The sequence below is a fragment of the Strix aluco genome, chromosome 36 (assembly GCF_031877795.1).
Source record: "Strix aluco isolate bStrAlu1 chromosome 36, bStrAlu1.hap1, whole genome shotgun sequence".
NCBI classification, from domain to species: Eukaryota; Metazoa; Chordata; class Aves; order Strigiformes; family Strigidae; genus Strix; species Strix aluco.
The window spans coordinates 924,498-1,067,624 of NC_133966.1; the positions used below are offsets into that span (position 1 = coordinate 924,498).

Here is a 143,127-nt window from a genome sequence, read left to right on the forward strand (position 1 = left end):
AAGGGGGGGACCCCTGCCCAAATGCTTCCCGCATGGCCACACTGAAGGGCAGCCATCTTGCAGCCATCGCCTCGGCTCAGGCTCCAATGGCAGCCTTACATCATCGAAGAGGGGTAGGAGCTCCTCCGCCAGCCTCAGGGAGATGAGGTTGGCCTCTTCCCTCTTCATGTGACCCATCACGTTGATGAACACCACCAGAGCCTTGGTCTTAACATAGGTGTTGGCATCCGTCAGGCTCTCCAGTATGTCAGGCAGCAGCACCGTCAGTTTTCTGGCCTGTAACGAAACACACCGTTGCCTTTTTGTGAAGTGGTGAAAGACCCCCCCATCGCCCCAGCCCCCAGCTGCCAATGTGGCTCCCCTTGCCGACCCCCTACTCACCATTTCAGGTGTTTTTGAGAGTGTGATGAGGCCCGTGAGCACCAGCGAGAGCGTCACCAGGCTGGGACGCCTCAGGTACCTGTGGGCTTTGTACAGGGCAGCAAATTCCTCCGCGTCAATGTCAGTGCAGACCAGGAGCTAAAATGGAGACAGTGGTGAGAGACCAGCAGAGCTGCAGGGCTCCCTCCCCGCCACCAGCACGGTCCATGGCAAGTGTCTCCTTTCCCCTTGAAGCCACCTCAGAGTCTCCACGTCTCTGACCCAAGACCAGCAACTGCCTTGACTCTGGTTTCTGCCCCTTCCTGGGGTCTCCAGGCTTCAGAGCTGGGCAGGGGGATGCAGGCAGGGGGGAGGGCAGAGTGCTGCCTGTGCCGGGACAGGCTTGGTGGGGCCACACCAGCATGGGGGGGGCCCGAGCATGTGGCACAGGGGTCTGGCTGGTGCTGAGCAGGGGAAGGAGGAGGAGGAAGGCAGAGCGCTGGGGCTGAGCGTGGGTCACTCACAGTCAAGGGGTAGATGCAGGCGTCCTCCGTGGCAGAGCTGAACACCCTGCGCAGCTGCCAGTCCTGCAGCACGTTGAGCAGCTCCAACAAGACTCTCCACAAAGCCAAGGGCACGGAGATCATCACCTCACACATGGCCATGGCAGCGCTGCGGAGCCAGAGCAAACTCGGTCAGTCGGGCTGCCTCGGCTCCTCCAGACCCCGGTCCTGCCCACCCCCCTCATTTTGGGGTGCCCAGGGAGGCAGAGGGGGCTGAGGTTCTGTTCCCATGGGGCAGGGGCTCTGCTTTGGCCAGTTCTGGCTGAAGGGGGAAGCATGGTGGGATGGAGAGCCCTGCTCCTCAGGGGTAGATACCCCGCAGTTTTCCGTGGGTCTGACAGCCAGAGTCTCTCTGGACCACTCTCCCCCTGGGGAACGAGCCCTCAAGGCTGTCGAGGCTGGTACCTGTCACACTTTGGAGAGATCCTCAGAAGGCTCCTGACCACCTCCCTGGGGTTCCACTTTGTCAGCTGCAGCAGCAGGGAGTCCAGGCTGTTCCGGGCTGGCTCCATGTGGATGTGCTCCACATTTTTGTGGATGTATCTCATAATTTCTGGCACCTGGAGGGGACATGGGTAAGGACGGTGCTGCCATTGCCATCCCTCCCTGCTGCCTTGAATTGGTTTCGGGTGCCTGAGAGAGCCGAGTTAGGGCAGGAGGGAAGAGCAAGACTTGACACGTCTTGACACAGGAGGACAGTCCAGCCACGGGGCACTTACATCCATCAGCCAGGACGCTGGGTCTCTCACGGCCATGTCCACGATGTTGCTGCCCATCTGCATGTCATGGACATCATCTGCTGTCAAGGCCTCGATGGCCATGAGGAGAACGTCCGTCTTCTGAGAAGGCCAGAGGTTTTTGCCAAACACCTACGGGAGGAGGGATGGGGGGGAAGACGTGTCACTCCGAGCATGCCGACAGTGCTGCACGACTGAGCAGCTCAACCATCCCTGGGTCCCTTCGCTTGCACAAGCCGATGCCACGGACAAGGGTCCCTGCAAGGGGGGAGCTCATTACTATTGTCATGTCGCTGCTGTCAAGCGAAGAAAGCAACAAGGTGCTCTCAGAATCCCATCCTGGTTGGAGCTCTGGGTGCTCGGGATTCTCCTCCGGCAGTGTCTCGCCTACACGGAAACATGGAAGAGTCGGTAGGACACACCATCTTCGCCAACAAGCCTCCCAGACAGCAAAAAGAGCTTTAAATGGCACCATGCCAAGGAAACAGGGTCCCAGCATCAAGCCAGCCCCGGGGAGCCCTCTACTCACCGATCTGCAGTGGCTGGGCCATGGACACCTCGTGGGGCTCTGGAGGAGAGCTGCTCTCCTGGGGAGCACCCACCTCCTCCCAAACCATCCTGGGGTGGGGGGGTCTCTCTGCCATCCTCAAATTGGTTGAGGGACAGTGGGGGGTTCAGCTTAAGGGAAACGCCGGGGTCAGTGGGGAAAGACGTGGGCTGGGCTCAGGAGTGTCCTCACTGCGCTCCTGCCCTGACCCTTCCCCGTCTTGTCAGACACTAAGGGGCCGCGCTGCTTATATACAGTGCCATGGGGTGACACGGAGGCGTGTCACAAAGGGGGCGTCACAAAGGGGGGGTCACATTGTGACACGTCACCCAGGCTGGGTGGGGCAGGGGTTCCGCTGCAGGGCGTAGGGACCCAGATTGCCATTGGGCCATGGCTCCTCTTGGGGTGCCCCCAGGCCCCCATCATGTTCCCTCAGGACCTTCCTGTACCCTCAGGCTCATCCCAGAGGGTTCACACACCCCAGCACAGCCCCCGGACCTTCTGCTTTGATCCCGACAGAAACACTGCAGACTGCCCCATCTCTCCTTTGTGGTCACCTGAGGCGTTTGCTCGCCTGTCTCCAGTTCTCTCCCACACTCAGAGTATGCTTAATCTGCTACAACAGCGTCCTGGTTTCAGCTGGGATAGAGTTAATCTTCTTGAGCTGGGAGGGAGCACAGCCGGAGTGCCAGGCCCAGACTGGCCATTGGAGTGTTCCATATCCCGTGACGTTATGCTCAGGATATAAAGCAGGTGTGTTCTCTCTTGCTTCCAGTTTTGCGATGGCAGGATCTCCGTTCTGTCGGGATCGCTGGCCGGGAGCAGGCTGGGTATCAGTCGGTGGGTGATGAGCAATCGCCTTGTGCATTACCCATTTGTATTTTCTATTATTGTTTTGTTTTATTACAATCACTAAACTGGTGGTTTTTTATCTCAACCTACGCATTTTCCTTGTGTCCCTCCACTCTCTTCCCCCGTTCCCCCGACGAGGGGAGGGTGAGCGACTGGCAGCATGGTGTTTGCCTCCAACCAAGTTCAAACCACAACAGTCCTTTTTGGCGCCCAGCGTGGGGCTCGAAGGGTTGAGATAACGGCAGATCTGGTCAGTGTGTCATAACCATTTGTTAGAATCATTCATTGTATTGGCTTATCAATTGCTGGGCATAATGTCGATCACTTGGCTCCTTAAAATTTCATCACCTCATTTGCTGTATATAGGCCCTGTGCTGCTGCTCACCACCTGTGGGAGTTGGATTAAGAGTTTTTGCCGACGCGGAAGTCTCGGACACAACTTAGACGACCAATGTGATCAAGTTGATGCCACTTTATTAAAGGTTACACAGCAATTTATACTCTATCTCAAACTTCACGCGCCGCTATCTTATTGCTAATAGGCTAAAGCTACTTGTTCACGTGCCCTTTTGCCCCCTATGATTGGTCCTGGTGTGGCGTCCACGCGATGCTCTCCCCCCAGGTAGACCCCCTGTTTTCGACATTCCAACATCTTTATCTCTTGGGAAGGAATGTAGTTTCTCAGGCCGTCTCGGCCTTGTTTTTGTCCTTGAACACAGCTGCAGCTTGTTGTTACAGTGAGGCCCCTCGGTTTGGATCGCTCATAATATGTCCGTTATTTTCCAGCCATTCCACAAATCCCCCTTTTTGTTTTTGAGCGATCCGGACTTCTCTTTTCTTAAACATTTGTTCACCCAGACTATTCAACATCCGTCACAAACACTGAAACAGACAGGGAAGAAGCAACATCAAGATTAGTAAACCTACTAGCACTATCAATACTCTTTTGACCAAGGTCTGCAACCAGCCCCTCATCCCGAGTCTAGTCGTCCAAGATAACAAGGACCACTGACAGGTCGTACAGGAATACCAGGCCATGCTCTATCCCCACAAATCAGAAAACACTCCAGGTGGAAGTTTAAAGCCTCCGGTGGTTTCTACGGAGAATCCTCCTGTTTTCAAATTATTCCAAGAAGAATGCCCTGTCACATTTTGACAACCTACAAATAAATCTCGGTGACCATTCTGAGCTAACCAAATATGTCATGGGTCACCAAACCAAACCACTCCTGTGCCATTCACTGGCTGCAGCTGAGGAACCACATTATGGCAGTTTGGCATCTCCGTAACATCAACATACTTAACAGGTGTAACACTGGCCAACAAATCCAATTCTTGCAAGGGTAAAGAAGTTAACTGGTTTAGATTCTCAATGACTGTCTTTTGCCAAGCTGCATTACGCATGGAGGGCCAATTTAAAATGAAACAACTATCATCATCTGGTCTGCCAATCAGGTCCACTCTCTGTTGTTTCCAATATCCTTCAAAATCAGTTTCATTTTCCTGCATCGGAATGCCAATTAAACAGGTCCTAAAAGGATCATCTGCTTGTTGTAGACTCAAACAGAAATCCTTTATCCCAGATGCGTTTGCCCAGGTTACCCAAATGGTTGCTCTGGGTTCGATGTCAAGAATCCCTTCATGGCTTAATGTGAGCCAAACCAGAACAAATGTGGCCCACATTTGACGTGTAGTCATCATTTCACCTTCCTTTCTCAGGTGTCCTGGTACACCTGCCAGCTTCGAGAACTGTTCTTTCCCAACACCACAACTCTTATCTACTATCTTATGGTTCTAATTAACACACTGCAAAGCCAAACGTCTACAAAGCTTCAAACTCAATTTCTGCTAGAATCCTTTATCTAAGGTTTTCAATTAAGCCTATAACTTTAACAAACTACTGCTGTTTTCTAAAAAATTAAGCCTGCCTTTCTGTAACTAAAAGTGGATTGCTGATATGTTGGCTCGTTGGCAAATTCAGACAACCAGCTTGCTTCAGTATAAACTTCCGAACTGTGATAAGCAGCTGTATTCGAACAGCCGTGCAAAACGACTGCAAGCCCAGGAAAAGACAAAAGGCTTCTCTGTTTGCTGGATGTAGTGCTGTTAGCAACGAGGTCAGAACCAGGTGCAGTGGATGTTCATGTCTCTGAAGTGCCTCAAAACACAGGGTCCTCTGTCCAGTTTGCAGAGGCCTACGTAGATGAATTATTACCTGTAAAAACACAAGCAGGAACCCCTGCCTAGGACCTGTGAGTGAGCCTAGTGCTCTGCGTCGTTCTTCCTGACTTCCCCTTTCCAGGGCCGCACCCATCGACTCGGTACCCATCTGACGCCGGTATCTGTAACAACACAAGCATATCCCTGACCGGTCATTCTTAGTTCTGCAGGTCCTCTCCATTCTCCTGTAATGACATCCCTGTATTGAACAAAAACATTACTGTCACATTGGTTTGTACCAGATTTCAAACCCAAACTATGTATTATTACTGGTGGTTCATTTCTATCACCTGTGAACCGCAAAAAATTTAACACATACACCACTTTTGCAAGTCGCTCTGCAGCAGCCAAGACTTCTCCCCCTTTTTGTTTTTGCAAAAGCACTTTCAAGGTTTGATGCGCTCTCTCCACGATGGCTTGTCCCGTGGGGGAATGCGGTATTCCTGTGATGTGACGTATACCCCAGAGTTGGCAAAAATGAGTAAATTTCCGGGAAGTGTAGGCCGGACCATTGTCAGTTTTGATCTCTGCAGGCACGCCCAGTGCCATAATTGCAGCATGCATCTGTTTGATGACATGCCATGCTGTTTCTCCTGTTTGTGCTGTTGCCCAGAGTGCTAGAGAAAAGGTATCAATAGAAACATGCACATATTTAAGCCTGCCAAATTCTGGGATATGGGTCACATCCATTTGCCAGAGTTGTAAAGGTTGGAGTCCTCGGGGGTTTACTCCCAAACCGAGGCCTACTCCCACCTTCTGGCAATCGGAACAGGATTGCACAATTCCTCTAGCATCAGCCACAGGAATGTGAAATTGTCTGGCTAACATTTTTGCTGATTGGTGAAAAAACTGGTGTGACAGCCTGGCCTGTTCAAAGGTGTTAACGGCAGGGCCCGTCCAGGCTGGAGCTACAAGTTGATCGGCTCGAGTGTTTCCCAACGCAAGGCCTCCACATTGCTGATGACTGCGAATGTGCATAATAAAATATTCATCCTGACGTTGGTTCAAAAGTGTGTCAGCAATTGTAACAACAAAGTATGTAATACAGGATTTCGCACAGGTTTTACCATGCTGTTTTCCAGACGTTGTACTGTACCTACCACATACAATGAGTCTGATACTATATTAAGAGGTTCTTGAGACCAGCGTTGAAATGTCCAGATAACAGCTCGAAGTTCTAAAGTCTGTAATGAGTCACCAGGCACTCCAGGGAGTAATTGATGTTCCCAGGTGTCCCCTTCCTTCCAGGTGACCGCAGCCCTTTGAGATTTTCATCCAGCATCAGTGAAGACAGTTATCCCTTCTACTGGAACCTCTGATCGCAAGGGTAAATGTACAAACTGCTGATGGCATAATAATGACAAAAGCTTATCCGATGGATAACTATTGGTGATAGTACCGAAGAAATCAGCAATTGCTATTTGAAAGACAGTTGAAGCAGATAATAACCAATCTAAATAAAACTGAGATACAGGTATGTAGATGACTTCTGGTTCGATGCCTGAAATATCTGAAATTCGCTGCCTCCCTTTTATGACAAGCTGTGAAAATAATTCAGGACGTGTAACTACTGTGTTTCTGGGCTGAAAAGGGAGAAAAATCCATTCCAAAATTCGTAAATTTGGTTTTGTTTCACTCAACTGAATAATAAGCCCCAATGGGTGTTCACGTTTACCCCCAGAGTTAACTATCATAAAAGAAAGAGCTTTATCATCCAGTCGCCTGTGAGTATAAGTTGTCATGATTTTGTTGCTAATTACTTGTAAAGCTTGCTGTTGATCCTCATCCAGTTGACGGCGCTCCTGAGCTTGTACAGACGTGCCCAGGAGTGGCATCAAAGGTTTCAGATCATCGTTCGTAATTCCACAGATATTACGAACCCACTGGATATCCCCAGTTAATCTCTGCGCATCAGACAATGTTTCTATTTTTGTGTTGATTTTAACCTTTTGAGGGCGAATCACTGCGTTTGTAATAATCCAGCCCAGATACAGCCATGGTCCCTGTTTCTGAATTTTCTCTGGTGCTATCTCTAATCCCCTCTCCCTGAGACTGCATGTTGGCTGACCCAATATTGTCTCGCAGTCCAGTTGTTTTCCTGCCACTAAGATATCATCCATGTAATGATAAATGAGTAAATGAGGATACTGTTTTCGGATGGGTTCCAGAGCCCACGCGACGAAAGACTGACAGATCGTGGGTGAATTTTTCATCCCTTGTGGTAGCACCACCCAGTGATACCTCTTTGCTGGTTCGGCCTTATTAATCGATGGCACTGTAAAGGCAAACCTTTCAGCATCCTCTGGATGTAAGGGGATTGTAAAGAAGCAATCTTTTAGATCGATAACTACCAGATCCCAGCCTTCAGGTAACATTACTGGGGAAGGCAAACCAGGTTGTAAGGTGCCCATGTCACAGATAACCGCATTAATCGCTCTCAAATCATGTAACAGACGCCATTTCCCAGACTTTTTCTGAATTGTAAGAATTGGTGTGTTCCATGGGCTAGTTGAAGGCAGGATATGTCCGGCATCTAGCTGTTCCTGTACCAAATCATTAATAATTTGCAGCCGGTCCAGTTTTAGCGGCCACTGGTTGATCCATATGGGATCATCAGTTTTCCAGGTTAATTTTAGGATTGGCTGCTCTACCGTGGCCGCGCCTAAAAAGGCAAAGTAATCAATTGAGCTCCCATTTGACTGAGCAGATCTCTGCCCACCAATGCCACAGGTGAGTGCATCACATAGGGACGTGTGGTTACTAGCTTGCCATCCGGAAACATAAATGCTATTGTGTCTCTGCTGATGGATGTGACTTGAGTTCCTCCAACCCCTAGAATTCCTGTATTAGCAGGCAGTAAAGGCCACTGACTAGGCCATAGATAAAGTGGTACAATTGTGACATCTGCTCCAGTGTCAATGAGCATTCATAATTTACTCGTCTGTCCATTAGGGTGTCTCATCTCCATCTGCTCCTCTGGCTTCCTCCGACTAATGTCCAGGGCTAACAAAACATCTGGTTGTCCGGTGGACCCAAAGCCTTTTTCACCTCTCTTCTTTTGTTCTGCATTAGGCACTTTTGATTCAAATGGAATTAGCTGAGCAATTTTCGATCCCTCCATGATAGTCAAAGGAGGAGTAAGTGTGTATACCATGATTTTAATTGTTCCCTCAAAGTCAGCATCAATAAGTCCTGGGATGACAAAAATACCTTTTTTAGATGCTGAGGAACGTCCAATTAATAAGGCACTTAAACCATGACCCAGAGGTCCCACCAGATTAGAATCAACCAGATGTATTGTAGTGTCTGTAAGTGTAATAGCTACTGCTGTTGCCAAGTCCACTCCTGCGCTTCCTGAGGTGGCAGCGGAGCAGCGGTCCAAGCACCCTGGACTTGTGTCGTCGCGCGAGGGCGGGGCGCGCTCTGCCTCCCGTTTCCCCTCTTACGAGACACTGGAGCACGACATTCTGATTTAAAATGACCCATTTGTCCACAGTTAAAGCACTTCTTATCTCGCTTGCCTTTGATGTGTTTGCCTCTGACAATTGGTGTTACTGCAGCTCCTACCGCAGCAGCCATAAAGGCAGCTTTCTCCTGATCAAGCATTCGCTCTGCTGCCTCCAGCAGCTGACCTGCAGTAGATTGTCGTGGGAGAAGGCTTAAAGCTTTCTTAGTTTTGTCGTTAGCATTGTCATAAGCAAGCATATCAAGGAATTTAACTTTCATTTCATCACTTAAATCAGGATTGCTATTAATGGCGGCATGCAATCTGTCGATGGATTTTGGGTAGGGCTCCGTGGGCCCCTGTCTCACTCCTGTAAACGCTGGCGCCGCTTTTTCATCATGTACGGCTAGAATGATTTTGAGAGCCAATTCCTGGGTTAACCGTAACACTTCTGGTTGAAATCCCACTTGCCAATCTGGGCTAGCAAAAGGACCTGCCCCCATCAGCATCTGAGCTTGCACCCCATATAGAGGGTCTCCTTGCTGACGGGGTGTGGCTGCGGCAGCGTTGCAGGCCACTTGCCAGCGTTGGAAAAACTGCAATTGTTGTGAAGCTGTTAGTAAGGTTTGTACAATCATGCGCACATCATACGGAGTCAATAAATGTGCTGTAAAGATATGCTGAATTACCGAATTTGTATATGGTGATTTCAACCCATATTGTGTTATGGCTAATTTTGCTTCTTTAATCATTTTCCAATCTAAGGCTTCCCACTCATTGCCCTGTGGGGTCACTATTACCGGGAACGTCATTGGGCCAAGTTCGTTAAACTGCCCCTCTATTATAGCATCCCGAATAACTCCCCGCCAACGGTTTGCCGGATTATTATTACCACTCGCGCGTCCCAGTGCCCCCCCTCCCCTTTGAGCCAGTGCCCCCCCTCCCATTTGGGCCAGTGGTGTCGGAGACCCGATAGCCACCGTTTCCCTCTGACCAACGCCCCCCCCCGTGTCGCGGAAGAAGGGGTTAAAAGGAAGAGGCGGCGGTGCTGTGGGGGTGGGCTGAGCTGCTTGCTGCATTCGGATTTCAAGTTGCTCTAACTTTCTCGTTAACTCTTGCAAGTGCTGATCTTGTAAACCGTAACGAGATTGTTCTTGCGGCGACTGAGGTGTCGGGGGTGAGGACGGGGGCAGGGGTGGGTAGGCGCCGTCCTCTAAAGAGGAAGCAGCGGCGGCGGCTGCGGCGGCGGGGGGGTTGGGCAGGGGCCGGCGAGAGCGGGGCCGGCCCGTGTGCTCTGGTGATTGATCTTTTGGGCTTGAGGGAGGGGAGTCGAGCTGGAGCAAATCGGCTGAATTTTGCTCGTGCCGTACAGGTGCCGCGCGTGCAGCGTCCCCGTCCCTCCTTTTTGGAGCCACCTTAGGGAACAGGGATCCCGCAAACGTCATAGCGGTAGCGGAATCCTTGGCACCAGCACTTTCTGCCTCTGCTGACAAGGCAGCGAAAGCGGAGGTGGTGGTCTGCCGTTCCGCTTTCATTTCTTTCAGAGTGTCTAGGACCACTCTCCACACGGTGGAAAGTTTCCTACTGTCTTTGGAACCTGAACTAATGTCATCCCACAGTGCCGCGCCGATCTTTTCCCAAGTAGTTAACTCGAAGGCTGCGGTCTCTGAAGCAATTAGTTCGTGCTGCCGAGCCCACAACAGCAACCTCCTCAGGTTCCCCTCATCATAAGAAACTCCTCTCTTAGAGAGTATGTGTTGGAGGAGCTTAACCACTGCCGCTTCTTCTTTACTCAGCGTGGACCCCATCTACTCCCCAGCCGCTCACCTGATCAGGGCGAGATTCCCGACGATTGCGCGCACGTCTTCCCAGGCGCCGGGGCAGCGCCTGCTACGGCTGGCTTCCGCCCCCTCCGGACCGTCTTCTCTTGCTCGGGCGAGCACCGACGGGAGGGTCCCGATTCCCCAGGGCTTGAGTCCCGCGTATTCGATGAGGCTCCCTCGGGTCCCTGCTCGGGCGCCAGTTGCCGACTCGGAAGTCTCGGACACAACTTAGACGACCAATGTGATCAAGTTGATGCCACTTTATTAAAGGTTACACAGCAATTTATACTCTATCTCAAACTTCACGCGCCGCTGTCTTATTGTTAATAGGCTAAAGCTACTTGTTCACGTGCCCTTTTGCCCCCTATGATTGGTCCCGGTGTGGCGTCCACGCGATGCTCTCCCCCCAGGTAGACCCCCTGTTTTCGACATTCCAACATCTTTATCTCTTGGGAAGGAATGTAGTTTCTCAGGCCGTCTCGGCCTTGTTTTTGTCCTTGAACACAGCTGCAGCTTGTTGTTACAGTGAGGCCCCTCGGTTTGGATCGCTCATAATATGTCCGTTATTTTCCAGCCATTCCACAAGTTTTGTTTTGCTGAACTGTGTGACACTGATATATGGCACGATGAAGTTGTCGGTCCTGAGGCTACTTACAACTGTGTTTGAGAATTCGGGGAATTTTGAATACCCTCGGAATACTGAGACTAACATTGTCATCTTACCGCTGGGAGCCAGCGTGTTCCTACATGGGTTCAGGGTTAAGCAACTATTTAAGAGTATCACCCAGAGATCGACCCCGGGGTTGGAGAATTATGAGTGGCTGGGGGTGTGGGACATCATGGGCAAGTGCCCAGGAGTGTGGGCACCTCCGGTGTATTGGAACTTCACTCCCAAACAGGTGCAGAATCCCCAAAAAATAGTAAAATATTTGGAAAACGTATGGTGTCACCTGGGTAATTCCAGAGAGACACAGCTCACTGCAACGTGCTGGGGCCTGGCCTGTGCCTGCCGAGTCAGTGTGCAGAGGTGAAAGCCGTCCAGCTGGCCTTGGCTATCGCTGAGCGAGAAAGGTGGCCAGTGCTCTGTCTCTACTGACTCATGGGTGGTGGCAAATGCACCGTGGGGGTGGTTACAGCAGTGGAAATGGAGCCACTGGCAGCGCAGAGGCAAACCCGTCTGGGCTGCTGAATGATGGCGAGAGATTGCTGCTGGGGTAGAGAACCTGGCTGTGAAAGTACCTCATGTAGATGCTCACGTAGCCAAGAGTTGGGCCACTGAAGAACATCAGAACAACCAACAGGTGGATTGAGATTAAGGTGGCTCGAGTGGATCTGGACTGGCAGCATAAGGGTGAACAATTTACGGCTCGCTGGGCCCATGACTCCTCAGGCCATCAGGGAAGAGATGGAACATAGAGATGGGCTCGTGACCGAGGGGTGGACTTAACCATGGCTGCTATTGCACAGGTGATCCATGAATGTGAGACATGAGACAAGCAACCAAACGGTTAAAGCCCATTTGGTATGGAGGACGATGGTCAAAATATAAATATGGGGAGGCCTGGCAGATTGATTATATCACGCGCCCACAAACTCGGCATGGCAAACACTGTGTGCTTACAATGGTGGAAGCAGCCACGGGTTGGTTGGAAACTCATGCCGTGCCCCATGCCACTGCCCCGAACACCATTTTAGGCCTTGAGGAGAAAGTCTGATGGCGGCATGGCACGCCAGAAGGGATTGAGTCAGATAATGGGGACACATTTCCGAAACAACCTCATAGAGGCCTGGGCCAAAGAACATGGCACTGAGCGGATATATCACATTCCCTACCATGCACCAGCCTCTGGGAAGATTGAGTGATACAATGGGTTGCTGAAAACTACACTGAGAGCAATGGGGGGTGGAACTTTCAAACACTGGGACGGGCATTTAGCAAAAGCCACCTGGTTAGTCAATCCCAGAGGATCTGCCAAGCAAGCTGGCCCTGCTCAGTCAAACCTCCTACGTACCATGGATGGGGATAAAGCCCCCGCACTGCGCATTAGGAACACGCTGGGGAAGGCCGTCTGGGTTACTCCTGCAGTGGGTAAAGGTAAACCCATGCGTGGGATTACTTTTGCCCAAGGACCTGGGTGCACTTGGTGGGTAACGCAGAGGGATGGAGAGGTCCGATGTGTGCCTCAGGGAGATTTGATTTTAGGTGAGAACAGCCAATGAACCGGACTGTCAAATAACCCTGTTATGGCAATTGGTGCCTCACAACATCCCCGTGCCACATCCAAAGCCGCCTGCTCCACCGACTGAGCCTACTCCGCATAATTCCTCAGCCTTATAGACTGTCATAACAGATGGAACCCGAAGTTATGGACCAAATGAACTCAGCAAACATTGTGGAAGGATGGCCCATAGACTAAGGGAATGATATCTGTGAGACCTGGGGAAAAAAAGGGGTGTTGATTCCTTAAGATGTATTTGGAAACCTGAGCATAACATCAATGGTATGGAATAAGGGGTGGAGACTGCCCTGGTTTCGACCAGGATGGAGTTAATTTTCATTGGAGTGTTTCATACCCTGTGATGTCATGCCCAGGTGGGCGGGCTCTCTCTCTCTCTCTCTCTCTCTCTCTCTCTGCTTTTCGCTGGGGGCTTGCACAGGTGCCATCTGCTTGCTGGGTCGTGTTGTTGCTCGGGTGGGGCAGTTGTCGTGCTCGGTAAGCCACTGCTGCATTTTACCCGTTTTCTTTTTGAACTCACTATTGTTACTGTTGTTCTCTTGTTATATTTAGTAAATTCTTTCTTTTTATTCAACCCACGAATTCTCTTCTTTTGTCCCTCCCCTATCTTACCAGACTGGGGAGGGGGAGGTGAACGGCCGGGCACGTGGAGCCTGGCTGCCAGCTGAGTTCAAACCTCCACAATAGTTTTGTCCCACTTCATCAGGTGAATCCCATCTCTTCCTCAGGGAGGGTATTAATGGCATAGAAACCCATTACTAACACCAATGGCACAACCAATTGTCTACCTGCAGGGTCTGTTCCTTTCTCAAACCTCTTCCACTCCCCAGCAGGACTGAGAAGATCACCTGTGCCCGAATGCCTTTGAACGTCGTGTCCAGAGTCCTGTTGTCATGCCTGACACTCTCCAGGTCTCCTGGGGCAGGATCAGTGGTGCTCGTGTGGAAGAGCAGCTGGGGTGACATTCCAAGGGTTGGACAATTGATACAGAGGAATGATTACTTGTTTTAAGACTTATTTACTTATTTACTTATAGAAAACTGCTTAGCAACTTATTTACTTACTTCTAGCAAGTTATAGTATTACTTATAGTATTTTTTAGTATTGCTAAGAATCCTGCTTGCCCAGACTGTTCTGTGGAATTTTACCAAGGACTACTGTGTCCATCAAACAAAGCAGTTTCCTGTGAAAATCTACCAAGAACTGCAGTGTTCAGCAAAATATCATGTTTTTGTCCTTGGGAAAAAGATGTGCTCTGACTAGTTGGGTCTTGGTAATGAGTAAAGATAGCCATGTACGGATGGTAGAAGTTCCATTGGTTCCCTTTGAAGATAGGATGAGTAAACCAGCTGAAAAACATTTTTGTTGTTCAAGAAATTGGCCAAGAGAACCTGCGCATGCTCCGGGGAAAAGTACAAGGTGAGGAGGACTGTGAGCCTTCCTCCCAAAGACCCCCGGAGACACCCCCCAGGAGGCAATGCGCAGGTGCAAAGAGAACATAAACTGCTGACACCAGCCTCTAGAGCTAACCCAGCCTCACTTATGCATATGGATATTTGTGTTATGTAATCTAATGAATATGTATATCCACACTCGATAAGTTTCTGGTAAAATGTGCTGTTGGGGTGCAAGCTTTGTGGAGAAATCCCCTTGCACCCCGGCTGGAGTAAAACATACCTGCTGTATAACTCTATTTTGAGTTGTAGAGTCTTTTTTCCGTGAATCACAAGCTTCAGCAGCCTCTCAGCAATGCACCCTTGGATGAAGGAGAGCTGACAGGGCTCCTTGGAACCTGCTGGAGCAACAAAGGCAGCAACGATGGGGAGACATCAGTAAAGGAGGGGAGATGTTGGGGTGAGAGAGAGGTGGGGTAGCTGTGTTGGTGTCTACAGCCTGGTGAGGAACAGACAGAGATGCAAGACACTGTAGGACAGCTTGTGGTGGATACAGCTGTGTGCTCTGAAGAGCAACATCTCTGTGCATAACTTTTATGAATTCTTGAATTCTTGCAAATAGAGACATTTCCAGACTGTAGCGGAAAAACAGGTGATTTCCATATTAAATAATTTTTAAAAGTTTTTTTGCTATTTTCTTCAGTTTTCACCTTCCAGATCAAGAAATACCTGCATTCTCCAATTTATACTGACTCTGCATGTGCCCTGATGGAGTCTGAAAAAGCATGCAGGAAAAGCAATCTCAGGGAGGTCACACACTCTATGGCCAACCTTTGTCACTATGTCCCCACCACTGAGGTCTCTCTTCTCAGCCCCCTGGGCTTTTTCAGACCCAGTCTTTCTGTCTGTAGCTGAAGGTTGCAGCTCATTTGCACCAATTCCCACCTGCTCTATTTGGAGAACTGCCTGCACACACACTCACAGGAAGTTGTTTCTTAATGGCCAACACAGAACAATAAAGAAAGCATAGTTCAGCAGAAAAAAAAAAAAAAAAAAAAATTGCACCTCCCCTTTCCACAGCGGGTGACTGTATGGGGTGTATGTGACAAGGAGTTGGTAGCTGGAGGGGCTGCAAGGGCAGCTCTGTGGGACGAGGCCAGGGGTTGCCCTGTGCCAGACAAATCTGTTTCCAGCTCCACAATGGTCTCAACGCAGGGCACAGATCAGCCCGTCAGCAAAACTGGTCGTGCCTCTGTGAAAACATATTCAAGAAAGGGCAGAAAAGAGCAGATTGGTAGAGGTGGAGGGATCAAACATATTAAGAAATGATGGAGGGAACACCACGGCTGGAGAAAGAGGAGGAGGCGTTCCATGGTGGAGCAGATCTTCCCTGCAGCCCATGGAGGATTAGTGCCAGAGCAGAGAAAAAGTGTGGGAAAGAAGGAGAAGCAGAGAAAAACTGTTATGTACTGGTTGTGACCCCCAATCCCAAACGCCCCTGCACTGCTCGGGATGGGGGAGAGGAGCTTGGAGTGAAGCAGTGAAGCTGAGTCCAAGACAGGAGAGAGGAAAGGTGTTGTTTTAATATTTGTCATTTTTCCCCAATAACTGAATTCATAATTAAATCTCTGTTTTAACTGAAAACAATTGAGTTTCTTTCAAATCAAGTCTTGCCTGCAGATCTCACTGTCCTTGTCCCCACCCAGCACCTTTCTCAACCCCATTCTTCCTATTTTCTCCCCCATCACGCTGGGGTGGGAGAGGCAGTGAGCGAGCAGCTGGGTGGCAGTTTGGTGATTAGCCACGGTTAACCCAGCACAGCAATGAGATGCCTCGGCTGGTGGATGAGGGGAGAGCAGGGAAGGTGTTTCACCTCCGTATTAACAATTCTTTTCACACTGCATCCCATCACATCCTGATAGGCGTGAGTGAGGTGGACTGGAAACAGGGTGAATGGCCAGATCCAGAAGGCCATGGCCAGTAGCACAAAGTCCCCTTGGGGGGCGTACACAGCCTTCGAGCATTTGTCTTTGTGTTTTCGTGTCTCAGTGGCTGCCGCCTTCTCTTCCACCTGGCAGGGACCTGCTCTGTTGCTCTGAGGAGTCTGTTGGATTCAGCAGCCGTGGTGGAAGGTGTTGCTGCCCGTGTCTCGTCTCCCTTCTCTGGAAGTTGTCAGCACAGCAACAGCAGCCAGCAGCTGCTGCTCCTCAGCTCCCACAGCGTGAGGCTGGCTGGCACACTCCAGCACATCAACGCTGTGAACCTGGGGGAGCTGAAGAAATGCTGCACAGTTGCTCTTGTTGCCCCTTTCCTCCTGGTGTTTATCTCCAGCAAAAGGGAAGAGCTGGAGGCTCAGTGCTGCTCCTCTGGCAGAGCCCGTGTGCCAGCCCCGAGCTGCAGGACTTGTCCTGGGGTGAGGTTCAGGCTGCGCTGACCCCAGCAGGAATTTCCCTCATCAGTTCAGTGGGGTCAGTGTTTTGAGCCTGATGTCTCCAGTGTTAGATGGGTATCTATGGCCAGGGTCACGGGCTGAGGGCCAGCTTTCACTGCAGACCCTAAAAAATAGGCACTTACTGGGGTTCCAGTGAAGGTGAAGCCACACAGTCTGCTCTGAGAACACTGAGTCTGCCCAGCCAGCTCGGTATCATTTGTGTACCCAACAAGTGAATTCTGTAGCACACGAACCTCATCCGCATCACTTGAGCTGTGTGGGGACTTTTGAAAATGTTTTCTTTCATGTTTGTGAGCACACATCTGGATATTTTGACAGGTGTGCTAGTGGGGGGAGAGTGAATTTGCCGTGTTCTGACTGAAGACTTGCCATTAAGCCTACAGATATATTAATTGTGTATTATTGTCTTGGCTGTAAGAGCCAAGGGAAAACAATTCAGACATCAGCAATTTTATCAATTAGGAAGTAGGAATTCTGCTGGGGTGTCTGAAGAGCTGTTGGGAGGCCTGTGCTGAGAGGGGTCTGGATGGCAGGACTGCTGCATCGGATCTGCCTTCACGAGGAGCTGAGGCTTTACTCACCTGCAGGGGTTTGTCTCTGCAACAAGCGTCTCCAGTGTGTGTGTGAAAGAGAACGTGGGGTGTTCTTGTGTCGGTGATACTGGAGGCAGAGAGAGAGGAGTACAACCTGGATAACATTATAGAAATTATTTTTTTGGAGCTCTACATCTCTAAGCAGGTTTTGTTCCCCTTCAGTAACTTCTTCCAATGTTTCTGCCATTGACTGAGACCATCAGAAGCTCCGTAATGGAAGAACCTAGGAAGAAATCTTCCATAGCCTTGTCCATTTTGCTTTGGTATTATGTTTTTATTGGTCTGTTTGATAACCTTCCTTTGATACATCCATAACTGCTTAAACCAGCAGATTGTGAGTAGACTTTGAGGAGCTATTAAGCAATGAGTGTGAGCTAATCATTTTAGAGTGTGCAGGCAGTCATGGTTCCAGTGAAAGAAGTTCATGGGACTCACCAGAAATCACCGTTATGCTTCAGGTGTGAAATTGCAGGTCCTTCCTGGTGGCACCTCGTGTGCGCTGCACACACTAAAAGGCACTGCTGGCTCTGTCTGCTGTGTCTTGTTCCAGGAATGCAACGGCATCGTGTCTGCTGCAGCAGCTGCCTTCCTCCTCCCCGCTCTGCAGACTCGCAGGCTGCCACTTACAGAGACAGGGGGTAGAACCATCAGTGGAGGAGAGAAACCCTGCCCTGAGGTAACCTGTTCTCAGGGGTTGTTTCAGTGCATTCTGTGGGGCAGGAGTGCTAGAAAAATCTGGGGTTTATGTTTGAGAGCACCAGTGGTAGGTGCTCGCACTTAATTTGGCTTTGGTTGGGGTGACAAACTTGTTCTTTGTTGTACAGATTTCTGTCAATCTTTGGTAGGTGACGTGTGCCAGAATTACCGGGAGGTGGTTCTCATTGCCTTAAATTGCATTCTTTAACACAGGAAGCATGATGATGTGGCAACTGAGATACGGACTCTCCGTGAAGTGCAGAAGGAAAGAAAAAGTTTATTGTTACAGTGGTACATACTTATGCTCTTGGATGCTGTCAGTAAAGCTCTTACTTCATAATTAGCAAATGAGCAATTAGACAGCTATCAACCTTTTCTCCTATCACCATCAGACCCCTCTAACACGCGATGTGCAGACCAATCACCCTCTCGTTCACGCGCTGTTCACGCGGCAGTAACTTCTCACAGCTCAGTACTTTCCCACAGCTCAGTGTTGCAGCTGTCCGTTGTTTTTCCCTGCCACCTTGGCACAACTCAGCAATTTCTTATCTTTCTCCTGAGGCCTGTTTCTCATCAAAGCCTTGCTGCTTCTCAGGGGCTGCACAGGGCTGACAGGCCGATGTCTCCCACATGATGACACTGCTCAAAAGCCTCTGGATACAGAAATGATGAGGAACACACCCGCAGAGGGGGGTGTGCATGTGTGTAGTCGATGTCCTGGTTTCGGCCAGGATAGAGTTCACTTTCCTTGGGCTGGAGGGAGCACAGCTGGAGGGCTGGCCTGGGTCCGTCACTGGACTGTTCCATATCATGGGACGTCACGCTCAGTCTATAAAGGAGACTCGTGTCTCTCATTTCTGTTTTCCGGTGGACGCAGCAGGATTTTTAGTGGGTCAGGATCGCTGCTGGGGGCGGGCTGTGTGCCGGTCGCCGGTCGGCGAGCAACTGCATTGTATATTACCCGTTTGGACTTACTATTGTTACTGTTGTTTTGTCACTATTACTAAATTTTGTTTTACTCACCTTACGAATTTCTTTTTTTTTTGTCGCTCCCCTATTTCACCGGGGAGGGCGGGGGGAAGCAGACGACTGGCCACATGGTGCTTGGCTACCAGCCGAGTTCGAACCACAACAGTTATAAACGTCGTTCATAGTAAAAGCTGTGGAGAAAGTCACGAATCATCTCCCATTCTGCAAGTCAAATTCTTCACTGTTTTCTTGCTACTGCTGATTTAACTGTAAATTGCTTTAAAATAACACTTAAAATTCTTAACTTTTCATACCAGTAAGCTCTTGGTGCCATAAGAGAAACACTGTGCTGAGAAGGCACTATGAACATACAGCAATATTTACATATAGACAGTCTGTCTTCCCTTCGATGAAGTTATTTGAAACCTTAGCGGAAGGATTTTTGCTTTTCTCCTGATCAGACATTTAAGCGTCAGCCCCCTGCTACAGCTGCAGCAGAAGTATTCAAGCTGTTTCAGCACCAAATTAAACTTTCACTTTCCACTTGGCTGTTATTTTTTCCTTCCTCTTAATTTTTCTATTTAAACAAAGAGTTTAAGTATTTGCTTACCTGGGGGAAAAAAGTGCTATCCCTCTCCTGTTATGATAAGCTACTGATCTGAAGGGCAGAAGGCTGAGACCCCCACGAAGATATTTAGAAGAGTGGGAAGAATTTGAGAGTCATAAGTTGGATGTTCTTTGGCTGGCCAAAACTGAGGAGGGGGAAGAAGCCCTACAGGGAGCTCAAGGGAAGCACAAGAGAGCATCTGGGAGCCAGCAGCGTGATGGGGGCGTGAGCCAGCGCTGCCCTGCCGTGTGTCAGGCACAGTGTTTTCAGCAAGGGCAGAGGAGAGTTAATGCCACTGACGAGAGCACAGCTCGTCTGACGTGGTGGCCCTGCTGGTCCTTCACGTACCGGAAAGATGAACTGTCCCTGGAAGAACTGGCGAGGAGAGCTGCGGGGATCGCTGGGACGTGGGAGATGGACACGCGTGCTGACGTCAGGAGTGCGGATTTTGCTAGGGCTAGAAAAGCAAGTGGGAGAAGAGTGGGGTGACTGCTGTAAATGCAGAAGAGGGAAATAACACTTAGGGAGAACAGTTACTAAGACTGAAGGGTGTGGGCACCTGAAAAAATGCGTACTGCCTGATCCTGAGTAACTTTAAGCTGCAAACTGGAAGAAAACTTCTTAATGCTTAGAAGATTTGGGTTCTGCAACAGCCTTCCAAGGGAAATAAAGAAAGGAGGAAGCAACCAGCCAACCCCTGACTGCTTACTAAGGAGTTCAGTCACCTTTTGATGGGCCTGGAGATCTCTTCCAACCTCTTCTTCCTTCAAATTAACTGCCTCTGCAGGCACTGTCTTTCAAGATATCTGTTTCCTCTTCACTTTTTAATTGCTCTGATGTCCTCTTGCTCGAAGGAGTAAACTGTTGCTGATCAAGTATTTTGATGTCAAAAAGTGCCATGCTGACAGGATCGTTTCACTTGGGAATTGTGCTTAGGTACTGGCTGACCCTTCCCGTTTTCTGTCTCCATTTCTTCAGTCACTTCTTGTTACTAGATCCTACACTTCCAATAGTGCCTTGTCTGTAGACGCTTAATAGCTTTTGTTCCCTTTTTCCTTTAAAAGTCAGAAGTTTAAAAACAACAGCCAAACAACCCCCCCACACCTTCTGCCTGTTCATCACAGTAATGGAAAATATTCATTCCAGCTGAGCACTGGGTTTAAGCCAGCTGCTCTTTAGGCTGCATTCTTAAGGTAATGAGCCACTCTTCTGTCCCTGACGTAGTGGGTGAGCTTGGTCTATTCACATTGCTTTCCTCTGCTTCTGTTTGCTGATGTTCTAAGAGAGTGTTGAAGAAACTTACCCTGTGTATGTTGGCACGAGATGCTGCCTAAGAGAGAACTTTTGGCAGTACCTGGTATTGAATTAAACAGCACCAGTGAGTGTTCCGCTGAAGTGGTGCTCGGCCATCTGTAGTGCTAAATTGTTTGATGTTTACAGGTACAGGTTTGGCCCATGTCAGCTGAAAAGCTCAACCAGTTCCTTGGCAGCGCTCATGAGCAGGGATGGCCCAGGGTATTTCCCAGCAGGCATTTTTGGGCGCAGCTATTCTGCATCTAAATTTTGTATAACAAAGTGCAACCAAATGGACAAGGGTAATTGTGCCAGTTGGCCTCCGTTCCAGGGAATGGTCCCAGGCACATGTGATTTATTGTTGTAGAGAGAGTTTTTGTATAGTTCAGTGAAAGGGAATTGGAAAACATGAGTGCCTGCTTAGTGAGACCTGGGGAAAGTTACTTATCTTTGGTGTTGCATCATTACTGAAGTTGGTGCCAGAGCACTTTCCCAGGGAATAAAACTTCACCTCTCCGATTGTTTCAGAGGGTCCCCCATGTGAAATGCATCCTCCAGGACGATCTGGGTGCTTGGTATTGTAGCAGAGCTGGCTTCTCCCACCCAGGACAGGGTGAGGAGAAGGGCAGCCCATGGAGCCAAGGACATTATTCATGTAACTGACCCCAGAAAGAAGGGAGGGGTGGGGCGAGGGGTTTTTAAGGTGTGGTAACGTCACGCTTTTCACTGTCCCACTGTCTCTGTTAAGTGTTGTTGTTGTTGTTAGCGTTTGAATTCAAGTGATATTCTTGTTTTCTTCCCCTAACGAGTTTGTCTTTTGCCCGTGAGTGGGTGAGCCAGCCCTCCTTGTCATTATCTCGATCCCTGAGCTTTTTTCTTCCTTTCTCCTTCCCAGCGCTGGGGCGGGGAAGGAGCGAGTGAGCAGCTGCGTGGTGCACAGTTGTCCTCTGGGCTCAAACCAGGGCAAAATTTAAGGATGGTATCCACCTAAACAGTTCAGAAAGTGAAAATCCACCAGGAGCTATTGCGATTTGATGTAACGTTTTTAAATGTTTGGAAATGGCACGGGACATCGTGTTCGATTTGTCGAGATTTGTAACATTGGGGGCAACAGGGGGTATGAATCAGTGCACAGACACCTCCTTGTTGCAGGGTGAGCGTATCGAGTCCCAGATGATTTTGTCCTGCTATCAAAGCTAAAGAAGAGTTTTCCTGCTTCCATGGGAGTAGATAGATTTTTGAGTCTGGGAATTAATGTTCTGATTAAACATCTCCACCCAGAATCATGGGGGGTTCCTCATACAGTGGGTGAAGAAGTGGAGGGTCAGATCTACACCTGGGTCAGGGGCTGCATTAACCCCCCGCCTCTCACTGCAGGAATGACCCCAGGCAAAGGCACTGTGAAACAAGCATCGAACCTGGGGCTGGGGCTGGAGCGGGCGAGTGCAGGTTGCGCGTCACGGGGATCCAGCTCCACGTCTTCTCTGTCCGCCTGTCAGAAGCGGTCGGGGGGGAGGGCGGCACTCTGTCCCGTGGCATCCCTCAGGCTTCTGGCTCGCTTGGCAGGCACGTTGTTGCCATCGGATGCTCTCCGCTTGCTGCTGCCCACCCGCTGCCTGCTGCTGCCTGCCACCATGCAGTCCCTGTCCGGCTTCGCCTCCCGCGGGGTTTTTGAGTGTTTTCTCCCTTGGCAAACCACCATCTTCCTCCTCTTGGGTGGGATGTTGTCCCGCAGGGAGGTCTCTCGTGCTTCGGCACTCCTGGCCGGCGCGGGGCGCTTGGCCTGCTTGCCGCCCACCCGGCCTGATCCAGGAACCACCCAGCAGGAGACAGCGCCCAAGGGCAGCAGCAGGCAGGTCAGAACCACCTGGGGCTGCCTCCGCAGCACCTCCTCCATCATCCAGGCTGTGCGGGGTGGGTGACGCTGGGAGGGACATGAGAGGCTGGACAGGATCAGGAGGCTGGACAGGATCAGAGGCTGGACAGTAGCAGGATCCCCCGTGGCTCAACAGGGGACTGTCTGGAAGAGCCTTCAGTGGATCCTTCCAGGGTCTCTCCACAGGACTGTCCTCTGAGCTCTCAAGAGGACTCTCAGCAGAGCTCTCCTCGGATGTCTCCAAGGGACTCGGTGGCAGCTAGGTGGACAGTTCTGCCACCATCCCACCCTGCTGCCCCATGGGGTCCTGCAAGGGGGAGGCTGGCACCCCCCAGAAGGGGTTGGCGTCCCCCAGCATCGCCGCTGCCAGGCGGTCCTCGGGCCAGTTGCCCTGCTCCCTGTACCCCAAGAAGTCAGGGGCTTCGTTGGAGGAGGCAGTGCTGGCGAGGCTGCCAGGGACATCGGGGAAGATGATTTCACCTTCCATCAGCATCACTGCCGCCGCTTCCTCATTATTGCAGACGCACTCTGCCCTGTACTCCGAGAGGTGGGGGAGCTCGTTAAGGGAGGTGGTCAGATTGGAGACATCAGGGACACTGGGGATGATATCCTCCCCATCCCCCAGCCCTGCCGCCATGGCTTGCTCCTTGGGGCAGCCACCCGCCGCCACTACCTGCAGAGGTCCGTGAGCTCCTCGAGGACCTTGGCAGGCAAGTTAGGGACATTGGCAGTTGAGATGGTGTCCCCACTGTCCCCTAGATGCGCCACCACCGCTTGGTCCTGGGGGCAGTCACCATCCACCACATACTCGGAGAGGTCGGGGAGCTCACTGAGGAGGTCTGTCAAGTCTGGGACATTGGGGACAGTGTCCTCACTGTCCCCCAGCCTTGCCACCACTGCCTGCTCCTTGGGGCTGCTGCCTTCCGCCATGTAGTCAGAGAGGTTGGGGAGCTGTTGCAGGAAGGCAGTCACGCCGGGGCTGTCGGGGACATTGGGGATGGTGTCCTTGCTGTCCGCGGTGTTGAGCCAGGCGAGGAAATAGCGGGCGGTGGTGTCCTCTGCCTGCTCAGGAGAGGCCTCCACAAAGGCATCTGTCTCCTGCTCGAGCAGGTCCACGGTCTTCAGCTGCACCAGCTGCCCCAGGGCCCCCATGGGACCTGGCCCCAGCTGCCAGACGCTGGCCTGGGGCAGCTCGTAGGTGATGGGGGGCAGCTGGGCAGGCTCAGAGGATGCTGGCAGCCCAAGGATGGAGCGCAGCATGCCGGCAGTGACCGGGGGGTGGCATGGCTGCAGCACTGATGCTTTGACACCCTGTCGGGTGGTTGGTATCTGCCCCGTTATGACATCACCCCTAACGACACCCCGTAACCTGGGACTGGCTGTGAGCCGCTCCGCAGGCAATGGGGTCCTGGACACTCCGGCCCCTCTCTTCATGGCTGCCCTCAGCCTTTGCTTAACCACAGCCCAGACGACACTGCACCCTGTACCTTCACCCTGTTGATAGCTGCTCTGAGCAGAAACAGCCTTGTGACCCCCCTGCAACTTTTCAGTGTTATTTGGCCTGGTGTAAAGCTCCCCAGATGTAGGCACCAACTGCCCTGGTACCAGCTCATCCAGGAGGAAGCTGAGGCACAGGCTCGCTAACGCCAGTGATGAAGCCGCAAATACTCTGTCCCTGCCTTATCTACTGCCAGTTTGGAGGGGTGGAAGGTACTGCCCAGGGCCAAGGAGAGGAGAGCGGGGGGACAGGGAGCCCTGTCCTGACTCCTCACTGGCTTCACTCATGGCCAACTGCTTTTCCTCTGTACCAGGACAGAGAGCACAGCGGGGACTGGAGGGCGTTGGTCCCCCAGGAGCTGCGCGAGATCCCGGGGTGTCACTGAACAGGGGGTCTCTGCTTGCAGATGCCCAAGCTGGGGAAAGCCACGGTCTCCATACAGCAGCTGGACTGTGTGAACATTCCTTATGAATGATTTGGTGAGACAAGGATGATGAAAAATATCATCAATCTCTGTAGCTGGTGCTGGGAGCAATTGATAGTTGAGCTCGGTGGAAGCTGGTTGCCGATGTGCCTACAAGCTGTGGTAGGTGGGGCACTTATAAGGTAAAACCAAACAAAACACGTCTGCCTGTTAAGCTGATATGAAATGCGTATCCTGTCAATCTTGTGAAGTCACACAGATCTGTCTGCTGTTTGGAAAGTGAGTCACTGATTAGAGACAGGGCCCAGGACCTGCAGGGATCCAGATCCAGTACTGGATCAAGTGGAAACCACAAACCATTCAGAATTTTTAAGAGCATGTTGTGATCATCACTGTGCACACACTGACTTATACTAACTTTTTTTTTGGTACTTGGAAGTCAAATAGAATTTTTAAAAGGAAAAACATATCTCTTACTGAAAGCTGTTAACTTTTCCATCTTGAAAATATTCTCCTCCTTTTTTTCTTCTTAGTCATAATTTCTCCTTCGTCAGGCTTGTCTTAGCCACTCTCTCCCTCCCTCCCACTTTCTTTCACTCTTGGTGACTGACAGGTTTCAGGAATGAACTTCAGAGGAGTCTGAAAGAAAAAAATCTCTTGCAGTTTGGCTATATTTCGATTAATTCCTAGAAATATATCTTGCAGGCAGGCCATAAAATACACACTCCTTAATCTCTGTGTTTCAGCTGCAGTTCCAGGCAGTGATAATCAGAAGCTGTCAGTGAACCTCAGCCAGCATCACGTTCTTGAGGATCCATGCTCGGGACTGATTTTTGCAGCACAAGTTCACCCCTGCCAAAAGGAGATGTTCTTAACAAACTGTGGTGGTTTGACCTTGGCTAAATGCCAGGTACCCACCAAGTCACTCTATTGATTCCCCCCCCTTCCCCTTTTTCTCAACAGGGCAAAGAGGGGAAAGAAAATAAAACGGGAAAAAAAAAAAACAATCCTTGTGGGTAAAACAAAAGCAGTTTAATATAAGCAAAGCAAAGCAAAGGTCCGTGCACGGAAGCAAAAAAAGAAAACAGATTTATTCTCTACTTCCCATTAACAGGCGATGTCGGGCCTTCTCAGGAAGCAGGGCTCCAATACCAAGTGGTTGCCTCGGATGACCAAGGGTGACCCCCCACCTCTTCCTCCTTTTTCCCAGCTTTATACTTGAGCACACGTCATATGGTCTGGAATATCCCTTTGTGTCACAGTAGAGACGGACACGACAAACATCAGATTGTGTGAAATGACCAAAATGGCTGCAAAAGCACCTTTATTGTTCTAACAAGCCTTTTGATAACCTTCTTCAAAGTAGGTGTTCATACAGGATCGGTTTACTTTAGTAACTAACAGTTCACGATTGGGTGATAGTTTCTCGCCTGAATCGTCAGGACAGTTCTTCTTATCTTAGTTCTCTAACCTTGTTTCCATGACACTTCTCGGGACTTTCTGGCCTCTCATGGATACACTGGAATCTTGTCAAGGTTAAATTCTTCTTCAGTTAGACTAGAGGCAGACCCGCTGCCTCCCCCAACACCTTTGGTCAGTTCGGGTCAGCTGATCTGGTTGTGTCCCCTCCCAAGATCTTGCCCACCCCGTCCCACTGCAGGGGAAAATGTTGGAAAGAGCCTTGGTGCTGTGTAAGCACTACACAGCAGTAGCCACACCACCAGTGTGCTATCAACACCCTGCCAGCTCCCAACATAAAACACAGCACCATGGGGGCTGCTACAGGGGAAAACCAATTCCATCTCAGCCAGACCCAGTACGCTTTTGAAGGCACATAAACACACAAAGAGAAATATCGTCCGAGACACATTTTGTATCTCGCTCCAACTGATTTCATCCTCCTCCAAAGCCAGGTCCCACCCCCCAGGCTCAAGAGGAGAAAACGGAAGGGTAAGTTGCGTGCAGCAAAGCCAACATCAGAAAAACCAGACTTTTCCACTTATTAACAGCCCCAGCCGAGCATGCAGCAGCCCAGGACAGCAATGTCCTATTAAAACAGCACGTGGAGCAACCACTCAGATCAATACTTGCAGAGCAGCAAACACAGCCCCACGACCGAGCCACCCTCTGCCCTCGCTGACAGCACCCGGTGCTGAGGGGCGGGTGGGGGAGGGAATGGAGAGGCCCCGGTACAAGCCCCCCGGCCGCCCCGTGAGTGTTCCCGGCCCGCGGCCCAGACCTACTTCTCCGACGCCTTCTCGCTGACACCCAACAGGCCGTACAGGTCCAGATCCAGCAGCTCCTTATTGACTGCCATCTCAGTGCTGAATGGCTTCCCCCCTGCCACCACCAGGTCCACCCCCCGCAACACCGCAACGACACAGACCAAGGTGCACTGCGCCCCCACCCCACTGCTCCCAGGGGAAGCCGCAGCGTGCAGGGGGTGCTGGGAGTTGTAGTTTTAGGCCGGCTGCAGTCAGCGGTGCGGGGCAGCCGGGGACTACAGGTCCTGTCAGGTTTTGTCTGCCGCGATGTGTGTCGGCATGAGCAAAGCAACGGTCCAAAACCGAACCGAAACCGTGCACCGTCCTGGGGGGTGAGTCTCCATCAGGAGGCCGTTTCCTGAGGCGGCAGCTCGCTAGGCCGCAACAGGGCCAGGCTGCGGGGTGCTGTGAGCCCACTACAGGCCCTTCCCCAGCCCTGGTGAGCATGGGCCTGCTCAGCCCAAGGCCATGCTCTGGGGAGATTCCTCTCACCCTTCTGATTTATCGATCCCTTAACATGCCTTCTTGTTTTTCCTTAACTGTAAATGAGGAGGCAGCACTGTAGAAGAAAGTCTGTCCATTTAATCCACTATCCAGAGGAAAGAATTCTTCCCCCCAACCTTTATTCCAATATGCTGGCAGTGGTTGTGTCCCGGTGGCTGAAGACTTAAGAGCCTTTGGTACCGTTCAACCCTCCGACCTTTGAGAAATCCACTCCTTTCTGCCCCGATCAGGGTCCTTTTCATAAAAGACCTGTGGGGGCAGAGGGGCTCCCGTCCCTTCCCAGGGGTATCCAGTGAGAGGACAAGAGACAACGGGCACAAAATGAACTAAAGGAACCTCTCTCTCGCTAAGTGCGGTGCAAAACTCGTGTTTATTTGGAGGGAGGGGAAGCCCTGGAACAGGTGGCCCAGAGGGGTTCTGGAGGTTCTGTCCTGTGAGCTGACCCACGCCTGGCTGGCTGCGGCCCTGGGCAGCCTGCTGCAGCTGCCCCTGCTCGAGCAGATCTCCAGAGGTCCCTTTCCACCTCCTCGAGGCCGTCGTCCGGAGGAGTCGCGGCCTCCCCGCTAACGACGGGCTCCTCTCCCAGAAGCAGCTGGGGTTCGCCGGTTGCGTCTTAGAACTTGGCCCTCTTCCCAGTCCATACTCCTTCGCCGCTCCCACTGCTCGGGGCCCCAGGTGCTGCGGGATCGGCTCCTCCTGCAGAAGCCGCTGCCACTTGGAACTCGGTCCTGAGGGTCCCTGCTCCTGCTCCTGCTCCTCTGCCTGGCCGAGGAGTCACGGGCCGCAGTGCCTGGATGCCCCATGGGGACTTCCCGGCCCCGCCTGCGGGACCTGCTCTGGTCGCTATCCCAGGCACGGGGATGCTCCCTGTCCTCCCTCCGCCGCTGTTGTCTGCGGGGGCCCCACGGGTGCGCCCAGTGAACTCGGTGCTCGCTGCTGCGGGACCCACTCCTGCTTCTGGGGGAGTCGTAGCCCTGGGGGTGCTGCGCCTCCTGGCTCAGCTGGGGGAAGACACGGTGGAAAACGTCGCGGCAGTTGGGGTAGGTGATGTGGCTGTGGGCCCACACCTGTATGCAGGACAGCAAACAGAGGCAGGCCCTGCACAAGCTCCCGCCGGCCTCGTGGCCAGAGCTGTCCAGGCCGACGGAGCCATTTGGGTCCTCGGGGGCATCCAGCGGCGTGGCCTGGGGCGCCCGTCTGGTGCGGGCAGCAGGAGACGAGGGGCCCTTTTTTGCCAATTCCTTCTCCTCCTGTGATGCCATCTTGCACTGCAAATGAGAGACAAAGCTCGTGACCTGCAGGAAGCATCAGAACTGCTGAAAGAGGCACTTGCTCTGCCCGGGGGCTGTGCCGGTGGTGCCACCAACGCCAGGGACTGTCCTGGGGCAGACGAGTGACACCGGGGGCATCTCTGCGTGCTCCTGCTCTGCGGGCAGGGCAGTGTCCTCTCTGCCATGAGCAGGCAGAGGAGCTGGGAACTAAAAGTCCAAACAACTTACCTTGCACCGAAGGCTCCTCTACTTTTTCTCGCTTCTCGAACAACTGGTCACACCGCCGCCTTCCTTGGGGCAGGGCTGTGACTGAGCTCTGCGACACGTGCAGGCAGCAACTGGGAAGGCAGGAAAGCGGTTCCTGGCCTTGCCGTGATGGCAGCCCCAGCCGGTGCGCAGCAGTCTGCCTGAAGCTGTGGAGCTCCTGCCCTGGGTGGATGGCTTTTATAATGGGGATCAGTGCCGTGTGGGCGTGATGCGGGGCCATGGGGCTGTGACCTCACAGAGGTGTCCCCGCCCGTGGGGTGGTGACCTCACAGAGGTGTCACTATGACGCACGTGCCACCGCCCCACGTGTCTCTGTGTGGGTGCCGGACTCTGCGCCGTGAGCGACAGCGGCCATCTCCTCGGCCTCGGGCTCTTGGGACAGGCTGGCTCAGCACCCTCCAGCGCTGAGAGGAACGGGGCTGCTCGGAGCCGTGGGGGCCGCTCGGGGATGCAATCCCGTGGATGGATTTGCCTTTGCCTGGCGCAGGACTAACCCAGACCATTTTTCCCAGCACATCCCTCATGCGCACCACAGGGACTTTATCCCCGTCTACAGCATGTGGAAGTTTTGACTGAGCTGGGCCAGCTCGATTGCCAGATCCTCTTGTGTTGACTAATCAAGTGGCCTTTGTCCGATGTGTGTACCAGTGTTTGAAGGTTCCACCCCCCATTGCTCTCAATGTAGTTTTTAACAGTCCATTGTAGCGCTCGATCTTCCCAGAGGCTGGTGCGTGGTAGGGGATGTGGTAGACCCACTCGATGCCGTGTTCTTCTGCCCAGGCATCTATGAGGTTGTTTCGGAAGTGAGTCCCATTGTCTGACTCAATCCTCTCTGGGGTGCCGTGTTGCCACAGGACTCGGTCTTCAAGGCCCAGGATGGTGTTCCGGCCGGTGACATGGGACACTGGATAAGTTTCCAGCCATCCAGTGGTTGCTTCCACCATTGTGAGCACGTGGCGCTTGCCTTGGTGGCTCTGTGGCAGTGTGATGTAGTCGATCTGCCAGGCCTCTCCATATTTATATTTCAGCCATCGATCTCCATTCCGCTGGAGCTTCAACTGTTTGGCTTGTTTGATTGCAGCACACGTCTAACATCCGTGGATGATCTCTGCGATGGTGTCAATGGTGAGGTCCGCCCCTTGATCTCGAGCCCACCTGTATGTTGCATCTCTGCCTTGGTGGCCCGAAGTCTCATGGGCCCACCGGGCTATGAACATGTCACCTTTACGCTGTCAGTCCAACTCCACCTGAGCCACGTCGATCTTAGCAGCCTGGTCTGCCTGCTGGTTGTGTTGATGTTCATCAGTGGCCAGACTCCTGGGTATATGGGCGTCCAAATGGCACACCTTCACAACGAGGTTCTCCACCCGGGCTGCAATATCTTGCCATACTTCAGCGGCCCAGACGGGTCTGCCCTTGCGTTGCCAGTTGCTCTGTTTCCATTGCTGCAACTACTTCCACAGGGCACTTGCCACCACCCACGAGTCAGTGTAGAGATAGAGCCTCAGGCACTTTACTCGCTCAGCAATATCCAAAGCCAGTTGGGTGGCTTTCACCTCTGCGAACTGGCTCGATTCACCTTGTCCCTCAGCAGCTTCAGTGACTCGTCATGTGGGATACCACACCGCAGCCTTCCATCGTCGATGTTTTCCCACAATGCGACAAGACCCGTCAGTGAACAGGGCATATCGTTTCTCCTCCTCTGGCAGCTCGTTATATGGTGGGGCCTCCTCAGCACGTTTCACCTCCTCTTCTGGTGACATCCCAGAATCTTTGCTCTCTGGCCAGTTTGTGATCACCTCCACTATTCCTGGGCGGTTGGGATTCCCTGTTCGAGCCTGTTGTGTTATCAACGCAACCCATTTACTCCATGTGGCATCTGTTGCATGATGTGTGGAGGAAGCCTTTCCTTTGAACATCCATCCCAGCACCGGCAGTCGGGGTGTCAGGAGGAGCTGTGTCTCAGTGCCGACCACTTCTGAGGCAGCTCGAATTCCTTCATACGCTGCCAGAATCTCCTTCTCAGTTGCTGTATAGTTAGCTTCAGAGCCTTTGTATCCCCGGCTCCAAAAGCCTAGAGGTTGGCCTCGGGTTTCCTCAGGTGCTCTCTGCCAGAGGCTCCAGCTAGGGCCATTCTCCCCGGCTGCAGTGTAGAGCACGTTCTTAACCTCCTGCCCTGCCCGGCCTGGCCCGAGGGCTACTGCCTGGGCAATCTCCCACTTAATTTGTTCAAAGGCTTGTTGTTGCTCAGGGCCCCATTCAAAATCGTTCTTCTTGCGGGTTACGTGGTAGAGAGGGCTCACAATCAGGCTGTAGTTTGGGATGTGCATCCTCCAGAACCCCACAGCGCCCAGGAAAGACTGAGTCTCCTTTTTAGTGCTTGGTGGGGCCATGGCTGTTATCTTGTTTATCACCTCCATTGGGATGTGGTGACACCCATCTTGCCATTTTATTCCTAGGAATTGAATGTCCCTTCCAGGCCCCTTAACTTTCTTTCGCTCGACAGCAAAACTGGCCTTCAGGAGGATTTCAATTCTCTTCTTTCCTTTCTCAAAGACTTCCTCAGCTGTGTTCCCCCATACAATGATATCGTCAATGAACTGCAGGTGTTCTGGAGCCCCACCTTTCTCCAGTGCAGTATGGACCAGTCTATGGCAAATGGTGGAGCTGTGGTTCCACCCCTGGGGCAATCGATCCCAGGTGTACTGGATACCCCCCCAAGTGAACGCAAACTGTGGCCTGCACTCTGGTGCTATTGGGATGGAGAAGAATGCGTTAGCAATGTCAGTCGTGGCGTACCACTTGTCTGCCTTCGACTCCAGCTCATACTGGAGCTCTAGCATGTCCGGCACTGCAGCACTCATCGCTGGCGTAACTTCATTCAGGCCACGGTAGTCCACGGTTAGTCTCCATTCGCCATTAGGTTTTCTCACTGGCCATATAGGGCTGTTGAAGGGGGAATGAGTTTTGGTAATCACCTTCTGGCTTTCTAGTCGACGGATCAGCTGATGGATGGGGACCAGGGAATCTCGGTTAGTGCGTTACTGCCGCCGGTGCATCATCTTGGTAGAAGTTGGCACTCGCTGCTCTTCAACCTTAAGCAACCCCACCACTGAGGGGTCCTCTGAGAGGCCGGGTAAGGTGGACAATTGCTCAACCTCCTCCAGGACAGCTATACCAAAGGCCCACGGGTACCCTTTTGGGTCTTTAAAGTACCCTCTCCTGAGATAGTCTATACCTAGGATGCACGGGGCATCTGGGCCAGTCACAACAGGGTGCTTATGCCAGTCCTTCCCAGTTAGGCTCCCTTCAACTTCTAATAGGGTCAGCTGTTGGGATCCCCCTGTCACTCCGGAGATGCAGACGTGTTCAACCCCACTGTAGCTTGATGGCCTCAGGGTGCACTGTGCGCCAGTATCTACCAAGGCCTTATATTCTTGTGGGTCTGATGTGCCAGGCCATCGGATCCACACCGTCCAGTAAATCCGATTATCCCTTTCCTCCACCTGGCTGGAGGCAGGGCTCCTCTAATCCTGCTCACCATCACTCACTTGTTGTAAGAATGACTCCTGCGAGAATGACTCACAGGTCCCCTCAAGAGGGTCAAGCATAACGTTGGCCATTCTATTCTGTCTGGGGGATTTCCGACTCGACACTGGGGCTGCGTCTCTCTTGGAAGACTCCCCTTTCATGGTGGTCTTCCCTTTCAGCTGCCGTACTCGTGCAGCTAGGGCGGAAGTGGGCTGTCCATCCCACCCCCTCATGTTTTCCCCATGGTCGCGGAGGAAGAACCACAGGGTGCCCCGTGGTGTGTACCTTCCACTGCCCTTCTCTTGGGTGGGGAAACGTCTGCTGCTAATGGCTGAGACATCGGCCCGTGCAGGTGGAACGTAGGACATGTCCTCTTCCACTTCCTGCAGCCTCTGAGACAGTTCCCTTGCAGCTGAAACCCAGGCATGTTGGGAGGAAGGGAGATTTCCCTCATATTGCCGGAGCGGGCCAGCCACTTCGTCCACTGTTTGAGTCTGGGTGTCTTGCCACCAGGACGCTACTGCTAATGCTTTGGAACGTGCTTCTGGTGCACTCTGCAGGAACTTCCGCCACATCAACTGTGTGCAAGGCGCCTGATCTGGATCCATGGGTGACCGCTCGTCATTCAGATCACCATAAACCATATCAAACACAGCCAATTCCCTGAGGTTCTGAACGCCTTTCTCCATGTCGGTCCACCTGCCTAACCGACATAGGACATCATCCTTGTAGGGGTACCTCTCCCTTACACTGAGCAGGAGTCGCCTCCAAAGGCTGAGGGTTTGAGTCTGTTTCCCTATTGCCTTGTCAATGTCAGCCTCCCCGGAAAAAGATCCCAGCTGCCTGGCCTCTCTCCCCTCCAATTCCAAAACACCAGCTCCACTATCCCAGCATGGAGCAGCCAGGTGCAAATTTGCTCGCCTGGAAGGCGGCTGAAATCCTTCCGCATATCTCGCAACTCACTCAGGGATAGAGATCGGGTGATTACCTCCGGCTCTTTCCCCTGTTCTCGTGCTGGGCCTGGCTCATCTCCATCTCCTACTACGCGAGCTGACTTTTTGGTATATTTGGTTTTCTGTACTGGGGCGACTGCTACTGGCACTGCCTGTCCCCCTGGACCAGCTGCTGTACCAGTAGGTTCACTTTCAGATCCTGCAGCCCTTTCTCCCCCTTGAGGGCAGTGAGCGGCGTTAAGGATGACACGGTAGGCATGGGCAAGCCCCCAGCACATCACAGCGAGTTGTGTCTCCCGGGGTTTGTCAGATTGACAACACAACTTTTTCAAACACTCCACCAGTTTATCAGGACTCTGCATTTGTTCGGGAGTTAAATCCCAAAACATTGGGGGTGACCACTGACCATCTTTTCCCACACACCTTGCCACTCATAACTATCTGCCCTCAGGGCAGGGTTCCGGGTGGTGCTATTGTTGGAGAAGTACCGCATGGCCCGAAACAAGATCTGGCAGACATTCAGAAAGCATTGTGCCGCAAGCACACTGGCCTGGATGCTCCAAGGATAGCTGAAACTCTCAAAAACCGAGAGGCTCTCTTCCCCTGGCTCACCCATAGAGGGGGTGAGGCCCCTAACAAAAGCCCAGGCAGCAAACAGGTGCCGGTTCACCCCCACAAGCAGTGATGCAAGCACATTATAAGCAGTCAGTAGCCAGTACAGCAAAACAAGACCCTTGGCACATTTTCCACTGACAACAAACAACAGCACTGGGAACACACAGTGGATATAAGGATTAATCCAGCCCCACCACGCAAGCAAGTTGGCGAGCATTGTAAATGTTCCTTATCAAACAATACAAATAAAAACAGAAAAATTGCACCTAACAGATTGCTCTAACACACCTCCTTTTGTCCTTATCTCAACCCTCTCCTGTCCCACATTGGGCGCCAAAAAGGCTGTGGGGGTTTAGGCCCTGCCGGGACCCGAGACCACGTTGCCGCTGCCCCTCCCCCTTCCTCGGACCGGACGGGGCAGGGAGTGAAATACAAACCCCGCGGTTGAGATAAGGAGAGGTTTAATACAACAGTGTAACAGCAACAAAACGATCAACAACAATAACAATACCAGTAATAACAATGACCAGAACAAAAGATATACTGCACGGATACAGCAGTGAGGGGACCGACCCGGACCAAAACCGTCCCTGCTGTTCCCGCGCTTGGGCGCGGGACCTGACGTCAGCATCGTATTGAATAACCCAGCTAGAGCTCCCTCCCCACTGCTGGGGAAACTTAACCCTATCCTAGCTGAACCAGGACATCACGTCACCAATCCCTTCTTCAAAAACACTGATAATATTGTGCATGCTGACATCATTCACTGAACGAAACCCATTAATTCTCCTTACTAGAAATCAGGTTTGACCCTGTAAAACATTTCAATAAATAAAGTTATTAAAACGTATGTTTAACTAGGATGGTCTGATGCAGTTTTAAATGGCGACACACAAATACATTCTTTCGAGTGAAGGAAGGCCTGGAACAACTGCAAAATTCATTTTGAAAAACTCATGGCTAAATGCTTCTTCAAGAATTTGAGAAAATGAGAATGCATCACATCTAGAAAACCACATTCTAGCCCAAAAAGAACGCCTAACGCATCTAAACTAAGAGTTTAGTAATTCACACTTTTCAGCATAATTCAAAAAGGTCAAATATGTCTTTCTCTAAGTACCAAGTCAGAGAGAAAGAGAGAGAGAGAGAGAGAGACAGGGCTTTGCGACCAAGGCAGCCCGGCTCCCCGCAGGAGCGTCTGAACTTGTGTCTGCCGAGACGACCTCGTGTGACAGCGGGGAGGGAGTCGGACCTGTGTCACTGCAGGTGGCTTCTGGTTGCGTGGCTTGATCAGCGTCAATGCTAGCGGGGGGAGCGTGGTGTGATCGCCGTCAGACGTATGGGCATCCTCTCCATTCCAAAGACTGACAACTCATTGACACCAACACGCCTCCCGTCAACTGACTCAAGCCCCCGCTGGTTATCATGGCTCACCTCTCAGGAGGGGCAGAAGAAACCTTTCCCACCAGGAAAGCTGCTACTGCGCCAGTGCTCAAAACGCTCTTGCCAGAAATCAGTCCCACATACGCAACGCCTGGACCCAGAGGAGCCGGCCAGGATTCTCATTCTGCAGCAGCAATACTGAGCAACAGTTATCAAAGTGGAAGAATACAGCGACAGCTACATCCTCCACATCATGCGCAGTTCTCCGGACACATGGAAAGAAGGAACAAATGACAAGTGCTAAAAAGATTAAAATAAAATGGCTTAAAACATGGAGTCGGGTAGGTCTGAAGTTTTATCTGAGTTGGAATTTGAATCTGAAATTTTAGGGATAGCGCTTTGGGATATTCCAAGTACCCCTCGCCAACCTCTGGGCTTCTCACCGGCAGAAAGAGCATTTGGCAGGCACTGAGCTCCAGCTGGGACCTTCGTCCCTGCTACGACCAGCCTCCTCGATGGAGATGAACGGTTGAGCCAAGACGTCCTGTTATTAGGAAGCATTTGTTTGCCAAGAGGGAGGCCAAACACTGGAACCAAATTCCCAGAGAGGTGGCTGATGCCCCAAGCCTGTCAGTGTTTAAGAGGCACTGGACAACGCCCTTAACAACAGGCTGTAACTTTTGGTCAGCCCTGAATTGATCAAGCAGTTGGACTGGATGTTCGCTGTAGGTCCCTTCCACATGAAACCGTCTATTCTAGTCTATTCTAAACAATACGACCTGTCTTTTTGGATGTGGCACTCAGTGCAATAAAAACAAAAGAATGATTAAAATATCAGGCGAGCTTTTTGCCAGATTCACATCATGCTTTATCAGAAATGCTTGGCCCTGACAAGTTTACGGAGCAGACATCGCATTTTACAATAGTTTTGGAGCTTTCAGCCAAGCCAAAGCTTTGCACCTCCTGGAAGAGAGGGCTAAAGCTGCTCCCACCTTTTGTTTTCTCCCCGAGTTTGCGGCATTTTACTGGGCATCTCACCTCACTAACGCAGGCCACGTTTCTGCCCTGGCTGATTCAACTGCATCAGGGGATTTTTCAGTTCGAGAGCTTTTGGGGGCAGGAACTAGGCTTTAGCTTGCTCACAGGTATAACTAATGCCACCGCTCCTGCCCCAGCATGTGCTCTACAGCCCGCGGGGACAGCAGAAATGCCTCGGCTCCCTCCAGCCTCTGTGCTTGCACAGCACTGGTCTCAAAGTCATCTGTGGCAAGGATTTGTGTTTTAAAACCTTCCCGCTGGATTCTCTGAGCTCTCTGTTAAAATGCCTTTCAGCTGCTTCTTTGAAAGTAATCTCCTGCAGTGAAAATTTCCCTTAAAAAACACAACTCTGAACTGAATCCACAGGATCTGTGGCCAGAAAGTCAAGCTTGGCAATCAGGTATTGCAATGTCTGTTGGAGGCTGCAGGCAGGGCCTGAAAAGAGAACTCGTGACCGGTGCTGTCCGGGCTGACGGAGCCATTTGGGTCCTCGGGGGCATCCAGCGGCATGGCCTGGGGCGCCTGGCTGGTGCTGGCAGCAGGGGACGAGGCGCCCTGTTCTGCCAAGTCCTTCTCCTCCTGCGATGCCATCTCGTGCTGGGGATGATGTCTCAGCAGTTTCAGAGGAGAGTGTCCCTCAGGCAGCTGTTTCCTGAGGAGGCAGCTCGCTAGGCCGCAGCAGGGCCAGGCTGTGGGGTGCTGTGAGCCCACTACAGGCCCTTCCCCAGCCCTGGTGAGCATGGGCCTGCTCAGCCCAAGGCCATGCTCTGGGGAGATTCTTCTCACCCTTCTGATTTATCGATCCCTTAACATGCCTTCCTGTTTTTCCTTCTTAACTGTAAATGAGGAGGCAGCACTGTAGAAGAAAGTCTGTCCATTTAATCCACTATCCAGGGGAAGGAATTCTTCCCCCCAACCTTTAGGGTTAGGGTTAGGGTGAGGGTTAGGGTTAGGGTTGTGTCCCGGTGGCTGAAGACTTAAGAGCCTTTGGTACCGTTCAACCCTCCGACCTTTGAGAAATCCACTCCTTTCTGCCCCGATCAGGGTCCTTTTCATAAAAGACCTGTGGGGGCAGAGGGGCTCCCGTCCCTTCCCAGGGGTATCCAGTGAGAGGACAAGAGACAACGGGCACAAAATGAACTAAAGGAACCTCTCTCTCGCTAAGTGCGGTGCAAAACTCGTGTTTATTTGGAGGGAGGGGAAGCCCTGGAACAGGTGGCCCAGAGGGGTTCTGGAGGTTCTGTCCTGTGAGCTGACCCACGCCTGGCTGGCTGCGGCCCTGGGCAGCCTGCTGCAGCTGCCCCTGCTCGAGCAGATCTCCAGAGGTCCCTTTCCACCTCCTCGAGGCCGTCGTCCGGAGGAGTCGCGGCCTCCCCGCTAACGACGGGCTCCTCTCCCAGAAGCAGCTGGGGTTCGCCGGTTGCGTCTTAGAACTTGGCCCTCTTCCCAGTCCATACTCCTTCGCCGCTCCCACTGCTCGGGGCCCCAGGTGCTGCGGGATCGGCTCCTCCTGCAGAAGCCGCTGCCACTTGGAACTCGGTCCTGAGGGTCCCTGCTCCTGCTCCTGCTCCTCTGCCTGGCCGAGGAGTCACGGGCCGCAGTGCCTGGATGCCCCATGGGGACTTCCCGGCCCCGCCTGCGGGACCTGCTCTGGTCGCTATCCCAGGCACGGGGATGCTCCCTGTCCTCCCTCCGCCGCTGTTGTCTGCGGGGGCCCCACGGGTGCGCCCAGTGAACTCGGTGCTCGCTGCTGCGGGACCCACTCCTGCTTCTGGGGGAGTCGTAGCCCTGGGGGTGCTGCGCCTCCTGGCTCAGCTGGGGGAAGACACGGTGGAAAACGTCGCGGCAGTTGGGGTAGGTGATGTGGCTGTGGGCCCACACCTGTATGCAGGACAGCAAACAGAGGCAGGCCCTGCACAAGCTCCCGCCGGCCTCGTGGCCAGAGCTGTCCAGGCCGACGGAGCCATTTGGGTCCTCGGGGGCATCCAGCGGCGTGGCCTGGGGCGCCCGTCTGGTGCGGGCAGCAGGAGACGAGGGGCCCTTTTTTGCCAATTCCTTCTCCTCCTGTGATGCCATCTTGCACTGCAAATGAGAGACAAAGCTCGTGACCTGCAGGAAGCATCAGAACTGCTGAAAGAGGCACTTGCTCTGCCCGGGGGCTGTGCCGGTGGTGCCACCAACGCCAGGGACTGTCCTGGGGCAGACGAGTGACACCGGGGGCATCTCTGCGTGCTCCTGCTCTGCGGGCAGGGCAGTGTCCTCTCTGCCATGAGCAGGCAGAGGAGCTGGGAACTAAAAGTCCAAACAACTTACCTTGCACCGAAGGCTCCTCTACTTTTTCTCGCTTCTCGAACAACTGGTCACACCGCCGCCTTCCTTGGGGCAGGGCTGTGACTGAGCTCTGCGACACGTGCAGGCAGCAACTGGGAAGGCAGGAAAGCGGTTCCTGGCCTTGCCGTGATGGCAGCCCCAGCCGGTGCGCAGCAGTCTGCCTGAAGCTGTGGAGCTCCTGCCCTGGGTGGATGGCTTTTATAATGGGGATCAGTGCCGTGTGGGCGTGATGCGGGGCCATGGGGCTGTGACCTCACAGAGGTGTCCCCGCCCGTGGGGTGGTGACCTCACAGAGGTGTCACTATGACGCACGTGCCACCGCCCCACGTGTCTCTGTGTGGGTGCCGGACTCTGCGCCGTGAGCGACAGCGGCCATCTCCTCGGCCTCGGGCTCTTGGGACAGGCTGGCTCAGCACCCTCCAGCGCTGAGAGGAACGGGGCTGCTCGGAGCCGTGGGGGCCGCTCGGGGATGCAATCCCGTGGATGGATTTGCCTTTGCCTGGCGCAGGACTAACCCAGACCATTTTTCCCAGCACATCCCTCATGCGCACCACAGGGACTTTATCCCCGTCTACAGCATGTGGAAGTTTTGACTGAGCTGGGCCAGCTCGATTGCCAGATCCTCTTGTGTTGACTAATCAAGTGGCCTTTGTCCGATGTGTGTACCAGTGTTTGAAGGTTCCACCCCCCATTGCTCTCAATGTAGTTTTTAACAGTCCATTGTAGCGCTCGATCTTCCCAGAGGCTGGTGCGTGGTAGGGGATGTGGTAGACCCACTCGATGCCGTGTTCTTCTGCCCAGGCATCTATGAGGTTGTTTCGGAAGTGAGTCCCATTGTCTGACTCAATCCTCTCTGGGGTGCCGTGTTGCCACAGGACTCGGTCTTCAAGGCCCAGGATGGTGTTCCGGCCGGTGACATGGGACACTGGATAAGTTTCCAGCCATCCAGTGGTTGCTTCCACCATTGTGAGCACGTGGCGCTTGCCTTGGTGGCTCTGTGGCAGTGTGATGTAGTCGATCTGCCAGGCCTCTCCATATTTATATTTCAGCCATCGATCTCCATTCCGCTGGAGCTTCAACTGTTTGGCTTGTTTGATTGCAGCACACGTCTAACATCCGTGGATGATCTCTGCGATGGTGTCAATGGTGAGGTCCGCCCCTTGATCTCGAGCCCACCTGTATGTTGCATCTCTGCCTTGGTGGCCCGAAGTCTCATGGGCCCACCGGGCTATGAACATGTCACCTTTACGCTGTCAGTCCAACTCCACCTGAGCCACGTCGATCTTAGCAGCCTGGTCTGCCTGCTGGTTGTGTTGATGTTCATCAGTGGCCAGACTCCTGGGTATATGGGCGTCCAAATGGCACACCTTCACAACGAGGTTCTCCACCCGGGCTGCAATATCTTGCCATACTTCAGCGGCCCAGACGGGTCTGCCCTTGCGTTGCCAGTTGCTCTGTTTCCATTGCTGCAACTACTTCCACAGGGCACTTGCCACCACCCACGAGTCAGTGTAGAGATAGAGCCTCAGGCACTTTACTCGCTCAGCAATATCCAAAGCCAGTTGGGTGGCTTTCACCTCTGCGAACTGGCTCGATTCACCTTGTCCCTCAGCAGCTTCAGTGACTCGTCATGTGGGATACCACACCGCAGCCTTCCATCGTCGATGTTTTCCCACAATGCGACAAGACCCGTCAGTGAACAGGGCATATCGTTTCTCCTCCTCTGGCAGCTCGTTATATGGTGGGGCCTCCTCAGCACGTTTCACCTCCTCTTCTGGTGACATCCCAGAATCTTTGCTCTCTGGCCAGTTTGTGATCACCTCCACTATTCCTGGGCGGTTGGGATTCCCTGTTCGAGCCTGTTGTGTTATCAACGCAACCCATTTACTCCATGTGGCATCTGTTGCATGATGTGTGGAGGAAGCCTTTCCTTTGAACATCCATCCCAGCACCGGCAGTCGGGGTGTCAGGAGGAGCTGTGTCTCAGTGCCGACCACTTCTGAGGCAGCTCGAATTCCTTCATACGCTGCCAGAATCTCCTTCTCAGTTGCTGTATAGTTAGCTTCAGAGCCTTTGTATCCCCGGCTCCAAAAGCCTAGAGGTTGGCCTCGGGTTTCCTCAGGTGCTCTCTGCCAGAGGCTCCAGGTAGGGCCATTCTCCCCGGCTGCAGTGTAGAGCACGTTCTTAACCTCCTGCCCTGCCCGGCCTGGCCCGAGGGCTACTGCCTGGGCAATCTCCCACTTAATTTGTTCAAAGGCTTGTTGTTGCTCAGGGCCCCATTCAAAATCGTTCTTCTTGCGGGTTACGTGGTAGAGAGGGCTCACAATCAGGCTGTAGTTTGGGATGTGCATCCTCCAGAACCCCACAGCGCCCAGGAAAGACTGAGTCTCCTTTTTAGTGCTTGGTGGGGCCATGGCTGTTATCTTGTTTATCACCTCCATTGGGATGTGGTGACACCCATCTTGCCATTTTATTCCTAGGAATTGAATGTCCCTTCCAGGCCCCTTAACTTTCTTTCGCTCGACAGCAAAACTGGCCTTCAGGAGGATTTCAATTCTCTTCTTTCCTTTCTCAAAGACTTCCTCAGCTGTGTTCCCCCATACAATGATATCGTCAATGAACTGCAGGTGTTCTGGAGCCCCACCTTTCTCCAGTGCAGTATGGACCAGTCTATGGCAAATGGTGGAGCTGTGGTTCCACCCCTGGGGCAATCGATCCCAGGTGTACTGGATACCCCCCCAAGTGAACGCAAACTGTGGCCTGCACTCTGGTGCTATTGGGATGGAGAAGAATGCGTTAGCAATGTCAGTCGTGGCGTACCACTTGTCTGCCTTCGACTCCAGCTCATACTGGAGCTCTAGCATGTCCGGCACTGCAGCACTCATCGCTGGCGTAACTTCATTCAGGCCACGGTAGTCCACGGTTAGTCTCCATTCGCCATTAGGTTTTCTCACTGGCCATATAGGGCTGTTGAAGGGGGAATGAGTTTTGGTAATCACCTTCTGGCTTTCTAGTCGACGGATCAGCTGATGGATGGGGACCAGGGAATCTCGGTTAGTGCGTTACTGCCGCCGGTGCATCATCTTGGTAGAAGTTGGCACTCGCTGCTCTTCAACCTTAAGCAACCCCACCACTGAGGGGTCCTCTGAGAGGCCGGGTAAGGTGGACAATTGCTCAACCTCCTCCAGGACAGCTATACCAAAGGCCCACGGGTACCCTTTTGGGTCTTTAAAGTACCCTCTCCTGAGATAGTCTATACCTAGGATGCACGGGGCATCTGGGCCAGTCACAACAGGGTGCTTATGCCAGTCCTTCCCAGTTAGGCTCCCTTCAACTTCTAATAGGGTCAGCTGTTGGGATCCCCCTGTCACTCCGGAGATGCAGACGTGTTCAACCCCACTGTAGCTTGATGGCCTCAGGGTGCACTGTGCGCCAGTATCTACCAAGGCCTTATATTCTTGTGGGTCTGATGTGCCAGGCCATCGGATCCACACCGTCCAGTAAATCCGATTATCCCTTTCCTCCACCTGGCTGGAGGCAGGGCTCCTCTAATCCTGCTCACCATCACTCACTTGTTGTAAGAATGACTCCTGCGAGAATGACTCACAGGTCCCCTCAAGAGGGTCAAGCATAACGTTGGCCATTCTATTCTGTCTGGGGGATTTCCGACTCGACACTGGGGCTGCGTCTCTCTTGGAAGACTCCCCTTTCATGGTGGTCTTCCCTTTCAGCTGCCGTACTCGTGCAGCTAGGGCGGAAGTGGGCTGTCCATCCCACCCCCTCATGTTTTCCCCATGGTCGCGGAGGAAGAACCACAGGGTGCCCCGTGGTGTGTACCTTCCACTGCCCTTCTCTTGGGTGGGGAAACGTCTGCTGCTAATGGCTGAGACATCGGCCCGTGCAGGTGGAACGTAGGACATGTCCTCTTCCACTTCCTGCAGCCTCTGAGACAGTTCCCTTGCAGCTGAAACCCAGGCATGTTGGGAGGAAGGGAGATTTCCCTCATATTGCCGGAGCGGGCCAGCCACTTCGTCCACTGTTTGAGTCTGGGTGTCTTGCCACCAGGACGCTACTGCTAATGCTTTGGAACGTGCTTCTGGTGCACTCTGCAGGAACTTCCGCCACATCAACTGTGTGCAAGGCGCCTGATCTGGATCCATGGGTGACCGCTCGTCATTCAGATCACCATAAACCATATCAAACACAGCCAATTCCCTGAGGTTCTGAACGCCTTTCTCCATGTCGGTCCACCTGCCTAACCGACATAGGACATCATCCTTGTAGGGGTACCTCTCCCTTACACTGAGCAGGAGTCGCCTCCAAAGGCTGAGGGTTTGAGTCTGTTTCCCTATTGCCTTGTCAATGTCAGCCTCCCCGGAAAAAGATCCCAGCTGCCTGGCCTCTCTCCCCTCCAATTCCAAAACACCAGCTCCACTATCCCAGCATGGAGCAGCCAGGTGCAAATTTGCTCGCCTGGAAGGCGGCTGAAATCCTTCCGCATATCTCGCAACTCACTCAGGGATAGAGATCGGGTGATTACCTCCGGCTCTTTCCCCTGTTCTCGTGCTGGGCCTGGCTCATCTCCATCTCCTACTACGCGAGCTGACTTTTTGGTATATTTGGTTTTCTGTACTGGGGCGACTGCTACTGGCACTGCCTGTCCCCCTGGACCAGCTGCTGTACCAGTAGGTTCACTTTCAGATCCTGCAGCCCTTTCTCCCCCTTGAGGGCAGTGAGCGGCGTTAAGGATGACACGGTAGGCATGGGCAAGCCCCCAGCACATCACAGCGAGTTGTGTCTCCCGGGGTTTGTCAGATTGACAACACAACTTTTTCAAACACTCCACCAGTTTATCAGGACTCTGCATTTGTTCGGGAGTTAAATCCCAAAACATTGGGGGTGACCACTGACCATCTTTTCCCACACACCTTGCCACTCACAACTATCTGCCCTCAGGGCAGGGTTCCGGGTGGTGCTATTGTTGGAGAAGTACCGCATGGCCCGAAACAAGATCTGGCAGACATTCAGAAAGCATTGTGCCGCAAGCACACTGGCCTGGATGCTCCAAGGATAGCTGAAACTCTCAAAAACCGAGAGGCTCTCTTCCCCTGGCTCACCCATAGAGGGGGTGAGGCCCCTAACAAAAGCCCAGGCAGCAAACAGGTGCCGGTTCACCCCCACAAGCAGTGATGCAAGCACATTATAAGCAGTCAGTAGCCAGTACAGCAAAACAAGACCCTTGGCACATTTTCCACTGACAACAAACAACAGCACTGGGAACACACAGTGGATATAAGGATTAATCCAGCCCCACCACGCAAGCAAGTTGGCGAGCATTGTAAATGTTCCTTATCAAACAATACAAATAAAAACAGAAAAATTGCACCTAACAGATTGCTCTAACACACCTCCTTTTGTCCTTATCTCAACCCTCTCCTGTCCCACATTGGGCGCCAAAAAGGCTGTGGGGGTTTAGGCCCTGCCGGGACCCGAGACCACGTTGCCGCTGCCCCTCCCCCTTCCTCGGACCGGACGGGGCAGGGAGTGAAATACAAACCCCGCGGTTGAGATAAGGAGAGGTTTAATACAACAGTGTAACAGCAACAAAACGATCAACAACAACAACAATACCAGTAATAACAATGACCAGAACAAAAGATATACTGCACGGATACAGCAGTGAGGGGACCGACCCGGACCAAAACCGTCCCTGCTGTTCCCGCGCTTGGGCGCCCGGACCTGACGTCAGCATCGTATTGAATAACCCAGCTAGAGCTCCCTCCCCACTGCTGGGGAAACTTAACCCTATCCTAGCTGAACCAGGACATCACGTCACCAATCCCTTCTTCAAAAACACTGATAATATTGTGCATGCTGACATCATTCACTGAACGAAACCCATTAATTCTCCTTACTAGAAATCAGGTTTGACCCTGTAAAACATTTCAATAAATAAAGTTATTAAAACGTATGTTTAACTAGGATGGTCTGATGCAGTTTTAAATGGCGACACACAAATACATTCTTTCGAGTGAAGGAAGGCCTGGAACAACTGCAAAATTCATTTTGAAAAACTCATGGCTAAATGCTTCTTCAAGAATTTGAGAAAATGAGAATGCATCACATCTAGACAACCGCATTCTAGCCCAAAAAGAACGCCTAACGCATCTAAACTAAGAGTTTAGTAATTCACACTTTTCAGCATAATTCAAAAAGGTCAAATATGTCTTTCTCTAAGTACCAAGTCAGAGAGAAAGAGAGAGAGAGAGAGAGAGAGACGGGGCTTTGCGACCAAGGCAGCCCGGCTCCCCGCAGGAGCGTCTGACCTTGTGTCTGCCAAGACGACCTCGTGTGACAGCGGGGAGGGAGTCGGACCTGTGTCACTGAAAGTGGCTTCTGGTTGCGTGGCTTGATCAGCGTCAATGCTAGTGGGGGGGGCGTGGTGTGATCGCCGTCAGTCATATGGGCATCCTCTCCATTCCAAAGACTGACAACTCATTGACACCGACACGCCTCCCGTCAACTGACTCAAGCCCCCGCTGGTTATCATGGCTCACCTCTCAGGAGGGGCAGAAGAAACCTTTCCCACCGGGAAAGCTGCTACTGCGCCAGTGCTCAAAACGCTCTTGCCAGAAATCAGTCCCACATACGCAACGCCTGGACCCAGAGGAGCCGGCCAGGATTCTCATTCTGCAGCAGCAATACTGAGCAACAGTTATCAAAGTGGAAGAATACAGCGACAGCTACATCCTCCACATCATGCGCAGTTCTCCAGACAGATGGAAAGAAGGAACAAATGACAAGTGCTAAAAAGATTAAAATAAAATGGCTTAAAACATGGAGTCGGGTAGGTCTGAAGTTTTATCTGAGTTGGAATTTGAATCTGAAATTTTAGGGATAGCGCTTTGGGATATTCCAAGTACCCCTCGCCAACCTCTGGGCTTCTCACCGGCAGAAAGAGCATTTGGCAGGCACTGAGCTCCAGCTGGGACCTTCGTCCCTGCTACGACCAGCCTCCTCGATGGAGATGAACGGTTGAGCCAAGACGTCCTGTTATTAGGAAGCATTTGTTTGCCAAGAGGGAGGCCAAACACTGGAACCAAATTCCCAGAGAGGTGGCTGATGCCCCAAGCCTGTCAGTGTTTAAGAGGCACTGGACAACGCCCTTAACAACAGGCTGTAACTTTTGGTCAGCCCTGAATTGATCAAGCAGTTGGACTGGATGTTCGCTGTAGGTCTCTTCCACATGAAACCGTCTATTCTAGTCTATTCTAAACAATACGATCTGTCTTTTTGGATGTGGCAGTTAGTGCAGTGATCGATTGATACTGAGCACTCTCTGGGAATGCAGTTAGTACCGCCAGAGTTAAATTCTTTCAGGATGTGTTATTTCAGCACCTCTTAGCCTTGCAGTGCCCATGCAAAGAGGAAAGCATGCTCTTAAGATGCACTGCCTTGTAGTGTTTCGTTTCCAAGCATGACTCAAAGGGCAGGTTTTAGCTGATAAAGTAGATCTGGTTTGAAGACATCTGAGAGGAAGCCCTTGAGGAGAGGGTGGGATTACTGGGAGGGGGCTGAGGGAGGAAGACTGGAGACTGGTCGAGGCTGCTGGAGGTTCTCTGCTGCAAGGCCAGCTCCTGGCAGGGCCATCTTCAAATCTCATCCGATGGATGGAAATCCTACTTCAAGCCTTCCGGGAGCAGATGCAAACCCCTCAGGAGATAACAAGAACCACCAACCGCTGGATGTGCCCGAGGCTAACAGGCCGTTTCTGCTGGAGAGCCGTGGCCAGCCCAAGGGACTGAATGCCTTCTTGAGGAGTACTGCAGCGCTCGCCGTCCTCATCCCCTGCGGAGACAGAGGCAGCAGCCGTAAGAAATGACACGCAGGGATGTTGCCAGGGGTCCCAGTGCTTTGGAGCACCCCCTAGACAGGCACAGGAAAGATTCTTGCCCCCAAGATCGATCAGCCTGGGGGCATTTGGCCACTCTTGGAAGCCCCTGAGATGGCTCCAAGGTGAGGGAGAACAGGGCTTGGGCATCTCCTGGGAGGCGTGACCAGCCTGTGGGACAAGGAGGCAGGTCTTGCTCACCTGCTCAGGGAATAGCTGATCGCCAGCACTGGGGTCAGGAAGGAATTTTCCCCTGGGGCACATTGGCACTGGTCCCCTGGGGTTTTTTGCCTTCCTCTGCAGCACTGAGCATGACCACTTGCCAGGGCTCCTCCAGTCCCTTTTGGCTGGCTTACTGCCTGCTGCTCATGCACCGTGAAGATGGCCTCTCGTGCCCTGCAGCTGGGGAGAGGAAGGCTTTTTTTTCTCCCCCACGGTGGGTGAGCGAGTGTCCCCAGGGGTTTTTTGCCTTCCTCTGCAGCGCTGAGCACGGCCCCTGGCCAGGACTCCTTTGGGCCATGCTGGCCAGGTGCCTGCTGCTCCTGCTCCATGAAGGTGGCCCTCCTGCCCCGCATCCAGGGGGAGGAAGCTTTCTAGACTCCCAGGGTGGGCCCCAAGGGTGGCCCCCGGGGGTTGCTGCCTGTCCTCTGTGGCACTGAGCACAGCCCCTCGTCAGGGTTCCTCTGAGCCCTTTTGGCTCCGTTCTTGCCTGCAGCTCTTGCACCACGAAGACAGACACCCCTCATGCCCTGGCTCTCCCTGGCTCTCCTTCCCACGCCTGGCCCAGAAGCACAGCAGAGGAGGTTTTGGAGGGCCGAAAGTACCACTGCCGTTGGCAAGTGTAATACTTTGGAAAATACCACGCACCTCCTTCTCGCTCCTCCTCTTTTAAAACTCTGTCATCGGTCCTGGTCCTCACTCTTCAGATTCTCGCTCTTCAGGAAACAGGGACTACCTAGCCTGCTTTCCTGCTGCCACTTTGTCATCCTAGAGTCAAACGTGGCATTGATGATAGCCCTTTCTTACAGACTGACACAAAGAATTTAGAAACACGAGAGCAAAACTAATGATAAAAATAATAAAAGAACCCCAATTAAAAGAATAAAAAATAAAGAGCAAAAATAATAATAAAAATAGCCATTCAAATAGTTATAAAAATAGTTATAAAAATAATTATAAAAAGTTATAAAATAGAATTAGAAAAAGATAAAAATATAATTCTAAAATATAAAAATTATAAAAATATAATTCTAAAATATAAAAATCATTATAAACTAGGTGCAGGAATGTTTGGGGGTTTTTTTGGATGCCAAGATGGAAATCCATGTGAAAATAGTTCATTCCCAAAAAAAGAGAGAAAAGTCACATTCTTAAAACTTCTCAGTTTGCTCTCAAGAGCACCTTCTTTGTGCATCAGTCAGTTATCTGCTTTCCTGTTTCCAGCAAAGATTAATATTTTCTTAACCATAATATCCACGCATCTGTCCCTCCACACGACGCAGGGCATTTATGACTTTCTGTGGCTCTCGCTTCCCTTTGCCAGGCTTCAAGTGATATTTTTTCAAGCTAGACCGAGGATTGCATCAGCCTGCTCCTGGCTACACATGTGCACCATGTTAATGCTTGTGAGCATCTGCTCTGAAACAGCTTGAGAAAAAGACAATAAAATCCTGTTAGCCCTTGTAACCTTTGTGATGCGTGTCCTTGAACGTGGTTTTGGAGCTGAAAAAGCCCTGACATTTCAGGCAAGTAACAGTCTCCTTGTTGTTCATCTCACTGGGAGGGAAGTGGAAGTGGGGAAGGGAAATGGGAAATGGGGAAGGGAAATGGGGAAGGGAAGGTATAGTTCAGCTGGAAGAAACTTACAATGATTGTCTAGTCCCACTGTGTGACCACTTCAGGGCTGACCAAAAGTTAAAGCCTGTTATTAAGGGTGTTGTCCAGATGCTTCTTAAACACTGACAGGCTTGGGGCATCAACCACCTCTCCAGGAATCTTGTTCCAGTATTTGACCTCCCTCTTGGCAAACAAATGCTTCCTAATGTCCACCCTAAACCTCCCCTGGTGCAGCTTTGAACCATTCCCACGCACCCTATCCCTGGATACCAGGGAGAAGAGATCAGCACCTCCCCTCCCCTTCCCCTCCTCAGGAAGCTGTAGAGAGCAATGAGGTCACCCCTCAGCCTCCTTCTCACCAAACTCAGTTGCTGAGGGGAGGGGCTCCGAGGAGGACGGTAGCGGCGGGGGACCCTCCCAAGAGCATCAAAAACCCACGGCAAAACCGCAAGCCATGAAGGCAGAAGCCCAGGGAAGAGGGAGAGCCTTAAGTCGCCTCCCCCCTGAGCGGGAAGAGTGAGCTGCCGCTAACAAGGGCGGCGGTGAGGCAGAGTGGGCAGAGACTGGAGTGACACTCTATGCCCCTCACATACAAGAGCAGCCCCCAGGGAGCGCGAGCGACCAGGAGTGCGGCAAACAGGGCGTGGCGCGTCAGAAGGGTGAGGCGCGTCAGTTTGCGCGGCAGTTCGCGTAGGCAGGGCAAGCAGACAGGGCGAAGTCTATCTCCGGGCTCTAGAGCCTATCTGAGCTAGTTTCTCTTATCGTCCTCCACGAGTAGACTAAGTGCTATATCCCTAAGTGCTATGTCAACCCTATTCTTAAACACCTCCAGGGATGGGGACTCCACCACCTCCCTGGGCAGCCCATTACAACACCCAACAACCCATTCTGTAAAGAAATACTTCCTAATAGCGAGTCTAAACCTTCCGTGGCGCAGCTTGAGGCCATTACCTCTTGTTTTATCGCTTGTTACTTGGTTAAAGAGACTCACCCCCAGCTCTCTGCAACCTCCTTTCAGGTAGTTGTAGAGGGCAATGAGTTCTCCTCTCAGCCTCCTCTTCCCCAAACTAAACCCCCCCAGTTCCCTCAGCCGCTCCCCATCAGACCTGTGCTCCAGACCCTGCACCAGCTCCGTTGCCCTTCTCTGGACACGCTCGAGTCATTCAATGTCCTTTTTGGGGTGAGGGGCCCAAAACTGAACACAGTAATCAACGTGTGGCCTCACCAGTGCCAAGTACAGGGGTAAGATCACTTCCCTGTCCCTGCTGGCCACGCTATTTCTGATGCAGGCCAGGATGCCACTGGCCTTCTTGGCCACCTGGGCACACTGCTGGCTGATGTTCAGCTGGCTGTCAATCAACACCCCCAGGTCCCTCTCTGACTGGCAGCTCTCCAGCCACTCCTCCCCAAGCCTGTAGCGCTGCTGGGGGTTGTTGTGGCCCAAGGGCAGCACCCGGCATTTGGCCTTATTGAAACTCATACAGTTGGCCTCAGCCCATCGCTTCAGCCTGTCCAGGTCTCTCTGCAGAGCCTCCCTACCCTTGAGACGATCAACACTCCCACCCAACTTGGTGTCATCTGCAAACTTACTGAGGGTGCACTTGATCCCCTCGTCTAGATCATCAATAAAGATGTTAAACAGGAGTGGCCCCAAAACCGAGCCCTGGGGGACACCACTCGTGACCGGCCACCAACTGGATTTAACTCCATTCACCACCACTCTCTGGGCCTGGCCATTCAGCCAGTTTTTTACCCAGCAAAGCGTGTGCCCATCCAAGCCTCAAGCAGCCAGTTTTGCCAGGAGAATGCTGTGGGAAATGGTGTCAAAGGCCTTACTGAAGTCAAGGCAAACTACATCCACAGCCTTTCCCTCATCCAATAAGCAGGTCACCCTGTCGTAGAAGGAGATCAGGTTTGTCAAGCAGGACCTGCCTTTCATAAACCCATGCTGACTGGGCCTGATCATCTGGTTGACCTGCATGTGTTGTGTGATGGTACTCTGGATGAGCTGCTCCATCAGCTTCCTGGGCACCGACATCAAGCTGACAGGCCTGTCATTTCCTGGATCATCCTTCCGACCCTTCTTATAGATGGGCGTCACATTGGCCAGTTTCCAATCTGTCAGGACCTCCCCGGTCAGCCAGGACTGCTGGGAAATGATGGAAAGCGGCTTGGCGAGCACCCCAGCCAGCTCCTTCAGCACCCTCGGGTGTATCCCATCTGGTCCCACAGACTTGTGTGTGTCTATGTGATGCAGTAGGTCACTGACTGTCTCCCGGATTGCAGCGGGTTTGTTCTCCCAGTCTCTGTCCTCTGGCTGAGGAGGCTGGATTCCCTCAATACAACTGGTCTTGTTATTAAAGACTGAGGCAAAGAAGGCATTAAGGACCTCAGCCTTCTCCTCATCACTTGTTACCATGTTTCCTCCTGCATCTAGCAGGGGATGGAGACTCTCCCTGCTTCCCACCCTGCTGAATCGCTGGTGCCACTCACCCTCCCGGTCCCTCTGCACGCTGGCGGGACGGGCCCCAAGCTGACTGATGCTACACTGGGATGAGCCACAAAGAGCAGCACGTGGCTCTTGCAGGCCATGGCCGCCGCCAGCTGGGTGGTCCCTGAGGCCCCGTGCCCACCGCCCCCATGCACTTTCTCTGGTCTGGGCGCTGACGATCTGCAGGTCGCAGTTGGCCGCCTTCATGGCCCATGATCTGGCGCTTGAGGTGGCACAGGGAGATGTGGAGGCCATTGAAGGTGACTGTATCACAGCTCGCCTTGGAGGAGAACTTGTAGTGGACGTACAACATGGCCGGGCCAGGCGATGCCTACTCTGTCATGGCATCTGCCGCAGCAGATGGTGTCGAGGCTGACATGCTGGGTTAGGTCCTGCGGCGGCACGGGGAAGGGCCCACCAAGGGGGCTGGGGCAAGCAGCGCGGGCTGAGCTCGGGCAGGCTGGCGGCACTCAGAGGCCATGGCGCTCCGACACAGCCGGGCTCCATGGGCTTGGGCAGACTCGGCTGGCGGAGGCCTCAGGGCTCCATCGTGGTGGCACTGCAGGGCCCCAGCCACCGCCCCAGCAACAACTGCGGCCCCTGGCCCTCGGTGATCGAGCTGGGCTGTGGTGGCAGTGCCCACCCGGCTCCTCCTCCCAGCCCAGGCAAGCGGATGGACGATGGGGAGAGGCCCCGCGGCCCCGGCTCGGCCTCCGCTCCCTCTCTGGCTGGCAGGGCTGCCAGGCCCCACCGCTCGCTGTGGTGACTCAGGTGCCCCCGCCTCAGCGCTCTGCTGAGGGGCTGCCTGGCCACCAACCGCACGGACTGCCACCAGTGTGCCACTGCGCAGGTGCTACGGCACACCGCACACACACCCCCTGTGCCTCGCCTGCCCCAGAGCCTTTGGACAAAAGGCCCTGTCACCCCCCATGCCTGTCCCTGCCCGGTGTCCCTCCTGTCACCCCCCACACCTGTCCCTGCCCAGTGTCCCTCCTGTCACCCCTCCACACCCATCCCTGCCCGGTGTCCCTCCTGTCACCCCCCACACCTGTCCCTGCCCAGTGTCCCTCCTCTCACCCCCCACGCCTGTCCCTGCCTGGTGTCCCTCCTGTCACCCCCCACACCTGTCCCTGCCCGGTGTCCCTCCTGTCACCCCCCCATGCCTGTCCCTGCCCTGTGTCCCTCCTGTCACCCCCCACACCTGTCCCTGCCTGGTGTCCCTCCTGTCACCCCCTGGGCCTGTCAGTGCCCACTTTCCTGCCATCCCCTGGGCCTGTGGTGTCCCTCCTGTCACCGTCCGGGCCTTCACCACACAGCATCACCTCCCGCCAGCCCCTGGGCCTGTGGTGTCCCTCCCAACAGCCCTGGGCCCATCACCACCTGACGTCCTGTCACCTCCCAGGCCTGTCACCGCCTGGTATCCTTCCCGTCACCCCCCAGGCTGTACTATATACCACATCCTCTGAACATGGACGGGAGAGTCTCCAGAGGCCCTTACATAAAACCTATCCTAACAGGCCATCACGCTGTAGATTTGTTCCTGGATGGAGTTCATCAGGCCCTGAAGACGTGGGAGAAACGCAAGTCAACATCGACCTGTCAGCCCTGCGCAGCCTCTGAGAAGCAGAAAGGCTTTGATGAGAAACAGGCCTTGGGAAAAAGATAAGAAACTGCTGAGTTGTGCCAAGGTGGCGGGGAAAAACAACGGACAGCTGCAACACTGAGCTGTGGGAAAGTGCTGAACTGTGAGAAGTTACCGCCGCGTGAACAGCGCATGAACGAGAAGGTGATTGGTCTGCACAGCGCGTGTTAGAGTGGTCTGATGCTGATAGGAGAAAAGGTTGATAGCTGTCTAATTGCTGATTTGCTAATTATGAAGTAAGAGCTTTGGCGAGAGCATAAGTCTGTACTATTGGAAAAATAAATGGCTTTGCTTGATATAAGTCTCATAGAGTTGTGCAATTCCATTATTCTGCCGCACTGAAGACTCCGACATTATGTGGATATTCACAGACAGACTAACCGGGTATTCTGCAGGAAGCCATAATCAAACTAAAGATGATGATACAATTCTTATTCCCACTACAGGCCTGTAGGATCCTGATTGCTCAGGGTCATCCACCCTGGGTCTGAACCTTACTGGTTTACCTGAACAACCAAATCTGGCACATGCTAAAACCCTTTTACAGGAAATAATTGACATGATCCAGATTTCTATGGAATTCAAGGATTTACCCTCAACCTGAGCTGAAAAGTGCATTCTAAGTGCATTAATACCATCCACATAGGTTAGAACCAGGATCTGTTCTGGCTCTGTAGCTCCTAACTACTGATATCTACAGGAAAGTGTTACAGCCCTCTGACAGAACGTGGCATAGAGATATACCACAGAGCACTGGAGGGCACTGGGATGAACTGCTGGGCACGGGGCAGCTCTGGGGGGCACTGGGATGAACTGGGACAAACCGGAGGGCACTGGGAGTTTGTTGGGTTATTAACAGTGTGTGGGCGCAGGTATTTACAGTGAGTCCCCTGGGGTGGTGTCACGGTCCACTTGGTGGACTTGTGATGGTTCGTTTGCTACGATCTCAAAAGTGCAAAATTAAGGTGACCAACACCAAAGGGGATAGCAGTAATTAAAGAGTGAAACTGTATTGTGTTGCCTGTGGAACGGCACGCGATAGTTAGAGATGGGTGAAAGGAAGGAGAAAAGTAAAGTTAAATTTAGAGAGAAGAGGGAGAGAGGTTATAGCTACCACCGCTGATCTCACGATGTCCTAACGGTCCTGGGTCCAGCTGACGCTGCGTCGTCGCTCGTCGTGGTCCTTGGTGGGGAAGCTTCCCATTTTCGTTGTCCAGAAGTCATCTTTTATGCTCAGTAACACACCTTGCTCCACCTCTGCCTCAGGGGTCTCCGCCCTTCTCAGAATTCAATTCTCATATCTCCGCCCTTCTCGAGCGAGGCCATCGCGCGTGCGCAGGGAGGAGTGTCCGAGGTGTGGTCAGTATTGGAGGCGGGTAACCTTCAACCAGGAGGTGTTTTTTGGTATTATAATGAAGCAAAGTTCATGATTTCTTCATCGATGTTATGGCAACAGTCGCGATCCATCTTTTTTGACAGTGGCTATGCAATTATCACTAACAGCTCCGGCTGGGCCCAGGTACCGAACAATAGCACAGCACTCTTTGTACTACACGGCTCAGGAACCAAAGAACAGCACTGCACTGCCTGCACCACACGGGTCAGTACTCAGGAGAACAGCACTGCCCTGCCTGCACCACACGGGTCAGTGCTCAGGAGAACAGCACTGCACTGGCTGTGCCACACAGTTCTGCATTCAGGAGCCTTTGCACCACATTCCACTCCAGGGATCGACAACTGCGCAACACAAAGAACATCTTGCTTGACCTAAGCAGAAAATTGCTACACTGCTCTAAAGTTTAACCTCCAACACCACTGCTTTAAAAACAGGGAAAACAGACCACGTCTCAATTATAAAATAGTTTGCTGAGAACAGGACAGACTCTGGGCAGCGATACTGCTCGGTTGATGCTCAAGTATCTGCCGCGCATCTCTGAGTGCGCAGGGGACTGTTGACAGGTTCTGTAAGAAACAACTGTTTGCAAAAAGACTCCTTCATAGAAAGAGTTGGTTCAATGCTTAAAGGGGAAATTCCCATAGGACATTTCTTCTGACACTCTAATAGATTTGAACATTTCAAAGAGGAGATGGCTTCTTCCTCTGAAAGCAAAAAGATCCATAATGCTGCTGTTCGACTCCAAGGGATAAAACAATTTGCTAGCCTACAGTTTCAATTCATTGCAACTCCATCCCTGTCTTCATCTTAAAATGCAAAGCCTCTAAGAGTAAAGGCCTGGGATTGCCATCTCAATGCCCAGGGGAAGGACACTGGCAATCGACACTTCATGATTAACCGAGAACAGATGAGGAAGACTTAATGCCTGCAGGCCACTGACCCTCCTGCCGTTTTCTGGGAAACTAAAAGGTAAAGGGCAGAGCTGCAAGAAAGCCCAGAACAGACAGACAGGCAGAGACCAAGGCTCTGAAAAGCTCCTGACAGAGCCTCTTGGACCTTTCTCATCTGGAAGTTAAGGACTCACAGGCAGCATAAACAGACTGTTACATGGGTTGAAAATTCACTGGACCACCAGGCTCAAAAAACGACTGACAGCAAGACACCCGGCCAGGGGCTGTAACACACGGAGCACCCCCAGGACAGGTACTGGGGCCCACATGGCTCAGCATTTTCAGGAGTTGCTGGCTTGGTGACACACAGCACAGCCAGAGCAAACTGACAGGTGACACTGCACTGGTTAAACTGGCTCGTACAAGAAACCGCGGGACCTTAACAGAGACCTCTGTGCCCTGGAGGGTGAGGCAGAACCCAGCTCATGAAGCTCAGCAAGGAGCTGTGCCACGTTCTGCAGCAAGGATAAAACAAACCCACGCACTGGTGCTGTTCCCTGAAAAGCGGCTTCGTGCCAGGCGTGCAGTGACCCCTCGGAACACGCTCAGCAGAGAGGGTGTATTTATTCAGGCCTGAGTGCTCGGTGGACTTTTCCACAAATCACGCACCCCACCAGCAGGTTTTCATGCTCCTTTTATACACAAAAATCAGAAGTTAATACTTTTCCATAACACGCCTATTTGATACTAATTGGTTAGTGATTAACATACAATTATAATACAGCTTACCTAATGCTTCTATTCCTATGCATGCTCAGGGGAAGGGTCTTAACCTGGGCAGGGGTCTTTTTGACCAGTGGGTGTGGTTTTTAGTATTATAATGAAGACAGTTCACTTTCAGGACACTCAAAAGTTGGTTTCATTGCCAAGTTAACTGATCGATTAATCACTTTGCCAGGTTGTCAAACAACTCATTCTCAACACAGTTCTATACATTGTCTTTATGGCCCAGGATGTTCTAGTTATTTTCTAAGGTATGGAATTCTTTATAAGTTTCAGTGTCTCAGCTGACCAATCTTATGATTATCCCCAGGGGTGCAGTGGCTATAGCTACTAGCATAATCATTAACTCTGAAATTTAGTAAATATGAAGTACACTGTATCACCAGCAGAACAGGCACAGTGAAATACTTCATGCCCAGGAAACCAATAGCTGCCGATGGTTTTGCCATGAAAGGCCGGAAGATCTAAAACACTGAAAGTCAGACTGAGGATTTTTCTTGCCTTTTGATGTTTAAGACTCTTTTAAGGAGCTGCTGGACTCTGAGATCTGTAATTTTTTGTTTCTGCTGTCATTTAAATCAACCTCCTTAATTCTACATTCCATTTTTTAATTTGTTGTTTCTAAAAGCATCGTGTACAAGTAGGAGTAAAATACTAAGTGTGGCTGAGTCCTAAAGCTATTTGTAGCTGTGACCTAATCAAAGCAGAAGACCCAAGCTTCTAGAAGTGGCTTCTTGCTCCTCTTCCTCCACCCTGCCACAACCCCAGGGCATACTCTCTCAGGCAGTACCTCAGTAAATGAAAGGGCTGCTGTGCCTTGGCTACGCTCCACTCCTCCCATTCGCGGAGGTGATGTCGCGTTACTTAGTTGAGAAAAAACTGCCAGCACTGACCGTTATCTGCTGAGGCAATTTAAGATAAGCCCAGGATATTGCCACAAAAGATTGTGCCTCCCCTGTTCCTGTCTAGGTTTCTGCAAACCTGCCCTCTCTGTAGTGAGACAAGAATGTTCTCAGTGAAATGGTGAATCACCTGTCTTGGTAGTTCAAGCAGAAACTGAATGCTTACATCCCAGAACACACTGTTATAGTAGTGACTGTACTCTCCTATTGGTAAACTCAGTAGAAAAAAAAAATGTGACAACTCTTTCAAGCTTAATAAAAAGTAACAGAATGGAAGAAATTGCAATTAAATCTTACTGGAGTTCAGTCATCTAATATCCAGCACAGGTTTGCCTTTTAATATGTATTAATATCACCCCTTCCCCCAAAAATTATTCCCAAATCATAGCAGCAGCTATACCAACAAAGTTAAAACCAGCAGGTTTTTGTTCTCCATCAGATTCAATAAAATAAGATAGGAGGTGTGAAATTCAGTACCGAGATAGAGAAATCAAATAACAAAGACAATCTCATAGATCCAACAATGTGAGTAGAGGACTTGGGCCTTAGGTGATATTCGGTCAAAACAGCATTCCATCACCCCCTGCTTTTTTTTTTTTTTTTTTTTAAAAAAAAAAAAACAGGAGCTTTGTCTCTTTGCAGTCTAACAATATACCAGCAGCAGCAGTCCTGTTCATGGATCACACAAGAACACAGAGGTGCCTGGGAGAGCTGAGGTGAAGTTAAGGTAAAACTCTAGAGCCCCGCTAATGGGAGGCTGCAAACGTACCAAAGACTTCCAGGATAAAGCTGCTGGACCGACGCAGGCGGGCACAGGGCCAGCCACAGTTACTGGCCACTATTTATTATCAACTTCACTTTTTAAATTGTCACTACTTTTTTCCCCATAGTTTGAAACGGGTGCCAGCCAGGTAACATTGCACTTGATGTATCTTTGCCATTCCCGTTTGCACTGAGGTGTTGGTCCTGTGGGTCTCTTCAGAGAGGAATCGCTCTCACCTCCCTTGGTGGCCCCGTTTACACAGCAGGAGGTTTAGAGGACAACACTTGCCTCAGTGATGTGGAAGGACAGGACGCTGCTTCTGACCGATGGGGTGCAGCCGCCCCACGCAACACTCCCGGGGAGGAGCTGGCTCCGTAGCCCCTGTGGGAAGTGACTGTTTCCTCCCAAGTTGGGGCCGACTGAGGAACCGACTTGCTTTTCAGATCTGCTTTTGCAAGGCAGAACACAAGATTTTAAGCAAAATGCAGCTGGTGGGTCTGAGCACCTCCCGTCACCAAACCCCTGTGGAACTGGGCAAAAGGTGAGGCTGTTTGGGATAACGCGCATCTCAAACTGAACTGCGCTCCCTGTTTCAACAGGATTTGAGGGACTGGGAGCAAGTCCCAGGACCCTTCTAACAACGTCAGGCCAACGCTTCATGTCTCCTTCAGAAGACTCTGGTTTTCACAGTTACTGTGTTTAAAGGTACTGAATGCATCTGCACTTTATTCCCCCTGTCACCACCTATACTCCACCAAATATCTGCAACACTATGTAACTTTTTCACTTCTTTAATCGGAAGATAGCATTTACAAATTGTTAGATAATTAAGGCTGTTGCTGGAATTCTTAAAGAAAAGTAAATAATCAGGACTGTATGGATACACCATGTTTTCCCATAATTTTAACGTTACTTATGAAAAGCTGAGTCTATACAAATAGATCACAAATAATCTTTCTTGGTACAACTGTTCCCCAGAACCACGTTTACGTGTGGGTGGCACTGACAGCATCTCTTTCCAGCATGGAGAAAGACGATCCCTGGTTGGATAAGTGGGTAGAAGCGAAAGAGATGGGTCAGCGAAGAGCTGGCAGTGGTGTCAGCGAGCTCCACGGTGCCTGTGTGTTGTCGGTGAGGAGGACTGTGGCATTTTGCAGTGCTGCTTCTGCCAAGTGCTGGCATTTGGAAGAGGCCGTTGTTGCTAGAGGAACCAGGGAACAGATAGACCTGACCTGTACTTTGTGTTCTCAGGCAGGACAAGCAAGTAAGCACAACCAGGCCACGCTTAAACAAAGGTATGTGAGCGAGGAAATAAAAAGCAGTTTCTAGCCCACATTTCAGGAGGGCTGTACTGTTCAGGACAATGTGTCTATATAGAAAATCCTCACGAGATTCACTAATGTTGAGTTTCCTTTCAGGAAAATGATTCTCAAGTTCACACACTTTTAAAGCACTCTAGTTCTATTTTGAGTGCGGACCACAGCAGTTTTATCTCACAGGGATTACACTTATTCCACAGCCTGTTGTCCTAGGTCTGTCTTGTTCTGCTCTGCTTTGCATTTACCTGCTTTCCCGAGGGAGGAAGATGCCAGGTAGATACACTGCAGTGAGAGCTGCAAACCTCTGCCTTGCGTATTATCATGAGTGATTAAAAAACTTTGAGCAAAATGCTCCTCTGACAGCTGCCCCAGCAAGGGGAATGCTTCACTGAAGTCTTACTTGAGAAATTTTTTTCCTACTCAAGTATTCAGCAATGCTGTAGTTTGAAAACACCACAAGAGTGTGTTTTGCTAAAGCCAAAGTAAGATCAAGACCATCCTTTTACTGGCATTAGCTTCTTTCTCTTCCAAATTAGAAGCTGTTTCGTTATGACTATGTGCAAGATGAGTTCAAGAAGAAAAATAATAGAAATCCCTCTCCTTGCTAGAAGAAAACTGTCCCTCTTGGTGAAGCCGATACAGTGACAGGAGGGAGGGCTGTTCGATTAATTTTTAGGAGCTTGTACAATTCCTGTAAAGAGGGGGCAGTGTTGGCGGTGGTGTCAGTGCCGGTGCTGATGTGGGTATCAGTGCTGCTGCCAGTGCTGGGGGCAGTGCCGGTGCAGGTACCGGTGTCAGTGTTGGTGTCGGTGCGAGTGTCAGTGCTGGTGCAGGTACCGGTGTTGGTGCTGGGGGCAGTCTCAGTGCCGGGGCCAGTGCTGCTGTCGGTGTCCATGCAGGTATTGGTGTGGGTGTCAGTGCCGGTGCCGGTGCTCATGCCAGTGGCAGTGTCGGTGTGGGTATCAGTGTCGGTGCAGGTATCGGTGCCAGTTCCAGAGGCGGTGTTGGAGGCAGTGTCGGTGCCGGTTGTCAAAGTTCAGAGTTGTTCCAGTGTAACCAGATTCTGTCCATCTCGATTTATTTTTCCTTGCAATAACCAATAATTCAAGAAGTCAGATCGTTACTGAGGCTTCAAAAGTGCAAAAAAGTTCCAGGTACTTACCCACCTCGAGCACCAGTTAAGGTGTAGTTGTTTCCACTCTCAGCCACTGTAAACCCTGTCTGGCGTAGTGTACCAGTTTGGTCACGCTGCTGTTCAGCGCCAGAGCGCATGTCACAGTGCTGAGCTCAGCAAAAAACTCTGGAAAAAGGGGAGGGAGTGAGAAAACATTTGGTTGGTTTCACACAACAGGCCCATCTGACAGGTGAGGGGGCAGCGAGGAGTGACACCAGCAGCACCCCGTCAGTCAGCAAGTCGAAGGCCGGGCAGCGTCACAAGCACAGAGGGCAGGGCACGTGGGAGGAAAACGCACTCACACCTGCGCACACACACTGAACGGCCTCCCCAGGCTCTGGCTTTGAAAGGACACCGAGACGCCAGGGTAGGTAGGCAGAAGTTTGGGTGTTCACACCCCAGTCCCTACTGCGCGCCTCCCCCAGGTTTTAAACCAGCCAAATTTGGTGTCTTTCCGAGCGATGGCCAGCAGCACACACGGCTGTTGCAGACTGGTCCCTTTGCTTCATCCACCCTCAGACCTTGGAGACATCAGGATTTCTCAGCTGAACAGGTTTAAAAATCTGTCCAGCTGGCCAGGCGATACAGCTCTGATTTGGGCTGCGCACAGCTGGGCCCATCAGGCAGGTTGAAGAGAGCCCTCCACTCCCGCCGCCAGCTCCATGCGCCGCGCTCCTCCTCCCGCCCGGCAGGAGATGGCTTTTGCGGTAGATCTGGACCTGCCGGGAGGTGCCGGAGGCTGCACGCCCTGCTCTGTGCTGGCATCCCCTGTGGAATGGCTGGAAAATAACGGACATATTATGAGCGATCCAAACCGAGGGGCCTCACTGTAACAACAAGCTGCAGCTGTGTTCAAGGACAAAAACAAGGCCGAGACGGCCTGAGAAACTACATTCCTGCCCAAGAGATAAAGATGTTGGAATGTCGAAAACAGGGGGTCTACCTGGGGGGAGAGCATCGCGTGGACGCCACACCGGGACCAATCATAGGGGGCAAAAGGGCACGTGAACAAGTAGCTTTAGCCTATTAGCAATAAGATAGCGGCGCGTGAAGTTTGAGATAGAGTATAAATTGCTGTGTAACCTTTAATAAAGTGGCATCAACTTGATCACATTGGTCGTCTAAGTTGTGTCCGAGACTTCCGCATCGGCAATCCCCTGTGCAGGTGTTACTGATTTGATATGTTATTGATTTAATATAGATTAGTATTAATTTGTTTAGTTTTAATAGGAATATAGAAGATATTTAGTAAAAATCATATGCTGCATTTGCACTCTATACAGGAACCGAGGCTACTACGAACTCCCCTGTACAGCCCTGTACCAAGGCCGAAAGAATTGGTCAGAATCACCTAGTAGGAACATTTAGAACTAGATAACAGGCTTAAGATTCAAGATGATTTATATATATATCATTTACTTATAAGGTATTTAATAACCTGAAAGAATGCAGAGAGATGTCAGAATCCAAATTAATGGGAAAATGGGGAAATCGGCTGAAGCAACATATAAGTTTAAGCCAAGAAACAGTGTCCTCAAGCAATAGGTAATTCCGACAGGGGGAGATCGTGACCACCGACTCATTAACCACCGACTCACATTACACCCCAGACCCATTTCCAGGTGTTTCTGGACTCTACGGCACAGAATCGGAAATAGGAGGAGAGTATGATAATGATTTCCAGGAATTGTTATGTTTATGCATGAATACATAATGAATATGTATGAATGAGTTCTATATAAGATGTATGATTTTGGTGCATGGTGTGCGTCGTTGGTGAAAGGATTCACCCACGCGCCCGGCCGTCAATAAAGAAGTGTCTGCTTATCTACATCAAATTGGTGTTGATAAGTTTTATTCCGAGTTTTTCGGTAACACAGGCGGCAGCAGGTGTGGGAAATGTTCACACCTATTCCTTTCCAGTCCCCTTGCCAAGACATTCCTGCCTGACCTGCCTTGCTGCGACACGGGCTCATCCCAGCCCCTCACTGCCTCCAGCCTCGGCCATGGTGCCAGGTACCTTGTCAGGAACTGGCCATCCTCAGCTCTCCTTTTGATACACAAAGGTTGAACCTCGGGGCTGGAAATTTCTGCTTGGCTGTGCAAGGAACTCGTCAGAAGCAGAGAGCACAACTCTTTCATTCTAATACTTCTCAGTTCAGAAGCAGAGAACACATTTCCCCTCATTTTCCTGCTTTGGTTTGGAAAATGGGTATCGATTCCCTCCATGGGGAGCAGAAGAGCTGTAAGCAGAGACAAGGAGTCCAGGAGCTGCCTGAGCAAACAGAAAATAATCTGATCTGTGACCACAGCACTGTGTGAAAGGAGAGGGACTTCACATGCGTATGGGCAACCTCAGCGCGTCCTCGCTCAGGAGCCGGAAGCTCAGAGGCCGGAAAACAAACTGTCACAGCCCCGTGATCCACGGCACTGCTCTGAATGACGGCGAGGAGCTGGGTCCTGCGCTGGAAGCACCCGGCTGTGGACCCGCCAGAAAGCGCTTCAGCTCTGCACAGGTGGCTCCAACATCAGGTACAACTTTCCACTAATTTGTGACTTCCCTCTTTAAGGGCCCTCGATAGCTGAAGGCCACTGCTCTTTACTCCTCCTCTTATACCCAATGAATTGCATAAAAGAATCGAGGATGTGGCCTCTTTTTTTTTTTTTCGGTTTTATGTACTCTCTCTCTGTACCTCTTAGCACCTGTACCTTACACTGAGTTTCAACAAGCTCCAGTACTAAACTCCTCCACCGTCCTGAACAGCAACAACAACTGCCAAGCCTACAGGAGTATTTACTATTCTCCTGCACAGATCCACTCCCCTGCGAGTATTTACTACCCCAGTCATCACTCCCCTACATTAGAACAGCAACAGAGAGCACGTTTTGAATTTAGTCTTGACTGACGCAAGACTGCTCAGGCTGCCTCGCACAGGTTTTCCTCCATGACTCACTCCTCTGGCCTACCAGCAGCATCCACCGCTCCTTCTCAGTGACAGTCTTTTACCAGCCTTCGGAGGATATAACCCAAAACACTACACACGAATTGCTGCTGCGAGCACAGATTTGCTCAGAGGACACCCAACAACTGAAGTTACTCTCTTCAAAGGCGACTTGCAAAGCCTTTTGAATTTCAGCAGCTGCCTCAGTGTGAGGATTTTTACAGCCTTCCAACAATTCCACCAGGCACATTGTGCTTCTTTTCTTTTGCCAACAGACAGTGGCAATACATCCTTGATACTCTCATCCCTCAGCTCTTAAGACATCCAAGGATGCCAAGACAACCTTTTAATTGGAACACTCATCAATAATCACCGTCAAGTATCTCTGTCAATATGCCATAGCTGTCTATTTTAACATATTTAATGCTTTGATCTTTCAGTATGGTGTTTGCTAAACTGAGTGTTAAGATTTAAGCAAGTACATACACATAACCACAACACATATGACCGAAAAGCCAGAGGGCAAAAACTCATCCATATTCTTCCCAGCCAGTGCATCGGCCTTTTCCCAAAAGTCATACATGTAGATGATATAGGAAGTGGTGTTGATGTAGGAAGATGTGATGTTTGGGATATTACAGGGAACAGGGAATGAAGAGCCGGTGCTGTTCCCACTGCAGTTGCTGGCATTCAATCCTGGCTGAGAACTCACAGAACTGGCAGGACAGGGCATTGCAGAAGGATGAGAGGGCATGCCTGTGATTCTGCAGGAGAAAGAAGCACCATCACAAACATTTAACTTCAGAGTTAAAAGTCGTGCCACAAGACTATCTTATGCCAGGAACTATTCGGTATCATCCAGGCCTGCAGTATGGAGTGGAGTGTTGAAAACTGAGATGTGTTCAGCTACGTAACAAGTAATTGTCCTTTGAGTGCAAGGCCAAGGATTTTGAAGTGATTTGTGACTCAAAGGGCTCCTCTTGACAAAAGAAAATGTGGGACCAGACATCAGAAAGGGCCACCCATCCACCTCCCAACACCTACACCTACTTGTGGAAGCCTTCACCAGATTATCTAAATGTTTTTTCCAAACAACTTCTATTTCAGGCACGCTGAAGCTCCCCACCGATGGAGGCTGGAGCTTTCTGATAGCCGGTCACAGCAGCCAGGTCAGCCTACACACACTTCTCTAAGGCCTCAGGAAGGTAACTGCGACCAGCTGCCCACCTTCTGACACAGGCTGGCTTCATCGCATCGCTTCTTCACCCAACCTGACTTTAGTCACTGGTACGACAGGGAGGTACACTGCTCTGGGGAGACCATTGACTTCCCAATAAACTGTACTGTGCAAGGTGGCAGAAAAATGACTGGAATTTCAGTGTCACTATTAAAAACCAAACAAGCCTCTCTCAACCACAGAGTTTAAAAGGGACAGGTGTGGAGCTGGGCAGCAGGAGGTGGGGATGGTACCCCGTGAAGTCTCAAGGGATCTCTAACAGATGACGACAACAACAACAGGGGCTCTGACACAGCCAAGTGACAATACCTTCCTTGCTCCGCTGACCTGCTTCTTGGGTGGAGAACTGCTCTGCTTAATATGTGGTAACTCTGGACCCCGTAACAACAAAAAAACCCCTTTCCAACAAGACAGGAAAGAGAGAGCAGAAATACCTATGCCCCTAACAGTATGACTTCAGGTGGGAAGAAGGAGTGAGTGGTGAGGCACTCTCAAATGCAGCTTGCAACTCAAACACTCTCGCTCCTGTTTTCACTCACACCCTTATAGAAACATGACAACATATGTATTTTTAAATCTTACCTTAGAACACATGGAGAAGGTGCTTGTGTTAATCTGGAAGAACTCTGCAGCGAGGAAGAGAACTCTTGTTAGGTTTGGGCTATTCAGCCAACATCAGTAACTACCACAGCCATCCAGCTGGCAGCTCAGTAATACACATGCCCTACCCTGAAGTGGTCATTCAGGATCCTGGAATACCTTATGGCAGTGTCTTTGTTGTAATGGCACATTGCCATGTGCAGAAGGGACTGGCAGCGCATGCTGTGAACAGAAACACACCCAAGCATCAGTGCTGACGCTGGCTGCTGCCTGCTCAGCAGTCACCAGCCTTGTGGGACAGAGGCAGGCACACATCAGCTGTACTGCAGCGGCAAGAAAGCTCTGAATTTCTCCTCCTGCTGCTCATCTTAAAAAAAGACTCTCTAAAAAAAATCATAATGAAGGAAAAAAAGCAACCGGGGAAGGGCCATGTCTAGTCTTTTACATAAACAGGTGCCCAGCCTCACATAGGTGTCACAAGGCTGAGTAACCCCCCGTCCAGAAGTGCCTTCAGCTACAGCTTCAGTTACGCAGCTCAAACATGGGCAGCCAAATGGCATTCTTTCACCTTTGGAGAAAGCCCTTATGTGCTCTCAAGTTACCAGCAGATCAAATTTTAGAGCCTGTGCCTTCCACGTGTGATATCCCAGCTCCCTTTAGAGATGTTCCAGTTCATTCTGGTTTTTATATTGTGATTTTTTTTCACTTGCAGAACTCTGATTGCCATTTAACTCATTCCTTCGCCCTGAATGTAATGGATCTTTCACTCTGTCAAGTCTAAAAACAGAATATGAAGGCACAGAAAAACAGTTACGCACTATAACACAGCAAAGATTTTGTCATGTGAAGATGCTGAGGAGTCCATAAAGGATTTCAGTGTCATGACAAATCTAAGGAAACAAAATAAAAAGAATCTTGTCAGCCATCAGTGCTCTGAAGCCCCACTGTTTATGAAAAGTCAGTGCATGCCATTATCTCAAACACCGGTCCAAAAAGTCAGGAAACCTGCCCCGAGTTCTTAGTGCTGGCACCGAGTGGTTTGTATGGTCTTGAGCAGAGGACTGTGTCTCCAAATGCCTTGTTTTCCAGGCAGTGGGAACAGATGTGGCCCCTTATATGACTCACTCTCCTCTTACACCGATTAATGGGCACCATCCCTACAAGTAGATGCCCCTCGTGGGCCACCTCTAGGCCTGGGGCCCAGAAGAGGTGCCCCCCACTAGTGAAGGTAAAATATTAATTCGAGTTTTCTGGACAAGACAGACATCTTAGTGGAAGTGTTTCTTCTGGCGAAAAACAAGCAAGCAAATCTCCTTTTTGAGAACAAAGCAACAACAGCATCTTGGAAATGCAGTCCATCTGGACCAGAAAGCAGATAATGTAACTGAAAAACTTGGATGTCTAACACATAAAAAAATTAATCCTGACAGCTGTTTCAGCTCTATAGGCAAGAAGTCAAATCAGCTCTCGAAAACACTCACATGACCTGTAATTTCAAGAGGAATAAACTGATACCTGTCTCTCTTCTATCCAATACACGGTTCCTTGGGTTGCGCTGCCTGGATATGTCATACTACCGACATGGATCTGCTATGGCCGTGAAACTAACTGGGGAAGGTGGCTAAAAGAAACCCCAATGAAGTGTACTGGTAGAAAGACACATGGGAGAAAGCAGTAAAATCTGCCTTCAATCAAGCTGCAAGACTTTTGGGGCACAAACTGTTCCTCCACACACAGTATTGTTGTGCTTTTTCTGACTGAAATACTACTGAGCTCACATGCAAAAGCAACTTCAGAACTGGATAAACTAAAAACTCCTTCATATCCTTGACTGTCGTAACCTCAGCTGTGCGGCTCAAATGCCAAGTAGGACACGGGGCCTCCTTCTGATCAGCAGTGCTGGAACATGCCAAAGGATTTGTCTCTGGTGCCTGGCCATGGGCTGTCTCATGCTTGTGCAGCAACCCGGGCGCTGCTCCGTGGGGGGAATCCAGAGCTGCCACAGCTGCAAACAAGCAATGCAACTCCCCCTCCCACTCCAAACACGCTGCCTGACCACCACGCTGTGAAAACTGCTTACTTGAGGAGATCTATGGTGCCGCTGAATACGCTGGAAGCTGATTTTGGTTCTGTTGCATCCGATTCCAAGGCAATCCCAAATTCAATGAAGGAAAGGGCAGCATCTAGGTACTGGAAGGCCCTTCCAGTCTTGTCGGTCTATTGGGAAGAAAATTGTCCCGTTTAGACTAAGACAAAAGCTACTTCTCTCAAGTGTACCTGAATTCCTTTTTTCTGCCTAGTTAGGCAGGATTTGAAGAAAGAAAAGGATGCAAGTCAGGCCTCTGGGTGATAATTAAAGGCTTCTCAGCAGAGCCCCTAATGTGGTTCCAGTCATCAGCTTCGTGTGCTCTGGCTATTTATATCTCTTCCTCAATGTCTTCCTTGAGTAATTTATTACCTTCACATGTTTTGGATATTATCCTCTGGTCTTGGAGGCCTGCCTCATGAGAGGCAGATGGGGCTTGCCCACTGCAGTATTCACTCATTTCATTTTCACAGGTAAATGGCAAGTGGCAAATGTACATTATCTGAGTGAACCATCATTAGCAACAAAAGATGTTCCTTCACGCACGCTGTTAAACTGCCCACAGTGGAGAAAGCCAGTGACATCTGCAACGGGCACTTCCAAGTCTTCTTCACCAGCAACACAATTACCGTGAGGATCCTGATGGTTCAGAGTAAACTGTCTTATAACTAACGCCCCACCTCTTTTCCAAGGACTTCGTGGTAGCTCTGCAAAGCCAACAGGCCTGCTGACCTCAGACAGCGCCAGAAGGAATCCTGTTCTCTAGGCACATCCTCTAGATGTGTTTATAGCCAAGGGAAATGTCTGAACATTAGGCAAATAAAGACAGCCTCCCCACAGGTGACTTGGACATACTCTAAGTACAGAAGTACTGTCAGCCAGTGAATCTTATCCCATGCAGGCAGGGATCAGCTCTGAATGCGAGAGCTGGTGAGCATTTCTAGCACAGGGCTGAGACTTACCATTGCATCAGCTTTGTGCTTCAGCCTCCCGACCTCTTCAATGTAGTACTCCACTGGGTGCTGGCTGAATTGGGGACAGAGAGAGCAAAACCAGAAAACAGAAAAAAAGGGCAGGAGAATTATCAATTTTACCTTCCTATCTAGAGGATGCCAGGAGTCCAAACATCCTGTTTCGGTAAGCCCATTACAGCCTTATCAAACACACCTTACAGTTATGATAGTCACTAAGTGAATGTGGTCTGCATGTACAGAAATACACAGCAGCTGCATGCACAGATGAAATGAATTGATTTCCTAAAAAATGTATGTTAGAATAATATTGGCAACTTACATTTCAAAATAAAAAGCCATTAGAGGTTAGGCTACTGTGAGGCCAGGTTTACTTCTTTGCTCCCATAGAAAGATGGTAGTTATGTGACCTCCCACCATTCCTCAAGTGCAGTACCACAAACACATTTTGCTCGGAACATACGGTAAGCTTTGCAGTACCAGGCACTCATCTCGGACTAAAAGAGCTTGCATTCAAGTTATCTGCTTACAAGAGATGTGGGCACCAAGGCTTCTACAGGTCTTGGTCTCAATCAACACCCAAACAATGACAAAGTTCGACCACGTGCATTTGTGTGCACTGGGATAATCTGTTCACCGTGCAAACAGCACACAGCCACCTGTGCACTAACAAAACGAGCCAGTAAAGAGTCACGCCCTCCCCGAAACAGTCAGTTGCCTGTGACAGTTACCTTGTGACAGAGGAGTTTGCTACTTGTCAAGAACCAGACAAATCAAAACCCATCACCTGTAGGCAGGCACAAGAGACACCTCCTCTCCAATTTAAAAAGTACCTAATTTCTAGAGTAGCTTCCCTCACACCAAGAACTGTTGTAATGAGACCTTTGCTTTGTGTTTGAGGGGGCGGGGGTAAGTCCCAGACATGAGAAGGCAGTGCAGGGCAGGTCTCAGACATCTCTCCCTCTCTCTTTCCTCCTAAAAGAAGTGCTCATTATGAGGCAGGATCCAGGGTGGCTGTAGGACCAGCCTTGCCTGGCATCTTCAGAAAATAGAGATGAGGGTTGTAAAACATAAACTTACTTTTCAAACTTGAGTTGAGGTCTCCTCGGCTTGGAGGTACCATCTGGCAAAGGCGTCACTCGGAAAGGATTTGTGACATCCCCTGCAGATCCCTGAAGAGCCACAGAGTGGAGATAAAGCTGGTTAGAGACATACGTCTAAACCAATTCCAAAGCCTGGCTTTCCTACATTTCAAGAGAAAATGTTTATTTGTCCCAGGCATAGTCTATTCTCCAGGTTCTCCCCCTCTTTTCAGCTTCTTCCCCAGCACCCCCTCCAATAATGGAAATGGAAACTTGGCTTCTTACCTGGCTGCTAGTAAGGCTTAATACCATTCAAACTTTTCCAAGAAATTAAGTAGCAGCTTTCCTTGCACAATGGCTAAGATAGCAGCAAGGCTGCAAGCAGCACACTTTTCATGGCCACTAGCCAAGGCAGGAACGGCTAATACCCATTCACACTTATTTCCAGCTTAACCACACAGAAGTTGCTCAGTCTCCATTGCTAACTACACTGTCAGGAAAGATCAAGCAGTTTGAAGCCTGCTAATGCAGCGTGCAGAGTCTGGCTTAACACACACACATGACATCATCCTAGAGCACGCACACCCTGCCACCCATAAGATTTGAATTGAATTTTATAACCCAAAAATGCAAAGATCCATCTGTAAGGATCATTAACAATTTTGTAAGCAAGCTATAAAACCTCCTAACCAGGTTGCAGTCAAAACCACAGGTTGCTTGTTTCTTATTTATAAGCAATTGACTCTTTGTGTAAACACACTTATTTTGACATCAAAACTGTACTTGCAGTTGCCTACAGTCAGAAAGCTTTACTACCATAAACACGATTCTCTTGGGTTTTACTGGTCATGCCTTCTCACTACATTTCACTGGCGAAATGAAAACAGGTGACGGAAAGTCAGCAGAGAAGCTACAATGGAGGCTTTCGGGCTAGCAACAGACAGTCACAGAGAGCCATTAAAGGGGCAAAAATGCTTCAGAGAGCTTTCTCTGGTGGCTGGTTTATCGTCCGTCCTTGTTAATATGCTCAGAACACGTTCCTAAAGAGAATCACACAGCACCCACGTGCCGCAGGAAACACCCCGCCAGTTATAACGGACACCTACTTTGATGCCCTCTGACAGGTCAGCATGATTTCTCTCCTCTTTCCTGTGCTTGGACAACAAAGGATCCGTGTGGTTGCTCTTGTTCCTGGCAGTGTTATCCATGGCCAGCAGCTCATCGCTCTCACTTCTGGGTCTCTTTCTGGCTGTCTTGGTTGACTTTGGTGCAGGAGGTGCAGGAGACACGCGTGGCAGTGGCAGGGGTAGCAGGACACCTTTCTCTGGGTTTCAAGTGAAGCCTTGGATGCTCTGGAGATGGGAAGAAAATTCATCAATTAGGGTGAATATGGTGTATATATAATGTAGGGAATTTTTAACAACTGAGTTACATCAGGTACCAATTCTGTTTCAATTTCTCTGGGAGTGTGAAATGACTTGGTAACAGAAAGAGTCCAGCAAAAGCAAAGTGAAACTTCAGGGACTTGGCTGTGCGTTAGACACCACATCTTCAGCTGCCAACAATATACAAGCCAGCTGCTTTTCCAGTAGAATAAGCCTCAGGACTTGTCCTTGGAGTAAAGACTTGCAACTAGAATATCAAGACATTGCAAAAAAGGCATCCCTCCAACACAGCCCCTTCTCACTGAAAGAGGGAGAGAGGTAATTACAGCGAATAAAACCCCTGGGACAAATCACCCAACAAACTAAATGAACCGCAGCACTGCCTCTCTCTCTCCGTGATGGTAGAAGGTGTCTTCTATGGTCAGAGATACTCACCCTGATGCTTAATCCTGCACATGTCTTGACAGAATTAAACTGAGTTGTTCCTTTAAGACCTGCCAGCTCAGCTAGCCAACACTTACAAAAGTTGAGAGGATTCAGGTGAGAGAGACTTAAAATGCTGTGCTTCTAAATGGCAGAGACTATCCCACGTAATAATACAGTGGCAGATCAGATTTCTGACCATCTGAAGTTAGGATTACCAGGGAACTCCGGCAGCTCTAAGCAGCACTACATAGCTCTAATCTTTCTTTCACTACTGCTCAGTTACATCATTTTATCCAGCTTCTCAAAGTTTCCAAGAAAACGCTGAGCAGTGAACCCCAGCTCATGGGCTGCCACATCAGAAGAGGAGGAAATTAAGTTACACTCCATGAGAAGACTGAAGCGAGACACTGCACATCTTGCTTCATCCTGCTGTGCATGGGACAGTCCTCTCCCCTCTTCCACAACCCGCCTTTCCCCTGCTACAGTCCCTACTCACTGCACACATGCTCCCCAGCTTCACTACCCTGGTACAGCTGACGCTCCAGAGCGGAGTGCACAGAGCACAGCAGCATCCCCCGACCAGAGCCAGAGCCCTCTCTCCCCAGAAATGCATCCTATCCTTCCCACTCCGCAAGCCAGAACATGGCTGGAGGGGGTGCTCCTTTTCACTGAGAAGAAGGGAGGAATGAACCCCAGAATTAAAGCCCTTCCATTATTGCCACAGCTGAAATAGCCCTTCACCCAACGAACGGTTAGCCCCACTGTCTCAGTGCTTTAAGAGTACGTCAGTATTTTCTCCACAGAAAAGCAGTTTACTCATATCATCAGGACACAAACCTCAACACTGCATACCAGTCCAAGTCAAGCAAGAATTGAATGCAGTAGACCATGACTGGGGCACGAGGCACCCCTCTTGAGAACACTGTCCATGTGAAGACGTGCTCTTGGAAGCATTCACTCTAGCAAAGACCTGGCCAAAATGCTGGCAGTACACTCTTCTGCAAATGACGGGGCAAGTTTCAGCAGATCTACCAGAAGGACTGCAAATGCTATGCTGGAAGAAATGAGAAACCCCTGGCCATAAAGGCCACCTGAAATTTCAGAGAGAGTCACAATTCAAACGGCACGCTGGTTGTGTGTCTGTTAGGCAAGAGCTATTCAAAGCCCATAACCGGTGACAGCAAAAGCAGCTGAGGGAGCAGAGTATCAGCATTAACACCTGACTTTCTGCTTTCATCATGATCAGTCCAATTAAGAAAATGGCAATGATCATCCAGTCAAAACTGTCCTTTCCCAAGAAGCTGCCAGAACTCTCTCTGCTGTGGACATGACTGCTCAGTCACAGGAACAAGAGTCATGACTCCTGGGCCACACTTTCAGCTCTTTCACCTGTTTGCAGTGGGTGTCTGAGCAAGCAACTTGTCTGCACCTCAGTTTCTTCTTGCGCAAAGGGTGTTCACATCATCTTCTCACTTGACAAAGACTAAGATCTTTAAATGCATGTGAAGTGTCATGAATCAGATAAAGCTTTCTCCCTCTTCCCATGCAGAGAGAGTACAAACTTCGCCCAAATAAAGATGACAGCAGAACCCAGAATGAGGAAGACATGGGCAAAGAAAAAGAAGTTCACCGACTCATAGAATGGTTTAGGTTGGAAAGGACCTTTAAAGATCATCTAGTCCAACTGTCTTTTAAAAAGCATTGCAAGGCTGGTTCTATTTCTACGGAGAGCAGAAATAATTGATACTTGAACTCTCAAGTCTTACTCACCTAGCATCATAGAACAATTGGGGTTGAAAGGGACCTTTAAAAGTCATCTAGTCCAACCCCCCCTGCAATGAGCAGGGACATCTTCAGCCAGAGGGCAATTTCTCTTGCCATCCCCTGAAGCCCCTAAACCACCGTGCAGAACAAGCCTGTGATACTCCCCACAGAGCCGCTGCCACCTCCCAGATCACTGCGGGCAACCATCTGCTGGCAGGTCACCACCACTGCAGTTTGGAGAAGGGGAAACGACTCCTGCATCCCCACAGGCAGGCACTCTACCACACTGTTTGCAACACAAACAACATATTGTTTTGCACAGATTTGTTTCCTGCATCTGGTCCGAAAGAGCAGTGCAAATCCTTGCCTACCAGCTTGGAGGGAAAAGTAGGATGGGCACAACTGGCAATTAAATTTCTTGCCGCATAGAGATATTTTTTGAGCTATGTGTAATACACACATCAGAGCATGCAGCAACACGAGCTGCAGGATGGACAAGTTGGTGTTTCAAATGGTGAAGTCTTCATTCCCATCTCAGCTGCTAGAAATCAGGACAAATGCCACAACATTCTGTCGCGGATGAAAGTATTGACACGGCAATATTTAGTAAGAAATCTAGGTTTATTAATAACTAACAGCAATTTGTTATTATAAAATAATTCAGAAATACTAAAAGAAAGAAAAGCGACTTATTCAGATTCTAAAATGACAAGATTCACACTAACTTACTTAACGGTACCTATATATACACATGCATGCACATAACAAAATGGACAAACATACAGAAACAAAGGTGTTTGGATTCAGTGGAATGAACACAGAACAGACATACACACACAGAAACAAGGGTACGTACCCACACACACACACACACACACACACACAGAGTAAAGAGAAGCTAGCTCAAAGAAAATTTCCCTCTTGAGTTTAGAGCAAATACTCACAATGCCTTGGCATTCCTCAACGGGCGATAATTGAGACTCAAGCGGGGGACTTCGCCCTGGCCTTCCGTCTGGAGCAGACGACACCTTAAGGGTTTGGTACCTGAGAGGCGTCCCAGCTCAGGGGAGATGCTGGTCACAGGCCCACTGCGATCCAGGAGAGCTCAAAGGGTCTCCCTGGTGGTCGCCATTTATAGGGTCCAAGATAATTGACTTTTGTCAAATGCCTTCTGGTGCCTTCCAGCAGTTACAAAAGAATTTGATTAATGTGTGACTCTGTTATTGTTCCCATTTGACCACATCCCAGGCACAGGTGTGCCAGGCCCTGAGGAGTTGATGGGCCATTTTAACCATTTCCGAGCAATCGGGAGGGGCAGGAGCCAGGCTCGTTAACATTGTCAGTCCTTATCTCCACAGACTGGTGTATAGCTCGGGGGATGTGGGTGGAATCGCACCTAGCACCAAGCAGCCCAACAAAGAGGGGCGGGGGGGGGGGTAAGGATTGCACCACCACACATTCAAGGCTTTTGCAGCAGTGTAAACCAAGTATGGGAGGATGACCAGCCACTGAAACATCAGCTTGTGCTTGGATGATTAGAACCATAATCCTCAGCAGTAAGGAGAGAGAGGAAGACAGGGGACACCCAAGTATCACTTCACATTGGCCACAAAGAAAATGGCAAATCAATTACATTTCCACAGCCACGTGGTTGGTTCCAGGATGTAAAGACAAATCTGCAGCAGATGAAGTTTCAGAAGGCACATTAGGTTACCAGCAAACTCATGAGTATAAGGACAGGAGGTACAGTTCCTTGCCTTAACCTTTTTAAGTAAGACTCAGTTTTATGCATCTTTCTGCCATCCCACCACCATATACTCACTTCAATTTACTGGAGTCTTTGTCAGTTGAAGACTGAGATGATTTTGTTTCTTTTTCTGATTTCTTTTTCTTCCCATAAATCTTCTTCTCCACTGCCCTCTAACAAGAAGGGAAAAAAAAAAAAAAAGAAAAAAAATGACTCAGGTTTTAAAAGCTCATGTAAAGTACAGACCAAGAAGCTTGATCGATTCTGATTAAAAAAAAGAAAAGATATGATATATGAATTGACAAAGGGGGAACACAGAGCACAGCACATATGGATTTCAGGCTCACTGACAAGTATCCTAAAATGACATTTTATCTACTTTTGCTTAGATAGATTAATTATTTTGTAGTGACGGGGATGCAACTGCTAAACCTCTTGTTGCTAATAGTAATCAAAATTAAGGCACTTCCATTGCTGAAAATAAGCATTTCATCTTTCTGGATGAACTTTTTTCTCCTCACTCAGTCTGAATCATACAGACAGGTATTCAGATTCCTCCTGGGAAAGTCATGAACTGCAAGCAATTGTGTTTTGTGATACACCTTGTCAGAGGGAAGGAAAAAACTGCCTTCACAGGAGAGTTAGATCACTCAGCTTGCCCAGATGTGCTGGGGTTTTTGGTTTTATTAACAAGAATCTGATATAGGTGAAATTTTAAACAGTCTGTTAAAATCACTGCCATTATCTTCTAGAAGAACAAGAATCATTAAGGCAGAGAGCTAATAAATAATACTTTTTAATTGCACTCCGTAGATCTTAAAACACAAAGCGTGCAAATCATCACCTCACCTGAATTAAAAACTTCAAAATAATTTGCTACAAGCCAAGCAAATGTGAAAGAAACTGCACTGATCAGTCAGCATCACCCCCAGTGTGCCCGGTGGTGGCCAGGAGCATTCCAGGCCTTGCTGTCTCCCTCCCGAGAGCACACCCAGGTTTACGTCACCGTGATGGAGCTCAGTGGGTTGTGCCGGGCACAGCGTCTCCCTCTGGCAGTGTGCTCAGGGCAAGGCTCCAGCACCTCGATCATGGCCTGGAACTGTTTCTTCATTGCCGCAGAAGATGTCTGACAGCTGGACCTGGCCTCGCTGGCCACCATGAAGCCCGAGCCTCCAAGGACACTGATGCACCACGACAGCGACAGATTTACTGCCTTCTCTACCTTTCTCCCGCTGCTCTACAAGAGGGGAACTGCCAGGGTCTCTCAAGATTATTCACCAGTTCCCTGCTCTTCTCAATTCTCCCCCACAGTTACAGGAAGTTTAGAAAATTACAAGACTAAACAAAACCCATGTGGGAACCAAGGGTATTCACCCCCACCTGCTAAGCCACCTGCTCTGTGAGGAGAACCAAAAAGGTGTGCAGGCCCTGGCATACCCCCAGGGAACACCCACTCACCATAGGGCTGCAGCCAACTCTCTGTGCACCTGAACCACTGGCTGGAGGGACATTCACAGCCCCCTTTGGGAGGGAGCTTCCCAAAAACCACCAGTCAGCAGCGGCCACCTCAGCTAAAGGACTGTCTTGTCATTCAGGGGAAAGCAACTCTTACAGCTGAAGGACTCTGCAGAGGGCTCTCTGCGAAGCCCCTCGCTGGACACATTAACATTGCAGCTGGCACCACAGCAGCTCCAGGGACAACCAGAGATGTTTGCTGCGTAGTTATCCAAGCGCTGAGATCCAAAGCAGATCCACTATCAGTGACCCTGGCTCAGTTCACAGTCTGCATTGATGGAAAAGTAAAAGGGGGCTGCTGCTCTCACCCCTAGTAGTAACACAGTTGGCACCTGCAGAATTCATTTATCTTTGTGTAAGCAACCAATCATGAATGTTTCATGGAAAGAAATGACTTCACCCAGGAAAAGACTACACTGCTCAGACTGAGGTTGCACGGCGAAAGGCAGCAGAAGGTGCCCACGTGGACAGAACTGAAAACCACAGATGGGGGTGGACTGGGTGGGTTCTCCCTCTGGACACCCCCACAAACTGCAGGCAAGATGCTCTCCCACAACAGACATTAGATGGGTAGCGCAGATGGCTGCAGAGTCTGGGAGGTGCTGCAGATACTGTGCTGCTTTGAAAGGGGTTGCAGGGGGAAGGGGCACCGCAGCCCTCCAAAGCTCTGCTTGGGTTGAAAGCCAGAGAAACCCACAGATGCTACCAGGGAGCTGGCCAGCCACATGCTGACACAGCCTGCTGCCAAAAGCTCCTCCAACATAAGAGGGGTTTTGTTGTCTGAGAAAACTAGTACTCCAAGAAAACACATCAAAAAATGTGTTAAAACACCAAAGCATTTGTTAGCTTGCAGGGCTTTTCATTTGCTTAGCAGGGGATTTGTGATCAACAGGAAACACCTGTGGACAGGTGTGATAGGCATTCTCTTTAGAAGTCTGATAACACCTTTAGAGAAGGAGCGTAATAGATCCACTCCCAAGCTGTGAAGCAGAAATGAACTCTACACGGGTGTTTTTCAACCACCACCTTGGTCCTTGTACAAACCCACCTCCACCTCCACCTCTCACCTTCCTCTTTCGAAGGGACTTGTCAGGAGTGTCTGTGGTTTTCCTCTCCAGGTCCCGCTTCCTCGCACCAGGCTTCCCTTTGGATTTGACTTTTGTCTTGTCCCTGGCAGACTGGTCTCTGCCCTCAAGGGGTCCAGGGTCACTCTCCACCTTCAGGCCTCCCTTGGGCCCCTCATGCACTGGGGGAACACCCGCAGTTTGCCTGGGTGAGGGCTCCTGGACAGGAGACTTCTGGCAGTTGTCTTTGATCAGGAGATGAACGTCCTGAGGAGCCACGGCTGCTTGGTCCGAGCTCTCGTGCTGAGGCTCCCTCGGCTCAGTGCACTGCTGGGAGGAGTTGCTGCTGAGGCCCTGCCCCTGCTCCTTGCCCTCCTCACATCCATCCCCAGGGGCGATTTTGCTGAGAATCTCTGTTGGCGCTGCTGGTGGGTTTCACCTTGGTGAGCCAGTTGCTGAGCTGCCACTTATTAGAAGGTGGTGGGTCAGGCTGCAGACAAAAAGAGAAAGGAAGGATGCAAGACTGATGCCTTTATGGGCTGTATCCATCCTAGCACAGCTAACCAGAGCCCAGTAAATTTTCCACTTACTGTTAAAAGATCTTGAAAGTGAAAGACCATGAGACAGCGGGGCTGTGCTAGTGTGTGCACATCAACACTTAGTTCAGAAACACGGGATCAATCAAATGTGTTGCACAGCACTCCTGGATCCCTGCGAGCCCTAGCTGTCACTCAGTAAGAGACCAGTCTACATGGAAGCTTCATCTTGGTTTGCCACTAATCAACATCGTTCCACTATCAGACAACATATAAAAAAAGCAGCAATTGTAAAAACAGATGAGGTGCTGTCCTCACCATGCTTTTGGAAAATTACCTGCACACAGCACTGCTTTCGAACTGGACAAGGAGCTGTGCCAGCTATCACATCTCACTGAAGTGTGACAGGTGGCCCATCAGGCTCCTGTGGTTTAAGCAAAAGAAATTGTATGACTGACACATCAAGCCCCGCCTACACAACCTAGCACTCACTTCCCTCTGGGTCAAGCAAGGCATGAGGCATGGCCAAGGTCTGAAGGCCTCTGGAGTCAACGGTCAGATAACATAATGTGGTTGCTACAAGCCCTGCCTAATCTAGCAGTAGTCTGACAAGCTACGAGAGAAGCAAACCCAACTAATCCTAAAACAGACAACAGAAGCTGCAAATCCAGGGCATGACTCTCTGGGGTCTGTTCTGAAAAGATCACATATATGTCAGCATCACTCAAATGTGTAGCTCATTATTTGGGCACCATCCGAGCACAGTTTTGCTCCCACCCTCAACGTTCATCCCCAGTCACAACTCTCACTTCTGAGAAGAGACACAACTCTTCCCCTAAAAGAGAAAACCTAGCCCATGCAAGGTTTTCCAAGACCAATTAATTCCTTCTGCTGCGATTTCTTCTCTATCCAGACTCAACTTGCTACAGAACATGAGCATAAACAAGACATACACATCTTCTGCTGTCTTTGAGAGAGTCAATCTAGCAACCTGGTTTAAAAAGTAGTTTGGTTTTAGCATGGGTTTGTAAGTAAAATTAAACCACAAATTCCATTCGACTTTTCAGATGACACAGATCTGCTTTATTTTCATTAGAATTTTAACTTAGTAGCCATTGAAGCACTGAAGGGCATTTTTGTTTGGTCAAACACTATAGAAACATGGCCAAAAGACTTAGTAAACCTTGGTTTATAATGTAGGTATCTATCAGACAGTGGCATAGTCTGATCCTTTTCCAGCCCTTCTAGACCATCGGCTATCTTGTTTGTAATCTACACCATAGTACAGGTTTTCATCAGGTTTTCCAAACACATAGGAGAGTAAGAGACTTCTTTTTTAAAAAATAAAAAATAAAATAAAAAAAAAATTATTGCCTATAGGTTTTAAAGTCTGTGCTTTTGCATGTTACAAACTGACAATAAACAAATGGGCCACGTGCACTAACTTGTTCCTTGAGCACCATGGATGAACAGTTTGGCCGTCTCCAAGGCTTTGAGCATGGGGGGTGGCTTTAGGTGGGGATGTGGGAGAACGACGGCAACCGGTGGGGTGGTAAGCACTAAGCCCCAGCAGAAACAAGGAGAGATGCTGTGGGGCAAGGAGGGGGCCCTCGTCTTCAAAATCCCCTTTGTTGGGTGTGAAGAAGAACCAATGCTTGGCTCTGCCTGTGGCCTCCTCTGATTGGATGCTCTTGGAGCAGACAAGGAGCTTTTGGCAGCTCACCGCCCTTTTATACCAAAGCGGAGGTGAACCCACCGCCCCGCAGCTCCAGACCTTCATGGGAAGCCCCAGCAGTGTTGGGGATGGACCCCAGCAGTGGCATCCCCAGGTCCTGCAGGTCACCCGGGGATGCTGGGCTGGAAGAGCCCGTCAGCAGTGCCTGTGCCCGAGGGCCGGGCACGGGGCTCTCTGGGATGCCACCAGCTCTCCAAAAGGGGTCAGCTCTCCCCGGGGACACGGGCACAGCGGAGGTGGCCCCGCAGACCCTCCCCAGCCCGCTCCTCTCTGCTCTCTCCTCCAGACCCCCCTGCTTTTGATGATGAAGACCATGGCCTTGTCCTCACCCGGGAAGACATCAAGAAGCAGGGGCTGCTCCTGATCGAAACCAACAAGAAACGTGGCAAGAAGTAGCAGTTGCTCCATGCACGAGAGCTTTGGATGCCCCCGACCACCCGTTTTACCCTTTTTCTTAACACAGCAGGTGTTCTTAGGCTTAATACAGCAGGTCTTTGTCATTCCTCCCCAGCCTACAGTAGAGCTGGACTGGGAGCTCCTCGGTCACTTCTATCAGCCAGAACGCAGCGGGGTCAACCCCTGAGGGGAGCTGAGCTGGGTTTGGAGGCAGCCCCATCCCCCTGCCCCTTGCCCAGCTGCTCTCCCCACAGAGCTGGGGATGGGCTGGGCTGGGCTCAGCTTTCCCAGACAGAGCAGAGCTGGGGGCAGGCTGGCTTTCTCCCCCTTGGTCCTTCCTGGGACCTCTGCCCCCCCAGACAGCTCTGGGAGCCCCGTGGGCTGGTGTCTGCCCGAGGCAGCTCTGGGGAAACGTGGGGCAGGGCCTGAGACCTGGACAGGTACCGGATCTCAGGGGGGGCATCTTCATGTGCGTGCGTGGGAGTGGAAGGGCAGAGCCTGCCTTGGAAAGGGAGAGCCAAAGTGGAGGTGAAGCCCCTCGCCTGGGCTGTCTGACCTGGCGTGGGCCCTTCATGCCTCTTCCCTCCCCTGCTCCCTGCATGCACATTGTGTGACTCGTCCCCCTGAACTCCGAGTGAGCGTTGGGGACAACCTCTGGGCTGCAGGGAGGTGCCTGGAGGGAAGGGCTGACCCAAGATGCCCCAGGCCAGCAGAGGATGCTGCAGCAAGCCTTTGGCTCCAGGATGGGATCCCCAGCCCTGCCGATGGCTCACAGACACCCAACCGTGGAGGCCGCGGCATCTCCTCTGCAAAGGCAGAGACCCGGGGGCGCTGCTGGTTCCCAAGTGCAGCCAACGCTGAGGGCTGCTGCCAGGGACCTGTGGTCCCAGCTGGAGACCCCGGAGAGTGGCACCTCCTCCAGCTCCACAGGGGCCATCAGCATCAGAGTGAGCTTTCCCTGACCTTCCGACTTGGTCCCTGTGCTTCGTGCTGACATCGCTTGGGACATCACCACGGGGGCAGGAACAGCTCTTTCTGCCAAGCCTCTCGGCAGACTGGCAGGTCACCCCAAATGTTCGTGGTGGGTTTTGTGTGACTGCAGGTGTGGGGATGACAGTGCCCAAATACAGAACAACTTGTGTGTTTTAAAGGAAGCTCCAGAAAAAGCATCACATGCCAGTGAATGCATCTAACGGAGCTTCCCCGATTCGACAGCCATCTAGGCGGACTCTTCTGCAGTTAAAGAGCAGCCCAGAATTACACCCCCCCACCTCCCAGCCCTGTCCCCTTCTCACGTGCCCACCACAACTAGACTGTGGCTCAGGGATCTGCCCAGCCATGGCAGTAGAAACCTGAACATACTCTGCACACCGGGGGCCAAGCAGACAGCAGGGGTGGGTGGTGCTGGGCCACTCTGACGCTGCCCATGCTCAGCACACCCAGGGTTTGAAGAACCTCAGCCAGGCCACGCTGGGCAGGCTGTGCTCAAAGAGGTGCCGTTAAGAAACAAAACACCTGCCCAGCACCCCCCTTCCTGCTGACCGGCCATCTCTGCTGGTGGTGTGCAGGGCCTCCAGGCTGATGGGGAGATCGGTGCCCCCCAGGCTCTTGGTGCCCCCCTGGCACCCCGGGGCAACACTCTTGCAGGGACTGACCAGAAACTGTGGAAAATCTGCCCGTCCAGGGGCTTTTGTCCAAGCCCTCCACCCCGCGCAGCAGCCGCGGGCACATTCCGGCGCAGGGTGTGAGCGGCCGTGCCCGGGGCTGGTGCTCGGTCCCATCCCGGGGAGATGCTGCCCGCAGCTCCGGCGCAGCCCCGCGCCGACGGGCCCCGTGAGTGGGACAGGGAGCGGCCGGGCCGAGGGGCTCGGGGAGCGCGGCGGGGCTCGGGGAGGGCGCTCGGTGCTCCGCGGGGCCGCCGGGGCGGGAGGGCGGCGGGCAGCGGCGGGCAGAGCGGGCAGGGACGGGCAGAGCGGGCAGCGCCGCTTCAGCACCCTGGAGAGCGCCCGGCGGCAGCGGCGCGGGGACCGTGCGCGGACGCGCCCCCGCCCGCGGAGTCCCGGCCCCGCCCGGAGCCGAGACACGGCCACGGCCACGCGCGACCGGCCCCGGGAGACGCAGCCGCCACCCCCCGCCGCAGGCGCAGCGGCACAGGCGCGCAGGGGCGGGGGCACACGGGCACCGGGGCCGGGCGGGCGCAGAGCCCCGCGCAGTGACAGCGCGTGCGCACGCACCCGCGCAGGCGCACACTGAGACACGCGCGCACACGCAGGCACAGGGGCGCGACCCCCGTGGGCGCGGCAACACCTGAACCCCGACGCCGACACCCCCACAGACCCCACACGGCCCCGCGCCCCACTCGCGCCGTCGCACACGCACCTTCTCACCTGCCGCAGCCCCCGTCCGCGCTCCCACAGCCCCCCCCGCGCAGGCACAGTCCCGCGCGGACACCCAGCGACCCCCTGACACAGTCACACCCGCGCACACACACCCGGACCGCGCGTGCTCCCGCCCCCCGACACCGGACACACACGCCCGCGGGAGGGGCGGCCGGCGCGGGGGGGGGGCGCGGGGCGGGGCGGCGAGGGGTGGGGCGGGGCAGCTGCCGGCCGCGGGGCGGGGGGGGGCGGGCGCCTGCGCGGGGGGAGCTGGCCCCGCCCACGCAGCCCGTCCCGGCGTGCCCCGGCGCCGCGGCCCCGAGGCGGGGGAGTAGCGGCCGGCCCCGCCCGAGCTGGCGGCAGACAGGGACAGCCCGGACCGCTCCGGGGCTCCTTCGGCGCCTCCCGCCCCACGGTCAGGCTGCGCTCGCGTCCGTCGGGGGGGGGGCGGCTGGTCCGTGCGCGGGCGCGGGGGGGCGCGGAGCGACGCGCGGGGCCGACCCCGGGCGGCGGCAGCTCGCGGGGCTCGCGCGGCCCCGCCGCTTCCCCCGGAGCCGGCGCCGGGCTCCGCGCCGAGGGGGCCCGTGTGAGCGGGGCCCGCGCCCGCCCTCGGGGCCGCTCCGGGCAGCGCCCGCCCGCGGCTGCGCGCTGGGGACGCGCCTCCTCCGCCGCGCTCGGTCGGGCCGCGGGTCCGTTCCCGCAGAGGCCGCTGCCGGCTGCGCGCTCCGCTCGCCGCGGCTCGGTGTCCGCGCTGAAGCGCTCGGCGCTGCGCGGGGCCGCCGTGGGGCCTCGGTGCGGCGCCGCTGGAGGGACCGCGCGGGGCCGGCGGGGCTGGGGGCGGCCGCTTGGTCCCTGCTCTTGCAGCAGTGCCACCCGGGAACTGGGGGGTGTGATACTCGTTTTAAAAATCTCAGTAAAATTGGGAACCTCGTGTCCAAGAGAAGTATAAAAATGATGCACAAATCCAAACAGCCTGTCCAGCCCTTAAACGGGACTAAGGCAAAGCAACGTCTGGTCAGGCCCTGAGAGAGTCACAACTTCAGATAAACTCACACCCAGAGGTGGGGAATCATTTCCAAAGCTCTGTTATGTCTGTTTGTTATCAGCGTTATTTTTAATCAGCTAAAGTGCCAGCTAATTGTCCATTCGCTTCTTGGGACAAGCAAATTTTATATATATGTGTGGCTTTAATAATATCCTGTGCAAGATATTCCCAAGGCAGCTGTGTGTTTTGTAATACAAACATAAAGGCAAAAGATCTCTTGGAAGGAGGAGCCACAGTCAGAGCGTCTCCCCCCGTGGAAATCTCCGCATTGCTTGGGTCACGAGGCAGCTGATCTCTCTCTGTGCAATGACAGTACAATTGACCTCAGACTTTCCGTTGGCATTCTGAAGGCAATGAGAATCAGGCCTTTACCTTTAATCCTGAGTTAAGTCTCTAGATTATTCCACGTGGCATAGCAGGAGTTTGTTAAACCTCCGGTTGTGTCAATGAGTCTTCTGTAGCTCAGCATCGTAAAGCTCCTTGCAGGACAGGTATGATTATTCAGAAGGTGTATAATTCCTTAGCCTGCACACCCAGGGAGCATTAGTACAGTCTTTCATACAGGCCTGCAATAATTGTTCTATCCAGTCTGGGAACTGGTGATGCCATGCAAATTCATTTTGTCTTATGTTCAGGATTTCAACTAATATATTGGCTTATGTGGGGTTTGGATTTATCTGGACTCTTGGAGATTCATTTGCTTTTCGTATAGAAAGGCAGATTTAGTTCATAAGTGTATCTTTCTGTTAAAAACCTGGGGCAGTAACAAGGTGGCGGTGTGAAAGTTGTCTTGGCGATATAGAACATGACAATCTGTCCTTAGCCCAGGATGGGAAGGGCTGTTGGTCAGGCCTGTGACCTGCTGAAGTCAGGCCTGCGATACTTTTTAGGTTTTATCAAGTTTTCCGTTGAAAACTACTTGTGAAAATATACTTTCAAATGTATTAGTTTACTCTGTCTAAACAAAATAAGATTAATGTAAAACATTAATGTCAATTCACACATTAATATTAATCTGTGAGCGGTCACTTTTCTCGTTACTGTTTCTTTTTTTCCTGATGTTTACATCAGGTGAGAAGAAATCTTTGTTCACAAAATAGTTTGTGTTAATCATTGTTTACCGCTGCCCCAAGAAATGCAGCGTAAACTGCATCCGTAAACTGAAACAAAAATTTTGGAGATGGTAAAACCGGCTTCAAACTGCAAATAGTAAAAAGATGGCATAAAGCCGTGGATTCAAAAGGGGACTGGACTGGCAGTGCTGAGGTGGGGTTGTTGTGCCAGCTCCTGCATCTTGGGGGTCTGCACAGTGACAGAAACAACTGGTGTGACTCTAACTGGGTCATTTAAGTTTCAATTAACGTTAATTCTCTCATCTTACATAATAAATGTAATTAAAATATATAAATGCGCATTTTAAACCCATTGGAAGGCTATATTACAATGTATTTATGGTGGGGCTTTTCTGTCTGTCTTTAGCACTTGCAATATTACTCGTTAAAGGGTAATTCAGGTTCATTTGCTGGTTTAAAACCAAGAAGTGGAGTGAAAATTAGGAAAAGATACAGTGCAATAAGATTATTTTTTCCCCCCAGATTGCTTAGTGGACTACTCTAGCTGTCAGAGTCGTGAAATACGTGCCCTAACTGCAATTTCAGGTGAGATGTTTGTGGTCCCGTTGCTGGCACTGACACGTGTAGACACGTGCTGCTCGCACCTTGTTTGTGAGCCAGGTGTGTGCTGGTGTGAGCGCCGCAGGTTGGTTGCCCTGGGCTGTGTAGGGCAGCCTGCCTGTTGGAGCACAGCGCTGTGCTCTTCCCTCTCACACACTGTTGTTTGTTCTCAAGAAAACGAGAATTTGGCCTAGAGAGAAGTGATGCTGCGTGTTGTGCTCTTGTCCCAGCCCTGAGCTGGGTGGAGCCCAGAGCTGTGCCTTAAGGACAGGCTTAACCAGCCTGACTGAACTGAGACATGGACCCCACCTAGCCTGCCAAACCACATGGTGGGGTTTGTTCACTTTTCTGAGATAAATTCCATCCTGGGGAGAGATTCCTGCATTGGTTTCTGCCGTGTGAGCCCTACTGCTCACAGGTTTTGTTGAATTGTTCCCTGCTGACGTTTTCCTCATGATTTGTACCACTCTTTCACAGTATTGGCCGTGGATCAGAATCGAACTTCAGAACCATTTTAAGAGGCATATTTTTATTTTAACATATTTTTTCACTTTTTTAAGTTGGAGATACTGAATATTTGAGATCTATCTTAAGTAATACTTCCCTATACATTACTTAACACCACCACTGACTGTGGCTTACTGCAGAACATCCTATATCAGATACAGCACTTTCATAAACTAATAGAATTGATATGCAGGGTCATATTATGCATAGTAGCATCTTCTCTTTATGTTATTTCAGGAAAGGGAGAACAGTCATTTAGGAAAAAAGCCAACAAAGTCTTACAGCTTTATGGCTTGATTTTTTTTCTTGCCCCTTTCACCCCCTCAATCGACATAATCAGAATTTTGCCCATGGCATTTCTGAGTGGTGATTTTTCATATGACAGCAATAAGGGTGTTTTCCTTCCGTTTGACTTTATTTTTGACATGGGCTACAAGCCTTAGTGGTTTCCTCAATACAAATACAAGTTTGATAAATTTCAACGGATATTTCATAGTATGTAATCATGGTGATGTTCATGTATGCCTTTTATCTCAATTTCTCAAAAAAATATGCACTTGCAAACATGAATAAAAATTTTCTTTTGTACAAAGGGCTTTACCTGAAGTCCTCAAAGTTCTTGGAATTAATGCTTTACCTTAATACAGCAGGTGAAAATTTATTCTGCCAGCCCTCTTGTGATAAGCATTCTTCTCTTCAGTAACTGGCAGTAGGAGTCCCTGTTTTATGTGAAACCACATTCTTTATCGATTTTGCACCACTCTTTTTCCTCAAATTCTGAAGAATTGTAACTGCCAGAACTTTCCAGACTGATTGATGGTTATTTTTAGCCCAGATTGCCATGAGAACTTGTAGTTTGATATTTCTGTCTCCTATGGAATCCTGTTTACATACAGTAACACTTCGTTTTTATTACACCCAGAATACAGAAGCCGTTGGCTCTTACCCTGTTGTGGGTGGGCTGTTTCAGTATTCTCCAAGGTGTTACGTGGCCACTTTGGTCATGTTTATTCCACAGTACTTGGAAAATGGAGATTGTTTCACTACACATTTTCTTTTCTCGTTGCTCCGTGTTTCGATTTGCCTGTTGTGTGCTTTGGGCAGGAGGGGTCAGCACTGGTTGCTCCAGAGGGTTGGATGAGGTCTGATTTTGTTGCACAGTTCACTGTCCCAAGGCACCTTTGTACCTTTCCATTTGTCTTGTGGGGCACACAGCTTAGTTAATTGTCTCTTTCTTAGTGATCTCCGTTCAATTTACAGTGTTAATTTTTCTCCTGAACGTCCTACATTTGCTTCTCGAGTCTTAACCCAGCTCTTCAACTCTTTCCAGGGATGTTCCGAATCTTTGGGGATTTGTGTAGTTTATCTAAATTTTATTGCCCTCAGCCTCATAAAAATGGATCTTCCTGGCAGACGCTGATGGATGTGTTGTACTTTGGGTTGTTTGCCGCAGTATGTCAGTTCCATGGTGTTTTTACTTAACCTCCGGTCTCCTCCAGAAGCTTTGGCTTCTCCATAGAGCACCTGCTTGTAGCTACAGTCCAAAGAGGATGGATTTTTTTATGTGACAAATTCAAGGTGTTTCACTGAAACCTCATACTAAGTCTTGAGTCTTCTGAGCATCTTTTCCCAGATGCAAATTTCAGTTTCTCTCTTACCTGATGATGGTTAATCTTTCTACTGTTGAAAAACCTGGCTTTCATCTTTAGGTAATATTCACATTGCTCTACATTGTAGATCTTCTTTTAAACAGTGTAGAAAAATATAACCAGAGTGTAGTATTCTTCATCATTTCCAGCAGCTTTGTGTTTTCTTTCCTTTTCTTGAGTTAAATGAAAACTATGAAAAATGTCAGAAGCTTCTGAAGGTGGGTTTTGGGGGCTGTGACCTCACTGACATTTTATGGGAAAAAAACCTACTTTGAAATTGTTTGATGTTCTCCTTGCACTATAGAAAGCACCGAGCTCTATCAGAGTGGTGGAATTAAGTATGACACTAAGAGAATAATAAATGTCAAGTAAAAATGAGCTCAGGTGTTGCTTAGCTCAAACAGAAGGCACAGATAAGAAAACCTGAAGCTGTCTGGTAAAACTAATAGGAAAAACCTTTTCTAAAAGATGCCGCTAAAATTCCCGAGAACAAAAGTCAGTGAAAAGCTGGTTATCAAGTGTCTGTTGTGTCAGACGTGTCAGATGTCACTTCAGTGCCAAAAGGAAGAAGCTCACAACTGGGTGTTTTAGCAGCATCGATGGGGTTTGGGCATGAAGACAGACTGTGCTAAACCTGCATCAGGGCTGCGGAGTTCATGGCTGCTGTACGGACATCGCTGTGCCAAGTAGCTCTGCCCATCGCTGACAGCTTTGTGGGATCCTGTTCAGGCTGCACAGACACTGCGAATAGAGTTTAACATTACTGTGGTTTGGGTTTTTTTTTTTTAAGAAAAATTGAGCTGTAGAGCAAAATGCTAAACTTCAATCACACTGTTAAGAGTGATTTTCCCTGCTTTGCTAAAGCCAGTTTTGTGTTTGAATTTAAATGTTTGAACCAGTTTCCATGGTGCAGTATTTCATACAAGTTTTCATTCTTTTTGAAGTCAGAATAACAAAACGTAGATTTAATCTGTACTTTTAAATACTTTGCTAGCTCACAGTACGGTTTATCAAGGGAAGCAAATTGAGCCACACTTGAATGTTGTGGGTTTTTGCTTTGAGGGTATTTTGTTACTTTCCTGAGCTCAAGCATAAATGTGAATTTATTACAGATATTATTGTGGTATTCATGTCATATGAGACAAATTCTTATTTTGAATGAATTTTGATTACAGCTACCTTAAATATTTTCCCCCCTGCCAAAGTCTAACTTCAAAAATACAAAGCTTTCTGTGTTAGGTGTCTTGTCTTTGTTAGTCATCTGTTTTGCTACTTCAGTATAATTGCTAGAGAGAAGTGTGGACATAGGAACTCCAGATATCGCGGCAAGACCGTGCTTGAAGTAAACTGGTGTTTTACTGGTGAAGAACACTGTAGGTCTAACAGGACTCATCTCTGCACCCAAATTTAGCCAGTGGGAAAATCTGATGTCAGGTATCTCAGCCATGAATATTCTTGGCATGATTTCTTCACAAAGGCAGGCTACTTTCACACAGATGCAGTTACACTGACTTCAGCCTCCCCCCTCCCGCCTCAACTACAGTAGGAAATAAGCCTTTTATCCCACATCATTGGCTTCCATGCACTTCACTTTTATCCCTACAGTTTTCCCTGACTCTTTGCCGTCTTTTAAATCCTGCTTCTCCCAGGCTGTTCCCTCTGTCCTCGTTGGCCTAAGGCTCAGCTCAAGTCTGACTTTCAGATCCATTCTGAGTATTGGTAGCCACATTAAAACCTTGACATTGCATTGAAGTAGCTGGCTCAATACCTCAGTGCTCCTTTGACCCAGAACTTGGAAGGGTTAACGCCTTTCCCTCTGAATCAGCAGGAATTTCATCAGGGCTTGCAGTAATAGCTGCATCACTCCCAAGTCTGGCAAACATTTGACCAGGAACAAGGTTTTCGAGACGGACAGATTGCCTTCAATAAGTCTATCTCGGTTTTCGTAAGTGAGTCTAGAACCTCTTCGCATAGAGCTCTCTCTGCTGAAGTCATGCTGTATGAATAAAAGTATTCAGGGCCTGCACAAGTTTTATGAAACAAAAAGCAGCTAGTGCTGGTAGGCCCAAAGCCATGGGTAAAGCTGTGCAGACTGAAACATGAGATCCTTTTATACAACAATTCCTGTAATGTTTTTACATCTTCCTTCCAAAACTGGCCTTAGCTTCTTTGAAATTTTGCCCATGATGCTTTTTTTCCTTTTTGCCCCCTGGCTTTCAACTACATACAGAGATCACAGAAGTCAGAGGCAGAAAAGTGCTAGAATTCATTTTTCCAGTTCACACAATCCCTTTAGGCTTCCTTCCTCTTATATAATATTTTGACGTGCTTGGCTAAATTAATCTTCTACTGACATAAATGCAGATACATTTGTTGATTCCACCGAAGCTTTGTGATAGAAATGGGCTTTGAGGCAGTCTGGGTAGACACCAGAGATTTACACCAGTGTTCCTAAAAGCAGGATTTGCCCATTTTGAAGTAGAGACATTTCCTCTGCAAATTCCATTTCACGGTCTGACAGATCTCAGCATTAGCTACCTGCAGTTCATTGTCAACCTAAATTTTCTTTTGCTCAGTTTCAGCCAATTACTCTTAGTTATAGCTATAGTCCTTGGATTATCTTAAATACTTTTCCCTTTTTAATGTTCACATCGCTTCTGAGGTGGTTATCGCCTCACCGCGCCAGAAGCATGAGCAGCCTTTCACTCACCATTTCCCCAGGGTGGCGAAAAGGACAATGTGATGCTATAAAAAGAAGAGAACATGGTCAAATAATCCCTCTTCATTTTCATTTCCAGGAAATGTAATTACAGTTCTTGTAATGTCTGTATAGGTCTGCTCTACGGACTGCTGAAAGTGTCTTCATGTTCTGGATCTCTGCTTGAGACTTTGGAAAAAAACAAAACGTGAAGGGAGGATTAGGAAGGGGGAGGTCAATCTTCCCTCTGCATTTAGGGTGAGATAAACAGGAACGTGGCCTGAGTGTGGGGATCAAGGAGTGCTGTCAAGAGCTATCCTGGGAGATATTTTTCCACCATACCAGGGCTCTATGCTATGGACTGGATGGTGGTGGGATAACAAAGAAATAATTCAGTGACAAGACAGCTTGTCAGCATGTGCAAACACCTGTCCACTGTCTCAGACACTCTGTTATTAGTATTTTATACATATCTGCACCTCCTTCCATAAAAATATTCATTTTGCACCTGATCTCCCAGTGTAATAACATGCAGAGGAAGCACAGTTGCTGCTCAGTCTCCCTGAAAATCAATATTAGTGGTGCATAAACACAGGAGAAGACCCCAAGCCCCTTAACAAACAAACACTCTTCACAGAACAAATAACGGCTCTGGAAATGCGGCTGTTGCCCATTGCTGGGTAAGCACTTTTCCTTTCTTATTTCAGCTGCATTGTGTGCTGAGCAGCTGTGACATCCAGTGGCCAAACACAATACAGTTGGCTTTGGTGCAGAACTCTTCATACATGGTAACAATAACAGAGACCTTCCATTGCACTTTTCATCTGCAAAGAGCTGTGTAAACAGTAATTCATTAATCCCTACACAGCTCGGTGCGGCAGATGAATGTGGTGACCCTAAAAGTACACATGAGAAGGGAAAACCACTTTCCAAGTTCTCCACAAGCATGGCAATCAGCTCACCAGGGAGATGAGGAGCCTGTCTTTGGGCCAAAGCGCAGGACCTTCACCCACCACTGCAGATGGCAGCTGCTGAGAGATAAGGGATCAGAAAGGTGCGGCTCATTCAGCATCTAATGAAGAGGCCACACCTGAGAGAAGGGTTGTGCTCTTTTTTCCCTAGAGCAAGAAAGCCATGGTGAGGGGCTGGGGAAAGCTATATGAGAGGTCACATCAGGACCTGAGCCGTTTTGGGAGAGATGCTTTGTCAGAGGCCTGCCAGAGGAAAAGGTTTCTGCAGTGATTTTCTGAAGATGTCAGAGGACTTTGTTGGTAGATGTGGAAGGTAGAGGAAGGAGCACAAGCATGGATTTGGATTAGGAAATACAGTGGTGGAATCAAAGAAATGTGACTGTAATGAGATCGCAGCGGTTAACTGGGATTCCTGTTGGGTCAGGTAAATTGGAAGATACAGAAAACAAATCAGTAGAAAAGAGAAGCTGGGTCTCACCCATGGAGCAGGGCATCCCAGATTGATGCTGGCAAACATCTATCCCACAAAGAAAGAAAGAAATGGACCAAGAGATGGGTTTTTCACAGGCCAATGTTAATGGGGAGGAATAGTGGGTATAAAGTCTCTGACAGAGGTTTAATTGTAGCATTTAGTGCATCTGCTGCCTTTCAGACTTTGCTCAACTCTTTGTCTGTGCTTGAGGTATGCGCTGAGGGAGCTGAGCGCGTGGACCAGAGCATGTTTGCTGAGCTGCTCAGTCTAGGAGAGGTAGCTTTCAGTGTGTCTTATAGGTGAAATTACTTCATATCCCACAGAGCATAAGATCCAGGAAGACACGTAAAAGTTACGTGTCTAGGTATGAGTTTGCCACCTCAAGTTTCCTTTCTGGCCCATGCAGAGAAACAGCCTTGATACAGATGCTCTGTTTTATATGGGTGTCTTTGAGGTCAATCCAGAAGTGCCTGTTTCCTTTTGGTTATGAAGGCAGACTTGCATGACTCAGAGATCCAAACTATGGACAGATGCATCCAGTTTCAGAGATAAAGAAATCAGTCCCTGCTTTCCCCAAGTTGTCTGTGCCCCGGTGTTTGCTTGCTCAGACCTGCAGTAGTTTTTTGCTACGGGCAAGGTCCACGCAGGGACATTCAGCAAGAGCAGGAGTGCCCACAGCCTCTCCTCTCCCGGTAGCTCATCACCACTGCACTCTGCCTGTGCAAGGTGGGGGAAGATGATAGCAGCTAAAAGTGATTCCCATGAGAATGAGCTCAATTTTTAGGGCAGGAAGACAACATGAAGGAAATTTAAATCCTACTGTCTGTGCTGTACCTGTTCTGTGGCAAGAGAATCCTGCTTGATAACTCTTGTGCTTTACATAAGTATTTTGCACTCATTAAGAAAACAAATGAGTTGTTACTCGTTTATTCATACTGTTTTTTTCAGGTTTCCATTCTAAAAAAAACCTAAATACCAAATATAATTTCTTCATGGCTAATCGATTCCTAGCTTGCTTTCCCCTTTATAGCAGAACGTATTTCAAAGTGAGAGGGAAAGACCTGCTCAGCAAAGAGTCTCGAACACGCTGTAAGGGGCAGGGCAAGACTTGCACACCGGCCTATGTAAAGGGGATTACTTCTTAATGGTTCTGTCACGGTTTGAATGAGCAGCTATGGCCTTTGGATGCACAATTCCTGGCAATTAATATCCAGCTGGTTTAAAAGCTTTCAGTCTCACCTCAAATCACCATATCAGATCATTAGCTGCTGGGAAACGTACTCTTTGGTATACCCTGATTCGTGCGTTGGTTCACTTCCAAATAACCCTTTACCAACACCTGAAAATGGATGTAGTAGTTTTATATGTAGGTTAGTATTTACAGTAGTTAAGAAGTAGTATATACTTTTCCTAGTACAGCCATCTTACTGCTTTTTTGTTGTTGCCATAGTTGTTGTGCAGTAAGGTTCCATTTTAAATGAATTGTGCTCTAAGTATTCTGCCTAGTACGTGAGTGTCTAACACAGGTCTCGTATACTCATGTATTGACCCATGCTGAATATTCACAGCTGCACACAAACCTGTGTCCATAGTATCACTTCTCAAAAATGGTCAGTTAGTCTAACATTACCTGCATCTTCAGCATCCATTAAGCTTCCTTCAGTATTGAATAAACCCTGAGCACCCACTTCATTGAAACTCGGACATAAAATTCTCTGGCCAAGGTCTCTAAGTACCCTGACCTGTCCTTGCTGGCTTGCAAACCAGGGGCAGTAATTTCCATAGAAAATTCAAATCCCAAACCTACTGAAGCCAGCTGGAGTTGGAGAAAGTCAGAAATCAGACTCTCAGGTGAGATAGCAGGCTGAGGTCCCTGCAGTCCTGCAGGGTTTGCCACTCTGATAGCAGATCCTCACTGACAACTCTTAGCTTAATTTTTGTGCTGTAATCATGAGGTTTCTTTATTAAGGACCCAGAAAGATCTAATTCAGTCCAGGTCTTTCCCTCACCCCAGTCATTGTGCTGAAGTTACTTTCAGACTGGCTATTAAATGCAGGAACTGGTGGCTTTTAAATCATTTTCAGGACACTAACCAGTCTATCTCTAAAATCCTGAGAGAAGACAGGAGAATTAAGAGAAGCGGTTCAAGTTACAAGCATTAAGGAAGATATCGGGTATGTCATCTCAAGTCATTTCATTATTCATGTGCCTAAAACCTGGGGTGTTTAATTGCAGAGTTAAGCTGTGAGACAAAAGCGTGACGGAAAAGGGGGATGAGAAGCAAGAGAGAAGGATGTAAAGTCAGCGGAGGTTTTGAATGCCTGGAAGAAAACATCTTAAATAGTTATTCAATCATTTTAATAGATACCCAGAAACAGCATTAGCCAGACTCTGTCATTACCTTTCCAATGAACGTTCCTTAAAAATACCACGATCCGCAGAGTCAATGAAGAGAAGAAATCTGAGCAACAGAGTGCTGACTTGTGCATCCGATTGCTTCCCTCCAGAGATCTCACCTCGACTGCAGTGACGTAGTAAGGCAGTCAGAGAGCCTCATTCATGAGGCCGCTTAGATACAGGACTGCTTTTCAAAAAGAAACTTATCAAAACATAAACAGGCTGGCACTTGCAGAACTGTCGGATAGAGGAGGTGAGGGTGGTGCATACACAACAACGCAGACACATGTTTTTCAGGTGTTTGGTGAGGCAGTGGGGAGAAAGAGAAGTCCCTGAGTATTCAGGAAGCACTTTCAAGGTGCAATGAAAGCTCACGCCCTGGAATGCACCCTACACTGCATGATGGTTAAGCACATTAATGCACCAGCAAAGAAGTCCTGATCTGTGGTGGTTCTGCTCCCTGCCTTGGCATCCTCAGCTGTTTGAACCAGCGATTTCACACTCTGCAAAGCTCTGAACTCTCCTGCCCAACCACTTTGAACAGGGAAGGAAAAGGCTGGCCTAGTCAGCTTCTATGCTCATGAGCATGTGGCAAGCAGTCAAAAAAACTTACCTATATTACACTTACAATTTTACCATGGCCTATAAAGCACAAGGAACGACTAGGCCTTGCAAGGGAAGGGGATTTTGGTCACGAGAATTGTTTTGCATTTCTAGGTGGTAGATGCCTGTAAGCCAGATCTGTGTCGGTGGTTTTTGTCCATCTGCTCCACCAGCATGTTACACCAATGTGTTAGTGTACTTGCGTGGGCTGTCAAAGTGGATTACTAGCTACAGTGGCTTTATGTTTCCTGAAACTCTCTGTTCCCAGTGTCTACCCCATTAGCCATACATCCCCCTCCCAAACCATGAAAGAAATATATTATTTTAAAACAGTGTACTGAGTATTTGATTAACTGGTGACAAGCCCAGATTCCCATAAAAACTCATGCCTGCTAGATATCTCATAGCCTTAGAGATGCTCAACTTTTTCTTTAAAGAAAAAGAACAATCAGGCAGGATACATGACTAGGCAGTTGCATTTTTAATACCAGCTCTGACTTTTGTTTTAATATGTATGGTACAGTGCAATTTTAAATCTGCTGATCCAGGAAAAATTATACCAACACCTGAACAGTGCCAGACTTCTGATCATGGATGCCTGATCAATGCTGCCTTTAGCTACTGTAGTGCCAGTGTCTTCAGCTGCATCCTCTCTCGCAGACACACCATTCAGTGGAGCGGACGCGGCTCTTGGCACAGTGTCTGTGGCCAGAACCACAAGCGAGTCCTGCATGCTGGGGATGGGACCCTGCGAGTGGGGAGGATGCAGGTTCTCAGCATGCAGCTTGTTGCTCACACTCCAGAGGAGGAAATTTGTTTGCTTTATGCTGGTTTTGTGGTCACAAGGAGAGAAGAGCCTAGGCAAGGGACAAGTGGCAGAGTTCAGGCTGGTCTTCTACAGCTGGTCCTCTTCACAACTTTAGTTTGATTGAACAGGAATACAGAGCTGCAAGAGGCTCAGTGCTCAGTTTCCCAGGCCAGAGGGTTTGCTTCACACCCCACTTCTGCTGGTCACTGAGCTAATTATGACCTTTCATAATATGTCTTCTATTCCCAAAGAGCACCCTACCATACATCACCATCACTTGGCTCAATGTCCCTCAGCCTTCGGCTTTCTTGTGCTCCATCTTCTCCAGCTCATTATAAGACTCAACACCTCTATGTGATTTTCCATGCACAGCAGTCAAGGGACTTTGAAAGTGCAAAGATGGTGAAGTGTCTCTAATCCTGCAGTTATCCAGCATAAAAATCCAGTTTTATGATTTCCAGCATCTGATCGCTCAGAAGCATTTTTTGCAGGGAAGGCTGCTCTCTCATGACTCTGCACCAGGCTGCAGGATAAATCAGGAATTACTCCCAAGGACACAGCTATAAGGGGTATAACATGCAGTTTTTGGGGGATTGGCACTCCAAAGAATCATCTACGTATAAAGTGACAGTTTAATTCTAAGGGGTTTTCCTGGTCAATACTGCTTTATCTCAGCTGTGTGCAACCCAGCAGCATTTCAACCTGACTCATGGCTGTGCAGCCCACAGGAATCTGCACCCCCAGCAAGGCAGAAAAAGTACAAAAACCCAGCATGCAGAGCTGCTGTGAGCATGTGGGCCATATCACGCTGTGACAAAACAGCCTGGGTTTCAAATGAATCTCCTTGCTAGGAGCCTAGGAGTCACGGGGGCAGCCTCGTGGGGTACTGTGTCAGCATGGCGTGCCTAGGGAAAGCGGTGAGTTCAACAGATTTCCTTTGCTTTTTATTAGACTTAAAGCTTGTCTCGAGGGGATGTTCTCAGGAAGGAAAGAAAAATGTGCCCGGAAGAAATGATCGGTCAGTCAGGCTGGAAGGGTGAGGCAGTTCTGGAGCAAGAACAAACTTAACTAACTTTGCAAGCAACAAAATGGCTTTGTATGGTGCAGTCAGGATGAACTGGGCACTGTCAGACCCCTGGAGCCCCTAGACCCTGCTCGAGGCTTGGGGAACTTCACAGCTTTGATGTTATATACTTGAAATACTGCAGAGCCAGGCCCCCATCAGTCTGAACACAGGCTACGTAGTGTGAGGTGAAATGGGAAGAAGCAAACCCCGAGGAACTGGGAATCCCCATGGGATTACATGGGTGGGTCTGGGCTCTGCAGTGTCCCAGCAAGACAAAGCGCCAGTCCCTGCTCGGGGCTTCACACTCTCACGGCTGGGAATGGTGCTGTGCCTTGATCAGGAGCAATCAAGTCCAGGAATGAAGGCTAAGGGCATGGGAAGGTGAGAAGGGACAAGACCATGCTTTTCCCAGGTCAGCCTATGGCCTTGTTCAAATATTTTGACCTTACAATGGGATTCTCCTCATTGCAGACACCCTTCTGCAGTGCACGTGTGACTATCCCTCAGTTAAAAAATCCTGGAAGAAAAACAGGTTTATGGGAAGCGTGGGCACACCTATTCTCCATAATAAACCCACAAAGACCCTGTGTTACAACTGCAACTTCTCTAACAAAACCAAAGCAGTACATTCCCTGGCAGCCATTCCACCGGGGAGAGCTTGGAGGAACGGTGGCAATCAGGGCTGAGGGGGACGGGGTCATGCCCCCCTCCCAGCACCACACACCCCACGGTCCAACGCTCCAGCACAGAGGAGATGGAGCGGAGCCTTGCCAAGCTGGCTGCAGGGAGCAGCTATGGGGGAGTGAGGATAAATAAGTCCAGGAAGGAACAGGATCCCTCCACGGTGCTGCAGCTGGGAACAACTCATGTGAGTGGTCATGTTCTTCTTAAACACCGTGACACGTGGTTACCGCTGAGTCCATAGAAAGTTGAGTATTACTTTCCAGGGATGGAGGCTTTGCGGATCCCAAAGCACCCGGTTCACTCGGTGGTGCATGGTTGGTACTTCACCATAGTGCAGCAGACTAAATAATTATCAATGAATAATTTGATGTTTTTTTCAACATCCATGGAGGGATTGGAGCTTTTCAGGAGCATGAGTCACTCCATTCTGTCTAAGTCTTTAATTCTGTGGCCTGGTGTTGAGCTCTGCTCTGCTCCATTATTTTTTGGTCACAACGTAGTCGTCAAGCTGTGTTGGGGTATCAGATGCCCTTGTGCAGATCCAGGCAAAGCACTTGAAAAAAATTTTTGTTCCTGTTGCCACACTGGTGTCTGAGGTGTCATAACCGACTGCATAAGCGCTTCTTCTCCACCCCAGCAAGCGTAACAGTTATTCACTTCAAAATCAAAGTAAAACTTTATTGTATTTGCAATTAACCCTTTCCTAGAGCTAATAAACCCCCCTCTCTTCCCAGCCTTGCTCTCGTGCCGGTTTAGCCGCTGTTTCTACACCCACCTCGTGGGAAGCCGCGGCTGCGCCTTTCCTCCCAGCAGGCAGGGACGGGATTTCGGCACTAAGCTGAACCTCATGCTTGAGCCTTTGCAAAATCAGCGCTCAACTTCCAGTTTTCGTGACAACAAACATGTTCAATCCTTCCTCTCACCCCCCACAAGTGTGCGGGTACACAGGGTCCGCTGAGGTCGATGTACCCCCACGTGTGGGTCCGCGCACAAAGGAACTCGCAGAAAAGCCCCATGGATGTCACCCGTTTGTCACACAAGGCGCTGCCCTTCCCCACGCACCCGCGCTCCGCCACCTCCCTCCGCACACGCGTGGGGCCCGGGGGGGGGGGGGGGGGGGGGGGCGGCTTCGCCCCCTGTCCCCGCACATAGCGCACGCACCCGAGCCTGCTTCTGGTGCGAGGCGGCGGTAGCCAATGGGAGGGCGGTGAGGGGCCAGGCCAGCCAATGGGAGGCGGGAGGCGGGTGGCTCATCTCATGGGGTGGGCTACAGCCTGGCGCCTGCGCAGGCACTCGGTCCCAGTCGGAGGCGAGGCGGAGAGCGAGGCGAGGCGGAGAGCGGCGGCCCTGTGGAGCGGAGCGGGGCTGCGGGGCCGGAGGTGAGTGCGGCTGCGGCGGGGCCCTTCGGCCTCTCGGCCGTGCGTGGCCTCAGCTCCTCGCAGTTGTGCATGGGGCGAGAGGTCCCAACGGGGCCGCGGCCTCCGCTTTCCCCTCCTCAGGCAGCAGCTCCGAAGCCCCCGCGGCCTCCGTGAGATGGGGCCGCGCCGGCCCTGCCGGGGCGGTTAGGCCGGGCCTAGGCGGTCCCTGAGGGGGTGCTGGCAGCTGTGGTCGTGCTTCCCGCCACACAGCGCACCAGGCGCGGGGCGGGGGGAGTCCTGAGCAGGCCCCAGCCCCCTCAGGGTGGGCAGCAGGGTGGGGGGGGAGGGTAACATCTTCCGGGGGATGTGGTGGGTCAAGGCTTCAGCCAAACGCAGGGTTTAACCTCTTAATCATTAACAGTTGGTCTCGGATTGCGTGTCGTGATTTGGACCTGCCCCTCCTTAGTGGCAGCGGATGTCCTTCAGCTTCGCATCTCAAATATTTGATGTCAGCACTCGAATCTCTGTGCCTTAGATCTCCCAGTAGGGTTAATTAAGCACTAGTTATCTCACGGCAGTGCTTGTGGGCAGTGGCACCTGGCAACTTGATGGGCATTTCTAGATGTTAAGGTTTGAAATAAAAATTGTGTTTTAACCAGCCTGCCTTGTGCAGTGTTGCCGAAGAGGATTTTGGTCTTTCTCCTGTTCCGTTACTTGACTGTTGGTTCACAGGGCAGGGCTATGACTTTCTGAGCCTGGCAGGAAGCAGTGAAGTTTGTCATCCAAACCCACAGATCGAGGCATTGCAGTTTCAGGCCTCCATCTTACCAAGCAATGAGAGAGAAAGTAGTCCAACATGTCTGTGACTTATCCCCTGCCAGGCATTATTTAAAACACTTTGCCTCGTGTTGCAGAGCATGGAGGTGAATTAATACCACGTGGAACACAAGGGAATAGGATTGGGAAGTGCCCTGGTTGGTCCACATTTGTCCAGTTCTTAGGAATGCTTCAGCAGTAGAATTGATGTGTTAGAATCTAATGCAGTGAGGTCAAAGGTCTAATGAGCAATAAGCTTTTTTCAGTGGTGGTGGTGTGAGACTTGCAGTTTTACAGGGCCTTTAAGTCTCATGTAAGACATCCACTGATAACTGTATGGCAGTTCTGTAATAAGGCACTAACAAGGATAGTTCTTTCTTTGGCCAAATGTTACTGTTGTTTTTTAATGTCCATTCAGATCCTTGCAGTGCTCAGTCTTAATCCTCTCGACCTAAGAGAAATGCGGCTGCAGAGTAGCTCACAACTCTAGCTTTTGGTAGTCAAATTGGCTGTAAACAAAACTTTGGGAAATGATTTTAAGTTGGAGTAGTTTGCGTTGGTGTTAGAGTATTGCATTCCCTGTGCAGAGGACAGAACTAGGTAGGGACTAAGTGGTGATTTCTTGGACTTCAGCTGCTAGTGAGGCTCGTACTCAGAACTGGCTGTAACTTGGCCTTGAGGTAGGTAATAGTATGTGTGCTCCTGGGAAGGCCAGAGAAGCTAGTATGTGTGGTTCCTCTCCTAAAGGGAGACAGTGACCTTGCCAGCAGATCATAGGACAGAAAAAAAGGGGTTTAGGCAATGCACGCATTAAATACCGCTCCGTATTTGTGTGTGTTTGGCTAGCTCCATCACGAAGTACAAAGGTCTGGAGCAGGCAGTGCTACTGATGAGTGCTCTTGTGTTCAGTTAGCATTTGCAGAGCTAGACCTGGGCATGGGCTGACTCTCACTTTCTAGATGAGTTGACGGAACTGTTTGAGGCAGAATGCGTAATGCTCAGCTTGTGATGAGCTAAATGGCATCAGATTTTTACCCAGGAATAGCTCAGTGGGAAGCCTGTTTCTTGAACACAGAAATGAGGGGGTTTGCAAAATCAGCCAAAAAAAAAAAAAAAAAGGTGTGAGGAATTTCTGGAATGGTGCAGTGCTGTGAAATGCCTCCTCCTAAAGAAAAGAGAGGGACTGCTGGAGAGGTCATTTGTCAAGGACACGAGCAATGTCAAACCTGGCAGGCATCCCCAGTGGAAGCTCTTGGCGTGTGTATTCCTGAAGTGCCACCTCTTGTGAAGGTGAATAAACAGTTCTTGCATTGCACTAAGATTTCCTGTGAGCTGGCTGTGCTTTCAAAGCACAAGGCACCTAATCTTTTATTGTAAAGCTATGGTTCTGAAAATGAAAGTAAGGCATAGCAGGTTCTGAAAATGAAAGTAAGGCCTAATCAGCTCTGAAGGCACTTTCCAGATAAATGGGGTTTCTTCCTCTTAGCCGTTGCCCAGTGCAAGTGCAGAGAGGTAAGTGTTAGCGTGGATGGGACTGGTAACTGGAGAGTTGAAGGGATTTATTTCTAGCTTGCATATTTACTGATTAAGTAGTGGCATCATGAAGACCAGCTTGAACTAAGTTGTCTTGCTTTCTAGGTTAGTCACATCTGTCAGTGTGCGGGTCTTACTGTAAAGCAGGCAATATATTGTAAAATCTTTGAGCTGCCTTATATGATACGCTGCTTAGAGGCAGGACAACTGGAAGGGACACTTTAAAGCCAAGGGGATAAACCAAGTGGCTACCCATGGTTTTAACATGGGGAGGGAAAATTTGCTGTGGAGGAAGAATGAGTTTATGAAGTTAAACCCCCTCCTCCCCAGTGCACACACTGTGTACAAGCAGCAGTATTTCTGAGATCCGGTTTTCTTGGCTTTGCAGTAACTACAGAGATTCATGACCATTTCTGTAAACAGGGTTACCACCCACACTGGCTTGCCAAAAAGTCAGCTTCCAGATAGTTCTGCTTCTGAGGCTGAGCTTTTGGCTCTGCAGCTGAGCTGGCTTTGGTGCCAATCGATGGCTTACAAGCATCTGTATGACTTGATTTTTAAAATGTAGCTGAGCTTACATAAGGCATTCCTTACTGAAGTTTTCTTAAGAAAAAAAATGTGAGAATGGGGGGAAAAAAGGAAGTGTTCAAAAGCTTGTGGTGACTTTCCTTTTAGGAGGAAAAGCTACTCAAGGTAGGGTGTAACTATTAATGCAAGTTCTTAATTAGAGCTGTGACTGTCTGTTTCTATTTCAAGATAGGTTACATTTGGCTCTGACCAGCTGCTGTACATGCCAAGAACTGTTGCACTTTAGTCCTTTATCAAAAAGAATTCTAACTCATAGCAGAGATATCCTGTGTTAGGGTTGCTTGGCTGCTCTTATGTGGTGAGGTGACATATTCTTAGATCTCTCAGAGATTGAGATTTCTGTCCTCTCAACATATGTCTCTAACTCTCACCAAGTATAATAAGTTTTTCCAGTTGAAATAGTATGGAGTGGTGTTTTTGAACTGTTTTCATGATTGCAGGTGTTACTACAGGATAAAAGGTCAAGCTGGTGCTCACAGCAGCAGTTGCTGTGTGCTGAGGGGAGTGTGAGGCTTGTGAAGTCCCTGGGGAGGGTGTCTCAGGGGGTTTCTGTGCCCCTGGCACCCTTGGGCTGTGTGGGAGAGGGACTGGGTAGCAGTTTTCAGGAGAGCTGCAAGTTGGGTGGTGCCAGCTGTGCCTGAAGCCAGTTCAAGCTGCTGGAAGCCCTGAGGAAGCACCAACAACCAGGGTGTGGAAACAGGGAGAGTTGTCTGGGAGCAACATCAGCAGTCTGGCAGCTCTTGGGCTGCGGCCGGCCATGCTCGCCTGCAGGCTTAGGCTGCAGCCGCATGGTCACCCCAACTCAACTGGTGGCTGTGCAAGCCTACCCAGGAGCTTGAGGCTTCCAGGGATTTAGAAGGATGACATCTTTCAAAAGAATTGCTGCTTTATTAGTGGACTCTTCTTTTGCTAAGAACTGTAAGGAGACTGGGACCTGCTGAAAGAAAATGGTGTCCACCTGCTGTAACTGCAGGGCTGTAGCTGAAACCCAGACAGAAGCACTGCAGCTTACCTATGCTGATGTCACCACCCAGACAGTCCTCCCAAGGACTGGAGTAGCTGTCCAGACCTTAGGTTGCATGGACCTTCAGTATCTGGAAGTCCCTCTGGCACACAAAGGCAGCAGTGGATGTCATGGCTGCAAGTGCAACCCTGGGCAAAACTCCCTGAACTGAGCTATGTAGGTGTGAGGAGGAGAAAGATACATGGTCTTGTGCACTGTTCCGGGCTGAATGACAGCCCTGCTTTAATGCTGTGCAAGGGGAAGGTGAGCTTGACTGCAGCTAACTGATGCAAGTAACTCTTGAGATGGAGGCTGGACCCTGGTTGCCACTTAGTGTGGAAGAACCATCCCCGGTCCCCTGAAAGGCTCCTGTGTAACAGGCACGATGCTCTGGGGTTGAAGAATGAATAGCATGTGGGTAGTAGACAGGATCCAGGAAAAGCAAACTGTATAAAGTTGATCCAACCACCCATCCCCATTAGAACTAGTGCCACCAGAAAAGCATGTAAGGTATTAGTACCCATTTGCCATTCAATTTCTCTAGAGAAGTTGGTGCCCTACAGAAGCTTGCAGTTGTGACCTCACTGAGAGGCTGCCAGGTGTGGTGAAGCCTGGGAGTTACCATCTGCTTCTACTATTGTGTGGGGTCTAATGATACTGCAATGAGGTAACATAGAAACATCAAAAGAGACTGTGGCCCTTGGAGCAATGTTAAAAGGTTGAGGAGCCCAGGTGGTGGTCTCCTCTATCCTCCCAGTCAGAGGAAGGGATTTAGGAGGGAGGAGAAATTCAGCAGGTGATTGCCTGGCTGCCTAGCTGGTGCTGTACTTGGGATTTTGCCTTTTATGATTGAGGATCAGCCTTTGAGAAGCTGAGTCTTTTGGGAGCTGATAGGCTTCACCTGGCCAGACTTATAAGGGGAGCTTGAAACTAGACTCAGTAGGGGGTGAAGAAATGGGGTTTTGAGTAACAAAAAAGAACCGGGGACTGCTGATATATTAGGAGCCAACAGGGAAACAGTTATGAAATGCTTCAAAAAGGAATTCAGGCTAGTTCTAAAAAGTTGACAGGGTCAGTAGCCCAGCTCAAGTGTCTCCATGCCAGTGCATGCAGTGTGGGTAATGAAACAGGAGGAGGTGGAAGCCCCTGCGTACCTGGAAAGCTGTGACCTAATTGCTGTCACTGAAACTTGGTGGGATGAACCCCACAACTGGAGTGCTGCCATCAATGGCTATAAACTGTTCAGGAGAGACAGGCAAGGGAAGAGAGGTCTGGGGATTGCCCTTTTGTGGTTTGGGTTTTTTTTTAAAAAAAGGGAAAAAAAAACCAACAAAAAGAATGATTGATTGCACAGAGCTGTGTTTGAATAATATTGATGAACATGTTGAGACTGAAAGTTCTAAACTGAACAGAGGGTAGATTTAGTTTGGCTATAAGGAATTTTTTTTATGATGAGGATGATGAGACACTGGAACAGGTTGCCCAGAGAAGTGGTAGCTGCCCTCTCCCTGGAAGAGTTCGAAGTCAGGTTGGATGGAGCTTTGAGCAACCTGGTTTAGTGAAAGATGTTGGCAGGGGGGTTGAACTAGATGATTTTTAAGGTCCCTTCGAACCCAAACCAGTCTATCATTAATACTAAACTCTTCTTTTCAGGTGTTAAAGATGTCCATTCTTAGGATCCATGACCGTGAAATCCTTGACTCGCGTGGGAATCCCACTGTTGAGGTAGACCTCTATACCAACAAAGGTGAGTCCTTAGCTGTAGATGTTTATTTCTTTCTTGCATCTGATAGAACTGAAGAGGCGGTCAAAAGTATACAAACTGTCCTGTTCTAGCAGTGGATTTGTGCTTTACTCTTTCCTCTATACATGTAACATGTTGCTGAGCTTGCTGTGGGACTTGGAGGACAAACCTAGACCTCATTCTACTGGGATGAATTTGCTGAGCTCAAGTTATTGGCCTGGACAGTGAAAGGGCTTCCTGAAGAGTGCTGCTGCTTACAGACTAGATTATGCAAGCGTTAATCCAAACCTGCCTTCTTCCTCTTGCCCCAAGATAGCACTTGTAGACTTGGAGTTAACAAGGTCTCCATTCCTGTCCTTAAGCAACTGCTAATAGTCTTAGTTTTCAGTATGACTGCACTTGAAGTTTAATTTGTGACTTGTCTAGCAGTCACTTTGTGTAATGGAAGTCTTCTGCTACAGAGCTGAATCTTGGGTAATGGTTTCTTCTCTGTGTAAGTACTCAGGCATGACTAAACTTGTCTAATTGGGTTTTCACATATAACATCTTATATTTTTAATTATTGTAGGACTTTCCCTTGGTTTGTTAGTTGTTCATCCCACATCTGATAGGATCTGACAAAGGCATTGTGCAAACACATACCAATGTGGTTTGGTGGAATGAGCAAACACAATAGCTGTAATACACTAACTAAATAGCTGATCTTTCTGCCTCAGAAGATTAATGCAGTCATTTAATGAGGTTACCCCTACTAAGCTCTTTGCTGTAGTGGGATAAGGGAAAGACTGGAGACAGGCATCTTGAACCACAGGCAGAACAGACTCCAATGTACCGATTTGCTTAAAGTTCAGCATCCTTGGCTGGAGGAATGGGCTGTCTGGGTGGCTGTGCTGTTGTTGGAAGAGCTCAGAACTTGTATTAACAAAATAGGCCTCTTAATTGTCCCTTTTATGCCTTATCTTAGAAGCATTTAAGAGCTTGGCTGCCAGACTGAGCTCAAAAGTAGATTCAGTGAATAAAGCCACCTTTTTGGAAGGGATATTGATGACTTCCTGAACTTACTCTTCCACTGTGCATTTCAAGTGCTTAAATGAGTCAGCTTGTTGTTGATCGGTGTGAGTGAGACACTGATGACTTGGTGATGCTGTGAAGGAGCAGAAAGTGCTCTCAGCATCACTGTGTACGTAAGCAGAGATGTGGTTTAGAGACTAACTCTCCCATCTTCAGGGGTGGAAGTATGCGACAGGTTGGGATGATGTATGGGTGGAGAATATTTTGTGGCCTTGAATGTGCCAAGACAGTTCTTTTTCTGTTGTGAACAGGTCTGTTCAGAGCCGCTGTTCCCAGCGGCGCCTCAGCTGGAATCTGTGAAGCTCTGGAGCTTCGTGACAATGACAAGACACACTACCTGGGGAAAGGTAAACTGGAATTTTGGCACGTTACAGTGGCTGTGTTGCTGCATATGTTTATGCCAGATTGTAGCAGAGGACACATGTAGGAGAGTCCATATTGTTATAGATTAAAAGTAATTTAGTGGGAAATAACCACTTCTCAATTTTTAGTGATCAATAATAAATTTATTAGCAAGCGGCGAGTGAGCAAAACAGCGCTGGGTGTGCCGGGAGTCTCTGCTCTACCAGGACACACACCTGACCCGGCAGAACCGAGTCCCTTTCTAGTGTAGGCTTCATCCATATTCATGATGGGCGTACCCTGAGGGGTCTGCAAAGTTGTAAACAAGTTTTCCCGGGCTTTTCTCAGGTTTTCGCGGGCTTTTCTCAGGTTTCGGCGGGCTTGTCTCAGGTTTCCGTCACAGAAGGGGGGATGACTCAGCACAAGTGTTTTTGTAGTGGCTTGAAGATGGGGGCCATTTTAGCTCCCTTCTAACAACTGATTTTAACAATAGAAACTATATACATATATCTTATTTCTTATTTACATAAGAGAATTACAAAACTGTTCGGCCACAACATCCTGACTACAACTTCTTTTTCCCCTTGAGATTTGAATAACAAATACCATATATGTTTTATTACAATTCCCCCCCTTTTCTTTTAACTAATTTTGTTTTTCAAATCTCCTTAACACATCACAGACTTGTTAAATATACACGGTCCGAAAGTTAACCCAATTAATAATAACACTAGGGGTTTCATAAAATGGAGGTTTAACATCAAAATTGCGATTCCTCCCATAGCCCAAATGACCACTATAGTGAGGAGAGTTGGTGGGTTCATCTTCCAATTACTAGCTAATTGTACAAACGTGTCCCCTTTCTGTCTTGCGACAGGATTTGCATGCTCAGATCTTTTCCTTCCCCATGCTTTCCAGTTCTCCTTGCCACAACAATCACCTGAACTGGTTGCTTCGAGGCCTTTCTTATTTTCCCCTCTCCATACGTCTCTGCCTCCTCCGCCTACTCCATTCATTCCTTAGAGCAGCGGGGCTTTCCATCTTCTCGGCAGCAGTCGTATTCTGTGGGGTTAGGGTCTTGTTATCGACACCTTAACGCCTCCCAGTTCCAGGCTTTCACTTGTGGGATCGTACAGGGCACTTGGAGTATTTGGAATTTGCAAAGAGTTTGTACTATATTCACGTTATGGGGCTTAGGTTCATTGGTATGCACACAATTTTTCCTGTTGATGACTGGTTAATTTTCTTTCTCTTTTATAGCACTGGTCACAGTATTCCTTTGGGGAATAGCCGTGGACGCAGTGCGCCCACCAACTTTCCTCACAAGTAGTGCATTTAAAACACACAAAAGGATAACAAACACAGTTAGGGGTTTTACAAAATTCATTTAGTCCTTCTTCCTTTGCAACAATAGTTTCAGATCTCCTGATGTTTCAGCTACTTCCCAGTGATCAGGCGTTAAGGGTCCTTTCACTCTGGTAGCATGAGTCATCCCTTTTCAGCAGTCTGGACAGCAGTCTCTGTTGTGAGTATAACAAGAAACGGTCCCTCCCAACGAGGGGTAAGAGAGGATTCTTTCCAAGTTTTTATTAACACCTTGTCTCCAGGTCTTATGGAGTGCATACAAATTTCTAATGGAGGTCTCTGTACTACCATCCCTTTTTTGTGTAGTTCTTTTCTCCTATTCATGAGGTTTATTAAGTATGGTTGCAAATTGTCTTTTTCCAATACTGGGTGATCAGTGGGAAATTCCATATCATAGGGCATACCATATAGCATTTCGAACGGGGATATTCCAGTATCAGTTCGGGGCTGGGTCCGGATATTCAGAAGTGCTAGGGGTAAACACTTAACCCAAGACATCTTTGTTTCTAACATGAATTTGGTAAGTTGTTTCTTGATTTCTCCATTCATTCTTTCTACTTTTCCTGAGCTTTGTGGATGCCAGGGAGTGTGGAATTCCCACTTGGTCCCCAGGGAAGTCAATGTCTCTTTGATTACTTTAGACACAAAGTGGGGACCCCTGTCCGAATCGATTACTTCTATATTTCCATACCTAGGGATGATGTTTTCCAAGAGTATTTTTATCACAGTATTTGCTGTAGCTCGAGCAGTGGGAAAGGCCTCCACATAATGAGTGAGATGATCTACCAATACTAGGAGGTATTTGTACCGTCCTACTTTTGGTAGTTCTGTAAAATCGATTTGAATTCTTCCAAATGGTCTGTATGCCAAATCCCGTCCCCCTTGAATCTTTTCTCTTAATTGGTACTTATTAATTTTCTGGCAAGTTAAACAGCTTTTTATTATTCCCTTAGCAACATTATAAATTCCTATGCACATGTATTTAATAGCAAACTGGTCTACCAATGCTTGTACTCCCCAGTGAGTTTTAGTATGGAAATCCTTCATAACTCTCCAAGCCATTGCCTTCGGGAGAACCTTCCTCCCATCAGGTAATTCCTATTCCCCTTGTTTTTCATTAATTCCCATTTGTTTCATTTTTTCTTTCTCTTAGTTAGTAAACGTGAATCCTAATTTGGTGGGGTCTGTTCTTTCGTTTGTGTTTGATTCTGTTACCATCAATGCTAGTAGTGCAGCCCGTTTTGCCTCTTGATCAGCTAGAATATTTCCCCTGATCTGTAGTGAGGTTCCCTGTTGGTGTCCTCTTATATGCACTACTGCTATTTTCTTAGGACCTCTTAATGCTTGGAGAGTCTGGATAATTAGAGACTCATGTATTAGCCCTTTTCCTTGTGAATTAATGAGTCCCCTTTCTTCCCAAATTTTTCCAGAAGTGTGAATTACTCCAAAGGCGTACTTAGAGTCTGTATAAATGGTTCCCTCTTTTTCCTTTAAAATCTGTAACGCTCTTAGTACTGCGTATAGTTCACAAGCTTGAGCCGACCAGCTAGGACTCAGTGGTCCTGATTCTACTACCTCTAGGGTGGTTCCACTAATAATTGCATAACCTGATTTTCTTTTTCCTTCTACCACTCTAGAGGATCCATCCACAAACAGCTTTTCCCCTTCTTCTAATTCTGTTTCTTCTAAGTCTGGCCTGATTTTTGCCTGTTCTTCAATGGTATGGAGGCAATTATGGTTTAAACTTTCGCTTGGCTCCCCATATAGGAATTGTGCTGGGTTTTGAAGACTAGTTACTTCAATCTCTAACTTTGGTGAGTGTATTAATATTCCTTCATATTTGAGGAGCCTGGCGTCTGTTATCCATTTGTCCGCTTTTTGTTGAAGCACTCCCCTAATGTTATGAGGAGTCAACACCTTCAGACTCCCCCCAAATGTAATTTTATTAGCCTCTTCTTCTAACAAGGCCACTGCCACTATCGCCTGGAGGCATGTTGGCCATCCCCTACTTACGGGGTCTAACAATTTAGATATGTATCCCACAGGCTTCCTTTTCCCAGCCCATTCTTGGGTTAATACCCCAAATGCTGTGCCATCTTCAGTATTGGCAAATAAATAAAAGGGCCTTCTTATATCTGGTAAACTCAATACTGGAGCGTTGACTAAGTCAGTTTTTAATTTTTCTAATTTTTCCTCATCGTCTGGGATCCATTTAAGCAACCCGTCTTTTGTTAATTTCTGGTATAAAAATTTAACTTTTGTACTATAATTTTCAATCCATTGTCTACAGTACCCCAGTAGTCCAAGGAGCTGCCTAACCTGTCATTTGTTTTTGGGAGCCTGGAGAGAAAGAATTCCATTTACCCTCTCTGGGTCTAATTTCTTGCTCCCTTTACTAATCCAGTGACCTAAATACTTCACCTCTTCTTCTACAAATTGCAATTTAGATTTGGATACTTTTAATCCTTGGAGGCTTAAGAAATTTAACAACTTAATGCTTTCCTTTCGTACCATCTCTGGGTTGCCTCCTGCTAACAGAAGGTCATCTACATATTGTACTAAAGTAACACCTTCCCCCAAGTTATAATCTTTTAAGATGTGTTCGAGGGCTTGTCCAAAGAGGTTAGGGGACTCAGTAAAACCCTGAGGCAAAACTGTCCACCTCAGCTGTTGTTTCCTAAAGGTATCTGGGTCTTCCCATTCAAAAGCAAAATAATTTCTACACTCCTCTTTTAGAGGACATGCCCAAAAAGCATCTTTCAAGTCTATTACGCTATACCACTGATTTTCAGGATTCAATTGACTAAGTAAAGTATGGGGGTTCGCCACTACAGGAAATCTGGTTACAGTTCTTTTGTTGATTTCTCTTAAGTCATGCACTAATCTATAACTCCCATCTGCCTTCTTAACGGGCAATATTGGAGTATTAAAAGGTGACATACAAGGTTCTAATAGCCCCTGATTAAGGAGTCTCTCTATTTCAGGCTTTAAGCCTCTCCTGCCTTCTTGCGGCAAGGGATACTGTTTGATTCTAGTCGGGATCTCTGGGTTCCTAATGGTGACTTCGAAGGGGGTGATATCCAATCTACCCACTGTCTCTGGGGTATACCATACTTCTGGGTTAATCTTTTCTTCATCCGCCACTGTGAGGGGGCATAATCTGACTTTGAGTTCTCTTTCTTCTACTTCCAGATTAATTCCCAATTCTATAATCAGATCCCGTCCAAGTAAATTATAATCTGCTTCTGGTAATAATAAAAATGTTCCAATCACATATTTGCATTTTGATTCAACAATCACATCATGAAGAACCGGGGCCTCAAATGGTTCACCTTTAGCCCCTATTACACTGATTTTTTTCTGATGATACTTTACAGCCTGGAGGCAGAGCCTGAATGGTAGATCTTTCGGCTCCTGAGTCCACAAGGAACTCTACCTCTTGTCGCTGAGGACCCACTTTAAGTTTTATCAAGGGCTCTTTGTTCTTTGAGTTCCCAGCACATAGAGTTCCTGACCCCACTAATCTTCAGAAAACATTTTCTCATCTTGGATTCTCCTCCAGCAAACCTTCTTCACATGCCCCTTCCTTTTGCAATAAAAACATTCCACTTCCTTCATATTAAAGCAGGCAGAACCATTCAATGAATGAAAATCTCTGATCCCAAAGAAACCATAGTCTCCAGGTAATCATCACATAAAACATCCATGTTCTGCACAGCTTTATTACATGCAGGCACTGGGGAATGCACAGAACAGTTTTCAGGCTAAAATAATGCAGTTTGCTGCATGTTTGAGTTGTTACACACTCTGCATTGCCTCCTCTCAACCTGAAACTCCTACTCCTGGGTCTAGACATTTAGAGCAAGGGCAGTTTAAATCTACCGAGACTGTTGCCCATGTACTTCCAGATGCCATCAAATAAAGCATCTGGGCAGCTATACCACACACGCAGTGCGCGGTGTTTACATAGCACATCACAAATTACAAAACTGGTAAGCTCTAGGCCATGGCCTGTGAGGAGAAAGTCTGCAAAGGGCACAGCAGCATCCTCCTTCTTTGGAAAAGACACAACATTTATGAGCTGTCTAGTCAGTGTGCTACAATTATGTCAGTTCCCCATCTTTTGGCTAAGAAGTACAAACCAGATTAGCAGCTCCAAAAGAATGTGGTCTGGGGGCAAATTAGCTTGAACTTGGCTCCCCAGCCCATATACCTGCCTGTATGCTAGAACCCTGATTCTTTTTTTTTTTTTTTTTTTTTCTTCCAACTCCTGCCAATGATGTAAGAGAGCTGCCTGCTTGAAGAACAGGCAGCCAGATTAAGCTGCAGATCTGCTCACTTTTTTCCCTCTTGGACTATTGCTTTCACTCTGATAATGTTTTACTCCGATTTTCTTATTTAAATTGATTCATCACTGTTAAGAAAAAAAAAGCTGCTGAAGCTAGCCAAGGGCTTGTATCTATCACAGTATCTTTTGATCCTTGTCTACAGTCCTTAAAATACCAAGAGGATAGAAAGTTCTAAGCTGTCACCTTCTGATCACCAAGTCAAGCAGGCAAAGGTATACTGAATAATAAACGAGTTATGAAGAGGTGAAACAACATTTAAATAGATCATTATCTGGGTATCCAAACTGATAACGAGAACAATACCACCACTTCAAGTAGGAATCCACCTAAACTTTCTGAGCTTCTCTCAGCAATTCCTCTCCCTTGCCAATCTTCTATCTTTTCTAGCTTCTTCCTAATATTTGCCCAAGACTTAGCCACAAACTGAGTCTTTAATAATGCCTGCCCCACAGGGGTGGCAGGATCTATTCCTGAGTACAACTGTTATTAATATTCTGCCCTTGGGGAACTGACTCTCTTAATTCCTTGAATTATGATAATTCTTAAATTTGCCATGTGGGTTTGGTGGCCTGGGTCTTGATTATTCCAGTTGGGTTTTACCAACAGCCACTTCTGATCTGCTGTGGGACCCACTTGATGTTGCTGGTCCCAAAGTCTTATACCTGCCCTCCTGATCATATCTCGTTCCTCCATAGTAAATAGAATTCCTAGGATAGATTGTAATTTATCCCAGGTATATAAATCTGGGCCAAGAAACTGGTCCACCTGTTTGGCTACGCCAAGCGGGTCCTCTAATAAGTTCCCCATTTCTTTTTTAAAAATCTCTCACATCTCCAGTGTTGAGGGGAACAGCGACATACCCCGCTCCCGGTTCCCCTTGTGCCCCCACTCCTGGCACAAGCATTTCTCTAAGGGGGTATAATCTCCCTTCCTTAACTTTGCTTCGGGTAACCCGCTGAGGGGGTCCGGGAGATTCAGGGTCAGAATCATTGGTTACAAGTATGAGCGGGTTAGAAGGGGGGGGGGGGGGGGGTGTGTGTGTGCTCAGCACAGAGCCCCCTCGAGACAGTTTACTGCAGCCTGTCTCTGAGCAGAAGCCTAAACGCTAATTTGGGGCCGCTCGGTGCCCCCTGCCCCAGCCCCAACCCCCACCCCGGGGCAGCTGGGTGCTCGGGACAGGCCCTCCCGGCTGGGGAGGGGGCAGCTCTGCCCCCCCGCTCCCCCACGCTGGGCCAGGCTCCGCGACACTGCTCCAGGGCTCAGCTTGGGCACGCTGCTCAGGTCGGGCGGTGGCGCCCCGGGAACAAGCCCTGTCCCAGCTGGAGCCAGCAGTGGGAGGAGTTCAGCTGCCCCCTCCCATGGATCCAGAGGGCTTGCTTTCCCTCTGTCCCATCTTCCAGAGTGCCACTCACTCGCACTCTGGGATTATCAACCTCCTAGTGGGATATCCAGCAATTCTTCCTTGCCCCCACCCATGGATCCAGAGGGCTTGCTTTCCCTCTGTCCCATCTTCCAGAGTGCCTTCTTTCACACACACACACGCTCCCCTTATTCGTGACTCGCTCCTTCGCAGGCTACGAGAACTGCACTACTAAAGGGTCCGCACTCGGGTGATCTCTTCGAGACCTCTCACTCACTCACACTCTGGGATTACCAACCCCAACCGAACGGATAACTGCACAAACGCAAATACTTACTCCTCCCCGGAGTCTTCGATCGGTCTTCGTGCACAAAATTTAAGGGGTTCTGCAGATTCTTTTGCTCACTCCCAAGTCCGAATTAAAAGGGGTTCGGATATCCAGCGTTTTGGCCACGAGATCCTCAGACTGGGGCTATCCGAAGATAGGGCGCCTCCCCTATCTGGGGTTTCGCACCAAAAGATCTGGATCCGAGTCACGGCACCAAATTTGTTATAGATTAAAAGTAATTTAGTGGGAAATAACCACTTCTCAATTTTTAGTGATCAATAATAAATTTATTAGCAAGCGGCGAGTGAGCAAAACAGCGCTGGGTGTGCCGGGAGTCTCTGCTCTACCAGGACACACACCTGACCCGGCAGAACCGAGTCCCTTTATAGTGTAGGCTTCATCCATATTCATGATGGGCGTACCCTGAGGGGTCTGCAAAGTTGTAAACAAGTTTTCCCGGGCTTTTCTCAGGTTTCGGCGGGCTTGTCTCAGGTTTCCGTCACAGAAGGGGGGATGACTCAGCACAAGTGTTTTTGTAGTGGCTTGAAGATGGGGCCATTTTAGCTCCCTTCTAACAACTGATTTTAACAATAGAAACTATATACATATATCTTATTTCTTATTTACATAAGAGAATTACAAAACTGTTCGGCCACAACATCCTGACTACAACTTCTTTTTCCCCTTGAGATTTGAATAACAAATACCATATATGTTTTATTACACATATTCTGTACGAGATGTGGCAATTAAGCAAAAGCCATGGAGATTAACAGTGAGATGACAGCAGTGCACACCACACATCGGCTGTGTGGCTGGGGCAGAGGTAAAGCCCAGACTGCTGGACTTGCCATGGAATGGTGTGGAGAGTGACTGCCTCCAGCAGTGCAGCTCTGTCGTGGAGATCCCTGTGCTTCCGTAGGTGGGTACGTGGAGCTCCGGCGTGCCAGATGGGTGATAGTGTCGCTAGTACAGTATGCCCAAACACCCTTTGTTACACCACTCCTGTCGCCCAGCTTGTTGGTGCATGTCAGTACAGAGTGCTTTAGTAGTGTGTCGTAAGAGCATCTAAACTACGTGCTTCAAAAGGCTCGGTGGTACTGCAGCTAGTCACAGGATCTCCTCATAGATCAAACTTCCGAAGAACTGTTAAATGCATCTGCTCTGGCACTACAGACTCCTTAGAATCCAGCATGTTAAATCCTGAACCTGAGGTTTATGCCGACTGCTGACTACAGCTAACACGCAGCTTTACGCTGGTAATCGTGGAAGATGCTTTTGTTTCGGACTGCGTAATAGCTAAAGCCACTTAACATTTTGTCTGTCATTACAGGTATCCAGGATACTGAAGTCTGTGCTAGTGGCATAATGTTTTAGTTGTCTGGGGACTGATTGTATGTTCTGGAAGGAAATTAAACACAGCAGTCACCAGACTGGCTTGGGAACAAGTGTGGGAGAAAATGAATAGCCATGTACAAGATGTCATTACCTAATAAACATCCTAATAGTTCTTACGACTACTCTGAGAGCTCGGACAGTCAGGACTCCTTTTTAGCTTGCTGCTGTACAAGCATTGGTGATGCCTTCCAAGTATATGCAATCTACCTAACTTTTGGCTGGGAGAGAGAATTTCTTGTCTTCAAACTTTTCTGCCAGTCCAGCAAAAGGAAGCTGAAGTATTTTGTGCCTATTAAGAAAGAGCAGTTAGTGAATAATTACTGAATTGAACTTGGAGAGCTTTGAGAAGATTCATGGTTGTTACTACACAGAATAAACTTGTAGATGACTGACTATCCCAAAGAGCTGAAGAACTTGTGGTGTCTACCTTGGGCACTTTTCCTTGAGAAGAGTAAATGTGTACTTGCCTCAGTGTGCTAAATATGTGTGTGCTTAGACCTGTTAAATCTGATCCTACAGGCAGCTCTTCATGGCATTTAACTGGACAGTAGCCTGAGCTGCTACAACAGGCTATCACAGCTGAAGGATTTTGTCAGCTGGGGAATAACATGAGTTATGAAAAACTAATCACCAGATGAGATGAGTTGTAGATAGCTGGTAGGTCTTTTGTAATATAAATCTGCAGACTTAGACCATTTAAAAGGCAATTGATGTGGTTCAGGGCACACTTAATTAGCATTCACCAGTTCTGAAGCGCTTAGGTCTCTGGTAATCTTGAAACACTACACAGGGATGACAGTATTACTTAGGCTAATATTGGTAGCTGTCTAATGGTCTCTGCTTAGGGGAAGGAAGCAAGTTCGTACTGGAACTGCTGGTTTATGCAATGGTGTATCCACATAGACTAAAAGGGCGGTGCTGTGTTCATGCTTTATTGCCTGTCAGAAACCAGGAGCAGACGATCAATCAATTTCTGTGCCTGCATCCAGGTACAGAGGCATTGTATCAAGTGTAAAATGTGTTAGGGTGATGCTATAGCAACAGTACAAAATAAGAGCAGATAGTGAAATGCCTGAGCTGCTGCATGATTAACTTCTGGGAAAACCTTTTTCCTTCCCCTTACTCATCCATTCTATGAATGGATAGGGGTAGCCTATCCTAACGCCTTTTCTAAATGCTGTCATTTGTCTACTTGAAGTTTGGGTCCACGATGGTGCTTGCAATAGTACAGAAACCTGGTTGGAAGGACCAAACACAGCCTTGCTGGCTGCTGCAGAGTTTCCTCTACCCTTCGAACCCTTTTGTTTCTAGTCTGCTGCTCGGTATCAGAGACTGGCTGACTTGTAGGTCTGTTTACCTATTTGTGTCCTTTTCTTTTTCTTGCATGACTGCCTGTGGTTTTGGCTGTGGGTCCTCATCTCTTCCTTGATTCTCTTGTCCATTTCACTTCTGTCAGGTGTATCCAGAGCTGTTAAATATGTTAACGAGTTCCTGGGGACAGCATTGTGTACACAGGTAATGGATGTGCTTTTAGTGGAACCTTGTCACTTGGATGAGTTTCTCCAGTGCATGGTCTTGCAAGCTAACGTTGCAGCAGGCATTCCTAGACAATGCTTACTTCATGCAACTTCGATTCAGTCAAGATGACCTCTAAGTGTTCAGATTTGGCTGTAAGCTCAGGTTGGATTGGGGTTTGAATAGCATGAGGTGGTATTCTTGAGATTATTGTTACTGAGATCACCTACTAATGCCTGCGTAACCAGTGTGGTTGACCAGTGTCTGATTTGCTTGTTCCTTCCAGGTGTCTCAAAAGCTGTTGAGCACATCAATAAAACAATTGCACCTGCACTGATTAGCAAGGTAGGAGCAATCTGTCTTCTGCTAACATCAGCTAATGCCAGTCCAGCGTATCCTAACTGATGGGTTGTCGCTCTAGAGGCAGTTACAGGAGTTGTATTACGTGGAGGGGGTGTTGGCCTGTGTATTGGAGTGCATGTGAACAAACGGGCCTACAGCAATTGCTTTACTGAATGACTGCATATCTAACACTTAATCAGAACGATCTCTAGCAGCCTAGTGTTGTAGTGTGCAGAAATCCTTAAGCACCTGGGAACTCCATGGTGCACGGTTCAGATAGAAGCTGCTTTGTGCTTAAAAGGGTGGCTGAGTGATCAGGAGGGACTGGGACTGGGTTTTATCCAGGCTGGCTAATTTGGAAGGGAATCTGAGGGGATCTTAGTCAAGTCTGCTTGAGTGTGAGATTCCTGTGCACTTTGTGGGCACTAAGCCCTAGCTAGAAAGGACGATGCAAAACTAAGTGGTAATGCATGAAGTGATTGATTGCACATTCTTAGTGACAATTCCAAACATGGTATACTAAGTTACAAACAGGTGTATGTTGTGAGCAAGCTGGGCATCTTTGAGCTTGTGCTCCTGTGCCAGGCAGATCCATGTCAGGGAGTCAAGGGACACAATAGTCTTGCAGCTCTGAATGAGAAGAACAAAACAAGCTTTTGATGTTTCCAACTTATCTGTCAGCCTTGGTCTGCTTGAAGGGACCAGAAGGTGCTGTGGTGTGATAATGACAAGAACTAGTCTCTTCAACTGTTGGTAGTGGCCCTTAAGCAAGTCTTGGTGCCTGTCAGGGAAATAAAAATGCAGTGGGTAGGTGAGTTTGTAGAGCCAGGTTTGGTGTCAAGCAGCGCTTTGCTTGCTTCTCTCTGCAGAATGTCAACGTTGTGGATCAAGAGAAGATTGACAAACTGATGCTGGAAATGGATGGAACGGAGAACAAATGTAAGTGGACTTTGTGTTGCAGTGAGGCATGAAAAGATGAAGATTGCCTTGTAGAATTCTAGCTCACCTTATCAGAAACCATGGGCAGTGCATGGCATGTGCTGTGCACTTCCATAACCAAGACCATGGTGCTGGTATTGCCATCTCTTGATGAAGACATAACATTTCTGTAAATGATTTCTTCTTCCTATTTCAGCCAAATTTGGTGCCAGTGCCATCTTGGGTGTAGCTCTGGCTGTATGCAAAGCTGGTGCTGCTGAGAAGGGTGTCCCCTTGTACCGTCACATTGCTGACCTTGCTGGAAATGCAGAAGTCATTCTTCCAGTTCCTGTAAGTCTCTAGCTAAAGACTTGATCTGGTGGTCTTAAGTTTTCTAGAGAATGACGAGTTACCAATTTACCCTGAAACAATCTAACTTGACTTTTCTTTTTGGTTACTCCAAGGCTTTCAATTTGATCAACGGTGGCTCATGCTGGCAATAAGCTGGCTATGCAGGAGTTCGTGATCCTCCCAGTGGGTGCTGACAGTTTCAAGGAGGCATTGCGCATTGGTGCAGAGGTGTATCACAATCTGAAGAATGTAATCAAGAAGTATGGCAAGGATGCAACCAACGTGGGTGATGAGGGTGGCTTTGCCCCCAACATCCTGGAAAATAAAGAAGGTAAGAACGAGCTGGGTGTGGGAGGAGGAGCTTTAACTGTTAGCCAGAGAAAGAATCGGAGAATCCTAGAATGGTTTGGGTTAGAAGGGACCTTAAAGATCCTCTAGTCCCAACCCCCCTGCCACGGGCAGGGACACCTTCCACTAGATCAGGTTCCTCAAAGCCCTGTCCAACCTGGTCCTGTCTGAAGACCAGACCTGTCCTGTAAGAATGGGAAGCAGGATCAGTAGGTTTTAGGACTTGCTGCTGTTTCTTTGCTTCTCACCTTGACAAACTTGCCAAGATGCTGTGCTGGTGTGGTCCAGTGTAGGAGCACAGAGCTATTCCCTTGGGCATCAGTTTATGCAGCTTGACAGGATGGCTTTGACTTCAGTGCCTCATACCCCCTTCCAGTTGAAAAGTGGTGTGGGAATGTCTGTGCATTGCAGGCTTCCCAGAAGTCAGTAGTCAAAGCTTAGTGGAGTTGTTTTTCTGCTGACAAAGGAGGAAGATAGTTTGAACTATGCCTGGTAATGTGTGGGAGTGCATGAAGGCTTGCCTGGGAAGTCGAGGCATTTACTGCTTCCGCAGCCAAACGGTTCTGTCCAGAAACCTGTGGGGGACGGAAGCAGTTTGTCTTGTGGAAAGTGAAATACCTGTTTCTACAAAAACTGTACAAGAGCTGTTTTTCTGCCTCTTTTGCAGAAATGGAGCTCAGGAGAATACTAGAACTCTTAAGTTGCTTGTTACTTTAAAGCTGTTATATTATTGTTGAAGGTGGCCACTGAACTTCATTGCCTTTTCTGTCACTGAAGATACTGAGCCAGCACCAGAAATTGGGGCATTTCCAAATCCCACAGTTGTGTGCAGCTCTTGCTAGGTGTGTACCCTGGCAGACACCGGTGAAGATGACCTTGAATGACTATTAGTGTCCAAGGAATTTGTGTTGCTGGCAGCAGCTGCTTTTGTAGTTTGTACTATATTAACATCTTTTTTAAAGAAAAAAAAAAACCCAAACAAAGAAAACCCCACAAAAACCTGCCCAAAAGCACTTGATTTAAGCTTCCTACTGTAAATAGCCTGGCTGACGCAGCTGCTGGCTTGGAGTTAGGGGTGATTGGACAATCTTCCCAGTCGTGACCGTACTGAATTTTGTTGCTTGGACTCTGACAAACAGGGTAGAATAGTGGGTAGTATCCATAGACTCCAACTGAGTAGTTCTGTTCCCTCTTCTGCATGTAAATGTGCAAGTGGAGAACAGGTGGATGCAAAGAGAGGGTGCCCTGTGCAGAGGCAGGCTGTGTATCACGTTGCCTGTCAGTGTTCAGATGCTTTTGTGGTCAGCACCTGATCTGGAGCTAAAAGGGATTAAACTGCAGTCCCTGCTTCCTGCCCACATGCATAAAGCTGAAAGAGGATGTAGTATCTAGTATTAAGCTTTCTGGGCTGATATGTAGTCCTGCCTGAAGAGATTATGAATCCCATAATGGTGTCTCAAGGGTATTAACAAGCTAAAAGAAGTATTAAAGTAATGTCTTGTTCCAGTCAGTTCAGAAGTGGGAGATTTTAAGAACCTGTTCTGTGGCCTTTGTGCTTTCCTTAGGGGGTAATGGAGATTCTTTGGCAAGTGAATATACTGTTGTGGGTAAATGACTAGCTTTTGAGTTAAGGTGTTTGTTGGGAACTCAGAAATAATGCTTTGTCATGTTTCAGCTCTGGAGTTGCTGAAGACTGCTATCAGCAAGGCTGCCTACTCTGAGAAGGTGGTCATTGGCATGGATGTGGCTGCCTCCGAGTTCTACCGTGATGGAAAGTATGACCTGGACTTCAAATCTCCTGATGATCCCAGCAGATATATTTCTCCTGATCATCTGGCTGACCTGTACAAGGGCTTTGTCAAGAACTACCCTGGTAAGTTGTTCGTCAACAAGAAGCACAGTAGTAATGGTGAATAGGGGTCGATTGCTGAAGGGAGGAGCTAGGATGCAGCCTCCCTTACAAGAGGGATCAAGAGCAGACCAAGCAGCTAGCCTTTTAGGAGGCTTAGGAATGTTCTCTGCGGTGGGTAGTACTTGGCTGCAACACTTCAGTACCACTGCTTTCAAACAAGACCTTTCAGGGTGGCGTTGTGATAAATACAACACTGCTCCTTGTGTCTCTCTACAGTGGTGTCCATCGAAGACCCGTTTGACGAGGACGACTGGGCTGCCTGGAAGAAGTTCACTGACAGTGTTGGTATCCAGGTGGTGGGTGATGATCTGACTGTGACCAATCCAAAGCGGATTGCCAAGGCTGTGGAGGAGAAAGCCTGCAACTGCCTCCTCCTTAAGGTCGACCAGATTGGCTCTGTGACAGAGTCTCTGGCAAGCGTAAGTTCTCCCCTCTTGGCCGTGTCCTGGAGGGGGATTGCCCAATTGAGGGACATGAACATACAGACCAGAGCTAGTGGAATAGGGATCTGTTGATGGGGCATCTGTGAAGGGAGAACAGTTGTTAACTAATAGAGGATACTGACAGGTAAACCTGTACCTTTGTGGTCTTGAAGTCATATAGGCACCTCAAACAACTTCACTGGGTCGAAGTGTGTGTAAAAACAGCTCTTTATCACGGCATTGTCACGTGATCCAAAGCCTAACGTGTACCAAAGGGCAGGTCTGTCTTGCCAAAGCGAGGATCACTCGAGCAAAGGCTGCTAAGCAAGTAGGGATGGTCTGGGGCCTTATCTGTTCATCTCTTGTAGCTGCAAGCTCACCCAGTCCAATGGCTGGGGTGTGATGGTGAGTCATCGCTCTGGAGAAACAGAAGACACCTTCATTGCTGATCTGGTAGTTGGTCTCTGCACTGGCCAGGTGGGTATCTGTACCTGCTGTAGTTTCCCTTTTTGCTTGATGGGATAATACGGTGATGAAGCCATGCTGCACACTAGATAGGCTCTGCTCTGACTTAAGGCATGCGGGTTTGTTTTTTCTGTATATAGGAAGCTGATTTGTCTAAGAGGAGTGTGACAAGGGAGCATGTTATCTTACGTAAACTCACCTTTTAACCAATAATTTAAAAAAACTTGGCCAACTCCAGTGGATGTATTGGGATTTTCTGCTACTGAAGTTGTTGGCAAATGTACACACTTGCTCCCAAGCCCTGTCCTGTTTGAGTATACAGATACCTTGAATCTGATACTGAAATAAAGCTTGTGATTTTGCTTGTTACTCAACAGAATAGGGCAGTCTTGTGTTGGCATCTGTGGCCTTATATCTATTATAGTTCCTTACTAACTTTCTGATTTCCATTTCAGATCAAAACCGGTGCCCCTTGCCGATCTGAGCGTCTAGCCAAGTACAACCAGCTGCTGAGGTGAGATTCTCAGGGAAGAAGGTTGAGGGTTAAGCCTGACGTAAAATGGATGCTCCACTAATGTATTTGGGGCACAGCTTGGTCTTCTGCGTCTCAGAAACACGCTGGGGGACATAAACTGACCCTGGCAGAAGTGCTGTTGGGCTGGTGCTGTGCTTGCAGAGCTGACTGTGGGGTTAAGGATGAGTCGGATGGGCAGTGTCTGTAATGGACACGCTGAAGGGGAACTTCATATAAAGCATCCTCTGACACTAGACATCAGACATTGTCTTTCTGTCTGCAAGATGCTGTTCCCTTGGGCAAGTGTGTAAAATGTTTGGGTCAAGTTATGGCAGATGGGACATAGTGACCAGTGTGGTTAAAGGTGTGTAACTGAAGTTGCTTGGTGGGAACTGGCTTGTCACTCTGTAGTATCTTCAGTACCAGGTAGATCAGGTGATTTAGTGCTCTTTTCTCAGGTTGGTCAGAGCTTTATGAGTTCACCCCTCAGCTACGAATACTATCAGTACTGTTACACTACTTATCAGTACTGTTGATGCTGATTTGGTCACTGCAAAATCCTTTTTTCCCTTTTTTTGTCTTTTTCCCAAAACTTGAGTCTAATTGTACGAGATGATCCCTGGCTCTAGGAGTGAACCAAGGTTCTGTAGTACAGGAGGATTTGGGTGATGTCTGTTTTACTTTAAAACCTAGAAGTGTGTGTTTAACGAACCATCTATTTGCAAGAAAAGGATAAATCATCTTGTTGCTAAAGCAGAGGAGCACCTTAGAAAAGTAATTTCTGGTTGTGCCACTATTACCTTCTCATCACGAAGAACAGTTACAGAGATGACACCAGAGTACTTCAATGCTGCCAAACCCAATATTTGTAAGACTTTGGGCTTCATAATATAAGTCACTCCTGCTGCTTAGAAGCAGTGTGAATGTCTGTTGTGCTGCACTGAATTCCACCTATCTTGTAGTCCGTGCAGCCTGATAGGGAACTGCAGAAATCAATGGAGGGTGGCATGAGCTGGCAAAAGGCAGGTCTTGGCTGGCACAGTCACTATTTCTGTCCTGGATAGAAAAATGAACCCACTGAGGTCCAAGAGGGCAGTGTGGGTATTTGGACAGTCAGGTGCTTCTGCTTGAACAAAGTGAAGATGGAGATTTAATATCCAAACATTCCAACACTTTCTGAAACATCTTCTGGGTCACACAACCCTGCCAATAGAGAAAGGACCAGACACTTCCCAGACCAACTTATCAGATCTTGATATGGTAAGTTTACAGATCTGTCTGCTCCTCTGTTTTTATTTCACGCATCTGTGTGGCTGAGCCTCTTCTAAAATGGTCTTTGAGGAAAGCAATGGAAAAGGAAGAAGGCTTGCAGGATGCTACCTAGCATTGCTTTTATGCCGTGAAAATAGGGTCTCATTCACCTCTTAGTTCCAGAGCCTCATGTCTGCTACTGTTTACCTGCAGAGTGTGCTTCTTTTGTGGCAATCCCCTTTCCTATTGCTGGGGGATCACACTGGTATATCTGCCTCTTGCTTAACTGACTGGGAGCCATTTATGCAGCTGATAAAGCATTATCTGTATACGACTTATTTGCAGGCAAATAATTTGTTACTTGAATTATTGTTTCACCTTGAGGTCCCAATTGTAGCTCAGGACTGCGTATGATACTGAATTAGCCTTGACTGAACATGCAATTCTGTCCCAAATGCAGGTAAAAATGCTGCTAATGTCACTCTCTTGGACATTTACTGTGGGATGTCCCCTAATAAGTCTCCTTACTGCAAGCATTGTGGTCTGCCTACTGCAGCATGGCTTACTGCCAGCTCCTAACCATCACTTTTGTATAGCTCACTGCTAATGTTCTCCAGCAGATTTGTTCTGGAAGATAAGCCTCCCCTCTGAATTATTTTGCCAGAGATATCAGGATTTCATAGGATCCGGCTTTGAGCACAGACAATTGGGCTGAGTGTGAGTAGTTCCCTGCACACGCGCATGGGAACTCTTAGCACGTGGTGGACAAGTGCAGAGGAGAGAAGATGCAGAGCTGAGTTAATGTCTGCAGGCAAAGGCACTCTGGGGTGAAGAGCAGATGTAAGAAGCTTAATATGTGCTGTAGCTGAAATTGAAAATGTGCTTGTAAAATGCCTGTAAAACTGGTTCTCCTGTTACTGGCTCTGTTCTCTGCCCAAGTCCAACAGGATCTCGGCTGTTGAAGAAGTTACACCCTTGCAATTGCTTTGAAAGTCCAAGAAGTTCATTCACCATCCTGTCTCCCTTCATCGAGCTCTTCCAAGATCATCCCAGTGCCAGTTACCTTATGGATGTTGTTACCAGATTCTTGCTGTGAATGGCAAATACTCAAAATGTTCTGCTGCAGTAAGCAAATATTTCCTCTGATGAAGGATTTCTGATGGCAAACATACATGTCCTGTTTGATTTCTGTATGTGTCAAGATTATTTCTTCAAGCTCAGGGAAGGAGTTTAAAGACCCTGATAAAGAATTCTTCTCTCTTATAATTACTGAGTATCAGAGTGGCTGTCATTCTGCCAAGAGCTCCCAGAAGAATGATACTGTCTTTAAAGAAAAGGAATTTCATGAAAGAAGTTTGTTCTCCTTGCAGCTTCCCCACCCCTGGGGCAGAACGGTTTACTTTCCAGCTTCCCTCTTCTGACTGAAGATCTGTGAAGGTGAGAACTAAACTGGCTGCTGAGTGAGCGATGGCCTGTCCCACTCATTTTGGGGTGCTTTGAGCAATGTTTGAAGGCAGCATGGGAAAAGCTGAGCTAGCTCAGAGTGTCTTGGTTAGTGCCAGCTCGCCACATCCTCTCAGTGGCAATGCAGAGGGGAAGGTGGGGAAAGGTGACTGATGGGTGAAATGAATATTCTGGTTGGCATCTCTCTTCGGTTAAGATGCCGCATGACAGGTAGGACTGAAGCAGGAGTAGTTCCTAAAAGTCACAGGAGTGAGGTGTTATCCACTGTCATGGTACCCTAGCAAACGGCATCCTTGAGGATGTTAACTTACAGCAAATGCAATAAAAGACAAATGACAAGAAGTCTAGGGACTGAGTTCCACTACCCTCAAAGCAACAGGGCTCTGTTCCCCTTCCTATTTTTAGAGCAGGATGCTTTCACCTGGAGGAAGGGAGGCTGCAACCAGTCAAAGAATGCATGAAAGAAACATGAACAACTCCGGTTGCCCAAGAGGATCCATTTTCTTAAGCTGGCAGTTACAGACAGACCAATAACAACAAGGTTTGGTTCAAATTTCTCTGGTTGCTGGAGGTATCTGTGAACTTTGCATTTCTCTGATAAACTCTAGAAATGGTAGTCGGCTATTGACCAAGTCCTGGACTGTTCAAAGTAGTCTTGTAGTGTAGGAGGTTAATACTAAGCCAGCAACACGTGGCATACCTTGCATGTAGAGGGAAAGGAACTAATGTGATTTGGTGGAAAAACTGTTCTGCGAGCTGTCAACACACAAATGTGAGAGGATCAACCTGATCGCTGCGAACTGCAAAAGCGCCCTGAGCAAGTCGGTCCTGTAAGGTAGGACAAGCAGAGCAGTATGTGAGCCCAAGGGCAGATAGGCAATTTGTGGTTGCAGGGAGGGTTAATGCCAGTTCTGTTGCCCTGGCTGTTGCCAAGGCAGCTCTAACACTGCCCCATGTTCCCTGGAATGTTGCAGTTGCCAGGGAGCCTCCCTGGCTACGCTGTCCACAGCTGCCCAGGAGCTGCAGCTGGAAGGAGCTGCAGCTTGGTTGCTACAGACTCGTCGACATAGGTATAGCTGGGGGAAAACAGCTCATTTAGCAGTTTTTGCAGTAAGTCTGCCCCTTCCATTTGACCTGATGAGCCTGTTTCTCCTGTAGCTAGGAAGGACCTGTCTGAGTCAGGATCTGGCAAAAGAACATCTGATCTAGCGGCGACGGACTTGGACAAGGAAAGGAAAGGGAAGACACGAGGGAGTCACGCAGAGTAAGGGAACGATCAGACAAGAACAACTTTGGCTGATAGAGCTTCTTGATGGGATGTTTTCTGAAAAGTCAGAGCGTTTTTTTCTGTCTAGGGCGTTGCCATCCCTTGCGTTGTCTGTTTTGGCTACAAAAGCCTGTACTCGGCGTCTGAGATTCAAGCACCAAAATGAAGTTGAAAGGAAATAAGCCCAAGAACTCTGACAACAGTGGAGGTTCAAAGAGGGTAAGTATGCTGGACTCTAACACTCCCAACTTCAGCTTCCCACAGAGATGCAGAGCAAGCTGTCTGAGATCTGCAGGTACTTGTAGAGGAGCAAGATCAAGATCTTTTGGGCTAACATATCCACAACTGATCTCACAGGGAGAGCAGACGTGTATGTTCTTGAACCCAGTTTATGTCTATCTGCAGCACAGCGTTGCACTGGGTCTCATGATTTTCTTTGTCTGCAGCTGACCTCCCACGTAACTTCTGTGTAACTGTCCCCTTCTGTGTGTGAGTTTTCTTTTGTAATTTCTAATCAGGTTTAGGCTGCAGGTGCTTCGGGATGGGGGCTGCCTTTGTGGCATCTTGCACAATGTGATGTCCATGTGTGCCAGATGTTTTCCTAAAAGTGCTGGATGTGAATCATTAACACCAGTGGCTCTTCTGAGCTCCTGGGATTTGTTTAATGAGAACAAGGCAGCCTACTTTTCATCACCACTGTGAGAATGTCAACAGTCTACTGTAAAAAAAATATAGAATATAGCTGCAATAAGAAAGAAATATTAAAATAAATATAGCTGGAAGCCTCAGCTTCCTTCTGATCCTTACTCTGAGATGGACTTGAATTTTGATCTCTTGCAGCGCCTTAAACTCTGCCGATCTCCAGAGGTGAGCTGCTAGAGCTTCAGAGGAATATGAGGAATATAAGGAGTACCAGCAGCTATTTTGAACAAACGTTCAGTCAGGGAAGTGACAGATCCTTCATATGGGACCTGAGCTGAGTGTTGGGACATAAAACCTTGCAGACATGAAGGCTAATGATGGTGACATAATATTGTATGCATTTGAATGAAAAATGACTGTATTGATGTAGCAGCAATAAGATACATTAGTGAGCTGTAAAAAAAAAACCAACCCTGACAACCAAAACAGTTCAGTCAACATAGTCAGGCCAGCCTGAGGACTGAATAGTAACTAAATGGCTGTGAAAAACAAGTTGCTTGTAACCCTGAGGACTGTGTACCCACAAACATGGTTTGTGTTTGATCCTACTCCGGATAGCAATTTCACCCTTCTGTTGAACGGTGAAATGCTGCTCCTGTACCCCCCAACCAAACCCTCACTGGGCTACTTGCATTAAGTTCTAATTGGCTTCAGTGACAAGTGACAATGGGATTAGATCCATAGACAGCTTGATCCTGAAATGTGGGAGGCAGAACAAGCCAGCATGTGAAAGCAGAACAAATGAACGGGAAAGGGATTTTGCCACTTCATGCAAAATCTTTTCCTTTTAAAGCTTTCTTGTGCCAATATCCTGTGTTATTTCACTAACCAATTTGCATGTTGGAAAAAGAATAATTGCATACATTTTTTTTTTTCCCTGCGGGGTGGTATTTTAAGCATGATAACTTCAAAATTATTCATCATCCAAATGATGCATCAATACCAGGAAAGGGTAGAATGAATTACTGTTATGACTATGTGCAAATCAAGCAGAACAAAATGAGTTATATGAAAACAACCCATTGGGCTTTCTTTATACTGTAACATGAAGTGAAAAACACAGAAGGCAAGTCTTAGGGTATTTCTTTATTTTTACTGAATGCCATTTATGCCTAAAAGCCAAACCTGCTTCTACGGTGTTGTTTGTGTGTTTTCTTTCCCCTCTGCAGAAAATGACACTGACGCTTGTGCTGGTATCGCTGATATCTGGGTTTGGATCTTCTTTCCAGTATGGCTATAATGTGTCCGTGATCAATTCTCCAGCCCCGGTAGGTTGGACTGTGGAGTGGACCATGACCCAGGAGCAGGTTTACAAACAGAACAAGGCAGGAGCGTGACAGTAGATGATGGGTGTTTGAGGGCAGATGCTTTGAGTCACCAGGCACCTGGTGAGAAGTGGTTCCCCCGGAAAGGGAAGGGAGGTGTTAAGGTGTATAACTCTACCGTTCGGACTTCGCCCAGCAGAGACGGGGCATGAGGAATGTCTTCCCTTCTGGAAACCAGGCAAATTCTATAAGGCAGGATAGCATGTAGTAACAGTTTAGTCTGGGCTCCTTCATCCCTCTCTTGCATTCATTCTCCAGCTCAGCTATTCTGGTTTTTATGAAGACATTTGTTTAAAGCTTTATGGCATTTGTTGTTAACTAGCTTTTTCACCATGAAAATTTTACTTACTGTGCTAAACATGCTCTGTATTTTGTTCCAGTACATGCAGGACTTCTACAGCAAAACCTACTTCAACAGGCACGGAGTGCCGATGGACAGTAGCTTCCAGACGCTGCTCTGGTCTCTTACTGTGTCCATGTTCCCTCTGGGTGGCTTCTTTGGATCACTCATGGTGTGGCCTCTGGTCAACAACTGTGGCCGGTACGTGACAGTGGTGTTTAACATCCTTCACCAGCAGTTTGATGGGTTCAGATAAGACTTGCCTCACAGGTCACTCCAGCTTGCCAAGCCCATGAGGAGCGTGACTGTGTCACCACCTCGATTGCAAGGCAGATGGGCTGGGGATTAGTTGCTGGACTCAGCAATACACGTTGTCTCTCACATGTAGAAGAATTTATATGGTTTCAGTATGGTCAAGGCCAGGCTCTATGCTGGGCACTGAGCCAGGTAGAGAGCAACGATGAAAGTCCTGGGTTGGGATCTGAGATCAGGCCCGGCTTCTGCTGCTCGAGTTTCCTGAGAAACTTCAGTTCTTTTTTGAAGCCTTCATTCCCTGCAGGAAAAAAATGGGACAATCACCATTTTCTCTTTGATTAGTCTTTGGGGTAGTGATTCATTTGAGTTTTGGACAGCATAACACAGAGGGCATCTGACTGGTATTGGGGCCTTAAAAAAAAATAAACTGAATCTGTCTCCTTCCCTATTACTTTGCAGAAAGGGTACTTTGGTGATAAATAACCTCCATTGTTGCTGCACTCCTTATGGGAACCTCAGAACTAGCAAAAACCTTTGAAGTAATCATCTTTTCACGTTTTCTTATGGGAATATATGCTGGTAAGTGAGAGCTTGGATGGTAAAGGGAGAGCAATATATTCTTGGCTGTGTAAAGGTTTTTTATTCTCAGAACAGATGGTTTCACAGGTAGCATATTTTAGCTATACATTTCCATAACAATGCTGATTTGCTTGAATAACAGTTGTCATCTGCATGTTGTAGAAGTACTAAAGATGTCTAGTAAACAATGGCAGTGAGACTGGAATTTAAGATGTACAGAGGAGATGTGTGTCTGTAGATGTAGCTATCCTCTGCAATAAGCATCTGCTAGGCACTGGAGCTCCAACACCCAGGAAACCTGCTAATAATAATACATTTTCCCAGAAATCTTAAAGCAGATAGCCTGGCACGTGCGTGTTTTTTTTTCTTTTTCCACATAATCGGGGACAGAATAATCCTTCTAAGTCAAAGACATTGGAGACAATGCCAGACCCAGTAATCCAGTCCTGGAACTGACTGATCTTCCTGCAGGAGAAAAGACATGTTAAAAGGGGGAGTGAAGGGTTCAGAGCCACTAGCTTTATTGCAAAGATAGTGGGAAGCCAAGGAGCAGGGTGTGTGTGAGTTGCTGTCATAAGTGGCTGTATTAGAGCTACAGGAATATGGAAGAGAAGCCCAGAATGTCTGGGTGCCCCACGCAGTACTGTACTGAGTGTGTGCAAAGCCAGGTTTGGGTGTAATATTGACAGCCTTGGCAAAGGGACAGCATTACTTAGGAACGGAGAGGTAGTGGTATAAACTTATTTATCTAACGGCTCCCAGAAAAAGCTAGATTCCTGGGCCTTTCTGAGGGCACCAGATGCAGCGATGGATTTTGTAGCTCTCCACCTGCTGAGTGAACTGATGCCATGTGCTTTGTGTCCCCATGTTCCACTGAGGAGTGAGGAAAACATACACAGCTTATTCACTGGCCAGAAGATGACATTAAATTTCCAGCTGGAGCAGAAGGGTTTGAGCGTGAGGTTTCCACATGTCCTGTGGTCCAGCAAGGATCACTTTGGTCTCACATGGGAACAAGGCTTTTTACTGAAGATGGTGAGTGTGCTGATGTCAGGCAGCTGCATGTCTAACATTGTTCTCTAACTACTAGGTCTGGCTTCCAGTGTGGTTCCCATGTTCCTTGGAGAAGTGTCCCCGAAAAATCTGAGAGGTGCTATTGGGATAGTACCCCAGCTCTTCATCGCTGTTGGGATCCTCGTAACTCAGATCCTTGGTCTCGATGTGATCCTTGGGAATGCCAAAGGTAAAGCCCTGGCTCAGGACTTGTCAGCGGGCTCCACTGGGGAAAGATTTCTCACAGTTGTCATTTTGTCTCACTTGTTGCAGGCTGGCCTGTGCTGCTGGGGCTCACTGGCATCCCATCACTAATTCAGCTCCTTACATTGCCCTTTTTCCCTGAGAGTCCCAGATATCTGCTGATACAAAAGGGCAATGAAGAGCAAGCACGACAAGGTACAGCATCATCCTTTTAACGAAAGGGGAGGTGGAATGGGATAGATCTGACTGTGAGACATGACTGACAGCAGTCGGCAGTGAAGCAAGTGAGTGTGAAATTCTTCACTGACATGTTGCTGGTGGATGGAATTCCTGCAACATTGCTCCTTTCTCTGCGTATATGAATCCCTGACTTCCCACCGTGGAAGAACTGCAGCCCATATTGTTCTGTCTTGATTTGAAGCAGAAGAGCTCACTTGTAGACCTGCTCTCTGGGGTCCATAACATACCTTCCTTTCCCAACTAGCTCTGCAGAAGCTGAGAGGCTGCGATGATGTGGATGATGAGCTAGATGAAATAAGCCTAGAAGACTGGTCAGAAAAGGAAGAAGGGCATTTGGCTGCAGTCACCCTGTGCACCTTCAGAGGCTTGCGATGGCAGCTCGCCTCTATCATTGTCATGATGATGGGCCAGCAGCTCTCTGGGGTTAATGTGGTGAGTGGGAAGGGCCCGTGGGGTGAGTAACAAAGGGATGGGACTTGAGAGTGGATGATGTGGGACAGTGCTGCACAGGAGCTAGGACACAGGAGTACCCCTTCATCAGGGACACTGGTTCTGTGTGACATTGTGGTGGGTTGACCCCGGCCAGTACCAAATCCAGTACACACATGTACTAGATACAGAGTCAAGCTGTCCTGTTAAGGATAGTTTGGATGGTTTTGGAGTAAGGTGCTTGTGCCTGGATCCAAACACCAACGTCTCCAGCTCTTTCAGGCTTCTGTGCACCGGTTCCAGGATGTCAAAGCAGCCAAAATGAGATTCCTGTGTTTTGCCTTTGGTCACATATAAACACAGCTGTGGTTTTGCTGCAGGTCTTCTACTACGCAGACAGAATCTTCCAGTCGGCAGGTGTGGAAAGCAAAAATGTTCAATATGTCACTGTGTTGATAGGTGCCGGCAGTGTCGCCATGACTTCGCTCGCTGTAAGTTTCTGTTGGGGCTCTTCAAGTTCTAGCCTGTCCAGTCTCCCCCATCTGTCGCTGTTTAAATTAGGTTATGTTATTTACACATACTGTGAGCTGCTTTGCACAACAGAGGCCCTGCACTGTCCCTTGGCTGAAGGCAGCTATGTTAACCAAAATGGTTAATCACGATGATTTCTCATATGCCTCAGAAGTGTTCAGTCTCTGGTGTCCAGGCTGATACACCCTTTTTTGCTGTTCAGTGTTACTGTGCAGGGCTTCCATGCAGTTCTCACTGGGTCTGGGTACTGAAGAATGGCCTGGCTGTTCTCTCAGTCTTATTGACACGTCCAGCTTTTTGCAGTTCCTGGGTGATTTCATGCCCACAATCCATCAGTAGGTGGTAGAAATGTCACTGAACTTCTTAACAGACGTTAATAAATCTTGCTGGAATAAGAAGTGCTGTGACCCAGGTGTCTGATTTTTCACCTTCTTCTGTCTCTTTCAGGTTCTTTTTGTGGAATCCCTGGGGAGGAGAATCCTTCTCCTTGCTGGCTTTGGATTGTGCTCTGTCTCCTGTGCAGTGTTAACCTTGGCCCTCAATCTCCAGGTGTGTAGCTGACTGGCTCAGGTGATCCTACCTGTGCGTTTCTGGACCTTCCAGGGAACAGGCCGTTGGTATATTTTGAAGTTGCTTCTATACCCTGGGGGGGAGAGGACAGTATGAAAGGTCTCTGTATTTGTGTATCTACCTAAAGTAAACCCAGGAAAAGCTATGATCTTGCTTGGCTGAATACTGCTTTAAGTACATCATGTTTATAATATCCGTTGCATCCATTTGTTGGAAGCAAGGATCATACTCGGGCTGGGATTTTCGTGGCTAAGTATGGACATACCTGGCAATGGAGGGTGACAGTGGCTTTAGAATGCCTTCAAATCTTAACACAAATAGTGCCTTGAACGTGTTGGTGATGTTCAGAGAGGAACCACCTCTAACCTGTGATTAAATTCTTCACAGACCACTGTCTCCTGGATGTCTCACCTCAGCATAGTGTGTGTTGTTGTTTACATCATTGGACATGCCATCGGAGCCAGTAAGTACGCACAGCCTAGTCCAGTCTCCTCCACAAGTTGGGTAAAGCCAAGTGTTATGTTCAGTTTCAAATCAAAAGCTTTGTGGAGCTAATCCAAAGAGATAGAATCACTTTTCTGTGTGGCCATGCACCTTGTTGATTGTCAGCTAGGCTTATTTATGTTCCAATGAATTGCTGGCTGTGTCCATGAGGCAGGGGAGCATCTGGCTTTCGAGAGGAAAAGCAAAGGCACAGTTGTGCTTGTGCTGGAGATTCCCCCAGTAAGATCAGGAGCTAAACTGTGCTGAGATAGCCCTACCAACTGGGCAGAGATGTTGCGTGCTTGCATGTGTAGGCAACCGGTCAAACTTGAAGCAACTCGCATTATACGTGTGGCCCTGCGGATCACAATAAGTGATTAGTAATGAAGTGATTAGTAATGAAGATAAACAGCCGGTGGGGAATTAATGGGTGCCCACGACTTACCGCGTTCTGTCCTAAGCCTCTGTCCATACTCACCAGGAAAAAAGAGACTAAAGACCCTGCAAACCCGCTCCATTATCCTGGACAACCTGTTCTAGTAGACTTGCCCACCATGGGGCAAGTACCCCTAACCCTAAAAACTCCCATCAATATTTGTTCATGGGTGGCTACTGATGCCCATGGGAAAGAATACCGCATCAATACGAGGGGGATTGTCCCTTCTTTCTAACCATCATTGGTTTGTCATGTATATATGTGTTTTACAGATCCTGGACAACAGGAGACCTATGTTACTTTTAGCACTTTCAATGGTTGTAGGCATTATCAGCTAGTTATTATTTGTAATCTGCTTACATTATTATATAATTTGTGGAATCATACCTGCTGGGTGTGGAATAAATCATTGCCAATCAATTACAATCAACAATCCAGGAAATTTTACAGGTACATTTAATGAGTCCACTTATTGGAAGGCTAACCTGGAGTTGTGCCTTAAGTTACCTTATTGGGAATCACCTCCAAAATAAAGGAAGCCTGTGAGCCACCTGTGACTGCACACTGGTGCTTGCAAATACCAAACAGATCACAGTGCCAGCTCATATAACTGTATGTGGTCCTTACACCACCACATCCATCAACAGCAAGATGCAGTCATCAAAGACTAGTTGAAGGGGTCTGATCCCACAAATTAAGCATTAATGAATTGTACCTGAATATTAAATTGTATTCCCATTTAAATCCTTATAGACCTGATAATGTCATTGTGTAACCTCAAATAGTTTTAGAAAATTTAACTTAGCAATTATATGTACTAACAAGGTATGCCTTTAAGGAATTAAAGGTGCAGACCCAACAAGCATCTAAGATGACGTTGCAGAATCCGGCTAGCATTGCTGAAGGAACATGGACTGTGTGGTGTGCTGAATCTAACTGAGGGAGAATGTTACATCACCATGCACAATGCCACCACCTCTATAGAGGAGACCGTGCCATGATGAAGATGATCAACAACGGGAAGTGAGAACCTTTTTATTGACTGATGGACTAGTTTGATGGATGGAACCCTGGGTCATGGGTCACATCACTGGGATCCTCAGGACTCACAGGGTGGGGAAGATGGCTTGTAAATATTAGTATTGTGATATTATGCAAATTTTTGCTTTTAATAGTATGCCTCGCAGCAATTAGCTATATGCTCTCTCACCTTCTGTCTTCCTTTTCCCTATACCTTTTGGGATCACAATGGTCAAAGAAGAACTTGGAGTGTTTGAGTCACGGGGTGGGATGTGAGAGACGAGAAACCAGGCCTGTGAGAAACTAAGAAAAACAGCCTGAGAAAGCAAAAGTTGAGGCTGATCAAAGAAATGCCTCAAACACTTGCAAGACAAAACTATGAGTCACAGGGTGCATTCTGTGGAGGTCGAAGCTGATGAGCCTGCCCGAATAACACAAGATGGGACTGGAGGAGGGAGCCCTGTGAAGACAGGACGGCTCTGCTCTGGTGCACCTGGCCAAAACTTCAAGGGCCATCTGTCCGGTGAATAACCTTTGCTTCATTATCCACAAAATGCATATTAAAGTTAACACCCCTCAATATGCTAACGAGGGCTAACATGATCATGTTAATTACATCATCCCATGAAACACCTCACCCCTCCCCGTACATGGGATACGTAGGTATGTGGGTCAACCTAGGGGATGGACCCAAGAAAAGTGGGTATAAATCAAGAAGGGAAGTGGGGGGGGCGCGGCCCGAGGAGAGAGAGTGCAGTGAAGCGAAGAAGACGGATGCCAGCGAAAAAGACGGATGTCTCCTGTGCCTCCCGGAACCCTCGTCGGCAGGAGCAGCGCAGAAACCCAGACCGGTGATCTGTATTTCCCCATTCCCTCTATCTCCCTCTTTTCCCTTTCCTATTAAACAATGCAAGGCATATTATATTGCTTGCCACAACTTGCTATATACTTAGCCAACTATCGTGTGTTCAATTAGTACATTGTGAGTAGTTAATAAATGTTTAGACTTGGAGACTTGTTGTCCGCTCCATTGGGGATTTACGAATCTGAGTCACTTGTCCCCCTCGTCTAAGCGGGACGTGACACCTGCGCATTGCCTCCTGGGGGTGTCTTCGGGGGTCTGTTGGAGGAAGGCTCACAGTCCTCCTCACCTTGTACTTTTCCTTGGAGCATGTGCAGATTCTCTTAGCCAATTTCTCGAACAACAAGAGTGGTTCCCACTGGTTTACCACCTCTATCTTATCTAAAAGCACCAGTCTATTAGTTTCTACCGCCCATATCTGGCTATCTATCCACTACAAAGACTAAAATTGCTAGAACCCATCTGCTTTCCAAGTACATGTCTCTTATTTTTGCTCAACATTGTATTCTTGCTAAGTTTCCACAGAGCAGTCAGGGCAAGCAGGATTATCAAGCAATATTCAGAAATCATTATAAGTTGCTATAAGTTGCTATAAGTAAATAAGGTGCAAAGCAGGTGATCATTTCCTTGTATCAGTACACTTCTCCCCTGCCCGTGGTTTCAGAATGTGTCAGCTGTATCAGAAAACAAGGTTGTCCCTAGGAGCCTTGCCTTAATCTTAGGTCTGGTAAGGGGCAGGAAGAGGAAGGGGCAGCCTGAAAGCTAAGGCAGTTGAAGGTGATGTGGAAAGGCTTCTGTCAGCGCCTTTGCCGTGGTGTCCCTCTGGATGCACTTTAGAACCTCTAGTTCATTCTGCCCTGGTCCTGTTCCTCTCTGGCCACTCAGCCCCAGACGTTGCGGAAGGGACGCACGCTGTCAGCTTGACATCAAGTGAGTAGGGGCTGCGCTGTGAACGTGCAAACTGCTTTGTAAAATCACCCCCGGGTGATGTATTGCGCACCTCGCCTGTGACACTGAGCTCCTGAGAAGTGTTGCTCTTAGCCTGGTCTTCCTCGTGCAGACATTTGGACAGACTTCATGTGCCCAGCGAATGAGCCTTTGCTGGGATGACTGTCCCCTGAGAACAGACTCTCAGTGGGCTGCGGCACAGTTCTGACAAGGGGTCTGCAGCATTGAAAACTGTCCCATAAGGTATCTGACAGCCCCTCAGGCACGGTAGAAAATCAAAATAAGGGAGGCTAGTGCATGCTGTCGGATGTGGACAGAACTTTTTCGATTTCTCTGGATGTTAACCAGTGGTAAGATAGCTACCGAAATCTCTGACTTTTCTTCCTCACGGCCAAGGGAAGTGCCTTACCAGCACTGACACTGACGGCTCGTTGTGCACGGCTGGTTCATTACAGCACAGGATCAGCCTCTGAATCTCTTGGCTAAGGAACTTTCTAAAGCCGGTATTAGACCGTACTAGTGCCATACTGCTTGTAACTTACTAACATTTATTTTTGGTTTGGAAGCAACTCGGTCATTATACTAAGTAGTTTAGCAGTGTAAATTCTGTAGTTTATCACAGTTTAAGAAGAACATGAAAGTAGCAAAAAATATTTTCTTACACAGTTATCTGCTCCTTTACAGGCAGCGGAAGATGCGTCTGTACCAGTTGTCAAGTTTGAGTTTGATGGCTTTGAGGTAAGCGTTTTGCTTTTTTTCTTGCTTTGGAACAGGAGAACTTCTCCAGGGAGCTGTGACCATGCTGTTTTACAAGGTTATTGGTACCTCAGAGTGTATTTAGGAAACTGTAATTAAATGGCCTGACCGCAGCCGATCCCAGGAGAAGAGGCTGCAGTCAAATGGGAGCTGATAGGAAAATAAGCCCCCAGGAAGCTTGGCAGGTGGGGGGGCATCAGAGACAACCCTTTCTGCCCTGTGCTTAGAGCGGGGGAGCCTGCTGGAACGGCACTTATCTGCCAGGGACTGTGCAGAGTGGGAGCAGAGGCAGTGCCCTTGCTGACTCCTCCCAGCTCTGACAAGCTGGCTTTCTACAGAGGGATGCGTATGGGGTAGTTGACGGTGTGAATCGTGTCAGCAGACTAAATGCTTTGTTGCAAATCAAAAATGAAGTGATCGTGAGACAAGCAATCTGGAAAATGGCAAGTAAAAGTACTCACGAGACTCCTGCCTGGGTTTGTCAGCTGCAGGAATCCTTGTATCTTGACTGCGTCTTATACGGTGACTGGAGACCTGCGTGCTGTAGTACCTAAGCAAGTCACTGCTTGGTACCACTCTCATGAAGTCACTTGTTCCGTGACCTTCTTGTGGCCTTTGTCTGGTGCAGACATTCACAGAATAACTTTCTTGCCTCAGACTGTGCTATGAACCAGACGCTTCAGGATCAAAAGGGCTTACTGCATAGAGAAGATGCTCTCTCCCTTGCTGAAGTACAGCTGAGGTGACTGAACTTACGTCTTAATTCTATAATTAATTTTAACTTCCCTTTTAATGGAAATTCTAAGTTTAGAGTAATCTTTTTCAACTTAAAACCCCCTTCCTTTCCCTAGCTTAAAAGGAAAGGGGGTTTTGTAAAGTTCTCTTAAAAAGAAAGGGGGTAAATGAAGGGTTTTATAAATAAAATATGGAACTTCTAGCAATTTTCTTGAGTTTTTTGGCAAATAAATCTCTTGGGAGATGTATCTATAGTCACATAGTTCTAAATACAAATGTTAACCACTCTTTTTAGACTTGACTAACTGTCCCCCACCGGTGTGCTGTTCACAAACAGTGCAGCATTCTAACTCACGGTTGGCACTTTTTTTCCTCTTAAGATTGATCTGGTGTTTGCAAGACCGTCTGTGCAAACTGTTTCTGATAAGCTTGATCTCGGAGATGACTGGCAGCTGAGAAGCCTGGATAGGAGGTGTGTATGAAGCTTAAATGGTGAGCGTATTTACACATCTTTAAGAAGAAAGTGTTACTGAAGTTGGTCTAGAATGCACATGACACAACTCCAGTTTCTGTACGAGATGCATAAGCTGATCTCCTGTGTACTTGAGATCCGAGGAGGTGGCAAGTGGGTGTAAATTTAGATGTTTCAAGGAGCTGTGTGTTTAGATAGACCTGTATTTCATGTTTCTTGGATCAGGGTGTGTGCACTGTTCCACGTTGCCACAGAGACTGCTTCAGATGAATAGGTGGAGCACTTGATAGAGGAGAATGTGTGGTAGTTCATTAAAAAAAGGAAGATATTTAAAATACCCAAAGCCTAACTTGCTCGCTGTTTAACAGTGACTGGTTTAATTGTTCCTGGCTGTTGAAGAAACCTGGCTGTCGGAATCCTCTAGAAAGGCCTTATTAAAAATGGTTGGCGGTAGTCTATAAACTATGACAAAGCTGTTGAGGGCACCAGTTACCTGTAGGGATACGGAATGTTATGTGTAATCTGTAATTTTTAACGCACTACAAAGCGAGTAATCCAAACTTGTTTTCATAGATTTGAACGATAAACTGTAAGCTATTCATCCAGCGTAGCATAAACCAGACCTGTACCTGTTACTAGGAACTTCTGTCCTTCAACTTTTCTCTTAGAGTTACCGATGAAATGCTACATCTAGTGCCAAGTGAGGAGAACTTCTGGCTCACGCTCCGTGCGCTTAAACTGTGGGCAAAACGTGAGTAAGGTGGTTGTTTGTAATCTTTAAGCTTTTCAGAGGCACCTCATGCTGAAAAGATAAGACCATTAGAAGTACTTCAGCCATGGAGAGCCATTTAAATGACAGTTTTCAAGCAAAAGCCAGTTTTTTAGTTTAGATTCAAGGTGTGTCCATGGGGTAGAGTGGGTGTGTTTTTTAATGGGGGTAGAGTGGGGAGAAGAGGGGAGTGCCTGCAAGACAAGGTGCTTTATTGCTTATCAGGAACCTGACTACAGATGGTAAAAAAGCCAAGTGAAGTATAAAAGCTTGATCCATAAGGAATAAGAAAGTATTGTTTGTGCATGTGGCTAGAGCAGGTACTAGAAGAATGGCAGAAATTTTGTCTTAAGGGAAGTTGGAGTGAAGCAGTAGCTGTAGCAGTGTAGGCAAATTTCAGAGTAGCAGTATTTTGGGGAGTGGTGTGGTAATGATTCTTCTTCTCATCACTGTTAAGGACCAACAGTTTTGGCCTCATCGCACTGCAATAACAACTGCCTTGGAGGCTGAAGTGTACTGAGTATTCTATAGATTGTGAAGTTGGTGCTGCAAATTTGAAGGGATATCCTTGGGTGTTGGAAGACTGCAGGCTAACTCCAGTGTGTCCGCTCTAGGTCATGGCATTTACTGCAACCTGCTGGGATTTCATGGTGGGGTTTCCTGGGCAATGCTGGTAGCAAGAACATGTCCGCTCTATCCAAATGCTTTGGCTTCTGCTCTTGTGAACAAGTTCTTCTTGGGTTTTTTTGTTTTTTGTTTGTTTGGTTGGGGGTTTTTTTTTCAAAATGGTAAGAGCTATTCTTTATTTTAATTTGCAGAAGGAAGTAACACTTCTAGAGGTAGTTCTTCCTATAAGATTTACATTGACAGCATTCAGTCCTACCCTGAATTACATGGCAGAGTTTTAGATGGACAGTTACTGGGTTTTCTTATAGAGGAAATGGCCAAATCCTGCACTGCTGAAACAACCCAAAGACAGCAATCTTAGTTTGCCACTGTAGGACCCTAGGGTGTGTAAACATTGAATTCAGAAGCCTTTAAACTTTTTTCTAACCCAAACTGATGCTAAGCGCAATTGTTTTAACATCCGAGATGAACCCCTCAGACCGGTACCGTGTAACGGGGATCCTCACCCCAGGCTCTCCACAGCAGAACTCTGCACACAAGGGATCTGCATCAACGCCAGCGGTAACGGGAGAGGAGTTCAAACATGCTAAAGTCCTTCCCGTGCTCGTTAACTGGTTAAAAAGTGTAATTCTTGCTATATGAAACCACATTATGTGAATTGGTACCTAAGCACAACTCACAAGTGAAACGATCCTGTCAGCATAGCGCTTCTTGCCATCAAAATACTTGATCAGCAACAGTTCAGTGTTTCAAACAAGAAGACGTCAGAGCAATTAAAAAGTGAAGAGGGAACACGTATCTTGAAAGGCAATGCCCGCAGAGGCAGTTAATTTGGAGGAAGGAGAGACTGGAAGAGATCTCCAGGCCCATCAAAAGGTGACTGAGCTCCATAGTGAGCAGTCAGGGGTTGTCTGGTTGCTTCCTCCTTTCTTTATTTCCCTTGGAAGGCTCTTGCAGAACCCAAATCTTCTAAGCATTAAAGAGTTTTCTTCCAGTTTGCAGCTTAAAGTTACTCAGGGCCAGGCATTACACATTTTTTCTGGTGCCCACACCCTTCAGTCTTAGTAACTGTTCTCCCTAAGTGTTATTTCCCTCTTCTGCATTTACAGCAGTCACCCCACTCTTCTCCCACTTGCTTTTCTGGCCCAAGCAAATCCCGCACTCCTGACGTCAGCACGCGTGTCCATCTCCCACGTCCCAGCGATCCCCGCAGCTCTCCTCGCCAGTTCTTCCAGGGACAGTTCATCTTTCCGGTACGTGAAGGACCAGCAGGGCCACCACGTCAGACGAGCTGTGCTCTCGTCAGTGGCATTAACTCTCCTCTGCCCTTGCTGAAAACACTGTGCCTGACACACGGCAGGGCAGCGCTGGCTCACGCCCCCATCACGCTGCTGGCTCCCAGATGCTCTCTTGTGCTTCCCTTGAGCTCCCTGTAGGGCTTCTTCCCCCTCCTCAGTTTTGGCCAGCCAAAGAACATCCAACTTCTGACTCTCAAATTCTTCCCACTCTTCTAAATATCTTCGTGGGGGTCTCAGCCTTCTGCCCTTCAGATCAGTAGCTTATCATAACAGGAGAAGGATAGCACTTTTTTTCCCCAGGTAAGCAAATACTTAAACTCTTTGTTTAAATAGAAAAACTAAGAGGAAGGAAAAAATAACAGCCAAGTGGAAAGTGAAAGTTTAATTTGGTGCTGAAACAGCTTGAATACTTCTGCTGCAGCTGTAGCAGGGGGCTGACGCTTAAATGTCTGATCAGGAGAAAAGCAAAAATCCTTCCGCTAAGGTTTCAAATTACAAAATAACTTCATCGAAGGGAAGACAGACTGTCTATATGTAAATATTGCTGTATGTTCATAGTGCCTTCTCAGCACAGTGTTTCTCTTACGGCACGAAGAACTTACTGGTATGAAAAGTTAGGAATTTTAAGTGTTATTTTGAAGCAATTTACACTTAAATCAGCAGTGGTGAGGAAACAGTCAAGAATTTGGCTTGCAGAATGGGAGATGATTCGTGACTGTCCCCACAGCTTTTGCTGTGAATGACGTTTACAGCTCTCTCACTGTGTGGCAGTGCCAGGCTTTGTCAGGGTCGGTCTGGTCAGGACCTCAGCAGGCTCCTTGTCCATCACTGCGATTCTTCAGTCAGCAAAGACAGAAAGAAGGCCGGGCAGCACTGCCGCCATTGGCCGAGCGTAGCCCCGCCCCCATCCGGCTGCTAGCAACCTGGGCAGCAGCACTGCTGCTATTGGCTGAGCGAAGCCCCGCCCCTGCCCGGTTTCCTGGCAACCAGGGCAGCACTGCCGCTATTGGCTGAGTGAAACGCCGCCCCCATTTGCCTCTTAGCAACCTGGGCAGCAGCACTGCTGCTATTGGCCGAGCGAAGCCCCGCCCCTGCCCGGTTTCCTAGCAACCAGGGCAGTACTGCCGCTATTGGCTGAGTGAAACGCCGCCCCCATTTGGCTCCTAGCAACCTGGGCAGTAGCGCTGCTGCTATTGGCCGAGCGAAGCCCCGCCCCCATTGTGTCCTAATAATGCCCGGGATGCGACCAGCACTGCCAGGGCAGCGGCGATCATTTGAGGAGGAGGAGGTGAGTAGTGAGGAGGTGGCGAGTAGTGAGGAGGAGGAGGAGGCGAGTAGTGAGGAGGAGGCAATTACTGAGGAGGAGGAGGCGAGTAGTGAGGAGGAGGCAATTACTGAGGAGGAGGAGGAGGAGGTGATCAGTGAGGAGGAGGCAATCAGGGAGGAGGAGGAGACGGCAAGCAGCATCACGACCATGGCGAGCAGCATCAGGACACGGCGACCAGTGCCACCAGCAGCTCCCAGGTGAGGACAGAGCCAGAGCCAGACCCGACAGGCTCCTCGGCAGGGCAGCCCCTCGCCGTGCCCAGAGCGCCGGCCCTTTGACCTGAGGTGCCAGCCGCCGTTGTGAGCGGTGCCGGGGGGGTCTCTGGGGGGCCTGGGGATGGGCTTGGGGGGCTCCAGATGGGGGGCTCAGGGGGGCTCCGGAGGGCCCAGGATCACTCTGGGAGGACTCCGGAGGGCCCAGGGCCGGTCTGGGTGGGCTCTGGGGCCCGGGAGGGGCTCAAGGGGGTCTCCGGAGGGCCCAGGGCCGGTCCGCGCAGGCTCCGGGGAGAGTGGGGAGGGTCCAGAGGCCGGGCCGGTTGCTGTCCCTCCCACGCGGTCCCAGGAGTTGGCAGCAGGGGGGCCACGGGGGCCATGGTGCAGTCGGGGTCACCCCTTGTGCGTGAACTGGGTGAACTGGGTGGCTGCGCTCGTTTCACGGCCCCTGGCCTTTCAATTCTGTAAGAATAACGATGTGGAATTGAGCACTGCAAACAGCTGGAAGCCCTGAAGGTGTTTCCCGGCGCTCGACGCGGGCAGAGCGGTGGTTCTGGGTGAGGGGTTTGGCTGGAGGGAGCCGTTGGGCGCAGGTCGGCACCTTGAACCCGGCTCCTCTGCACAGCCCGGGCCCCTGCGCCGCGGTGACGGCGTGTGGTGGGAGCGGGGCCGCTGGCCTCAGGCCTTCCCCTTGTTGTTGTCTGGCTTCAGAGCTGCAGGTTGTGAGTTTCAGAGCAGCCAAACAGTGAGGGTAGACAAAGGTTCAACAGTCAGGTGAGACAAAGAGTAAAGGAAGTAGTGTGAAGCTTTTGAAACAAAACCCAGGTGAATGTGAGCGGTGTGTCCGTGGGGCAAGGTGAGCGGTGGTCTCACTGAGGTCAGATGGCCAGGGCTGAAGGGGTCCTGCAGATTTTTCAGCAAAGATACGAGGTGATTTGGAGAGACTGTGGCCTCTCCCTCCCGTGGTTATCACCTGAGTAAAACGGTACATGTGCTTAAGGGTTTGGTGGTCTTGGAAGAGAACAATTAATTATTGTTGGGCTCCAAAGCCCCATCCAAATGTCGCCTGCTGACTCGGGTCAGTTTTGTTCAGTAGTTGTGTGCCGGCATGGTTTCTGACAAGCACGGCAGTAGTAGCTGAGGTTAATAACTGTGGAAGCCAGAGCAGTTCCTCGAGGTGAAGTCCCTGAGGCGCAGCGCGGGGCAGCGGGTGGCCCAGCCGTGGGCAGTGGCTCCCCCTCGGAGCAGGAGGGTCAATGTACACGTGTCAGAGCCCTGGCTCCTCACACAGCACCAGCCTCCTTTTGCGGAGACGGGGGATTGTTTTCCTGGCTTTTCATCTTCTGAATAGATGGCCCTCAGAGAGAGAGGAACCCACTGGCCGTATTCGCTTGGCGTAAGCTTGGAAGCACCAAACAAAATAAACATTTTTGCTGAATAGTGTCATAAAGGCAGCAGTTACCTTCTGGATGCCTGTACTGGCACGGAGATGGCAAAATCCCATTCTCTGTGATGGACTTGCACCATCTTTTGAGTCCTAGGCCCACATGGGCCTGTTAGGCCATTCCCAGCTGGGACTCACAAAGTCCTTACCGTCAGAACATAATGAACATATCAGAACGTAATGTTTTGATGTTTAGGTTTTATAATCTGTTTTCACTGCTTTTGGTTGGGTACAAGTGCTTTGTTCTAAGTTCTCATCACCTTTATTTCTTCTTCTAGAACTCGAACCGAGCCAGTGAGTGGAACATCAGCCACGCCGTGCGTGCATTACAAGTTCTTCTCCCTGCTGCAGTACGACACGGTCACCTTCAGCGGCCTCAACATCTCCCTGGGCGACCTGAAGCGCCAGATCATGGGCCGCCACAAGCTGAAGGTGACCAACTGCGAGCTGCAGATATCCAACGCCCAGACCGGAGAAGGTGCGTGGGGGCGGCGGGCACGGGGCCTCGGGCACTGCCCGGCTGGCGGCGGCCACGGCCTGCGGGAGCCACACTCTGCTCTCTGTGGCTTGTCCCCACGTGGCGTGAGTCAGCCTGGGGCCCGTCCCGCCGGCGTGCGGGGAACCGGGAGGGCAAGTGGCGCCAGCGATTCAGTGGGGTGCGAAGGGACGGTGCGATTCGGCCACCATCGGTAGCTGTGGCTTGTGTGGGGACCTCACAGAGCCGTTCCGATCTGTTGTTGGACACGGAGCTGGGCGTAGGAGACTACGTGGTCCATGTGCAACGTCTAGTGCTTGCAAAAGCCCAGTAGCCACTTACCGGCCATCACTGGCAGTAAAACAAGTTTTGTGCTAGAAGGGAGTGGGAATCAACAATGGTGTTGGCTCCAGCTTTGTTGAACATTTCTGTTGGAGCTCTGCTTGGACAAGTGTGAAAAGTAGCCCTGTTGAGCGTGATGTCGCTGCTCAATCTGCAGATGTGGAGTCGTGGCGAGGCAGAGTGACACTGGTAGTTGCCAAGGCCCCGCAGCTACACGGGATGTTGCTGCCTGCGGGGAACAGGCTCCTGCTGGCAGATGCCAGTTTTGTCTGAGAGCTGTTAGACTAAGCTGGCAGCTGTTAAATTCAAAGGGAGCAAACAGAAATTTCCAGGGACTTCAGGACTAATGCTCCAGCTTTAGTCCTTTCCTATTTAAAACCAAAAAAGTTAACTTTTAAGTCT

General features: G+C 49.2%; 3 protein-coding genes across 3 annotated transcripts; 2 read left to right on the forward strand and 1 right to left on the reverse strand.

Annotated features, from left to right (window-relative positions):
* Positions 1 to 59,834: 59,834 nt before the first annotated feature.
* LOC141917291 (AF4/FMR2 family member 1-like) lies at positions 59,835 to 87,961 on the reverse strand. The gene is given in 23 exon segments (XM_074810396.1): positions 59,835 to 59,961; positions 63,312 to 63,536; positions 64,592 to 64,635; positions 64,738 to 64,831; positions 65,428 to 65,499; positions 66,690 to 66,826; positions 67,658 to 67,721; positions 68,747 to 68,838; positions 69,855 to 70,064; positions 70,067 to 70,100; positions 74,146 to 74,243; positions 75,077 to 75,307; positions 75,529 to 75,653; positions 76,634 to 77,084; positions 77,086 to 77,139; positions 81,176 to 81,201; positions 81,551 to 81,778; positions 82,330 to 82,574; positions 83,861 to 83,899; positions 84,182 to 84,261; positions 85,866 to 86,003; positions 86,354 to 86,453; positions 87,780 to 87,961. Coding segments are annotated over 23 exon segments (3,096 nt in total).
* A 15,266-nt stretch (positions 87,962 to 103,227) lies between these two features.
* Positions 103,228 to 120,317, forward strand: LOC141917246 (alpha-enolase-like). The gene is given in 11 exon segments (XM_074810350.1): positions 103,228 to 103,312; positions 104,632 to 104,727; positions 115,324 to 115,382; positions 116,249 to 116,318; positions 116,515 to 116,648; positions 116,762 to 116,784; positions 116,786 to 116,979; positions 118,672 to 118,869; positions 119,125 to 119,331; positions 119,706 to 119,807; positions 120,251 to 120,317. Coding segments are annotated over 10 exon segments (1,140 nt in total). The 3' UTR covers positions 119,780 to 119,807; positions 120,251 to 120,317.
* Positions 120,318 to 124,453: 4,136 nt separating this feature from the next.
* On the forward strand, positions 124,454 to 132,604 carry LOC141917282 (solute carrier family 2, facilitated glucose transporter member 5-like). The gene is given in 12 exon segments (XM_074810386.1): positions 124,454 to 124,510; positions 126,163 to 126,261; positions 126,699 to 126,859; positions 127,373 to 127,396; positions 127,398 to 127,492; positions 128,583 to 128,735; positions 128,819 to 128,944; positions 129,234 to 129,421; positions 129,799 to 129,909; positions 130,397 to 130,498; positions 130,907 to 130,982; positions 132,277 to 132,604. Coding segments are annotated over 12 exon segments (1,224 nt in total). The 3' UTR covers positions 132,309 to 132,604.
* Positions 132,605 to 143,127: the final 10,523 nt, after the last annotated feature.